Source organism: Vanessa cardui, chromosome 5 (assembly GCF_905220365.1).
Source record: "Vanessa cardui chromosome 5, ilVanCard2.1, whole genome shotgun sequence".
Lineage (NCBI taxonomy): Eukaryota > Metazoa > Arthropoda > Insecta > Lepidoptera > Nymphalidae > Vanessa > Vanessa cardui.
In genome coordinates, this window is record NC_061127.1 from 1,668,649 (window position 1) to 1,796,080 (window position 127,432).

Here is a 127,432-nt window from a genome sequence, read left to right on the forward strand (position 1 = left end):
TTCTTTATCATCATTACATAGTGTAAAATAAAGTCGCTCACTGCTGTCTGTCCGTATGTATGCTTATTTCTTTAAAATTACCCAACGGATTTTTACGCGGTTTTTTTTTATTACATAGCATGATTCGAGTTTTTTATATAATACATAGACAATGTAGTAAAGAAACACTGATAATGACTGAAAATCTGAGAACGTTGTAAGACATTCTGTAGTATATATAGGACTGGTCACTAGTATTTAAATAACATTTTTATTATTACAGTAAAAACATTCCAAGTAAATAAAAGAAATGAATATATCAATATATTTTACTCCATATTCTTTCTATTCATTTATAAACCTTAAGGGTTAAAAGTTGTGATAGGATGTATGCTATCTACTCAACCTCAACTGAATACATTAAAATAGCAGTGAAATAAAAGAATTCTTTCATTTAGCCATGGTCATTTACTTCAATTAGTAAATGTAATAAGCCGTAACCGTAGTATGCGATAAAAATGAAATTAAGTTCTTCTTAATTTAACTGTCTTAAAATAAAATAAAATGCTTTATCGATAAAAAACACGAACGGCTACATCTAGCAATAATTACAGTAAGTGTATAAACAAGTCAGGACATGTCGCTCCCTGTAAGGAGCGTCCGAATTACACGCGTCTTTTCATTTTTGGCCAATGTCCTGCCGAACTTCATAATCGGTTCCAACCGCTCCGCCCAGCACTATTTCAAATATATTTAACTAAAATGTTTTATACTCCTTACTATTCATAGCGGGCAATAATTAATACATACTATCAGGACAGTCATATATGCACTAGCCTTTATATTTAAATACGGTCGATAGCAAAGTCTATTTAGGTCATTAACCTAACATGATATGCAAAGAAAGAAAAATCATTATGTAGTGATAACTTCCTAACTCCGGAATACAATTTTGTTCAGTTTACTATTAAAATGGAAGGAATGGAATTTATACAGGTGACGCGCACCTAACTCGCCGCTTATTACTTTTACATACACATAAAGCTGTGTAACATCATGTAGCGCGCGACTAGCCGTCGCGTGTATATTCTCTTTCAAATTGCAGTCGCGCCCAGCTGTAATAAGATCTTCACCAAAGAACTACATTTAGGATATTCCAAAGGAAGTAAGAAAAAGATAAATAAACCTTAAATTTACGTATTAATATTATTAGCGTGTTGTATTTCATGAGTTTTACTAATAACTCAGCTATATTGTGCACTGTTAAGATTTTTTGATAAATATAAACTATTTATAATACAATTCTATTACACTAAACTGCCTATTACCACTTACCACCTACTTTACTGTCAAAATCTCTATAACATTTTTGTCGATGTCATAGATTCATCAAGCTCGGTCGAGACCAATGATATATTGGATTGTATGTTAAAGTTTAAGTTTGGCTTTTCTCCACTTATGATTAAAATAAGCATAGGAAATTACATCGTAATGGGTTATGGCACTTACTAGCCTCTGCATTTGCAACACTAACTAGCTGCTGATCTACATAGTTTAAACCCAAGACAATAGCAAAATGTAAAAATACTTAATTCTGATCATATCTCCTTCTTCGAATGGCTAGAAGACACTAATCTTAACCGAAGATTGAGAATTCAAACCCGAGTAAGCCCTACTAAGCTCTCATGTGTGGTGTGGCATCAAACCAAAAGCATTACTTCAGCTTTAAGACATTAACAGGATATTAATTCATGCATTCTTCTCATTACTGCAGATTTTGTTAAAACCTTAAGTCAATAGAACGAACCGTGTTTAGAGAAGATATAATTAAAAACTGTTCGGATGATATTTAACTTGCTTATTAAAACGCTTTTATATTTTATCTTAATTAAGTTTGTTTTTGTAGACTAAGCAGACTATAATTATTATAATAGTAAAATAAATTTAAATACAGCACAAAAGTTGTTGAAACTCTTTAGTTGAAAACCAAGTCTGTGCTCTCTGATGGCTCTTCAGAAGAGCGCGGTGTGCTCGATTATATTTCCTGGATTGTCACATGTCCCTAATAAAATATTTAAATAGAATTTTTAATATTTATGAACTAAGACCGCATTGGAGATAGAACATAAAATGTTACTGGTTGAAATATGGTAAAGGTCCAATTAGTTTCTTCTTTAATTTATGGTTACAGCTCGATGAATAAGAAAATATATATAATATATATTAAATATAATGTTTTGATTGGATGTTTATTTTTATGAATCCTATAATATAAAAAATATTAAGATAAAGGTACGCGGGCAGTTAGGTTGTCAAAACCGCCCACAGTAAACGCTCTGCAAGTAAATCAAATCAATTTTATTCAAGTAAACTTCACAATGAAGCGTTTTTGAATCGTCAACAATTAAATGCTACCACCGTTTCAGAAAGCAGTTTTTTCTAGCGAGAAGAAACGGCAAGAAACTCGCATAGTTGCTCTTTTTAAATAAACAGATTTACAATGCTGTTGTAAATGTGCAATTTACAGTAATTAGTGTCCTATGATGGAACCCGAGCCTAACTCCAGGCGATTCTCTCTAAAAAGTACTCTTTCAATGAATAATATGATTTATTTATTAATTTAGTCTTAATAATCTTTTTAAATTTTGAGAATGGTAAATTGATTATATTTTCCGGCATCTTATTATATATGCGTATACCATTGCCCAAAAACGTTCTATTTACCGTATGTAAACGGAAACTGGGGGTTACAAGTTTATTCTTATTTCTTGTATTAATAGTATGTAGTATTATTTATGTATTGAGTATAGTAAGTATATTAAAGATTTATATAGTATATACCATAACTAAATAGAGATCAGGATATGACGATACCGGAAACCATCAACCATTACCTAGACTAACAAGTCACTTTACATCCAGGCAGACCGATATGTCAATGTAGAATTAAATGTAAAGCTACTATCGGCTTGGAAACCAGATTCTACCTACAAGAAATGAGTTAAGTTCGGGACTCAGTGGTCCCTATTTTCCACCATTTTAATTGCAGAGTATGTCATTATTGTTCAATTACATTTATATAAATCCTGCTTAGAAATCAATACCATTTCTACGTTTTTTTTTTATCTTACATCTAATAAAATTGGAGTGTCTGTATTATCAAAATAATGTATGTATGGTACATATTGCAAAATAACATTTTCTACAATTTTGTCTGTCGGCTAATCTCTGGAACGTCTAGACCGATTTTGACGTGACTTTCACTTTTATTCAGTTCATTTCACACAGACATTTCACACAGGCAGCTGTATATGTATTAAAGAATAACTTAGGCAAACATAACTATTTCTGTTAAATTCATTTTTATTTTTTTTATATAATTTTGTCGTCGACAATTTCATAACATATATTCATTTTTGAGAAGCTAATAAATTAATGTATTCTAATTGAACGTATAATTCCAGACTTATTTGCCACTTAACGTTAAGATAAATCTTCATATGCAAAATGACACACGTTCGTGTCTCCCAACCCACACAGTGTAACATAAGACTCATTAAGCTTACAATGACATACATGTTACAATGATGTACATTATCATTTTATTATGTGTGTTTACATGTTACAGTATACATACTTCAAATGACATTTACAACATTGCGGATTCGAGTTAGCTATTAGCTTTCATTTGTTTTATTTTTTGTATAATTTAACATATTCTTTGCTGAGGAAATCGTGAAATAATATAGATGCTATAATAGATATAATAGATGAGCAAGTGTGAAGCCAACACTGGGCTGTGGGTCATTTAAAGGCTTCTACTTTATTTTTTACTCTGAATATGTAACAAAAAAAAAGAAAAAATAATTCCAAACATTATTATAAAAATCATTACGCACTTGCTGGTGAGGCTATGTGTAAGCCTCGGGTACCTACACTCATCATATTATATTCTACCGTCAAACAGTAATACTTAATATAGTTGTGTTCCAGTTTAAAAGACTAGTGAGCCAGTGTAACTGGCACGAGAAATAGAACAACTTAGTTTCAAAAGTTGTTGGTGGTGAGGAGTGCTTAAGATTTGTTACGGCGTTTTAGATAGATAGTGGTTACCAGTTACCATCAGGTAGTCCATTTACCCTTCCCCGATTTAGTAATTTAAAAAATGTATCGCCATTTCTTATGTACCTGAAATTACTAGAGACAAACATTTAACTTCATTATTATTGATGAGTAAATTTTCCCACTAGTAGTCAGGTAGTAGTTTTTTATAATTTAATTAAATAGAGAACATTAACTAGAATACCATTCGCAACTAACGGAACCTAATGAAAACAAAGAAAATTCGGATAATTATAAATAATAACAAATAAAAGAAGGGGGATTATTACAAATGTACTTAATACATAATGAAATATTTTATTTGGTTTTAACCGAGTAAAGACTTTTTTCCTGTAATTGTATAATTTTATAATCGACTCGGGGAAAAACATTCGAGTATTCCCCTTATAACAAGTATGGTAATATTTGTGACTTCTGATTCACCTAAACATGAATTAAGAAATTAGGTGACATTATGCACTGTTATTATCTCAATAGTTTTATTATCTACAGAGATAACGTTCGCCATATTTAATTAAGGTCGAAGAAATCATTCTATGATAACATATTTTCTGCTCATTGTAGTCTTTGTTCTTTACGAAATTGACATTTATACATGGACATATTTTTTAAAAGTCTTTTCTATATCTCCGACATTTAGTTAAACGACAAATTGTATCCATACTCGTCATGAAGATTTTATACTAGTTCATTTTGTCATTTAAAAATAAACAAAACCTATTTTTATTTATAATATTTATGTACTCATAACACTTTATTGTATCAGATAAATATTTAATTTTGTTAAAACATAACTCAACGCAAAAGGCAATAATGCTGATGTACTTTCTATAAATGGCAATTACTGTATTTTAAAAGCTATTTTTATAAATAATATGACTAATTAATTTATTTTATTTTTATTAAACATCGTAGCCGTCAGTTGAAACGTAATAAACACCGGTCGCGTTACCAGGATTCCAGAAACCGGCGATGGTATTATCATTCGTATAACATTGACCTTTTCTAAATGATTTGTATGTATCACACTTCCACGCCAAGAACCAATTCGGATTACTCACAGTCGCTGTGTATATATCAATGCATGCTCTGTGATTACATTTTGCAGCTTTCGATGAGTCAAATATGCCTGGTACCAAAGGTGTTTTACAATTCGGCTGAGTAGAACCCTTCTTGTTGATAATGAAATCTATATCTCCCAAAATACTCGTTGTACCCAACCCGCCTGAGTTACAATGGTACACTTCAACATAATCCGCAACACCAGACCTAATCTGTTCCTGTATCAAGCTGTTGGAAAAACAAGGCCCAGCTGGATCCAAAGCTGTGATTCTGGCAATTTTGGTACCAGTGTTATTGTAAAATATTTCACCTGTATGACCCAAAATTTGGGCACCCAAGCTATGGCCAATACAGTGAATATTTTTAGACGATATTCCACCTTGCTCCAAACCTGTCAGCATTTGGGCCAAAGCTTTCCCAATATAGTAAACGTATTTGACGGATCTTTCGTAACTTTTAATGTGCCCTTGTCTGTCGTTTGTGTACGGGGAATGGTCAAGAATAACTAAGTAGCTGTTTGGATAATTTCTGAATGTATCCCTAACACGTTCCTCTGTTTTCTTGTTAATGTTAGATTTGAATCCACCGACGAAGATCAGGAACTTTTTCGTTTTATCCAGTTCGTTGAGTGAAAGTATCCCCTTCGCTGCGTTGTCAATGGTGAATGTTTCGACGTCGTTCCTTGGGAAATCATAGAAGTATACATCTATGCCGCTGACATCCAAATTCAGTGTTCTATCGTGTTCACCTGCAAAAAAAATTACCTATATTAAATTAACATTCATAGATAGAACGATGTCAAGAATTGTATGGTTCGTTTTTTGTAGATACATTTTATTTCGTTTAAATTTATAAATACAATTGAGTTAGTCGCTTAAACAGTTATGACATTTGTTTTGATCTTATCTCTTTACGTTATAAGAACACGTGGAAATATCCAATAAAGGCTCCATTGGAAATTTCAAAAGATATTAAAGTGCATAATCGTGTACGCGAATAACCTAAATCATAATTTACATAGATTATGATAAAAATAATAGTTTATATATCGTCTGTGTGTTTTTATTACAATTGTGCCAAAACTTTGAGGAATTGTTCTGCGATTGTCAGAAGAGGTTCCTAGCTTAAAGAAAATAATTGTTTTTTTTTTATGTTTATCCTTCAGGTTTTGTGTAATTTTCTTTTAACTATGCGAGCTATGATGAGTGGCTATTTTTTTTTATTTTATGTTTTTTTATTTTATGGTATAGGTTGGCGGACTAGCATATGGGCCACCTGATGGTAAGTGGTCACCATCACCCATAGACAATGACGCTGTAAGAAATATTAACTATTCCTTACATCGTCAATGTGCCACCAACCTTGGGAACTAAGATGTTATTTCCCTTGTGCCTGTAGTTGCACTGGCTCACTCACCCTTCAAACCGGAACACAACAATACTAAGTACTGTTATTTGGCGGTAGAATAACTGATGAGTGGGTGGTACCTACCCAGACCGGCTTGCACAAAGCCCTACCACCAAGAAAAATAGGCTATTATTATATAAGAAAAAAACACCGGAGATGCATAAGACGTATGGCTTGTTTTACGCGCTTTCCGTAGTGCAGCAGAAAAATATTTCCATTGCCTTAAGCCGGGGTAACTATTGGTATATTTTTTTATAATATATCAAAAGTGCTTATTAAATGTCTTAGTAATATCAATAATTAATTATTTAAAAAATCGTAATAAAAAAAATACGTGTAAATATAACACATTTGAACTGAGAGGTTTTATGAAGTATTTCTTATTCTTATGGACGGAGGGTTCAAAATTGACGAATGGCCTTGAGCACTTGTCCTGTATTTTCATTGAATTGTATGTGATACGGCTTTGACTTCTTGCATATTTACATGACAATATGTTAATGAATTATGCGACGAATGTTTCAGTAAATCAAAATCAAAATATTATTTATTCATATAGACTTAATAACATGACGATTCAAAAGTATATTCATAAGAATATACTTTTGAATCGTCATGTTACAATGATTTTTTTTAATGGAATAGGTTGGTGGACGGATATATGGGCCACCTGATAATAAGTGGTCACCATTATCCATAGACAATGACGCTATAAGAAATATTAACTATTCTTTACATCGTCAATGCGCCACTAACCTTGGGAACTAAGATGCTATGTCCCTTGTACGTTTAGTTACACTGGCTCACTCACCCTTCAAACCGGAACACAATAATACTGCGTACTGTTGTTTAGCGGTGGAATATCTGATGAGTGGGTGGTACCTACCCAGACGGGCAATGCTACAAGTTGTTCGAAAAGTAGATTCCGACAAGAACCGACAAGAAAGTCAGTAGTTATTTATACTCCAATATTTTAATACCAGAGTATCTCAACAAACCAGAGTAACTCATTCCAAAATTGTTGACTTTAAACACATAACTAACAAAGCCAAGTAACTGGCTTTAAATGTTCCAATATCAAAATATATTTTCTAAGGGTCTTCCCCTTTTTCCAAATAAGAATATATACTTTCAACACTAAGCACGAAGTCTTTGTTGACGGGGTTTGAACCTACAGTCATTGTTTATTATACACGTGTTTAAACTATCATGCCATATCGGCTGTATATAATCTATACTTATAATAAATCTGTAGAGATGTCAATTCTGTACATGAAATATTTTTACAAAATAACTATCAGGGGGTGATCAGGGGTCGATACTGATGGCAAAAATGCAATCAGTAAAATTTTTGTCTGTCTGTCCATATAACCGTTATAGAAACAAAAACTACTCGACGGATTTTAACGAAACTTGGTGCAATTATTTTTCATACTCCTGAGCTGGTTATAGTATACTTTTCATCGCGTTAAAGTCCATAGGAGCAGAGCAGTGAAGGGAAATGTCTGAAAAACGGGAGAAGTTACCCCATATTTTGAGCTTCCGTCGCGTGTTTAGCCTTAATGGTTAAAGCTACACAGAAATCATGTACTACGAAAATGTTCTCCTTAAAATTATACAAAAAATATCCCATGACAGCCTATGTCTATCTTTTATGGTTGACTCACAATAACACGTGTCACTCCCAATAGCGTAGTAATTCGAAGCTTTCTGATTATATTTGTCTATTCCTACGATTATAACACTCTCAATCATGCCAAATTACAAAAGTTAACAGTATTAACTATTTCATAAAAAAAAATCATAGAAATCGGTATAGAAACACCAAACTTATACATAAAATACGCTAATAATAAAGCTATCGCACGTCAGTACTAAATCTATACTATTATATAAATCTCTTGAGTCTGTCTGTACACTTATTTTTGTCGTAATTCGTCATAACTGTGTTCTTTGACTGACTTAATTTTTACCATTTTTGAAATTTTTGTGTGTCTGTATCTTTATAAAAATTGGCATACATGAAAAACACGTACTTGCGCAAATCATAGGCGATCTATATATACAAAAGTATATATAGGTAGCCAAAAGGATGTTTTTGTATGTGTGTCATCGATAAACTCAGAAACTATTTGATCGATCATTATGAAAATTATAATTCGTCTCTATACTAAGCATGATCTGATTTGACCCAGAATAGATCTCAAACGCTATTTACTGTTGAAATAACTCTTTAGCAGTAAACAGCATATAACCGAAATCTTTACATAGTATAAAACAAAGTCGCATTTTCTGTCCCTATGTCCCTTTGTACGCTTAAGTCTTTAAATTAAAGAATTTCGATGCGGGTTTCTTTAATAGATAGCGTGAATCGAGGGGAATGTTTGTGTATATAATACATGAACATAATAGTAAAGAAACACTGATCATTTTAGAAGTTTGCAATGTGATGTCGTAAATAAACAAATTCTGTAGTATATTTAGTATCAGTATTGCACCCGGGCGAAGCCGGGGCGGGTTGCTAGTTGATTATATAAAAAATCTTTTGAAGTTTTTTTTTCAACTTATATTTTCCAATTAAAAAGGTAATTAATTTATTCCACGCGACCTAACATGAATCTAGCTAACATGTAATTTCTATTCCGACTTCAAACAGCTCGATCACGTATAACAGCTTAAAACGGTACGTGGCCTGGTTCATATTTGTGATCAACGAATGTTAAATCATGGTAATCATTAAAACATCTTTATAATTTAGTACCTACATAGTGCACTATTCGAGCATGCATGATTACTGCAAGCATTCATTTAAGTGTTTATAGAAGTTCCACGTAGCATCTATTGAGATATCTTGTAACGTGGAAATAATATGATATATGTTTTAAAGTATAGGTAGATACATGCAAAACGACCATATCTAGGTACCCATAGATATTAGAAATATAAACTAATCCTTACATCGCAAATGAACCACCAACCTTTGGAACTAAGGTTAGCTCTTGATAAATCCAGTGAGTTGTGAGTTCATTTTATACTGGCTAACTCACTTCACTCACAAAACTAAGTGTTACTGCCTGTAAATATCCCACTTCTGAAATAAGGCCTCCTCTCACTTTGAGGAGAAGGTTAGGAGCATGTTCCACCAAGCTGCTCCAATGTGGGTTGGTAGATATATGTACATGTAATTTCGTTAAAATTGGCAGGTTTTCTCACGATGTTTCCCTTCACCACCGAGTTCAAGATGAATTAACATAAAATAAGAACATAAAAATTTAGTGGTGCCTACCTGGGTTTAAACCCGCAATCATCAGTTAAGATGAAAGCGTTCTAACCACTAGGCCATCTTGGCTCAAATGATGATCACGGTGTTGCACCTCACAACCAAGTAATATTAAATTTAAGAAGCATTTTAAATTTCAATTTAAGTTAACTGCGAGTTTTGATTTTATTCTAAAAGCATCGCCTAACTAATTAATTACCTGTCTTACTCATTATATTTTAAGTTAAGATAATGATTTACTTCTAACCTATTTACTTGGACATGGTTAGTGGGCAAATCTGTTCCCGACACAGGTCCACTTCATAATTCTACGAAATCGTCTAAACACAGCCATTTACCAAACTCCGCAAAATATTTTATAAACCCATCCGGGTCTCAAACCCAGTACCGTATCTGCAACCTAATAACTGACCACTAGAACAATAAGACAGTTCAAAATTGATAAAAAAACAAATAAATTATTTTCGATGATTCTTTCATAATAATTTTCGAAAATATTAAAAATCGGGGACGATTTTAATCATAACTACTTCTTTAAAACAATTAAATGTATACAAAACTACAATATTTAATTTGATTACTATTCAATACATAATATCTATTAACACTATTTAGTTATTTAATTAAGTACAGATTTCTTTCTTCCAAACATAATTGATCTATCAATGGAAAGAAGACACTATTGTTTTATTAATCACCTCCTCCACAACTTTTATAGACCAAGCCTTAACGTTACTATATTGCTAGAACGTTGACAATAACAAAAAATGTTGTTTATTTAATTAATTTCTCATTGTTTCTTTAAACAGTCGCTAGCACATGATATCTGTTCTAGATAGGAAGTGGGTTGATCACGTAATACAGCTTAAAACTGAACGTGCTTCACTCCGCGCTGACGCTTAGTAAATGTCTCTGATTTCAAAAAAAATACTTTTCATTAAACGAAGTATGCAATTTATAAAAAGTTACTTTTGTTGCAATTTATATATTACTTAAGCTTTTATTGAACTAAATAGATCGTAATTTTTGAAGACATATTTTTGTTTATTGAAGAAGAATTATAGTAACTTAATATTTTCGAAATTATAAATATCCCATATTTTTAATTTAATCTCATGAAAATTCCAAATTTCACTCAAACCCTCAGATATCCGAAAATCCACAACTGCGCAAATTCTAAGACATTTTCTGCCTCGACAACCAATCTGTGGAATCATCCTTCACCGGTAGTTTTTCCGAACTGATACGACCTGGGAACCATAATGATTTTACTTGGTGGTAGGGCTTTGTGCAAGCCAGTCCGGGTAGGTACCACCCACTCATCAGATATACCGCTAAACAACAGTATGAAGTATTGTTGTGTTCCGGTTTGAAGGGTGATTGAGCCAGTGTAACTACAGGCACAAGGCACATAGCATCTTAGTTCCCAAGGTTGTAAGGAATAGTTAATATTTCTTGCAGCTTCATTGTCTATGGGTGATGGTGACCACTTACCGTCAGGTGGCCCATATGCTCATCCAAATAAAAAACCATCAAGAAAAGAGCCAACATGTTTTTACACCCCGACAATGCAACCTGCAAAACGGTGTTGCAGATGTCCATGGGCGGTGATGGTCACTTTCCATCAGGTGAGCCTCCTGTCCGTTTATCATACAAACAAAATAATAATTAAACTCTTTGCAAACATAATAAAACCAGTCGAGTAGTTTGTGATAAATTCTCGCGCCCATATAACACGCAAGGCAACAAAAACCCTTCCTCTGTAAGTCGTTTAAAAACAATTAACACGACAAAATGTTTTGTTAAAGTGTTCAACTGCTGTGTACACATTTTTCATTGCGTGAAAAGATTTATATTTTTCATTACACATAGCATATTATTAACAGATTCGTATTATGTATAAAACCTAATAATATTTTAAATATGAAAATAATGCTGTCTGTCTTTCAACTTTACACGCTTAACAGTCTTTAAATTTCCCACTACTGGGCTCAAGCCTCCTCTCCATTTGAGGAGAAAGTTCGGAACATATTCTATTATGGTGGACACACGTGTAGTAGAATTTCCTTTAAATTAGACACAGTTTCCTTTTTTTATGGTATAGGTTGGTGGACAAGCATATGGGCCACCTGATGGTATGTGGTCACCATCACCCATAGACAATGACGCTGTTAGAAATATTAAGTATTTCTTACATCGTCAATGCGCCACCAACCTTGGGAACTAAGATGTTATGTCCCTTGTGCATGTAGTTACACTGGCTTCCTCACCCTTCAAACCGGGTGTGTCCCGGTTTGAATACTGAGTACTGTTGTGTTATGTTATGTCCTCACGATGTTTTCCTTCACTGCCGAACACGAGATGAATTATAAATAGAAATTAAGCACATGTATATTCTGTGGCGCTTGCCTGAGCTTGAACCCGCAATTATCGGTTAAGATGCACGCGTTCTAACCACTGAGCCATTTCGACTATAACCCGTTGAACCGATTTAGTCGAATCTGGTATGCAGATATTTAGTATGTAATATTGTAAAGTACATTTATTATTTCGATAAACTAAAGTCCATGTAGACGCAGACACAGGAAAAAGCCAGTTACATATATAGCTATAAAGCTACCGCACACTTGGTGAAAAAATGACAAGGATGATTGGCTACTAACACTCAATTATCAATACTAGGGTTAACTATTTAAATATGATTAAAATTCTATCAAAACAGTTACAAGCCCAAGCGCAAGCATCGCACGGGAACGCTCAAACGTGTACGCAGCTACGCGTGGGCAGATCGAAAAGCAGCACATTTACGCGCATTAATATTCTACATTATTCTGATCTCAATGTAAGTAGCTAAAGCACTAGTGTTATGGAAAATCGAAAGTAACGACGGTACCCCAAACACCCAGACCCAAGACAACATAGAAAGTCAGTGAAATTTGTGTACATCGCCTCGGCGCGGAATCGAACCCGATATCTCGGAATGGCGTACCCATGAAAACCGGTGTACACACCACTCGACCACAGAGGTCGCGCAAGGGTTCGCGTACGCGTACGTATCGTGTACGCGCGTACAAAGCCTAAGCAAACATGTTTTGCCTAACTCTCCGCTAGAAGTGCTATACAGACTTTAAAGGATATACTAGATATATTGTAGATGTACAGTTTAATCACGTATTGCAACTTAATATCGAACGTGACTAGCTGTACGCTAACGTATAGTGATTGTGTATTTTGATTTCAAAACATTTTATTATTCTGCATGTAACACCAATATATTTAGTGTTACGCGATATTTTAATGTAAAATATCAATAATTGGGGCGACTGGGGTAAGATCGACTCGTTTGCTCAATAATGCTCTTTTATGCAGTCTTTCTTTCTCCACTTTGCGGTTCCCTCCCGATTCCCGTATGGTTCTTCCTCAGCTCGAATGGTATATAATTAGTTTCAATATTTTATTATATTAACAAAAATATATTTTTGTTAATATAATGAAATAAGGTCTTAATGTAAATCATTCTTGATCATCATTACATATTATAAAATAAAGTCGCCCACCGCTGTATGTCCGTATGTATGTTTATTTCTTTAAAATACAGAAAGTAATATAATATATTATAAAAATTAGAGAAAGGTTTTTTTTTTATATGATACATAGACAATATAGTAAAGGAACACTGATAACGACTGAAAATCTGATAACGTTGTAAGACATTCTGTAGAATATCGCTCGTATTTAAATAAACTTTTATTATTACGGTAAAAACATTCCAAATAAATTAAAGAAATGAATTTATCATTTTATTTTACTCCATATTCTTTTCTTTTCATTTATAAACCTTAAGGGTTAAACATTATGATAGGCTGTATGCTATCAACTCAACCTCAACTGAATACATTAAAACAACGACAACAGCCTGTAAATTCTCACTGTTGGGCTAAAGGCCTCCTCTCCCTTTTTAAGGAGAAGGTTTGGAACATATTCCACCACGTTGTTCCAATGCGGGTTGGTGGAATACACATGTGGCAGAATTTCTATGAAATTTGTCACACGGAGGTTTCCTCACGATGTTCTCCTTCACCGCTGAGCACGAGATGAATTATAAAGACAAATTAAGCACATGAATCAGCGGTGCTTGCCTGGGTTTACCCGCAATCATCAGTTAAGATGCACGCGTTGCAACCATTAGGCCATCTCTGCTCAAATGAATACATTAAATAGTCTGTAATAGCAGTGAAATAAAAGAATTATTTCATATAGTCATGGTCATTTACTTCAATTAGTAAATGTAATAAGCCGTAACCGTAGTATGCGATAAAAGCGGAGTTAAGTAGTTCTTCTTAATTTAACAGTCTTAAAATAAAATAAAATTCTTTATCGATAAAAAACACGAACGGCTACATCTAGCAATAATTACAGTAAGTGTATAAACAAGTCAGGACATGTCGCTCCCTGTAAGGAGCGTCCGAATTACACGCGTCTTTTCATTTTTGGCCAATGTCCTGCCGAACTTCATAATCGGTTCCAACCGCTCCGCCCAGCACTATTTCAAATATATTTAACTAAAATGTTTTATACTCCTTACTATTCATAGCGGGCAATAATTAATACATACTATCAGGACAGTCATATATGCACTAGCCTTTATATTTAAATACGGTCGATAGCAAAGTCTATTTAGGTCATTAACCTAACATGATATGCAAAGAAAGAAAAATTATTATGTAGTGATAACTTCCTAACTCCGGAATACAATTTTGTTCAGTTTACTATTAAAATGGAAGGAATGGAATTTATACAGGTGACGCGCACCTAACTCGCCGCTTATTACTTTTACATACACATAAAGCTGTGTAACATCATGTAGCGCGCGGCTAGCCGTCGCGTGTATATTCTCTTTCAAATTGCAGTCGCGCCCAGCTGTAATAAGATCTTCACCAAAGATCTACATTTAGGATATTCCAAAGGAAGTTAGAAAAAGATAAATAAACCTTAAATTTACGTATTAATATTATTAGCGTGTTGTATTTCATGAGTTTTACTAATAACTCAGCTATATTGTGCACTGTTAAGATTTGTTGATAAATATAAACTATTTATAATACAATTCTATTACACTAAACTGCCTATTACCACTTACCACCTACTTTACTGTCAAAATCTCTATAACATTTTTGTCGATGTCATAGATTCATCAAGCTCGGTCGAGACCAATGATATATTCAGTCGCATCAAAATGTTGTCAAATGTATGTTAAAGTTTAAGTTTGGCTTTTCTCCACTTATGATTAAAATAAGCATAGGAAATTACATCGTAATTGGTTATGGCACTTACTAGCCTCTGCATTTGCAACACTAACTAGCTGCTGATCTACATAGTTTAAACCCAAGACCTATTGTCTTGGGTTTAAACTATGTACAAAATGTAAAAATACTTAATTCTGATCATATCTCCTTCTTCGAATGGCTAGAAGACACTAATCTTAACCGAAGATTGAGAATTCAAACCCGAGTAAGCCCTACTAAGCTCCCATGTGTGGTGGGGCATCAAACCAAAAGCCTTACTCCAGTTTTAAGACATTAACAGGATATTAATTCATGTATTCTTCTCATTGTTGCAGATTTTGTTAAAACCTTAGTTCAATAGAACGAACCGTGCTTAGAGAAAATATAATTAAAAACTGTTCGGATGATATTTAACTTGCTTATTAAAACGCTTTTATATTTTATCTTAATTAAGTTTGTTTTTGTAGATTAAGCAGACTATAATTATTATAATAGTAAAATAAATTTAAATACAGCACAAAAGTTGTTGAAACTCTTTAGTTGAAAACCAAGTCTGTGCTCTCTGATGGCTCTTCAGAAGAGCGCGGTGTGCTCGATTATATTTCCTGGATTGTCACATGTCTGTAATAAAATATTTAAATAGAATTTTTAATATTTATGAACTAAGATCTCATTGGAGATAGAACATAAAATATTACTGGTTGAAATATGGAAAAGGACCAATTAGTTTCTTCTTTAATTTATAGTCACAGCTCGATGAATAGGAAAATATATACCTAACGTTTTGATTGGATGTTTATTTTTATGAATCCTATAATATAAAAAATACTAATTTGCAAATAAATAAAAACTCTTTTTTTAACCGACTTCAAAAAAAGGAGGAGGTTCTCAATTCGTCGGGGCCTTTTTTTTTTATTTTTTATGTATGTTACCGAATTACTCGAAGATGGCTGGGCCGATTTTGACAGATCTTTTTTTGTTTGAAAGGGCATGTTTTACAGGTGGTCCCATTGTCAGGAGATCAGGATCTGATGATGGGATCCTGGAGAAATCGAGGGAACTCCTCAAATTTTATAGGCACACCTATAGTGATTTCGGTTTTATTCAAAGTGCCTTGGTCATATGCTTACGAAAAGTGACATTTGATGAAGTGGAACTGATGATGAAGACCACAACTGGTAATCAGAACCTATTAGTAAGTAACTATTTTACGGGTTTAGTTCTATTTCTTTAAGATAGTCGTCAAGCAATTGATGTTAGTAAACATGCCTATGATGAAGTCTAGCTGATGGTGGACTACCAGGAGAACTCCTCAATGATTAACGGCATTGCATCGGGAAAAATGGTATTGTCTAATTGGCGATGAATAATGTGAATGACAAACACTACCAATTGTAATTATAAATAACAAAACAACACTGAAAAGCAATAAATAAATTTTTATAAATAAAAAAACCGCCTTCAAAAATGAACTAAAAAGAAAAAAATAATCAGTTACATCCATATCCAATTTACGACTTTTTAATCACCTTTTGAAGTCGGTGCTAACAAAGTTAATAAATTCCTATATTGAAATCATTTAATTTGTATCGATAGTAAGGTTTGTCTAATGGTGTAATCTATACAACAAAAAAACGATTTAGTTTTTTTATGTATGTGTTATATATTATGTACCTATATTAGCAATGTTGGCACCGACTTTGAGAGGTGATTAAAAAGTCGTAAATTGGATATGGATATAACTGATTATTAAGGTACAGGTAGGCGGGCAGTTAGGTTGTCAAAACCGCCCACAGCAAATAGCTCTGCAAGTATTATTTACCTATTGAGTATAGTAAAGATTTATAAAGTATACGCAACAACAACAACAACAACAACAACCTGTAAATTCCCACTGCTGGGCTAAAAGCCTCCTCTCCCTTTGAGAAGAAGATTTGGAACATATTCCACCACGCTGTTCCATTGCGGGTTAGTGGAATACACATGTGGCAGAATTTCTATGAAATTTGTCACATGCAGGTTTCCTCATGATGTTTTCCTTCACCGCTAAGCACGAGATGAATTATAAACACAAATTAAGCACATGAATGAGCGGTGCTTGCCTGGGTTTGAACCTGCAATCATCGGTTAAGATGCACGCATTCTAACCACTGGGCCATCTCGACTCACTCTAGTATACGCGCCATAACTAAATAGAGAGCAGGATATAACGCCACCGGAGACCATCAACCATTACCTAGCCTAACAAGTCACTTTACATCCAGGCAGACCGATATGTCAGTGTAGAATTAAATGTAAAGCTACTATCGGCTTGGAAACCAGATTCTACCTACAAGAAATGAGTTAAGTTCGGGAGTCAGTGGTCCCTATTTTCCACCATTTTAATTGCAGAGTATGTCATTATTGTTCAATTACATTTATATAAATCCTGCTTAGAAATCAATACCATTTCTACGTTTTTTTTTTATCTTACATCTAATAACATTGGAGTGTCTGTTTTATCAAAATCATGTATGTATTGTACATATTGCAAAATAACATATTTACAATTCTGTCCGTCGGCTAATCTCTGGAACGTCTAGACCGAAATCGATGGGACTTTCACTGGCAGAAAGCTGTATATGTATTAAAGAGTAATTAAGGCTACAAACATAACTATTTCTGTTAAACTCATTTTTCATTATTTTTATATAATTTTGCGTCGACAATTTCATAACATGTATTCATTTTTGAGAAGCTAATAAATTAATGTTCTCTAATTCAACGTATAATTCCAGACTTATTTGCCACTTAACGTTAAGATAAATCTTCATATGCAAAATGACACACGTTCGTGTCTCCCAACCCACACAGTGTAACATAAGACTCATTAAGCTTACAATGACATACATATTACAATGATGTACATTATCATTTTATTATGTGTGTTTACATGTTACAGTATACATACTTCAAATGACATTTACAACATTGCGGATTCGAGTTAGCTATTAGCTTTCATTTGTTTTATTTTTTGTATAATTTAACATATTCTTTGCTGAGGAAATCGTGAAATAATATAGATGCTATAATAGATATAATAGATGAGCAAGTGTGAAGCCAACACTGGGCTGTGGGTCATTTAAAGGCTTCTACTTTACTTTTTACTCTGAATATGTATCAAAAAAATAAAAATAAAATTCCAAACATTTTTATAAAAATCATTACGCACTTGCTGGTGAGGCTATGTGTAAGCCTCGGGTACCTACACTCATCATATTATATTCTACCGCCAAACAGTAATACTTAATATAGTTGTGTTCCAGTTTAAAAGACTAGTGAGCCAGTGTAACTGGCACGAGAAATAGAACAACTTAGTTTCCAAAGTTGTTGGTGGTGAGGAGTGCTTAAGATTTGTTACGGCGTTTTAGATAGATAGTGGTTACCAGTTACCATCAGGTAGTCCATTTACCCTCCCCGATTCAGTAATTTAAAAAATGTATCGCCATTTCTTATGTACCTGAAATTACTAGAGACAAACATTTAACTTCATTATTATTGATGAGTAAATTTTCCCACTAGTAGTCAGGTAGTAGTTTTTTATAATTTAATTAAATAGAGAACATTAACTAGAATACCATTCGCAACTAACGGAACCTAATGAAAACAAAGAAAATTCGGATAATTATAAATAATAACAAATAAAAGAAGGGGGATTATTACAAATGTACTTAATACATAATGAAATATTTTATTTGGTTTTAACCGAATAAAGACTTTTTTCCTGTAATTGTATAATTTTATAATCGACTCGGGGAAAAACATTCGAGTATTCCCCTTATAACAAGTATGGTAATATTTGTGACTTCTGATTCACCTAAACATGAATTAAGAAATTAGGTGACATTATGCACTGTTATTATCTCAATAGTTTTATTATCTACAGAGATAACGTTCGCCATATTTAATTAAGGTCGAAGAAATCATTCTATGATAACATATTTTCTGCTCATTGTAGTCTTTGTTCTTTACGAAAATTACATTTATACATGGACATATTTTTTTAAAAGTCTTTTCTATATCTCCGACATTTAGTTAAACGACAAATTGTATCCATACTCGTCATGAAGATTTTATACTAGTTCATTTTGTCATTTAAAAATAAACAAAACCTATTTTTATTTATAATATTTATGTACTCATAACACTTTATTGTATCAGATAAATATTTAATTTTGTTAAAACATAACTCAACGCAAAAGGCAATAATGCTGATGTACTTTCTATAAATGGCAATTACTGTATTTTAAAAGCTATTTTTATAAATAATATGACTAATTAATTTATTTTATTTTTATTAAACATCGTAGCCGTCAGTTGAAACATAATAAACACCGGTCGCATTACCAGGATTCCAGAAACCGGCGATGGTGTTATCGTTTGTATAACATTGACCTTTTCTAAATGATTTGTATGTATCACACTTCCACGCCAAGAACCAATTCGGATTACTCACAGTTGCTGTGTATATATCAATGCATGCTCTGTGATTACATTTTGCAGCTTTCGATGAGTCAAATATGCCTGGTACTAAAGGTGTTTTACAATTCGGCTGAGTAGAACCTTTCTTGTTGATAATGAAATCTATATCTCCCAAAATACTCGTTGTCCCCAACCCGCCTGAGTTACAATGGTACACTTCAACATAATCCGCCACACCAGACCTAATCTGTTCCTGTATCAAGCTGTTGGAAAAACAAGGCCCAGCTGGATCCAAAGCTGTGATTCTGGCAATTTTTGTACCAGTGTTGTTGTAAAATATTTCACCAGTATGACCCAAAATTTGGGCACCCAAACTATGGCCAATACAATGTATATTTTTAGGAGATATTCCACCTTGCTCCAAACCCGTCAGCATTTGGGCCAACGCTTTCCCAATATAGTAAACGTATTTGACGGATCTTTCGTAACTTTTAATGTGCCCTTGTCTGTCGTTTGTGTACGGGGAATGGTCAAGAATAACTAAGTAGCTGTTTGGATAATTTCTGAATGTATCCCTAACACGTTCCTCTGTTTTCTTGTTAATGTTAGATTTGAATCCACCGACGAAGATCAGGAACTTTTTCGTTTTATCCAGTTCGTTGAGTGAAAGTATCCCCTTCGCTGCGTTGTCAATGGTGAATGTTTCGACATCGTTCCTCGGGAAATCATAGAAGTATACATCTATGCCGCTGACGTCCAAATTCAGTGTTCTATCGTGTTCACCTGCAAAAAAAATTACCTATATTAAATTAACATTCATAGATAGAACGATGTCAAGAATTGTATGGTTCTTTTTTTGTAGATACATTTTATTTCGTTTAAATTTATAAATACAATTGAGTTAGTCGCTTAAACAGTTATGACATTTGTTTTGATCTTATCTCTTTACGTTATAAGAACACGTGGAAATATCCAATAAAGGCTCCATTGGAAATTTCAAAAGATATTAAAGTACATTATCGTGTACGCGAATAACCTAAATCATAATTTACATAGATTATGATAAAAATAATAGTTTATAATGGTAACTATTGGTATATTTTTTTATAATATATCAAAAGTGCTTATTAAATGTCTTAGTAATATCAATAATTAATTATTTAAAAAATCGTAATAAAAAAATTACGTGTAAATATAACACATTTGAACTGAGAGGTTTTATGAAGTATTTCTTATTCTTATGGACGGAGGGTTCAAAATTGACGAATGGCCTTGAGCACTTGTCCTGTATTTTCATTGAATTGTATGTGATACGGCTTTGACTTCTTGCATATTTACATGACAATATGTTAATGAATTATGCGACGAATGTTTCAGTAAATCAAAATCAAAATATTATTTATTCATATAGACTTATGAATATACTTTTGAATCGTCATGTTACAATGATTTTTTTTAATGGAATAGGTTGGTGGACGGATATATGGGCCACCTGATAATAAGTGGTCACCATTATCCATAGACAATGACGCTATAAGAAATATTAACTATTCTTTACATCGTCAATGCGCCACTAACCTTGGGAACTAAGATGCTATGTCCCTTGTACCTTTAGTTACACTGGCTCACTCACCCTTCAAACCGGAACACAACAATACTGCGTAATGTTGTTTAGCGGTGGAATATCTGATGAGTGGGTGGTACCTACCCAGACGGGCAATGCTACAAGTAGTTCGAAAAGTAGATTCCGACAAGAACCGGCAAGAAAGTCAGTAGTTATTTATACTCCAATATTTTAATACCAGAGTATCTCAACAAACCAGAGTAACTCATTCCAAAATTGTTGACTTTAAACACATAACTAACAAAGCCAAGTAACTGGCTTTAAATGTTCCAATATCAAAATATATTTTCTAAGGGTCTTCCCCTTTTTCCAAATAAGAATATATACTTTCAACACTAAGCACGAAGTCTTTGTTGACGGAGTTTGAACCTACAGTCATTGTTTATTATACACGTGTTTAACTACCGTGCCATATCGACTTTATATATATTTATTCTAATCCAATTACGTACCACTCCTTAGTAGAACCCACGTTTCATTTTATCGATCCTATATACCAATACTTTATATATATTTCAATCTATTAATGTATTATATTTACAATGGGAGCAAGTCAGTATACAACGATACCTAGGTACTCGTCTATAAATAAACAAAATATATAAGCCTTAGGCACTATTTCATTCGGCTACATAAAAATATTAACCGTCCAATTTAAATGCACGTTGTGAACATATGATTTAAATAGATAGAAATCAATTCGTAATAGCACAGCGTTACATTGTTACATGCTTTTCTTTCAATGATATATATTACATAGAACACAATAACAGTGTCTACAATAGAGGCAGGAATCACACATATGGTTTTATATACCTACATATATTAGTATTGACATGTAAACATATACGTATGTAACGTATGTTACAATTGATTTTATGAACATATAACTTTGTATACAGTATATCAACTCTGTATAGCGTTTCTGTAATCGTTCTGCAACCGTTAAATGTCAGAATATAATATGCGACATCAAAAATGATAAATCAATCAAGTCATATCAAAATAAACTTTATTCCACTGTTCTTTTACAAGCAATTTTGAATCGTCATTTAACAATTAAATGAAGCCACCACCGGTTCGGAAAGTAGATTCTACCGAGAAGAACCGGCAAGAAACTCAGTAGTTAGTCTTTTTCAACATTTAAAAAATGCAAAGTAAATTAATACAATTATATAAATTAATATATCCTGCCTGGAAGTCAACAGGTATTAACTCCACGCTTTTTTATCATCATTATATCATTATACAAGTATCAAAATTGTGTATCACCGTAAATTAGCTGTCAACATATCACGAAGATAATTCTTACAGAATTGCACGGCAACACGTCGAAAATCGACTTACGACGATACGCTATTTTGATCCTTATATCCTATTTAATTTATAATTATCATAATCATTATCGCATAGCACAATATTGATGTTGTGTTTAGCGTTAAATCTAGAGTTTTACAGAATAGCTCTACAATTTAAAATGAAAATATAGTTGTGATGCAAATTTTTGCTTCATCTCATTTAATTCACGAAAAAAAAATACCAAAACTGATTAAAAATCGATCTAATTAGCTATATATGGTTCAGTTAGCAAACATTTAATGTTTTTTCAAGCATGACATCAGGTGTTTGCAATGCTCTATGAAATAAGTGTCGAGATCTAGGTTATTGTAACGTGTAGTTTTCCATTTATTTATAAGGTAAGGAAAAGTGGGTTATTATTTGTATTTTTGTTAATATTCGCACAAAAATCTGCCCTACAAATGGTCCCATATAAATAATCAAAAAGCCTCAACTTCTGATAAAATATTAAATTAAAAAATAGAATATGGCTGACTTCTGACGACAAATTTTGATATACAAATTCTTAAAATAATTTACCTCTATTATTGAAAATATCATTTTATTAAAAACAATTAAAAACCGAACAAAAAAAATCATCACATCTAAAGTGAAAATGATACTTAGATGTCTATCATATTAAAAAAGATTATTATCTAAAGAATGATATCGTAAGAAATTATTAATATACTTTTATATCTATGTAATAATACCTTTTTAAAAAAATAATACAAAGATATTAACGTATTAAGGTCCCAAGTATATAGTAAATAGCTGGAAAAGGCGAGAGGCCAAATCTGTCTTCGTTAAAGGGTTAATCTGCGCAATAAATTTCAAGTACTTCCAATAAGTGAACCATTTTTAGTAGCAATGAATTGAGAGCCGACAAATTCTTTCCCATTTTAATGTTAGTAAAGATAGCTCCCGTAGTGGTTTTGTGCAAGTCTGTCTGGGTCTCACCCACTCATGAGAGTATCTACCGCTAAACAGCAGTACTTTGCACTACTTAACTTTACTTTATACTTTCTTGTATATCACACAGAGAAAATAAATAAATTCAACATATATTTAACCTTAATAAAAGTGGCATACAATTTTGGCGACCTTATCGCTACATAGCGATCTCTTCCAGGCAACCAACGATGTAAATAAATAAAATTTATTACATGAATCTATTACTAAAATTATTAAATCAATTTATATATAGAATACAAAAATTAAATCAATAAATGAATGTTAATGACAATATATAAAAAATAAAAATATTAACTACAGGAACAATATCAGTTCCTAAGGTTAAGTGCAATGGCGAAGTAAGGTTACTTACCATCAGATGGTCAATTTGCTCGTCCATCTAACTATATCAAGTTTAGTATTTTTTTTTCATACTCAATATGTGTATTTGATTAATTTGACAAAGAAAGAACCGCTGAGTTTCTTTCGCCGATTTTTCTCAAGTGAGGGTGATTTTTTTTTCCAAACCGTTGGTAATGTTTAATTTGACGATGAATAAGTGTAACGCTTCTTTATTGTAAAAGTAAAGTAAAGTAACAGTCTGTAAATTTCCCACTTCTCTGATAAAGCCTCTTCTCAAATTAAGGAGAGGGTTTGAACATATTCCACCACGCTGTTCCAATGCGGGTTGGTGGAATGCACATGTGGCAGAATTTCGATGAAATTAGACACATGCAACTTTCCTCACGATGTTTTCCTTCACCGCCGAGCACGAGATCAATTAAAACACAAATTAAGCACATATATATAATAGTGCTTGCCTGCGTTTGAACCCGCAATCATCGGTTAAGATGAACGCGTTCTAACCACTGGGTCATCTCAGCTCGCTTTTTTATTGAATAAAGAAGTTTTTGTTTGAATTGCACTAGCTCATTCAGACACTCATAATACAAACCAGCAATACAAAGTATTGATGTTTTTAATACTTTGGTTATAAGGCTTCGTTCACGCTGAGTAATATAAAATTCTACGTCATGAAAGTCGCCAATAATTGTGATAAAACCGGGACATCCCCTTGTTAAAGACGAGAGAGATGTCTCGTTGAATTTACGAACGGATTTTAATCATCGTCTATTAAAGAAAGAGACAAAAATCGTCCATAACATTTTAATAATAATAATAAATATGTATTTTAAAAATGAGTTGTAGTAGTTGTAGCGAAAAAAAGTTATCTGTCCCAATCTAATGAATACAATGACAACATAACTTTATAGGTATGTATCGGATTAAAGATATTAAAATACCTTTATATAATTAAACATATATTTAGGTACATATGAAATATTTATGCATAAGTATATATTTTATTTTCACCTAACTTCTTAAACAGTGGCCCTATAAAATTTATTATGCATTATTTACATTGCCAATTAACAACCAACCTTGGGAACTAAGGTGTTAAATGTGCCCTGTAGTTGCACTGGCTCACTCACTCTTTAAACTGTAACACAATACTAAGTATTGCTGTTTGGCGGTAGAATATAGAATGGTGGTTCTACCCAGACGCACATAATACAACTTATTTATAAAAAAAAATTACACTACATATCACAGCTTCAATTCATATAGTTAGAAGAAAAATCCATTAACTTTTAACTGCACCGAATCGAGATTGGAACCCAGAACCGTTGTATTAGTGACCGTAAAAGCAAAACGTCAAAACAACAAGATCAAGGTAAGTATTGACATTTAAAAACAGTACTTACAAAAGACTACAATTTTTACTTATTTGAGTAACATTAGTGTAAATTACTAGTTATTAATATAAAGAGTAATTAAGGGTAGTTTTATTGTGGAAGGTAGGTAGATTATGACGTTTTTTTATATATTTATTCTGTATTGTACTGTATTTATATTAAAATGTTGATTTAAAACAAAATTTTACTCGGAATTTTTGTGGGTTTTTATGTATTACACTTTACGTCATACATTTGTTTACGCCCTAATATTATCTTTAAAATTTATTTTATTATAATAGTAAGTTTGCTCACTTACTTTACGTCTTTGCATATAATCTGTATTTAAATTGAGGATTACCAATCCGAAATAGTAATAAATTATAACATACGAGAATATATTTCCCAAACTAAAAGAAAGTTAATAAATACATATTTGTTTCAAATGTATCATCATAAGATTAAAAATAAATGAAAGTCTATTTAAAAAAAAATACTTACATTTAATTAATTTAGAATGTAAAGCCAGTTGAAACGGTCCATACTTTTCCAAATCACCTCGACCCCACGACCACGCGTGACCAAAAATACACAGAATAACTATGACCGCTAATTTTATTTTCATTGTTTTGTTTTGTTTTTTTTTTTGTCACAGAACACTAAACCGTCACTAGGCTGTTAACTGCGTCTGACTTGGGTCACTGTCAAGTACTTACTACATATATAATGAGATTGGATTGTGTCGTCACAGCATGCTGTCACACCTTATTGAACAATTGTGATTCATGAGATAACACGATCTTATATCTATCGGGGAATTCTACTACAATTGAGTAAAACTCGTAAAAGTAATTATTTATATGATAAAGTAAAGTAATATAGAATAAGACAGTTTTGAAATTGCAAAGGAAATTCGTTAATTCTATTAATCTTCTTCTCATATAAATAAAGTGTTATTTTCCTTTAAAAAAAATTAAAAGATAACGTCACGTCACGTTTCGAAATTTCCGCAAAAGAGACGGAAGATGTGTTTCGTATGTTAGAAAGAAAGGGAGCATGTTTATTTCTTTTACGCGCTGAGCGCGCGCCGTTTATGTTGCAATTTTATCGTAAATATAAACAACCATTTATCAAGAGTACAACACTAGCTGACGTAGTTGATAAATCTGTCTCAAATTATCAGCAAATCTCTCAATAATATGCATGACCTTGGTTAAAATTCAAAGTATTATTTTTGTCCAAAAGTAGCCCAAATGATTATGTCTCCGGTAAGGTCGCTATTTCGTCCAATAGAATAAGAGTTAGATGCAACTGTGTCCTACTTAAGTGATTTGACCTTGAAATCGATCGAAAATGATGTAGATACATAAGAGCAGTGTACGATCAACTCACCCACATGGTGCTCCTAGAAAAGTATGGTTTGATCAAAATTTTAATAAATAATAAGTAGATAACAATATCCTTTATTGAATCTGTGAGGACTTTACGAAGGTCAATTTATCAAATTATGGCGATGAGGTGAGATGGCCCAGCGGTTAGAACGCGTGCATCTTAATCGATGTTTACGGGTTCAAACCCAGGCAAGCACCCCTATATATTCATGTGCTTAATTTAAAATTAAATAAATTAAATACAATTTCTCTAATTTCATCTTCCATAACTACTGATCTTCCCTCTTTTCAATTCAGTCAATTCACGTGTAGTGATGTTAAGAAGAATATTCTAGCCGTATCGTCTAACAGTGTTGGTACTGATTGCCTTAGTCGTCAAATGGTAATTCCTATTATAGATAATCTAGTCCCTATAATAGCAAATATTTTCAATTTTTCCATTGAGAGTGGCACATTTCCTTCTTGTTGGAAAGATGCTTCAATCATTCGCTTGCCAAAAAAACCCACCTCGACCTCCTTCTCTGACTTATACGACCTATATCTATTCTTTCTTTCCTCTCTAAAGTTCTTGAACGTCTAACTTATAATCAACTTAAGGTTAAGTTGATTATACAGAGGAAGAGGTTTCCTCTGTAGATACAATCTTTTCAATCCCTTTCAATCCGGATTCCGCTCCGGCCATAGTACGACTACAGCGTTAGTAAAAATCACTGACGATATTCGTATGGCTAAAGACAAGCGCCAGCTCACTGTTTTGACGTTACTCGATTTCAGTAATGCCTTCAATAGTGTAGATTCATCTTGCTTGCCGTATTGCGTTCTCTTAACATATCGCCTTTAACGATTGACTGGTTTCACTCTTACTTGCACGGTCGCCGGCATCGAGTGAGACTTAACGATACTTTTTCTGACTGGACTACTGTCAAAGCCGGTGTACCGCAAGGTGGCGTGATGTCTCCACTCCTATTTTTACTTTTTATCAGTACTATTACTAAACATATTTTTTCTTCCTACCACCTGTATGCTGACGATCTCCAGATTTACATTCACACAAGCTTAGAAGATCTGCCTAGTACGATAGGTACCATAAATAAAGACTTCGAACGTATCAACAGATGGAGCAGAGAGTTTGGTTTGCAGGTTAACCCATCCAAATCGCAAGCTATAATTATCGGAAGTCAACAGCTCAGTTCGCGGATTAATTACTCGAATGTGCCGCAAATTACTTTTGCTGGTGTCATTATCCCCTACAGTGAAACTGTCAAGAACTTGGGTATAATATTTGATAAATTTCTGTCATGGGATCCAAAGATATGTGAAGTTAGCAGGAAAATATTTTCATCCATCGGTTCACTACGAAGGTTGCGTAATTTTCTTCCTATTCCTACTAAAGTTGCTCTTGCACGATTTCTTCTTCTTCCTATCCTTGATTACGTCGACACCTGCTATCTAGACTTAAGGGAGGATCAGCTGAATAAACTTGAGCGTCTACAAAACCTCTGTATTCGATTCATATTTGGTCTTCGCAAGTATGACCACGTCTCTGAGTTTCGTGAAGGGCTCAAGTGGCTTCCCATACGCCTTCGCAGGAGCACGCACATACTATCTCTTCTATATTCAATATTATTTAGTCCTATTCTCCCTTCGTATTTGAAGGAAAACTTTGAATTTCTCTGTGACTCCCACAAACGATCGCTTCGTTCCAGTGAACGTCTTACACTGAAAATTCGCAGTCACTCCACTACTTATTACAGCAAGTCCTTTTGTATTGAAGCAGCACGCTTGTGGAATACCCTTCCGGTTCACATTAGACAAGCGAAATCACTTGAATCTTTTAAAATTAAGTTAACCAATGCTATTTAGGACTTTAAGTGTTCTGTCAATTACATTGCTACTAGCTATTCATATGTATTTGTATACGACTGTACTCGTACATAAGTTTATGTCATGCTGTCTATATCTGTATGTATGTATGTATATTTGTATGTATGTATCTTTATCTTTATTTTTATTTATATATGTACGTGAGTATTTGTTTATGTATGTGTATGTATGTATATTTATATGTTTCGATATATATTTAGGTATTTGTGTAGTGTATCTACCTTGTCTAGTGTAATAATTTGTGTATAAATATAATTTCATATAGTATTTAACCCTGTGCAGTACACCCGCTTTCCGCTTTTTCACATTAACTCCTCCATGCTGGTTGTCTGGAAGAAATCGCTTTTAAGCGATAAGACCGCCTGTTGTACATTTCTTCTTTTTATATATTGTTTTATTGAATGTAAAATTTATTTTTTAGTGTGTGTGTGTACAATAAACAGTTATTATTATTATTAATTTGTGTTTATAATTCATCTCGTGCTCGGCGGTGAAGGAAAACATCGTGAGGAAACCTGCATGTGTCTAATTTCATAGAAATTCTGCCAACGTGAATTGGAACAGCGTGTTGGAATATGTTCCAAACCCTCTCCTTAATGGAACAGGAGGCCTTATCCCAGCAGTGGTAACTTACAGGCTGTTACTTTACTTCTTAGATTGGTATAAATGTTACATCAGGGGAGATATTTACCTGAATATGTACAATTTTTAAATAAGTGATCGATCATGTTTCATTGTCAAAAAAAAGTTTTTTATTAAAGAAGTAATTTATACAAAACATTTTAAATAATTGAATTATAGTTTCCATTTAAGACCATAACAATCAATCAATAATAAAGTTGTTTGGTTTAGTTCGTGAAATCGCTGGTAATGTGTCATAGATATAGATACTATTAAAAATAAACGAATTAAGTGGTATTTAATTGGTATTATTGCCTGATTAGGTACATTAATTGATGATCATATAATTAAATTATAAATTCAATATGATTCTAATTATAACTTCATGAGCGTTAATTTTCACTAACATAACAAATTCAGGAGTGAAATTGTTCATTTGATTGTTTGTTGAACTTTTTCGTTTTTTATTTATTAATTGTAAAAAGTTACACCATCGACTTATCACTAAACACTTAAAAAAAATAAAATATTTAATATGGGTGACATTCGAGGTGATACATCTTTATAGGTGTAAACAACAATTGTTTTCTTTCTTCCAAGCTACGCCTGTGTGTGTAAACACACACATTGCCAGGCGTAAAGTTATAGGACGCAAATCGTTGTGGTAGTACAAATTTTTGTATTGTTTTCTCACTATTAAAGGACAATAATCGGTTAGCTTACATAAAGATCCTAGACAAACACATAGGCGAGCAAATGGGTGATCTGATGGTGAAAGATCACCACCGTAGACATTATCACTATTAGAAATATTAAAAGCACAAATATTACGAGTGTACGTAATATTTGTGTAAAGAAATCTGGGAAGCTAAGATGTTACGTCCATTATGTTTGCAGTTGCACTGGATCACTCAAACCGAAACTGCAGAATATTAAACATACTCGTAGCTCTTTGGTTAGAACATCTGATGAGTTGGTACCAACCTCGACAGACTCACACAAAACTAAGGAACGGAACGACGTCAAGATGAATATAATTTATAAGATAAATATAATGTAATTATTATAATGGTATACGTTGGAAAAAATAATAATATATGGACGCAAGGAATTATTAATTTCGTAACAACTACATATGTACATCGTATATAAATAATTACTTTGGTTCTGACCATGGAGTACAACTACGTTTTTAGTATAACAGCACAATTGTCGATGACTATAAATATATAAATAATTAATTATATATCTAAATACATGTACAGTCAGAGTAAGAAAACCTTCGCCAGTTTTCAAATTCATTCCTTCGTAGTCTTAAGCTCTTAGTACCTCTTAGAACTAAAACTAAACTGACAATTGAATATAAAACTAAACCAACATAGTATGATAACTTGGTTCAAAATCATGTAACATCTTTAGACTACGTCTAGTTTTATATCAACATGAAAATTTTTTAATGGTGTAATTAGTCATTACAAATTTAAATTAGATATGATATCTTCTCCTGAATTTTCAAAATATGTCTGTCAGTGTCAAATATTCTCGATCGGTAAAGCAGATTATCGCTCACACTGAGCACACGAAAATAGATCTTAAGGTGAATTATCTTTTCTTACCCCGACTGTACATTTAATCTATTCTATAAGCTTCTGTAGATAGATAGAAAACTCCAGTCGCATTTCCTGGATTGGAGTAACCGGCTATCGTCACTTCGTTGCTTGCGCATTTCCCATGAGAGAAGTCCTTATATGAATCACATTTCCACGCTAAATACCATCCCGGGTGATTGACCGTCTCAGCCCAGTATCGCATGCACGATTTGTGGCTACACTTTGCATCAGAATCGCCGAAACTCGAAAGGAAACCAGCGTCACATTTCGGCTGAATTTTTCCATCGTTCATGAAGAAATCGATGTCAGCCAGAACACTCGTCGTGCCCAAACCACCAGCGTTACAATGATACACTTCCACGTATTCAGCAACTCCTGACCTTAGTTGTTCTTGAATGAAGGTATTTGAAAAGCAAGGCCCAGCTGGGTCTATCCCGGTAATTCTCCAAATTTTTTCCGCTGTCCTATTCAAGTAACTCGAACCTGCATAGCCAAGAATTTGGCTTCCCAAACTGTGCCCAATTGCGTGCATATTCTTCGATGGAAATCCATGGATTCTCAACTTTACCAGAAGATCTCCTATAGACTCTCCAAGGTAATAGGAATAGTGAACAGATCGTTCATAGCTTTTCAGTTTTCCTCCATTAGCAGATGTGTACGCAGAATGGTCTATTATCATCAGATATATGTTCGGAACATCTTTAAAGGCATTCCTGATGATTTCGGATGCACTTTTATATACGTGGGATTTGTATCCGGGTACGAATAGAATAACGCGTCTTGAAACATCAAGATTGTAAACTTGAGTAAATGATTCTATAGCTCCGTCGATGTTGTAACTCAAATTGAAATTGTTTTGGAAATCATAGAAATATACTAGTGTTTCGTTTACGCTTAAATCCAAACTCTTATTGTGGTCGCCTGAAATAAAATAAAAAACATGATGAATTTATTATAAAACAGTCATTTAAATTAGTATTTTCCGTACATTTTTTGGTATGCTGTATAGGTCCAATTCCATCTAATTAAAATTTTACATTGGTATTTTTTGTTGCTCTGTTGCATTACCGTTAGGATACAGGCTTGGATTTATTAGTCATGCAGCAACAATTGAACTCGCTTTATGATAATTCTTCACAGTAACTCCTTGGATAAGCGTCTAAGTTACATTTTATTACGAAAAGATATATTTCGCCCAAGAGATACATAAACTGTATCACCATATGTGAAGAGTAATCATTGTGTCGTCATACATCTTATACTCGTTTATACTATATGTATATTTCTGCGGTTTTACTCGAAGACAAAAGAAATCCTTAATACAAAATACTACAAAGACTTGAAATATATCCAATTATAACAAAATTAGTGTTTGTTTATAAATTAAATCACTTCTTGTATTTACGTCTAATAACGCAGCAATTTACCTTATGTATTTTATAGACATTCAGAGGCCTTCAAGTGACTGACCTTATACGATAAACAAAATATATACGATCGATTCTTAAAAATTTAACAGTAAAAATAAATATTTAACTTACACGTTATCCAATCGGAATACAGAATAGTTTTAAACGGTCCATAATCAGCGGCCCAATTAGCTTCGACATTTACAAATAAAAACAAACTAATTAAATATAAGAGAAGCGTCATTGATAACATGTCCGTTCGTGTCAACGGTCACTTGCTAACTGACTGAGAGAACGTTTTAAATGAGAACATATTGACAATATGTTGATTAGATCTGTGTGAATGAAACCAATTGGTTATTTATGTATGTGATTAGCGATAAATTTATTTCTTGCGAGATGAAATACCTTATCAATATTTTTTGTGTATGTAAACACAGTCTGGAATTAGACCTAATTTTTTTTAATATAATTACCTTATAAGATTTTAAATTAACATGGTTATTTTTATTATTAAAGTTATTAATTTCGGGATATTTAACTTATTTTTGTTCGGTGGAGCTCGATATTTCGACATTGTCTACGAATGTCTTGTTCACGAGACTCCACCATTTGAAGGGTAAGATAATCAGTCTTACAGATACAATGGACGTCTTAGCTCCGGTTCTAGGGCATAGGTTCTAATGCTTTGACCGTGTAAAGAAAGGTTAATTTTTGGTATAAATTTTATACCAAAAATAATTTATCATAATAAAATAATGCCACGTTTACACTAACAACATAATTGTAAGTAAATTAAAATTTACAGATCCCATTTCACGTCGCTAACAAGAAACCGTAAATAACGCCATAATGACTACACGGCTTGTTGAAAGAAAGCGCTAAATCACCAATTATCAGTTTCACAGGATCAGGCAACCAGTTCCGAGGTGCGAAGGCGCGAAAAGTCAATTAAAAACTTTTATCGCCCTCGCCGATTAAGTCGGTTAATTACCAGTTACGAAAGCCGATTCCTCCGATGTCTTTTAATTTTTCTTCTAAACTCTTATTCGATACTAAAATATGAGTTAATTGTTGCTGAATGTTATCAATATAATAAATCAATAGTCAAATTAAGAAGTATTAAAATTGTCTATGCCTAAATCTTATTGTTTTGAATAGTAACAACTAAATAATAAAAAAAAATATGGGACAACATCACATATATTACTCTGATCCCAACGTAAGTAGCTAAAGCACTTGTGTTATGGAAAATCAGAAGTAACGACGGTACCACAAACACCCAGACCCAAGACAACATAGATAACTAATGAATTTTCTACATCGACTCGGCCGGGAATCGGACCCGGGACCTCGGAGTGGCGTACCCATGAAAACCGGTGTACACACTACTCGACCACGGAGGTCGTCAATACAACTATTTTTGAGACTACATCATAAGACTATGTATATTCTATCCCAACCACACAGGAACAAAACAGAACAGTAACCAAATAAACCATACACAGCAAATTGACACGTTCTAATCAAATCAAATCAAATCAATTTTGTTCAAGTGAACTTCACAATAAAGCGTTTATGAATACTCAACAATTAAATACTACCACCGTTTCGGAAAGCAGCTTCTAACGAGAAGAAACGGCAAGAAACTCACATAGTTGTTCTTTCTTTTTCTGTAGAAATAATTGGTCGAGACCTTGATTAATCTGTGATATTCACTACGAAAATCATTAAGGAAACTGACATGGGAATTTTGAGAATATAATTAAAGTAGAAATATGTAAGTAGTTAAGTGAAATAATGTTATATTAAAGATATATTAATCATAAATTATTGCAATTCAGTGCAAATCGCATGAAATACGTAAATCTAAGGTTTATTTATCTTTTTTCCCACATCCATTGGTATTATATAGGTTATAGCTTTAAAATTTTAACTTGTCTAAATGCCACAAAACTGATATGCAAAATTGACTATTATAATATTAACATTGAATGGATACATGAATCAAATTAGCGTGTCACCACAAGTCGGTTTTTACATTTCACGAGTGAGTGAATGAATTTTATACGGATTGGAACATAAATAGTAGGAAGAACCTTTGTTTGTATCATAATGGACGACTCTGCAATTACTGTCCAATCTCGCATTTTCCAACAGTATAAAAAATCCTGCTTTTCTGACACTGATCGATAAATGTAATCAAACTTTTTTCAAGTGGACTTATTTTTTTGTTTAATAGTGTAGGTTGGTGGACAAGCATATGGGCCACTTGATAGTAAGTGGTCACCATCACCCATAGACAACGACATCGTAAGAAATATTAACTATCCCTTACACCGTCAATGTGCCACCAACCTTGGGAACTAAGATGTTATGTCCCTTGTGCCTGTAGTTACAATTTTGTATATATAGTTATAATTTTGAACAATTTCACAGAATTATATGAAACAAGCAGTAGTATCCCTACCACGTAGTTGTGACTACCTTATAAATTGAATGATATTGTATGATGATGTTAAGACAAAACTTTTAAAACACGCTGAATATAATGATAAAAATTTAATGTGAAAATGTCTAGCGGACTTTTCGATAAGTGCTTTAAGTATCTATATCTGTATCTATAAGAAGATCGATTAAGCAAACGGAACGTAGTCTATGATGAATAGAATCTGCGTGAAACTGAGTAGTTAGCTAAATATATAAAGAGGAAAATGCATTAAAATCATTCAATTTAAGTGTTATCATACTCGGAAGATCGCACAGAATGTATAATGTATAAGGAAGAACATTTTACGTCGAGGTGAATCTTTTATCTCCATAAATCTATAATCTACACAAATACGGATTTAGGAATAGGCACGCCATAATTTTGTCACGTTGAACTTGATAATACTTCCCTATAAGATATAAACATAATCAGACTACTTGGTCAAGCGGCTAGTTTATAAGTACGATTAACCCAGATTATTGTTTACTTTTTCTTTCAACAAAATGTCAGTGGCAGTCTAGAGTCCGAACATTCAGTGTGTTCAACTGTTTAATAACTGGGCTATGTATGTCGCATTCGCGAATCCATAATTTTTTTTTTTTTATTTATTTATTCATAGGTAAACAAACATAATACAATCAGAATATTGATTAAAATTACGGACTTATGTAATTATGAGCTCGATTAGATTCTTAAGCATGTGTGTGTTTATTTTTGTGTGTGTGTATGTCGTGGTCATAACAATTATATTAATACAATATGTAAATTCAAATTAAAATAAATTCATTTAATATTATCACTTAAATTCATTCATTTATTTATTCATTCTAAATAACATGGCATATTTTTCACTAGTAAACGATATTTAGATTAAACGACGTCAGTTCACACATTGTACGTTAGACAGATTATCGTTCCATGAAATAAAAATAAAATAAATTTAAACAATAACTTCGAAATGTTATTTCAATGTGAATACAGCGTCGCCAAAATTAAAAACATTACGGAACCCTCAACACGTAATAAAATTCGTCCTTGTACAAGTTTCATATACAAAAGGCACCCCCAAATGTCACGCATTTCGCATCAAGGTAAGATTAATGCAGAGACGCGTAACAAAAGGCCTCCCAACGAATATTATAGAACGCCGTTCAGGAAATTAAGTGTATCCCACAAAATATTACGTTCCACATAATGGATGTCTCGGCTTCAATGCGAATGCTCCGAGAATTTTTTATCTGAATTTCATTCTATACAAATAAATGTAATATTCTTAATTTTTGGAAGTGATTACGTACTTCAGGTAATCAGAATGAGAAATTAATATAACTTTATTATTACTATATGGAAAATGAGATAAATATAGAAAGGTAACATTGTTATATAGTTACTTAATTATTTTTATCTTGCGTCATAAATTGATTTTATGTAGTAGGTATTTTATATGTTATATGTATGTAGGCATTGTATAACAAATCGTAAGTTCTGCGACAAAATTTTTAATAATTTAAAATATGAACTGGCAGCATACATATTAATTACCATGATTGTATTAATAAATATTGAGTTTCTTGCCGGATCTTCTAGATATAATCTACTCCCGAACCGGTGGTAGCTTCACTTATAATAGTTGTTAAATAACGATTCAAAAATGCTTGTATAAAGTATATTTTCATTTTCAGCAATAAGAGTTTTGGAAAACCATTTTTATTTTATGGTATTAGATTACCTTAGGATTAGGTGTACACGAGAAACACGTTTTTTTTTGTTTTTTTTTTTTTATGGTATAAACTAAGTAGTCACCATAACCCATAGACAAAGACGTTGTTATATTAAATATTCCTAGCATGGTCAATGTCAAAAAACCACCAAACTTTGGAACTAAGATGTTCTGTCCCATGTGCTTGTAGTTACACTGGCTCACTCACCCTTCAAACCGGAACACAATACTGAGTACTGTTGTTTAGCGGTAGAATAACTGATGAGTGGGTGGTACCTACCCAGACGGGCTTGCACAAAGCCCTACCATATGACTACACTAATATGATCTTTAAAAAAAAAACTAGGAACACGTTTCGCTGATTTGAGTATGTGCAAAGTCGTCTATAACAGCAGATCCAAAATGAGCCTTTTCGTTCTCGATAATATATTGCACGTCTCTTGATGCGAAGATTTAGAGTGCTTCACGGTCGAAAACGTACGCCTCATTTCGACAACAATTTATATTATTACACTTTTGTTACTTCGCGAAATCAATAAAGTTTGCATACCGTTGTGAAAATAATTTAATGTGGTAAATTCTATACTTTTCATCGTAAAAAAAATCAGAGTCGTTTAAAAACTTTTCCCATCAATCAAGACGTTAAACCATATTTTTTTTAGTAAATTCGTTTCAATATGTTTGTAATAGGTCCCCATAGGCGAATAAAATGTATTCTACGTACATATACGTACTATATGTTGTATAAAAATTTCGTTTAACTTTGTAATTTAGCAATTAATAGTTTTTTGTGTCGAAGTTGTGAGCATCACATCAAGATGCACTTTTGAATTTTCGGATTTGTAGTGTAGCTCCTTCTTTTCTATATTTCATGCTAAACCATAACTATTGTGCTACTGTAGGGCTTACGCGCACTGCATGATACCGCGGTAACGTGCAGTGCAGGTAATGTACAGTTAGAGTAAGAAAACCTTCGGTTTTCAAATTATTTCCTTTATCAAGTCTTAAACTCTTAGTACTTTTTGAATATAAACATCAAATCATTGCGATGCAATATGTTATTCTCAATCGGTAAAGAAGATTATCCCTCATACTGAGCACACGAAAATAGATCTTACGGTGACGAACCTTTTCTTACCCCGACTGTGAATTAAACGCACGTCAAAACGCGACTCTGTATATAACAATAGTAACATCTTCAATCTTCTTAACTGCTTCTATTGTTCTTGTGTGTGCAATTTTATTACGTAACACTCAAGAGTTACTGTTTTTCTTTTTTGTTGTGCAAATAAAAATTGCAAGTTCTTAAAACACTTCAAAATAATATGCAATTTACTGTGATAAGGATTACCACATCAAAATAATGACTGATTTATCAATACGCGATATGGAACTATACACAAATAACGACACACATTTACGTAAAGGGGTCAACAAAGTCTGACATCACGTGACAATAGAGGGGTCAATTTTCGCCACAGATAATAAAGGATAGTTGCCGAGATGGCACAGCGGTTAGAACGCGAGCATCTTAACCGATGATTGCGGATTAAAACCCAGGCAAGCACCACTATATATGTGTGCTTAATTTGTGTTTATATTTCATCTCGTAGCTCGGAGGTGAAGGAAAACATCGTGAGGAAACTTGCATGTGTCTAATTTCATAGAAATTCTGCCACATGTGCATTCCACCAACCCGCATTGGAACAGTATGGTAGAATATGTTCCAAACCTTCTCCTCAAAGGGAGAGAAGGCCTTAGCCCAGCAGTGGGAAATTTACAGGATAACATTATTCCGCTCGGCAAAGAATTAAATTATCAGAAACAAATAAAAAAACAAAAGACGATAAACGCTTTATTTTATTTCTCTACAACATTTATTACAATATCAGAGAAAACAGACTACATTATATATTCGAAATATATTATAATTTTATAATAAATATAATTATCCAAAAAGAGATAGAAAAATTATACATCCCTCTTTATCTTATATATAAAAATAGACATAAGTATATCTGTTACAGATCTAACACTGTTCGACGGATCATTTTATAAATTGGCACACTGTATTCCTACATGTTGAATTTTATACCGGGGATGTTCATGAGTTATAATATCTAAATAGAGTAGCTAATTCATTTTTAGGTTATTTTTTTCGTATTTATACCTGTCATGTATCAAATTATTAACTTGAATTATACTCTTTTTATATTTATATTATTTTCCTTTGGTATCCTGGTCAAAAATGACACATCTATAACATCCCTGTTTTCCATCCAAGTTGTTGTTACTCGTCACTAGATGGCGCTGCTCAGTACATCAATACCGTCCAAGCAATCAATAGACTACACTACTGATAAATAAACTCAGGCAGGAAAAGGTCTGCTGGCATCTGCTAGTTTTGTATATAAAATATATTATACTTGAATAATAATCTTTATAATATAGATAGAAAAAATATACATAATCCATTATATACTATAAAATTATTCTAACTTTCCTTACATATATGAATGAGATCAGTTCCGAACCAAGGTATATGTCCGTCTTAGTTTCTTTGCTAATAGTCTTGCCTCCATTTTTTTTCTATGCCTTTATTCAAAAAAGATTAAAGCACATCTAAAACTACTCCTACACATTGATACATACAATGATGTTCTAGTAAACAGATATGTTACTAACGCGCAAAAAGTGAAGACTAGAAAACCTCCTAATTGGGACGTTTGCCTTTAGTCGTTTTACGTAGTAATACGTTATAATACATCATAATTACGTAGTAATACGTTTTGCGTAATTAAAACAAAATCCCTTTCACTTATTGTTTTTATCAAGCTATCCTTTTTACTTTTAACGAAATGTAAAAATAAACGAAAATAGACGGTCCATGGCGCGGCACACTTTTTTTCTGTTGTTTAGTATGTATATAACATATCTGTTTATTAGAATATCATTGGATACATATAAACATTTAATATCAGAAAAAGATTTTCTTTATTAATTTAATATATGTTAATATAATCGATTATGAGTTCATAGTATTTTAACATTTATATAACTTATATATTTAAATCAGAAAGATATATTTTGGAGATCTACACATCTAACATATAGAGTTTTATAAATGTAATATAAATTGATTGAGATTGCTTTAGAAGTGCCCGGATCAAACAATTTTCACTACGACTATGTTCCTACATTGACATAAGCTACATATATCTTATTGATTATAATCTTTGGGTAAATATAACACGAAAAATACAATGGCTTCTTAATATAATTTTAATATATTATGGTAGGTTAAATTTGAATATAATATCTAATGTATGGAGTAGAAGTAAGGTGTCTTTCATATAGACTTCTACCCAAAAAAAGCCTTTCAAATTGTATAAAGCATATGTATATTAACCTACGAATAGTTTTCTCTATTAAAACTAATTAATATTTACTTTAGTGCCATAAGTGTCATCGTTGGAAAAGAAATTACAGTCCCTCCGGACTATTTTGATTTAAAAAACTTGATCAACACAATAAAACAGTTTCTTTTGAGGGCATGTCTTAATTTCTCTCTCCGATATTGTTTCTCTCGACCAAATAAGCTTTCCTTCAAATTTAACCCTCAAACAATCTATTTTTTAAGCATAAAAGTTACTCCTTACCACCACTCCATAACTTATTCTTATAAGATTCGACAAGAATGACATTTAAACGAATATTAATTTCATCTAACAATTTCTTAAATGCAGTGCTTGAATATTCGATTTTTTTATTAATTGTGCTGTTCTAAATATGAATTATTACAAAGAATGTTGAGCCTAAGACCTTAGGCTTTGCAGCCAAATACATTAGCTAATATGTCAAAATATATAATTTAGATAAATAAACTGTGATAATATATTAAACACAAAATTCATATCCAAATTTAGACATTAAGAAAACTATAACTTGTTATAAAATTATAATCAGTACTTTCAAGAACAATGTACAAAGATAAAAAATTGTAAAGATCATAGAACATTCTTGCAAACACTACATATGGCAGCAAAACATTAGATAAAAAATTTAATAAATGCATAATGTTCACACTACACAAGGAAAACAATTAAGCTTAATACATAAAATAACTTTTTTTTTTTAAATAAACAGCGATTTCCTGCAAAGAGGTTTTTTTTAATTTAGCGAGGTTTTATACTTGCTCCCGCACTGATCCTCTGTATAGCTATATTATGGATATCCTCGATTTTGTTCACTATGGCTGTAACGTTGGTATACATCCATTCAGTGGCGCTTCGCTTGCCAGTAATCGTAGTCAGAAGACCCATCAATGGCCCTTCAACTTCTTTATAATTGCTCAACAATCTGTAACAAATATAACAGATACAAAATTGTATTAAATATCATAGGATTTTATTTAGGCTTTTTTTATAGGCATTGGCCACTTTGTAGTAAGTAACCAAATTCTTTATTAGTGCCTTATCAATACTACTATATATGTATATAATTTTTTTTTGTCATATTTGCTATTCGTAACTAACATATTAAGTTGGTTTTTTGTTTATTTCCTTCCAAATCTAATCTACTAATACATTTTGAAAAATTCATTTTGATTTAGATGACTCACTATTTGAACATGATAATTCATTATTTACATGATGGCATTTTAGCCATAGCCATAATAGTTTTACTACTAGTGAAAAAAACCCAAACTACTGCAATAATAAAAAAGATATCTTAAGCTTACGCCTCTGAAGTCGCCTTGATACATTCCACTTGAGCCGGGCTCGTAAATGAATGTTCCACCTGCCAAGGATTCAGCCAAGTCGCTACCCTGAAAAATATCATACGATTTAATGAGACATTTTACATGGCAAACATCTATTGGCGCACTTTGGGGTATGAAAAATCATATTCCCTATTATATTTACTAGCTACTATTACCATTTCTACTTAGTTTAGTTTCTTTTATTACTTTTTTTTCAACAACAACAACAACAGCAGCCTGTAAATTCCCACTGCTGGGCTAACTGCCTCCTCTCCCTTTGAGGAGAAGGTTTGGAACATATTACACCACGCTGTTCCAATGCGAGTTGGTGGAATAAACATGTGGCAGAATTTCTATGAAATGAGCATCGCTGAACACGAGATGAATTATAAAGACAAATTAAGCACATGAATCAGCGGTGCTTGCTTGGGTTTGAAGCCGCAATCATCGGTTCAGATGCACGCGTTCTAACCACTGGGCCATCTCAACTACCCCATCTCTATTTTCTTTCTTCTATTTTGTTCTTATTATGTCGCTATCCCAACGAGGTATTGGTCTTCCTCTCTTTCTTACAGACTAGAAATTAACAGAGCCTAAGTTACTTACATATCTCCATGTATGAGGTTGTTGGACTGATCCCTCAAGGCCACGAGCGTTTGCATGATATATTCAGCCAGATCCCTGCCAGGCCAGTCTGTCAAATCGTCGATTATAACGATATCATCTGCAAAAAGTTTTGTTCGTTAGAAAAAAAATTAGAATTTTTTTTAATTTATACTAACACTAGGGACCCGTTCCGGATTCGCACGGGTGAACATAAATTTATTTTTTTATTTTTCTGTTTGTTTTTTCCGACATGTTTAAAAATTTTTGTTCTATTCCAATTTATTTACACAACAATCTTTATACATTATATATCTAAGCCTTCTTTATGAATCCGCCTGTCTAATAGAGAAAATCGCATGAAAATCTGTGGAGTTCATCGCAAACATACAGACAGACACGGTCGGGGGACTTTGTTTTATAATATGTATTGATGATAAGGGCTTTGTGTAAGTCTACTCATCATATATATTGTCGCTAAACAGCAACGCTTAGTATGTCTGTGTTCCGGTTTAAAGGATGAGTGAGCCAGTGTCAGGTATTATATGAACATGGGATACTAATGGTTCCCAAAGTCTGTGGGTCATTATGGGTGATGTAATGTCTATAAACAGTAGTAACTATTTACATCATTTAGCCCATTAGCCAAAAAGGGGAGTTTCACTAAGAATAGTTTCGACGGAAAAAAAAGCCATGAATATTTTATTATCTCAACCGTTTTGTACCCAGGACAAAAAAGAGACAAATTATAATGAACTTCTTATACCTACCATTCTTCATGTATATTTCGGTCCAATAATTCATGCAAGTTGCCAAGGACGGAAACGCCACCGGCATCAGCTCGCACATGGTAGCGTAGTGGTCGTATCTGAAGTACAGTCGCGTGCAAAAGTGTTTTAATCAAGACTCCAAAAAAAATAATATTATATTATACATCCAAGTACAATCGCAAGCACAAGTGTTTTAATCAAGACTCTAAAAAAAAGTATAAAATATTATACATCCAAAATTGAGGTTAAAAGATCTATTTGGTCGTTACAGCTACCAACTCTCGAGAGCAAATACTGTTTTATTTACTAAGAAGAACGTAGCTAATACTGCGTAGTAATGAATTCTGTGATTCTTGCCACAAGTTTTTAGGTGACACTATTGGTGCGCCATAGAACGACCGTGACAGCAGACGACATGATACCCCTATAAGCCAACAAGGCCCCCCCTTCATACACCCTCTCCATGGCCCCCTTCTACTCCCATGTATCTATCTATCTACTATTCATACATTCGTTACTGTATAGTTTTTTTTAGAATAGTAAGATAAATACATTTACTCTATCATCCCCTTTTTTATTTTCTTGTTCACTATTTACTTACATTAAAACAATTTTAAAAGCAATATTTATACAATTATTCTACCGCCAAATAACAGTACTTAGTATTGTTGTGTTCCGGTTTGAAGGGTGAGTGAGCCAGTGTAACTACAGGCATAAGGGATATAACATTTTAGTTCCCAAAGTGGGTGGCACATTGACGATGTAAGGAATATACGTCATTGTCTATGGCTGATGGTGACCACTTACCATCACGTGACCCATATGCTTGTCCGCGAACCTATAACATAAAAAAGCAATGTGTAATAATTACCTGGACCATCCCGTAAAGATCATCCCGAAGAAGCTAACTTTATGCTTGTTGTTTTTCACCAGATGCATCCAAGCCTCTTGGTTGCTGGCGTAACGCTCGATGGGTGACACCATCTGAGGACATAAGAGATATATATTATTATACAACAACAACAACAACAGCCTGTAAATTCCCACTGCTGGGCTAAAGGCCTCCTCTCCCTTTGAGGAGAAGGTTTTGGAACATATTCCACCACGTTGTTCCAATGCGGGCTGGTGGAATGCACATGTGGCAGAATTTCTATGAAATTTGTCACATGCAGGTTTCCTCACGATGTTTTCCTTCATCGCTGAGCACGGGATGAATTATAAAGACAAATTAAGCACATGAAACAGCGGTGCTTGCCTGGGTTTGAACCCGCAATCATCGGTTAAGATGCACGCGTTCTAACCACTGGGCCATCTCGACTCACTATATTATTATACATTTAGGTATAGAGGTATCAGATATTCTACCGCTAAACAGCAAACAAGTTAGATTACATAGCAACACTATTTAAGGCGTATATAAGAGTAAATTTCCCAATGAAAGTAGCGCCAATAACAGGAAATCAAAACCAAACCAAATGTATTTTATTCACAATGAAGCGTTTTTGAATTGTCAATATTTAAACAATACCACAGTTGCGGAAAACGGACTCCAAGGAGAAATAGCAAGAGACTCGCATAGTTGTTCTTTTCAAATAAACAGATTCAAGCAATCTTGTGATGGAAACTAAGCCTAAATTTATGAGTTTCTTGCCGGTTCTACCATGTAGAATCTGCATTCCGAACTGGTGGTAACATAATATAGTTTGTTAAACGATGCAATAGTGCTTGCAAAAGCCTACTTGAATGAAGTTTTCATTTTAATATTCATGTTGATTTTAATGACAGAAAGAATACAATACCAAATAGATAGTAGGGAAAAGAGTACAGTATAAAAATGGACTATATTCGTTATGGTGTTATCTGTAGGAAAAGAGTTATACTACCAGTAAGCATTTTACTTAAGCCTAGTAAAAATACGTTCTTGATATACGAACCTTGGAACTCCCATTCGCTCCTTTAAAAGCGGACCCAGCCCACACAAATGTGAACACCTGTTCATAGGAGAGCCACATTTGCAGTGGGAATTTAAAATGTTCTTTAACATTGTAGTTCCATATGATTGGCTGCACCAAATCGCCGATTTTGTAATCTGTGACCAGAAAAAAAAATTACCAATAGAAGAACATTATTATATATTAAACATGCAATCATGTTTTAAGTATTTCACAAAAGTTTGGATTTGAGAAATCGCAAATAATATTTGTAAATATATTAAAAATAGCTGTTGTACTTAATTATTGAGTGCAAAAATACAAAATGTCCTTTTTGTGGAAAAATCGGACGACTCAACACGAAAGAAAGTCATAAGCGCCAAATTGGTCTTATTTGAATATAATATTTAATTTTTTTTTTCTTTAATATTGTAAAATTTTGTTTAAAAGACATTTTAGTACATATGTTTATAAATCAGAACTGGATCATTTTAAACTGGAAATATACATGTTAAAGATGCGATACAAGGCAATCAGTCCTACAATGTTGTTAATATTAAGAAAGATTTGTTATTAAAAAGCTGCTGCAATTTAGTGTACGTGACATTTCGCGACCCATAGAAAGACCCATACTGCCAAATCATTTAAATGGATTTCATGAAATTTGGTACGAAGCAAGATTGAATTTGAAGGAAGAATTCCTTTCGGTACTCTTCATCGCTAATAAATGACGACCAATCTGAAAACCAGCAGAGTTGCAGGCTACAACTAGCCTATAATATAAACTCACGTTTCAAAGCCTCTACGTTGATGGAACGCAACATATCGTCCCACATGAGCACGATGACGCGAACGGGCGCGTGCTTCTTTACGAACGCGACGATTTCGCAAATGTGCTCCAGGAACAGGGACGCTACCCCATACTCGCTCATGATGGCGCGTTTCTTACACTCGTCGCACGCTGCTATGTGCCAAACCTGGAGGGAAACGATTATTTTTAAACGAAAAAATTTAATGCTACCGAATTAGTACAAATATTGACGTCTAGACATTTCATGCTACCGAATTAGTACAACGACGTCTAGACATTTTCCTATCACTTTTCTCAAAACTCTACAGCAATATCTGATGATCATATCATTCTTCTCGCAACTCTACAGCAATATCTGATGACCCTGGCATTCTTCTTAAAATTCAACAGCAATGTCCGATGACCCTACCATTCTTCTTAAAATTCTACAGCAATGTCCGATGACCCTACCATTCTTCTCGAAATTCTACAGCAATGTCCGATGACCGTATTATTCTTCTCGAAATTCTACAGCAATGTCTGATGACCCTACCATTCTTCTCAAAATTCAAAAGCAGTGCCTGACTGAATGATGGAATTTCCATTAAATTATAATTATTCGAAATTACTCTAAAATTCATTTATTTTGAGTTAAAAGATTATTGGCAAATCTATCAAAGAAGACAAGGTCATGTTTACCGAAGTTATCTATAATATAATAATTTAATTCAATTTTGACAGGTGAGTGGAAACCTTGAAACAATAAGTTACCTCATCAGCTCCGATATGGATGTATCTGGCATCCGGTTGTACGTCCAAAGCCTGACGCACCATGTCCTTTACAAGGACGAGGGACTCCGGACGAGACGGGCACAGCACCGATGGTGTTTTACGTTCTTCCCTCAGATGTTTGAACTTAGGATGTTTAAGGACAAACTCCATGTGCCCTATAGTTTGGATCAATTGTATCTGAAATGAAAATATTTATATAGTCTAATAAACTTTCAATTTTGTTTTATTGAACTCTAATTACTAAAAAGATTAGGCAGTTCAATATTTATAATAACTGAACTTAACCGATAATTGAAAGTGCTAAAGGCAAGTACAAAATTGTTTATGTGCTTTGTTTGTGTACACAATTCATGTCGTGTTCGAACTGCGACTTATCGCGATCAAACCGCATTTGAAATAATAACGACATTTTGAATTAAATTTGGAACTAATTCTCCTTTTAAAAAAAAAAGTTCCAAATTTAAACAAACCCTACAGTAACACCACCTCTCACATCCACTGAGATCATTCTACTAACGAATTTAAAAAGAAACATTTAGGCTTGAAAATTCTTGCTTTATTTAAAATTAAAGTGTAAAATATTCAATATAGAAGAACATCACCGAAAATATTACATAAGAAATATGATGGTGATAAATATGTCGTCTTGACAGATTTCAGCCTACTGCGGCCAATCTCAAAGGAAACTATCCAGCTTCGCAGAACATTTTATAGTTCACAAGTGTGTGCGCCAATACAGATGCATTGTTCCCACACTCTCGTCTGATGTTATAGCAATTCCGACACGAGAATAAGTTCAGGCGGTGAGCTATCTTTACGAGCACAATTATAGTGTAACACATTCTCTATTTACATTATATCATAATTTAAAGAAAAAAGTCTGTGTGGGCCTCGTCTTCCAAGAAAACGACTTGTTTGAAGTCCAGCGAAGTTCTGCTGTTCAAGTTCTGTGTTCTTCTGATGTTCAATAAAAATGTAAAATATAAAAGCCAAATTTATTAAAGTTGAATGTAAAAAATGGCACTGGTAACTGAATAAGTAGACATTATTAAATCAAGTTAATGAAATAAAAATAAATACCGGTATACGAGCACACACACAACAGTGAACTCAATCTCATTTTCTATATTTTTTCGAAAAAAACATGACCTGACCTGGACTGACCTGGGTTGAATCCAAAAACTGGAAATCTATATAGCCTTATACTAACTGAAAATTATCACTACACCCACAAAGTTGTGTCCAAATTTGGTTAAAAAGTCCGACATAATTATTCGACAAAATTCTCTAAATGTCTAACGAATTAGATCTAACAACTGAACAGGTCATCATGTGTATCATATATAACATCAAAGTCATAGACTAACTAGTTAAAACTAATGTTAGCTTCTATTTAACCTTCTCCATTCCGCAACCACAGACACAAAAGGGCAAAGCTGTAGGCAAAAACTAGTATATCTATAACCTATCCCTATGAACTGAAACAAGAAATGCTTTTAACAAGATTCAAGATTATACTACAGCATCAGGAACATCAATTCAAGTAACATGATAATTAGAATTTATTTTGAATTTGAAAAAGCTGAAACAATTTTCATTCATCCAAAAACTAATCAACTAAGAACATTCTCAATCAAATTAAAACATTGCTATATTAGATAGACACACAGTTACAGACATGTGTTTAACTTATAACACCCCTATTTTTGCAACATATATATTTGTATTTAAATTAATCTAATACAAATAGAACAAATATCATATGACAAATATGAACAAGATGGAAAGAACAACAGACGCAGAGCCACTCATAAATTCAATGTATCAACCTTATTATTAAACAACAGTTGGATAGTTTTGCAAAAATAAGACAAATGGGATACAAGTATCTTGCATAAATATTTAGATACAACCTTTGCTTAGCTGCCATTAAAACGAAACAATATCTTACTGATATTCCACACAACTTGAGAAAAATACAATTACAATTACGTATTATCATTTATAATATTATTTAGAATTATACTCTTAACTGTGTAAACAAAGCCAAAGCCAAAGCAAAGCCCCTTTAAACTTATACTCTGGGCAGCTGTATTCACAATTCTTGCTTTCAGATATACTTATAAACAATAAATGTATTTAATAAAAAAAATTTCATTACTCCAAATTAGTTTACAAAGGAACCAATGTACAACTATAATCAATCAAAGAATATGCATTATAAATACACTCTAAAATAATAGATCAAGTTTAACGAAATACTAAAATCAGTCTAGCATTCGACACAGCCATTCCTTAAACACACAATAAGAAATAATAATAATAAATTTATTTATTCTCTCTTCATTATAGTATATTCTTCATGTGCCTTAACAAGTACAATTTGGTGTGGAGAATAATATACGCAAAGCACAGTAAGTAATGACTTATGAAATGTTTTTCCAAGATGGAATAAAATGACAAAAGAAACATTGACTTAGCACAAGTAATGTTACATAGTTCCAATAATTTAATCTGCAACTAACATAATCTTTATGAAAATTGTAAATCTGCAAGTAACTCTGTTTGTCTGTCTGTCTCTCATTCTTTCACGACCAAACAGCTTAACCGAATTTGATGAAATTTGATATGAAGCAAATTTGAACTCCAAGAAAGAACATAGGCTACTTTTTTGCTTAACACATGACAACCAACAGCCTTAATTGTGCAAAGGACTACTACTAGTACTAATAATTAACACATACATTTTTTTTTAAAACACATGCACGTTTTCCTCGACTGATGGGAGAGTTCAAATATAAACACATATAAAGCACAAGAAAATTCTTTTAAGTTCAGTTAATATTAACATAATTTGACCACTATGCCATATCTGTTCTAAATCATAATAAATATTTACAAATTAAAGCAGCATCTTACCGCATCAAAGCCCAAATCATATGTGCATTTAATTATATGCTTGACTTCCTCCCTGGTATACATATTGTCCCCGTTACTTGTTCCATTGCTACCGATCTCAGCAATGTCTCCAGTATAAGGAAATGTATCCTCCCACTCTATCAAAACTCCTGTGCAGCCCCATTTATAGGCAGCTTTAAGCACCTTAAAATGATAATATATTTAAAAGAATATAATATTCGTATTTTATTTTTTAATTTTGTTTCCTTCACAGAAGTTATGCAACATGAACTCCATATATTCATGAGTCAGGCAAATTCTTATTACTATAAAATCATTTTAATGCTGTCTATAAAAAAATATGAAGTTTTATTAACAGATCTGATGTGCCAATTATAGTTTTATACATTTAATTATATATTGAGTGAGTGAGACTTGATTATGTTTTAACAAAATAAAGATCCTATTGAGGTATTATGTATAATTTTACATATTCAAAATATTTACCTGTTCCAAGAAAGGAATTTTCATAGGGGCTCCTTTTAAGTCCAGATGTAAAATTCTGCAATTTAATAAAATATTGTTAAACTCTTCATTTAAATTAAAATATTTTTAATATAATTACGCCTTAGAACACTTACTTATGCATTTTGAAATATAATAACAATTAACACTTGTTGCGAATAAGCCGGTGTTTTAGGTTTTTTATTTTTTATTTAATATTTTGCGATTACTTAGTGAATAGTGAATACTAATACTTTGACTACGACGCACTACACATGAGTTAAATAATAGGGAATATTTTTAAAATACAATTTCATTTATAAAAATTGAAAAAAAGTACATTGATCATTTGAAAAGTTAAGATGATGATATTAAAGAAAATTTTAAATGAAATGTATTGACAATAACTGTCCTATAGTAATTGTTTGGTAATAATTTGAAAGAGATGATAATTTAGCTTATTGATCTTGATTCAGAGAGAATAAAATCAATACGTTTCTATCTTATTTATGAGCTTAGAGCTATGAACTATGAAAATATTATTTATAGTTATCACTATCGGAGTGTCGACATAAGGAGAAGTACTAAGTGTAAAAAAAGTGTTCCTTAAAATGACTGAGGTAACAATGTTACCAGCGTTGAGAAACAGTTGTAACATGAATAAAATCAATTTTCATGTGGTGGTTAAAATTTGTTTTTTTTGGGTGTTAATACGCAAGAAAATAAAACGTTATCAGAGAGAGAAAGTAAAACTTCACCAAATAAGACACAACCTTCAAAAGGATCTATTTTTCAATTATTATTATATTATATTATGAATTACGATAATATTTGAAAAACAGATCCTTAAATAATATAAAAAATAATTTGTGATAATACTCTCTAGATATAGCCCCTAATGAACAAATAATATGTTTCCGATACTTTTTCGGGTGAGGTCGCGTATGAAATACGTCTCCTCACCTCAGTAGTCCGCACCGCATAGTGCATACTGAATACTTTTATACATAGAAGTGACTAGAACCATTTATTACATATAAAATTGTGCATCAAAAATGTCATATTAGCAATATTATTTATGTAGTACATTATGTAAACCGTTTAGTTCCTCCAGCTCTTTTGTAAAATATCACAAAATTATTTGAAAACTAGTAATGTTCCCACTTTTTTATGGGATGGGGCGTAAGACATGATTAAATTTCTTATACTGTGCTATTGCAACGTGAGGCATTAATTACTAAAGGCAATAGGTGACGGTAATTACGAAAATATCATATGCAGGTTCAGTTTTTACATTCGTTCATTAAAACTGAAGTAAAATACGGCCCCACATTCAATAAATTGCCAAAAAAGCTAACAAAATGAAGTTTAGATTAAAAAAAACCAACATGTTCTATTTCAAACTTTAATGATTATATTCTTGAATACATATTACATGCATAACCTAAATAAGTAGATAAAAAAACCTAAAAATCTACAATACTTTCAAAATATCTTATAACCATTAATTTATTATCTATAAATTAACTCGTAAACATCGAAAGTTGTACAATTTTTAGTATTAAATAAGGAGGGGAATGAATTCTATGTATTACAAAAACTTTTTTAACATTATTACAATACACAGAAAACTGGTCAAATTTCGTCAAATATAAATAAAAAAGGGACGAATTTGGACCACGCGCTATACTTATTAGTAGAAAAATACAGTACATACAAAATATTTCGATTTTAGTAATAATTAATTTACTGTTATATATTACATATGACTTTAAAAACGTGAATTCAAAAATATTACCTATAAGATCTTTAACAATTCCATAATTTATACTACAAGTAACAGTTAATTAATATAAAATCTTTTAAATGGCAGCTTTATAGATAAATGTATTATTCACATGTCTTATGTTCCTGAATTGGGCTGGTAAAATTTTATTAACATAGAAACTGACATGCGTGGATTGTACTATTTCTAAATTTGTTATAAATTTCGATATCATTTTTTTAATAAATTCGGTAGGTTGTATTTTAGCTATACAATTATGCTAATATCGTATAATTTACATACAATTGATTGTGCAGTAACTGTCTGCATATAATGTAAAGAATAATGTGTTACTAGACTTTATTCATAATTATTTATTTTGATATTCTACATACACACACACTTCACTCCATTGTAAGTAAACACAACTACTTTAAGAATAGTAACTGTACAGCTGCGTCTCCACAAGAAGAAAATATTCAAATTGTGTTGCCGCAAGCGTTGGCGACAATTCCTATAATCACTTCAAGTTAAAAGCAAAAATTGATACAATGATTGAATAATTGTTCGTTTAAGCACTGCTATACACAATTAAAAAAATGCAAACTATAACGATGGAAAGGCAACAAAATTTACTCATACAATAAGTACAAATGCTTTAAAAAATATGTAAATAGCTAGCTTTAACTCCACAAAAAGCCTATAATTAAGTTTTACTTGCGACAAAACAAGAATTATCAAAAAATTAAGCTAACGCTAAATAAAACATACATTAAGTAAATGTCAAATCATCTTAATATGGCTGTTATAAATGTTGCCATATAGCAATATAATTTATACAAAAATATTAAAATAATGATTATATTCTATTTTCACAAAACCGTAAAGGCAAACGTATATTAAAAACTACCTAACAATAGTTACTGTCAGCTTGTCAATATAAAATTTTAACGTTCCAAGTTTAAATTAATGGGCTATGATTATCTTCACTCCTGGTTCAGGGTCGACAGCGACATCTTTCGCTAGAGGTGCGTTTCCAATTATTCTAAAGTTTTTCGTATAAGGAATCACTGCTACAAGCAAACCGGATACAACAACCCAGATACCGGCTACGTAAAACGCTGCATCCCAATATCCAGTTTTGTCTTTTAGAGCACCTGAAACAACGTAACATTTATCAGAAGGGCCTCTCATAAATAATAGAATTATATTTTTTTTAGAGTTTTAATACGTAAAAGGATAAATCATATTTTTAAGGTAAATATTTTTTTTTCTACGACAGCTTAGCAGCATTTATTTATCTGCTCAGATAGTCTAAGTAGTGGTTTTACATGATTGATAAATTAACAATATGATTGTGTTTAAGGTTAGCAGGAAACCAGTAAAGTATATGTGATACTTATAAATAAATCGAAGGACCTTGTACACTAGGCACTAATAAGATATTTCACTTCCAAACAATAATACCTGCTTTATAATGCTGTAATCTAATTTAAAGTTTAGTAATTCATGATGGTAATTGAAGGCAATTGGGACATGACATAATTGTTTCTATGGTATGCGCCCTATCGAGGCAGTAATTGTTAAACCAAAGTAATTACCAGATTGACAGGTCTGCCTTTCAACTTATTTGAAGTTATAAAATTTTCAAATCCATTGAAATTCCCTTATTCAGTATAGCATTACAGTTATTTATTATCAAATTAATCACTACCACCGTGCACGGGTTCGTAAAATAAAATACCATGGCCTGAGAAGAACCGGCGTAAAAAACTCAACGTGATTTTTTTGTAAATTTTATTATTTACAAATATTCAATAACAACAGAAACAGCCAGGAGTCGATAGTTTAATTCCCAAGGAGTTCTATTAAAAATGAACTTCTTTAACAATTTTTTTTGGTTTGCCAACAGAGGTATTTTGTTTCTGAGATCCTGTTGTAGAACCGAAAAAAAATCCCAATAAAAGTATCACTTACTCTATGCAGTCCAAGTAAAATAAGCTTAAGGTAAATTTTAATAATAATATCTTACCGGCCATTGGTGGTCCAATCAAATGTCCGATTCCTTGACTCAGTAGTACCAATCCATACGCCATAGTGAATCTTTCCAAAGCTATTAACTCGACCAATATACTTGGCGTGTAGGAGTACGAGCTAGAGAATGTTAAGCCAAATATTAAAGAATTTAACGCCAATATATAGAAGCTGTAAGATTCTTTAGCATCCATTATCCGTATCAAAATGGGGAAGAGGATTATTGTAACGCCACAAGCGACCAGGCACACAGCATAGGTTTTCGTTATGTTCACCCATGGAAGATCGCCAATCCAACCAAGTCCTACCTGGAAGTAAAGAAATTACGAAATCATTATATGTATTGTTTTGTCATAATATATCAGTCTACGAGTGTAATATTATGTGATAGGTATTTTTGGAGACCAGAAGGCTTTCCTTGTTCATACACTTGCACTTATGGTATGTTAGTTTTTTTGTTCATACATTTATATATAAGATAAGAATTAATAACATTAAATGCTTAAATATATACACATATGAACTAAAACTAGTTACTGTATAAATCTTGACCGCGTGGAATGGTGGCAAGAATGCTAGCAGCATTTCCCCGTTGAATCGCAATTCCGATCCTCTGGGCAAAAAACGAACCAGCCTTCCTGTCACCAGTGGAGGCAATGAAGCGAGGTGATATACTTTTGATGAATTGTTAATTTTATGTACAAAGAACAAGTATTCTGTACAGTTGGATTATCCATGAGGTTTGTCCGCATTGGCAGCAAATCGGCACATTATTAAACTAATTATGCAAGGATACCAAAAGTATACGAACTGCCAATCGACGCAGTGATTGCTATTACTCATTTCTTGATAGATTAACTCAATATTATTGACTGGATCCGAGATTATTATATCAAACCTTGCAATAAAATCAGCCAAACGAGAAATACTAAATTAAAAGTTACGAAAGTATCCGAGTAAGAACAAGATGATAACGTCTGTGCATTAAATACATTAAAGTGTTAAAAATGTTCCAATAATCAAATACGTAAATTAGCCTTGACACTTAGAGCCGGTCTAAGATTTCAAGATAAACAGTCTCTCGAAGCAAATATACAGATAAGATAGATCGTACTCCATTCTCTCGTCTCATTGTGATACCTACATCATGCAAACAGCTTACATAAACTTTATCACTATGCTATAGAACGAGATTTATCTGTGAAGTTACTTTATAAAAGTGCAATAGTTTATCTATCAGTACAATTTATGTTCAATGAATGGAATAAAGATTTATCATATCGAATAGATGTTCGATCAAAAGCGTACATAAATCATTGGTCCGAGGTAAGAACAAAATTACCCCAAAAATTTATTTATTGTTATTGGCCCGTGGAAGACGTTATTCTTTATTGCTGATAATAATTTTGAAGTCAATGACATCAAAATTATCTATTTGCTGTCTTAAAACATACTACACGTGTTTTACGGAATCAGGAAATATGTGCTTAAATCCGGTTTTTAAATAAACGTCTATGTTTTGAATGCGTATAAAAACAGGCGATCCAACCAATTAATGTATTTTGCAAACAAAATATATAAGATACTGTGTTATATTAAAGCTTTTAATTGTCTCTTATCCGTCAATTGATTCACAGATAAAACAAAATATACTTACAATGCCAATAATAGTAGCTACGCCAAATACACCCAACATCATAGAACCTTCGGTTTCAGTGTAGCCATTGTCTTCCATGAAGGTTGATATAAAGAAGTAAGGCACGATAAACCAAATAAACAGCACCAATGTTGATAGATTCATCATGAGGAAATGGAACTCAGTGAACATATTGAAATCAAATGTTTTATTGATCATCTTCAGGAATCTCTTACCCCATGTCTGAAAATAAACATTAAATTTGGTGTGGGTATAAGCTAAATAAGAATTTAACGCCTATATATTCATTATTACGCTACTCAAGTCAATTTTATTCAAGTAAACTTCAATGAACCGTTTCTGAATCTTCGATAAAATTAAATACTACCACCGTTTCGGAAACCCGCCTCTAGCGAGAAGAAACGAGAGGAAACTCGCATAGTTGCTCTGTTGAAATAAACAGATTTACAATGCTGTTCCTTACGACAATTGGTGTCCTGAAGTGGAACTCTGCATATATCATAGTTATGTTACAAATTTAATGATAACAAATTGACAAATTCATTCTGTAATTACTCGTCGTATGTCCATTTGAAGTCAATTATTAGCATTTGAAACAATTTATACGAATATATATTGCAAAAACTTACACAGATTTTGTGTAATAATTAATCGAATTCCGGTGGCCTTAGACGGATATTTATTTAACATTGAATAAGTAATTGGAACCGATTACAATAAAATCCTAATTGGAAGTAAATTATGCGGAAATAATAATTAGTTAAGCATCCGTATTTATTTTTTGAAAATTACCTTTTCTTCCGGCTCTTCGACTGACCACATAGAGTTTTTATAAATGTCAGGACATGATGACGCACGAAGTTTATATTTGGCTATGTTCATCATGGCTCCTCGGTGCATGATTGAATTCCGATGAACTCTAATATCTTTTAAGTAATGGTGGTCCGTTTGAATTTGCCTCGAGAACCAATCTTGACGTCTGGGAGGTATCACAGCTGTATTATTCTCGGGAATCGGCTGGAGTAACTTCTCTCTAACTATCTCGAGTTTTTTATCGAAATCTTTCTTTTTATTTTTCTTCAGTTTTTCTTTGTTAGATCCTGTGGGTAGTTTTGTCTCTGAACTAGTTCGTAAAGCTAGTAGAGAAGGATAATTTTGCAGTATTATGTTATACAGTCGATCGTTAGATTTAAGCTGATCTATAACCTCAGGTGGTACCTGAAAAATATAATAAAATTTCATTAATTTTAAATTCCAATTACAAAAAAATAAATAAAAATAATAATTAAAAATAATAGTACATACCCTCTCATTTTGTAGTAGAAACGTTGGTAAATTAATAACCGAATTAACTTTATGTTGACTCGATAAGTCAGCATTTCTTTTTGTGATGGCTTCAACATCCTCAGCATCAGCAATAGCAGACAATAATGCAGCAAGAATACGCTCTGGTGACTCACCACTATTAATCATAGTTTTTAACTCATCAGCACCAGGGTACATAGATTCTCCACCGCCGGACTTTGCTGAAATAGACGTGGAACTTGATGCTCTTTTAGCTTTACTCAATCTTCTCTGTTTTTTCTGTTCCAAGATTAACCATTCCGGATCTCGCATTACAGCTCCACAAACGCAAACATTAAGTACTGTTCCAGCTAAAAGTAATAAAGCACCTCTCCACCCGTATTCGTCTAATAAATAAGTTGTCAAAGGTGAATATACAAATGTACCAAAGCCGACTCCACATGAACCTAAGCCGACAGCTAAGTTACGTCTTTTCTCAAACCAGTATGCAATCGATACGACAGCAGTTACATATAACAAACCCATACCCAAGCCAGCAATCAATCCGTATGTTATGTATAAGGTCTCTACACTATTACTGTAAGACGCAGCAACAAAACCTATAGTTGATGATACACCACCAACAATTGTCATTTTTTTGCATCCATATCTATCTACAAGCGCACTCATTATTGGCCCAGCTATTAATGGAACTGATATGAAGAGACTTCCAATTAAGGATGTTTTCGCTTCACTTGCCTCGAAATAGTCAACAAACTTGATTTGTAATAAGCCATATGAGAATGCAAGTCCATCCGCTACAGTTGCGATAAGAAATGAGGCAGCCACCACCACCCATCCCCATCCTCCATCTGGTATCTGAGGTCCCTGTTCAGGTGATGGTTTGCTGGAACAAATACTGTCAGCATCGCCTATTCCCAAGAATTTCACTCTTTCGTTCGTTGACTTTGCGTCGTCATCATTTTTATCATCCTTGCGATACGCTACAGTAAGATTGTTATCTTTGAAATCATTGTCTTCCGTTTTCATTGAATTTATTGTATTGAGATCGTTTTTAGACTTGTCCGAATCTCTCAAATAATTTCTGTCATCGTTCACCGAATCGATGTATTTAATGTCATTTGTTTTAATGAGTAACGGTGACGTATTCTTCTCCTCTTCAGACGGTACTTTAGATTCATACTTGATAACTTTATCTTTACCTGGGATGCCATTTGCGTAGGCACTTTGCGTGTCCATTAGTGTTGGAAACGCTGGGGATTACAAATCCAAGTACTTTCTGACTCACTACTGTCTCTTTCTGAATCTTTTCTACTGACACAGAAAGGTGCAATTTGGATTCAATGTCCAAAATGTGGTCGTCTACGTCGAAGAGACGATTAGTTCTCTGGACCAATTTCTTAATCGTGGGTCTCTAGCGGAATAGCGACAAGAGATTTTCGATATGCAAAGTGTGAGAGCGTAAGGATTGTAACTTGTGGAGTTCATCAAGGACCGGCTAGTCCTCGATTTCACACTTTTGAAAAATGCACTTTTTATATTGTTTATTTTTGGATTACTAGTTGATGTGCCCTTTCTTGACATGTAGAATTAAAATTTTGCTTTGTGCAACATTTCAGAAAATGCCAGCAAATTGTTAATCTGTAACAAAAAAAATTATTAATATTAAGAACATTTATCTTTTATATACATTCTTAATCAATTCCGCTTTAAAAGTCATCAATTATAACACCAAAATTAAAATAAGCTTATAATACCGAATTATCCGTTTTAATCGTCCTTAATAATAATGATAACTTGATAATTGATTATATTAATAATAATTATTAATATACATTATGTAAGAGAATGAAATCTATCTAAACATCGGCAAATTTAAATTATTTCTAATAGGTCCCAACCTAATCGGATTAGCTTTCACATTTTAGGTATTTGACATCGACGCTATATCATTGGTCGAGTTTGAATTACCTCTGATATTAACTGTGGATTTGCGAAAAAATGGCGATTTGAATGTCGAAAGTAATGTTAGCGCAATTTAGGAAGCAAAATTAATATAAGTAGTTCAGTTGGATAGTGATGTATTAAAAATAAAAATTCTGAAGTAAAGACTAGTACACAATATAGCAAAGGATAACGTGTCATAGGTATATTTGAGGTCTGTTCATCTTTATTCCTTATTTGATTGGAATAAAGTATCGGTATACCTTATTCAGATATGGAAGTATTTCATATATATTTTCTGTATTTTAGGAGCTAGTATATTTTATCTCTCGGCGCCGTGAGATAAAAAAACATTATCAGAATAAAAGTGACGATTGATCACTAGATATATCTATCTAGTGATCAATAGAAATATATTGATAACAATTTCACAATCACTGTTGGAACACTGAAGTCATATCTAAGCTGTCTTTACTTGCTTTACCGAGCTTTGGTCACCAATTTAAAACTATTTAATTATTGTTATTTAGTTACCATTCGTAATTTTTATTAAATAAAATATACGCTTTTCTAAGCTCGCCATTTTAAAGAAAATAGTTTACTACTCTAAACGTTTTTTTTTTTAATTGACACGCGACGGCAAATGTTTCATCTTTTCAGATTTATTAAAATAATTATTTATAAATTGTTTTACAATTAATATAATAAATTAATCTTAAGAAAAAAGTAATTTAATCTTAAGATAAAATTAAACGTTGACTGTACAACTGCAGATAATACACGTCGAATATCACAACTAGTGATTAGGCAAATTATAAACGAGATAAATATTTAAAAACAGTTCGTAGAAGTTACAGCTAAGTGCATCATGATGATGCACTTAGCTGTAACCTGACTGATGACCAAACATGCATAACTTACTGTAAACATTAGTAGATAAGTAGATATATATTCGTGACGAAACCATTCCAGAAATAGGTTGAAGTATGAGGACAAACAGCTAAAACCTATTAATATTCATAATACCACTATCAATTTGAAATATTTTTATGAAAAAAAAGCAATATATTACGTATATTGATAATTATTTACTTAGATTAATATTCGTGGCATCTTTATATTGAAAATCCATTTAAAATTTCTTTTAAAAGTATGTATTGTATCGTATTGCTAGCTTCATCGAAAAAATAATAATATTAAAGGACGTATGTAATTTGATAGTCTTTTATTTCAGTGCCAATGAAATCGAGTGATGATGTAAAGATCCTTTTTTCATGACTATAATATTATTAATAGTAGTTCTTGGCAAAGTGCCAGGTTAGCCTCTCCATCTATTTAACAAGACCAGACGCTTGCGCAACCTACCGCCGACCCAAAGGAACATACCGCTTCTAGTGTTCTTTCATCCTAACGGTTCCTTTTCTATGCTCCATTTTCCATACCATTCCACGTTTAAAAACGGTTCAGATATTGAGTAAAAGATTATGAATGTTCCTGTCCGATTACGAGTGCGATGGCCATACTCAACAGAGTATAGACAAATTCTCAGAAGACAATAGAATGTACAAGTTTGTATGCAAATATAAGTGTACTGCTGCATTCTTTATTCATTCACTCTAATACCTAAAGAGATGGCCATCTAATCAAGAGATGAAGCTCAAGACAAAAGCCCTACAAAGTTTTATTGACCCGACTCGAGGCTGGAAACTATGACCTCGGAAACCGCAATTTTAAAGACTACACATTATATCAAGAGACGGATACGATACCTTGAAAATAACATACACACTATTTCCTTATTGTAACTATTTCCAGTTATAACAAGATTGAACCCAGTAATGAGATAATAAAATGAAATACGCCACGCATATGTGTATAGAAATCTGGCTTCAGGTATGTGGAACAAAACGAGGCCGGTTTGTGTTAGTATTTATAAATAAGCTTGTGTTGCAGACCTAATTCGATTACTGCCTGATGCTTATAGCATCGACTATAACAAAGAGGTTCGTATACTTATCAACGCGAGACGTTATAAATTGCATTTATATGTATTTTTACGTTTATGAATATAGACAGCAACAAAACACTAAAAAAAACTAACAAATATTTAAAATAATTCGTATTACATTGAAATACGCTGTATCATTATTTTATATAATATAATGTTATCCATAACAACTTTCACGTAAAACATATGTTATATAACTTATATATCTAGAGTGCAAGGTCGACAGACATGGTTTAACAACATTTCTTTGCTTTGTCAAATCGCATTGGTAGGAAAGGGACAAGCGATTTGTTTCATAAGCAAAGTGCAATGAACCCAATAGTCAAGGACGCGAAAACTAGAATATTACTCTAGGGCTGTAAGCAGGCGCGGTCTGCTTTTATTATAACGTTTTTTTTTTGTATAACTAAATTTATACAAGCAAGACAGATAAAAAATAAGTTATCATGTCATTTTAAGTGAAAAATTTATTAGTTAAGATATTTATTCTTTATAATCACGAATTTATGGCATTTATCATAAGAGATATATGTAATAATATTTTTAACAACCTATTATCGTATGCAGCACTTTTCTTGTAAACCATAAAATATTATTTATCTGTGCAATTTAAAATGCAACAGTAGACGAATTTAGAAGACCGGTTATAACGATACATCGACACAAATCCTGGTAATTTTCCACAGTGTCTGTAACGCCATGCAAACGTGATGTAAGCGAATGCTGTGCCTACATATTTTATTGTTTATTTGTGAACATTTTATGCTTGCATTATAATAAAGTTAGGTTACATTTAACCTAGCCATCTCGTGACAAAAAGTCAGATTTTAAAATCGTTTCCTTTGCTTTGAATTTTACGAATACATACATAAAAACCAAAACTCATGAGAATGACAAACATTTTGTAGGTTGTAATTATTACAATAAAACTATTTATTTTATCACTTCATGTGCTAGACGAAAAATGTTTTAAGCGATTATTTTATAAGTTTCAAAGAACAAAACAGACAAACAGCCCTACAACGCTTTATGTCTTTGGTTTATTGTTGAGTATTGCCATATGTTTGTACTTAACTTAAAGCAACCTTTACTGTAATTTTGCAAATTATTTATATTACATGAATTGATACTCTAAAATCAATAACAACTTATTTATAGGACCGAAATGACTGAAGTAACTAATAAATATTTTGTAAACAAATAGGTATTAAAAAACTTCAACAGTGAAATTTTTCGTATGAACCACAAATGCTTTATTTGTTTCCGTTTTTAATATTTGTTATTGTGGACCCATAATACATTATTTATATTTATACTAAAAAAGATATATTTCCTTAATATTGTTCTATTTATATGACCTACATGTCTCGATTTTACTATAAACGGTAATTTTTTGGGTCAGGTCAGGTCAATGCCGCTAACGATTAATGAACTTTACTATACTCTTTGTAACACTGGAATAAAAAGTCTTATCAACTATAAAAATGTTTATCTAACATTAAAACAACACGTAAATACTCATACATACCGTTAAACTCCTAACGGAGTAAAACCTTCATGCGAAAAAAACTTCACAATTAATCAATTGAAAAAGTAACTGGCAACGAATATTTCAATGGGCTTCGAATTTAAAAAAAGAACTTCGAACACGGCAGATATTAGTTTGGTTAACGTAAACGGAGCTCGAGTCTCGGATGACGTCAGCGGAAAGCGTAAAGGGCACACGTCCGAACGCACGCGCCGCGTTTAACTTTGTGAATTTTGAATGACTCAATTCAATCGAAACATCGAACCGATGGGACGCGTACCCCCACGCAACGACTTTATCGTTTCAATCAATATTAATAATTATAATTTACAGAATCGTAACCGTCTAAACTTTATTACTTATGCTTTGTTATGTAAACATTTACCTTTTTTAGCTATACTTTTTAGCAGATTCGTGAATTTTATAACTTGAGTCAAAACTGTGCAACTAAAGAAAATAGGTAGTAATAAATTAATAGACAATTATTTGAATAGTACTATTATATTGTTTCACTGTCGTTGGCTGGTAACTAATACAGTTAAGTAATAATACTTATTTATTTTATAAATCAATAGATAACAATCAAAACTAAGATAGCCAGTTTAGTTTTTTTTTTTTGCTATTAGAAAGTATCAATTTCACGATCTTGAAAGTGCCACTACTGGAGGCAAGACAAACCCAATGCGAAAGCAATACTTAAGAATGATTATATATAATATATTTATCAATAAATACACTATCATTTTGATATTTTTAAATGCCCAAAATCACTTTGACCAAACGTCAAACAATACATAGCGAACAAAACAAAAATTCCAAATCTTTATCTATACCTACTAATATTGCTAATTCAATGCAAACTTTTTCATTCAACGTCAAATAGGTATTTAATAAAATTAAAAAAATACCTTCGACCTCATAAGAGCTGGCATAAAAATTCACGATTTTTTTTAGTAGCAATAGATACTTTGTGTTAAATTAAAATGAATAATTTTACTTGAATTATTCATCATTTCTTTCTGAATTAGTCACAGGCATATATTTAGTATTTACACTGATTTTAAATCTTGTACCTAGAAACTGCTAAAAGATGACGTAGCCTATTGTATGTTTGTAAATAAATGATTACGCAATCGTTATTTCTTTTACACGACCACGTCTAATTATGAAAACCAATACCAATGTTAAAACATTTTAGTTCCTTTATAACCACATTATTCAAAAAAAATTACAAATATTTACATGAGATATTCATTTGAAAAAAAAATATTGTTGTGGGCCCAATCAATAACTGTAATAATCAGTGTTGCCAGTGAAGAAATTAAAACAACTATTTATCATTCACTACAAAATAAGATTATGTTCTAAGTCCTATTTTTTTTATAATTAAGAAACTAGCGATGGATAGAAACTGTTATTGTTCTAATATTCCCTCACAATATTTTAAGAACCTCTCGATACGACAATGTTCCAATATTTAGTACAGAATATATTAGGATAAACATAATAATAGTTGTTAGATGTGGCTTTTTAACGGCGCGAAAATTAATTCGGAACTCCTTTGATTATCACATTAATATTCTATAACCTTGTCAGTTAAACAAGGTAAGAACTAAACAAAGAATACTAGATTAGTGGGACTAAACATAAATAATACTTCAGTTGTCAACACAATTTGCTTGTACCAAAGGATATGAATATGTACATTATAAAAAACGGACCCGAACATATATAACCTATTTCAATGTGAGTAGGAATAAAGATGAACAATCCTTAGATTTATGTATTTCATGCGAATTGATAATAACTCAAGTACCTATATTGTGAATTACTAAGAATTTATGATGAATATATCTTTATTATAAGACAACATTATTACTCTTTACTACTTATTTTATTTTACTTCAAAAAATTCTGATAACTATTTTGTAACGCTAATTTCGCAAATCCATAGATTAATATTATATTGCAAATTTTTTATTCGGAAATAGAAGCGCGTAAGCGACCGTTTAAAAAAGTCGTTTTTTTTTGGAAAAATATCGTAAGCTTATTCTATTCCATACTTTTAAATTAGAATGTAATATATTCACGAAATATATAACAATATAGATAACAATTGGCGCGCCGTATCAGTCCAGACAAATTTTAATAAAAAAAAATACTGAACAGGGCGAACGCATAACACAATGGTTCGATTACAATGCATCGATAAGTACCTATTCATAATAACTTTCAATGTATTGGTGAATGGAACACACGAATAAAACATGGCGGCACACAACCTTTTAAACGTCTAGAAAGATTTACATTGACGAAGATCTCAGTCCAGTCGGCCTTCATACTTCCGACACGATATAACTGTTATAAAATCAGTTATTTTGGCTCAGACAAAATCGAGAATACCATTAATCAGAACATCTGAAGTGCATAATTAACGAATATAATATTGGCTTAAGACGTAAATCTTTAAGAGCCTTCAGTCCAGTTAAACGTAACACTGTATTGGCGGATGTCCAAAATTTAAATAAGGCGATACTTCAAGGTAATATGCGAAAAAAACTGCGTCTTGCGTATTGTAAGTTTATTTTTAAAGGAACTTACTAATACATATATAACTGCGTCTACAGCCAAGGATTTTCTGTACGTTTGTCTATATAATTATAGTTCCATATAATAAAAGTATAGTATAGATATTTATGTAAAACTTCTGTTTTGAAACTAAAATCAAAATATTCTTCATTCAAGTTATAATGTTAATATATGTTATTGTATCAAGTAAAAATTTTTATTTTTAATTTTATCTTTTTAAACTGAATCATTAGTACATGACGAAGACTACAACAGACGTTTTGTTTGGCGGATTCCTTTTCACGAAAAAGGTGACAATGGACAATGGATCGCTTTGTTATTTGAAAATATGATCAGTGTTATCGATTGTGGATTCTCTGAACAACTCTCCAACAAAAACACGCTCGTGTTACTATGGCAACATTTTCAAAGTTATATTATAATAACATTTATACATTAAAGTATTGAAAGAAATATTTTTTGATTTTGTTTCATTTTCAATTCACACGAAAGTGATAACGGTGCTAACAATTTCAGTGGAAATCCAAATTAACAAATCTTAATAAAAAAAACAGGAGGGAATTATCGAAAGATTGCAATAAAAAAAAAGTCTCAACACAATCTAATACTAATTAAATTAAAACTAGACATTTTTGAAAATTTGCTTCGGGAATCGACTACGAAAAATGACATAAAAAATATACATATATTTTCCTCCTACAACTCACCTCCTCCTGCACTTTTACAAAATACTATTTAATTGAAAACCTCTTTTGAAGGAACAATAAACAAAAGCCTAAATCGTCTCGTGAGCAACTTGTTTGGCATACTAGTTCTAGATCTCGACATCGTATCGTCGTACAACAAAGTCACTTCCTGTCGTCACTTAGATCTTTCAGAATACGCAAGTGATAATAATATACAGTAATTTTCATGAAAAGATTACATGAGGAGAGTTTATTTATGTATAAAGTAATATACATACATACATATTAGTAGGAAACAGAAGGGAATATTAACTTTCCTAGTCAACAAAAAAAATTATCTTGTCTGTTTCTTATTAAATCTAAAATTGTGTATGGACTTATATTGTATTCGAGTAAAGTCGAGACTAGACTAGGAACTAATAAGTCATAAAATAGATATTGTAGAACGAAAACTGAGTGATGAAGTCAAGGAAGTAACGTCATCTTTCAGACGTAGAAACAGCAAGAGGCAATTATCCTAGGTTGTCACGGTGGTAACAAATTTGGACTGTCAGTTATATTGTTGATGAATTTCATAATATTTTATTGATGTGTGTGGTTAATTTATGTATATAATTCTCGTGCTCGGCGGTGAATGAACGGTGTGTCTAATTACATTGAAATTTTGCCACATGTGCATTCCACCAACCCGCATTGGAACAGCGCGGTGGAATATGTTCCAAACCCTCTCATTAATGGAAGAGGAGGCCTCAACCCACGTGGGAAATTAACAGGCTGTTACTTTACTTTAATTTACAACATTTTAAATGTTTTTGTAAATGGACGATTATAATATTTACACGATAAAACATAACAATCAACTTTTATATTTAATCAATTATATTCGAACCGTTTTTCCTCAAATGTTCGGAATTGATTCATATTTATTTAATATCATTAACATTGATACTAAATAAATATGAATGAGAACGATAATGATTAATTCAAAAGTGCACCTATATTACAGTTCACTGTTGATTGAGTGTTAATATTCTCATTAATTACAATCTCTGACACTTATCAAACATATTGTCATGTGACAAACAAACAATTGGATCGTTATCTTTAATTCACATTGCAATCAATCAAAAAAAACAATTTGGGTTTATTAATTACAAACATTTGTATGCAATTTTGATGTGAGGTTTGATGACGAGATTTTAGATTAAGATTATATTATTGTATTGAGATCGTCTGTAAAAAAAAAACTAATAAAACATTTCAGAAACAATTTGACTAACAAAATCTTTTTTTTTTGTAATATATAAATATAGTATCTGGGCTGGGGCCAGATACATTGACGCTGTAAGAAATATAAAAAGCCAGTTTTAAGCAAGAAAAAAATTGTAGCTATATATACGTAGGTATATGTATAGCTCATATATAAATAGATTTATTATATATTTCCAGACTAAACATCCTCGATCATAATTCGCCTTATCAATGTCTCGTATAATCTATCAGCCTGTCCTAAATTATCGTATGGGACGCATATCTAACGATTTACACTTGATCTAAATGTGAAAGATTAAAATATAATATCGCTGTTATATCAAAAATAGTCTGTCGACTATCTAGGTTGCTTGAAAACAAATGGAAAACTGGCAAAACTCTAGGACTTATGATAGAGACCAACAGACTCGTCTCAAGCTATACTGGGGCCATTTAGCCAGACATTAATTTGGGGGCCATTTGCTAGATATTTACTAAAATTAAAGATCCAGTGTAATGTTTAAAAAAATAGCAATTAACTATTTTTCTTTTTGATTTAAAGAAATCATCTACCATGGAAAAAATAATTGACATTTTTACAATTTTCATTTTATTATATTAGTATACACTAGCTACGCCAATACTGAAGGTAATTAAACGAAAAAGTACCCGACCTTTTTATTTGATTTATCTAAATTGCACAGTTTATCTATATTGTAGTAAAATTGTAATTAAATTAAAACACAACAAAACTATAGATATATCGAATTTTATAAACAGAAAGGTGTTATAAAATATTAGATAAGAAATATAGATAAAGATATGATATGATAGCTTCAATATATTTACATAAAACGTAATAAGTAGTTGAGCGTTTTAAATCATAACTATTCTTCGAAAGAGTCGTAACTCACCTCCGTGAAAAATTGAAAATTGATATCCGATTTATGACAATAATCACAGTATTTGATGGATATATGCATAAAAGTAGCATATCAAGATAAAACAATTTGTTAAAAACATTTTACGAGCGATATACGAAGTCAGCTTACAAAATGACATGTCAAAACAAAGGTAAAGCCTGTAAATTTCCCACGGCTGAGCTAAGGCCTCCTATCCTATTATGTAGAGGGTTTGGAACATATCCGCCACGCTATTCCAATGCGGGTTGGTGGCATGCACATGTGGTATAATTTTTGATAAAATTAGCCACATGCAGGTTTAATCACGATGTTTTCCTTCACCGCCATCCACGAGATGGATTATAAACACAAATTAAGCACATATACATATATAGTGGTGCTTGCCTGGATTTGAACCCGAAATCATCGGTTAAGATGCACGAATTCTAACCACTGGGCCATCTCAAACAATATTTAGAGGAAATAGTAAATATTGAAAATCATTGTATTATGTCTTAAACATATACCTACGTAATGATTTCAGCCAGAAGATTAGGCGTAGTCCGAAAGTGCCAAAAGGGCAATTGAATCAATAATGATTTTGTACAAAATACTTTGGATGCGATCGATACAATATAAACATATCTGAATGAATGAATATCATTGATGGATTTTAAAAATTATCACATACATTTAGGAGCCATGTGCAAATCTATGAGCAAATAACGAGTTTTATTCTAAATAAAATATTACCATCGTGACTCGGTAAAATGATTCTATCAATAATTCTACTATTACAATTTTGTTACAAATCAAAAAGAACCGTTTCAATTGCTTATTTACAAGTAAAATTTACTTAATCATTAGCATACCGTATAATACAAATTTGCATTTAAAGTTCCTCATATGCATTATTTTTCAAATAATAATTTTAAAAATCTATTTATATTTTATAGACATATTCTATAACAAGAGTGACTACTGAATTTCTTGCTGGTTCTTCTCGGTAGAATCTACATTTCGAACCGGTGGTAGCTTCACTCTATGTATATAAGTAGTTGTTAAATGACTATACCAAAGTGCTTGTAAGAGCCTACTTGAATTAAGTTTAATTTGATTTTGATTTTTGACAAATATAATAATACTACAAAGTACAGGAGTATCAGTTTTTTTAATAGATATCATTCCCACCATAACAACCTCGGACGTTAAAAGAACAAATAAAGCCACTGAAATGGCGTCAAAAGGAAATTGAAAATTGCAGGGATCATTGGACTAGACGTAGTATATTACAGAATCAGATTCAATTTAATATGCTAAGGAAACTTTTTTTTATGGAATAGGTTGGCGGACGAGTATATGGGCCACCTGATGGTAAGTCATCATCACTCATAGACAATGACGCTGTAAGAAATAATAACTATTCCTTACATCGTCAATGCGCCACCAACCTTGGGAACTAAGATGCTATGTCCCTTGTGCCTGTAGTTACACTGGCTCACTCACCCTTCAAACCGGAACACAGCAATACTGCGTACTGTTGTTAGCGGTAGAATATCTGATAAGTGGGTGCTAACTACCCAGACGGGTTTACACAAAGCCCTATCATCAAGTACACTCACTGCAATATGACTGATTGATTAACAATAAAGCTTACTGATAAGTAGTCATATTTATTGTTACAATTTATCAACATAGATGATGATCTTACTAATTACCATTTATTGCCTATTCCAATCGAAGGAAGAATAAAGATAAACAAACAAAAGATTTACGTATTTAATGCGACTTGCTAATAACTCAGCTATATTGTGCACTAATAATGATTAATATATGATTAATATATCTTTATTTATAACATAACACTATTCAACTAAACTACGTATACTTTAGTTTTACTTCCAAGATTCCGATAACATTTTCTTTGACGTTTAAAATGTCTTTTTTTTTGCAAATCTATAGTGAATAGTATAGATTAATTAAGCTTTCGATCAATGACATTGTGTAAAATTGCTGTCAAATGTTATTTATATGGTTTTTCACTTCTTGACACTAGCACGCACTGGTGATTTTTGTCATGGTGACTGTTTCGTCACTCTTGTCAAGTCACCCAATTGTCACGTCGTAACTTGCGCGCACCTCCATACATATTCATGGACTCGACAAGAGTGACGAAACAGTCACCGTGACAAAAGTTACCAGTGCGCGCTAGTTCTTATGGTTGGAGTACAGTACCTATACTATGATTGTATTTCAAGGGGATTTATCCAGGGGAATGAAAATTGCCACAATCCTCTTATTAAATGTCCTAGCGTGGCGTGTTGCGTGTAACTATACTTCGTGCTGCTAATCTGTGGTATTGACAATTATTTATTTAGGCAGGTAAACTGACAAATGGCCCACTTGTCAGTAAGTGGTCATAACCGTTCAACATTGGCTCTGTAATAACCATCTGTTATCTCATGTAACACCAACCTTGGGAACTAAGATGTCAATTATTCCTGGAGTTACATCGCTGAGGAAACATGTGACTATATTGAAATAGAACTACAGGAATTTTTATATATTCTCTCTGCCTCCTATCGATAGATTACAATATAGATAAATATAAAAATAATGTGTGTAATTGCAATCATATTTCACAGTCCAGACAGATTGTAATCTAACGAATTTCGAAATCTTGCGGTGACATATATACCAATACATTCGATTGTTAACTAAATAATAAATGAACGTAACTTCTTTACATTAAAGTGCTTTTGAAAGGTAAATAAGATCACCTTCGCTGATAGATTTCTGCTTTGCAAGTAGTATAAAAAACCCATCAAATCCAGCAAAAGAATCTACGATGCTCAATATCTTCGTTCTTTAGTTTCAGTAACTTTTAAACCGGAACACATCAATCTTTACATGTAAAACAAAAATGTATTCCCGCCGTCTGAGCACTTTAAAACTACGCAACGAATTTGAACGCAGCTTCTATCTAATATACATATAAACAGACAGAATTGAAGAGGAAGGTTTACGTGTATTATACATGCACATTATAAAAGAGAATAGCTGAAATTATCAACTTCTCTACCCAAAAAAAAACAAGATTATTATTTCTCTACTTGTTTTTCAATCGAAAGAGATATATCCTTATACTCCTGTTAGGACGGGACGGATCGCTAGTACTACGTAAACTCAGCTGAGGTAAAAAGATAAATTAACATCGTGAAATTACGTATATAGAGTTAATGCCAACCGGAAAAGGAATATACATAAACAAGCCTTAGATTTTCTAATTGCTCTGCTATATTGTGCACTACAATCAGTTACAAAGCAAAAACAAAGCAACAGCCAGTACATTTTCCCACTGCTGAGATAAGGCCTCCTCTTCCATTAAGGAGACGGTTTGGAACATATTCCACCACGCTGTTCCAATGCGGGTTGGTGGAATGTACATGTGGCAGAATTTCGATAAAATTAGACACACGCAGGTTTCCTCACGATGTATTCTAAATTATATTTTCGTCGAAATTCAAAACGTCATTTTTTCGCGAATTCATAACGAATATCATAATATAAGCTCTCGACCAATGATATTGCGTCAGTTCAATTTCAAACACTGCTTACTTATCTATATTCTTTATGTGATTGCAATAGGTAATAGTACGTTTCTGTGCATCCACACAATAGTGAAACTAACGCAAACAGCGGGTGCGGCGCTTTACAATGTAACCACATAAAAATGCATTTACGTTCTTATACCGTTTGTCCCATATTGGTACAGTGCTAAAAATTCATACACTACCTTATTACCGTATTCACATACGCCTTTAATTAAGATTGACCATTTAATAATGGTCCGTGTATTTCGTCGAATTCTTCACTTTCATATTAATATTTTATATGTGCATAGAAATTAACTCTACGGCTAAATAAATGAAAAAGGAATTTCATTAAATTTGACGTGAAACAATCTTAAACCCCTAGGACATGGTTTAAGCACTTAAGAGTAGTACTTAATAAAATATGTCTTACGGTATAGTTTCCAATAAACATTTATAAAATTAACAGCCTCGTAATGTTTTCATCATTTAACCAGTTTTCTTACACATTTTCTCTCTTTTAAGTTCAAGATTTGGAGCTGAATCGACCACGCTTCTTTAATTCGGTTATATAGATACCTGCATTTGTGTTAGATTGTCATTCGATGCATGTATTTGCTCACGATGTTTTCTATCACCGCAGATCACGGGATGAATTATAAACACAATAATATGCACAAACATTAGTGGTTTTTGACTATTAGTAGAATAGAAATTCTGCCACATGTGTATTCCACCAACCCGCATTGGAACAGCGTGGTGGAATATGTTCCAAACCTTCCCCTTAAAAAAAAAAAGGGAGAGGAGGCCTTTAGCCCAGCAGTGGGAATTTACAGGCTGCTACTTTACTTTTTTACTTTTTTACATAAGTTCTATTTCTTATAATATTCAACTCAATAATTGAGTTATTTAAGCGTGTTTTACTCCTATTTAACTAATTAAACAACACTTATTACATGCTACAAACTCCCATGATTGCAACTAAACATTTACTAAACAAAACTGTTCAACTACGTAAATCTCACTTCCAACTTTAAACAACATTTCGTTTTAACGAATATATTGTACGGAATACGAACATATTTGACATAAAGCCAGAACGAATATTTAAACATGTGCAGTCTAGACCGAGTTGGTGTCGCCTTGAGAATATGAGAAACCCTAATTTCAAATGCCCCTAGAATATTAATAAGCATTTATTTCGGTTCACACTAACAGAATTGTAAGTCTTGGAGTACTACGACTAGGCTAATAACGACATCGAAAATTCCAATGAAAAATAACTAATCTTATATATGTGAAAGTAACTCTGTCTGTCTGTCGGTCTTTCATAACCAAACGGATAAAATTGGTTTTTATATAGTACATAAAAATATTTATAATTTATTCTTTACTATGGTCACTTATGCCATTAAGTATAAGCCACTTTAGCCACTCCTCACTTCGATAATATCTTATCATCTATCGGATCTAGCTTGTTGAGTCCCTTGTGACTGGAATAAACTGGCTTGATCATCTATCAAACTAGAATATCGCAATTCAAAGTATTGATGTTTCACAGAAGATAACTTTTTATAAAAAATGGCATTTGTCGAGGAATGGATGATGCCTTTCAGATCCTTGATGTTCCTTTGACCAGTTTATAAAGATCTGTCGAGGCCCATTGTTCAAACCACTGTTTAGGCCAGTAAAAAGTTATTTAGTTTTAATAATTTATTGCCCCCGTAAGCATTGTTCATGTGCCCGAAGTCTATTCGGTCATATTGTCCAACATATAAAGAGTTAATTGTAGGACAATATCACCATTATATATGCACCTATTTACATTTTATAATTTTGTTATTTTAACAAGTTCGAAAACTATTTGTTTTACATTGAAGTGTCAAAATCAAATTATAAAACGGCCTGTTGTTAAATTTTGAATATCACTATATAGCCCTAACTGTACGGAAACGGAGTAGTTAAAATTAGTAATTCAAAAGTAATTCAGTTTCAAGTTGTAATAAAAAACTACTTATATAGTAAGATTTTGCCATATTTTTCAAACGCTTCACTCAAATTCGACTTTAAAACTTTACAAACAATTTTAATAACAATTGTCGCTTTCAAATTTATATTCGTTAAAATTGATTTTACTAATCATACAAAAATACCTAATTAATTTTTATCAGCTACATAATTTTTAATAGTTAACACCATTTATATTATTAACAAACTGGGCTGCAGTGTTTATGAACGTGCGTATTATCCATTACAGAAGTTAAATAACCAGGAGCAGATCGTTTACTACTGAAACTTGACTACGACCTCATAATACCATTTACAATTCAGTTTGACGAATAACAAGACATCATTATGAATGTGTGTCATCGTTTCGATTGAACTCGAGATAGGACGACTCAGAGAAACTAGATAGAGTTACCAAAAGACTGAGACAACACGGTTCCTTTCTCACTCACGCATTTTTTACCTTTGATGATTGTGTTTTCAGTTTTGATAATGGGGATGGTGTGTTGTAACTCACACACGCATAATCGTAACAAAAAAACATTGTGTTTAGTTACTCCTCGTACGAGCTACGAGGTGTAACTAAACACAATGAAAACAAACAAATGTACAAAGGAGGTGATTTATAAAAAAAGTTCGATCAGTATTATTACACCTATTTATATTACGTGCAAAAATAAAAATAAAACTAACTATAAAGTTAATAGCCCGTCAATACCAGTAATTATTTCAATCTAATCGAAAATATATCTTATAAAATATCTATACATAATATATACAAATTTATATTAGTACAGTATGCCTATGATTGTTAATCGACAAATCGATACACTATTAACGAAAGAATATTTAATGGATATGATTGTAACAAAAAAGTCTAGGATTACATGACATCGAAGAAATTAATGAAAAAGGATATTGCAATAAAACTCTTAAAATTTTAGCGTTATATTTATGCCACGAATATAAATGATAATAGCCCGACGAATCAGGATAGAAACTGTTACTTTATTAATTTTATTATTTATTATTGCTTCTATACTAATATTATATAATAAGCTAAAGTGTTTTTGTTTATTTTTTGTTTTAACAGACTCGCCTCTGGAACTTTCAATTTCAAGTTGTTGATGAAAGTTTTAGCCTATAGGTTATTTTATAGCCAGCACCGCGCGGATGAAATCACGTAGAGCAGCTAGTTTATGAAATTCCAGAAGTACTGTGACACACAAGAGTAAACACAATGAGTAAGTGTATGCAATAAAATAGTGTATTAAAATGTATGACCTAATGAAAGGGAAAATACCAATTATATAAATTAGGGGCACTAAACGATAACTTTATAGGCGCATTGACGATGTAAGGAATAGTTAATATTTCTTACACCGTCATTGTCTATGGGTAACGGTGACCACTTACTGTCAGGTGGCCCATATGCTCGCCGCCAAACTATTCCATAAAAAAACAAAACATAATAATAAATTAATTAATCAGTCAAAAATTCAGTCATACATATCCTTCCTGGAAGTCAACGAGTATTAATTCCGTGCTTTTTTATCGTCTGTATAATCGTTTATTGAATAATACGCTTTCTTTACCAAAGTATTTTTTACAAATGATTTGAATTTATGAAACCAAAAGGGTTTATTTCGTTCGTTTGGGCAAGTTCGGGCTAGTTCATCTGTGTGGATCAGATATACATGACATAGCCCAGAGTCAAAAGCAAACATAGCAATTCGGTTTGATAAATGAACCAGTCTAATTAAATGCACGATGATATAACAATGATCTCCCTTTGTTTGGTCTAGATTGACATTTTTTACCGTTCAAACGTCAATTGATAAATATGAGACAACATCACATATATTACTCTGATCCCAATGTAAGTAGCTGAAGCACTTGTGTTATGGAAATCCGAAGTAACGACGATACCACAAACACCCAGACCCAAGACAACATAGAAAACTAATGGTAATCTACATCGACTCGGCCGGGAATCGATCCCGGGACCTCAGAGTGGCGTACCCATGAAAACCCGGTGTACATAACACTCGACCATGGTCGTCAAATGATAGATGAATCTAATGGTTGAATCGTTGACAGTCTATTTGTTCGTCTGAATTTTGATTATACCTTAAAATTATATCAGTTACAATGCGTGAAATTAATATATTTCAATGTCGTTTTCAATTTAACTTTATATTTGCCAAGATTTCACCTCGTTCCACAAGATATCCCCGAAATAGAGGTATCGTGTTTGTAACGTTGACGTCATTTGGCAAAGATGTCTCCAGATATCGTATGATCAGAATTAGATGTGAGGTTTCTGCTGAACATATGCCTACGCAGTTATATTTACATTTATACATGTTGAAGCTTTGCAAAATAAAGTTTTCAGAATTAAGTAGAGAAGACGAAGACATTTTGTATTCAAGCAGAATTTTACTTTTTTTTAATATTTTTATGTTTTTAATATCTTCTAGATCTAGTAGATTCCTCAGACTTTGTATCAATTTCAAACGCGCTAATTGTTGAAATTTCATTTCTGAATTAGAAAATATACTTGCAGCTTATAGCCCATTTATTGAGGAAGTGAATTATAATCGTTTTATTCATACGCTTAATAGACGACCCGCTACGACCCCAAAGATAAGAGTGCTAACTACTAACATTACCCAATCTTATAAACTATTGGCAAGATCATCATTACGATGCTCGTCAAGCTTACGAAGAACACAAGTGTAACCCTAATATAACCAACATAAAACGACTGGACTATAAACTAATGTTCATAACTCAGAAGCTGAGACTAGTACATGAATCAAAACTTCTATTTCAATAGACGTATTTTCTATTAATTCAGATTTATGAAAACAAGGTGAATAGAGCACGATGTCGTCATCAATTGGCACAATTCACGCGTCTGGTCTCCCGTCCCAAGATACCGTCTGCGTTTTGTCTGACTATAAAAGCTTAGAGCGCATAACATACTTTTTAAATAACCTTGTTTTTTTTTGTTTGATTACATCAACCGCGTGACTTGAGTTTGTTTTTAAACACTTTAGAGTCGGAGTTACGTTTGAACTGAAATAATTGGCAATGTTTCTTTTCAACTATTGGAACTATTCAGGAATTTTCATCAGGATTTTTTGAGTAGTCGCTGAAGACTGACAATCAATATAAAGAGTATTTGATATCAACCTTTGTCCTTACAAAAGTATAAGGCACAAAGTTTTTTCTATATAAAGTCTTGTTTGATGTATTTTTATTTATTCGGAATCTTTAAAAGGTCATATGTTTGCCATAACTACGTCAATTACACTACATTGCAAAAACATTTTTTGTTGTCAAGACGCGCTTAACACTAACTTTTTAACACTAATTACACCGAGGAGTGATATTATCATTACAATTACGGGGTACTGACAATGTACCCACCAGTGTTTAATTTTATTACAATGTCCATAAAATGAGGTGACAAATTGTATACCCACTTACTTAGTTTGGATAAAAAAAATATGTACAACACTATACAACACTCGACAAATGTACATTTTTTTTGCACTCCGTCAAACACACCAAAATATCTAGAAATTGGAGTATAATTCAGTTCTTAGTAAGATCATTGTAACGCTCTTCCTTTCTTCCATTATTTTTCTTAACTCAACAAGGAAGAAATCATTTTCACTTATTCCGCAAGAAGGAATCACTCATATCAATATATCCAGCTTTTATTTTTATCTATATTTTGCCTTTAAGTTTCAAGCGTTTACAATAAACTTCAAGAGTATTATACAATCCATGAATGAGTCTGTCACGTGTTTATAAAGTCAAAACAAATGCCAGATTTTTTGGCCAATACCAGAAAAAATCAAGAAAGTTTTAGCTATCTTGTTCATACATATTTAGAGACAAAATGACAAGATTAAAGAGCGACGCATTCTCTTCGTCCTATCAATTCATAAAACGAACAGTTAGGATGCAGCTGAGCTATTTATAGGTTTATATTCGTATGTGGCAATCGCCCAAAATTTCGGAAACGACAGCACAGTTTACTTAAGTAACGTATTTCAGTGGCAAATGTATGGACATAACAATTAAATTACAAAGAGTCATTTCTAAAATTAATTAAACTTAATTTTACCTACACAGATTCTTTTTGTATTGTAATGTGTAGATTGTAGTCAGAATATTTATAGTCTGTTGATTTCAAATTCGAATCATTAGTCACTACATTGATTAATAACACTTTTTTTTAATGATTGTTTTCGTCTTTTTATTGAGAGCCATAGATCCTTCGTCGAGGAATAATAATAGAATAAGGAACGATACCAGTAGTTCTCTCTGAATCTCGAATAAGGATATCGTTGTTCTATAGAGCCATTATGATGCTATGATCCCTATCTTGTTCTTCGGAGTAGCACCTACATGAAATATAGCTGTCTTCTTCTCGCACCATAAAAATAATCTCTATACTTCCATCTCACTCTCGCAACGAAAACATTAAGTTTAAATATGTACCTGTTCTTACGGATTCTTGGAATTCGTAACTTCGTCGAGTCTTAGCAGTAAAAATGTCAGGTCATAACCGCTGCTAGCCGAAATGGATTAGTTGATAGTTGATGTTATGATGGCATCATTCATTGTCAAAATAATGAAGACATTCTCTTATCGCTCATCAAAATTCATGAATGTAAATAAAGATAATAGCTTACCGGGTCGTTGATCAAATATGACAAACATTTTTAGCTCCATTTCATAATTTTATGAAATACTTACGTGAATTCGCCTGCTCTAAGCAAATAATAATTATTGGCTACCAAATATAAAAAAATGGATACAAAAAACGTTTTTATTCCAAAATTTTCTCAATAATTGGGATTATACTAAGTTCTGTAGGTTTGAAAAAATTAATATATCATTATGATGGTACATTTTTTTAATTCGAATACAAATATAACATTTATTGGATAGTTGTTTAATTAACCCTTTATTAATTGTTACTAAAAAAAACAACAGATTAAAAAAAAAAAAAACAGAAGTCATAATATTATATGAGATTTGTTTAAAAAAAAAAGAAATATATATGTAATTTGAATTTGGAACGATAAAATCATTCGAATGTATTATTGCGATGATAATTTCTTTTTTATTTATGGAATAGCGATAAACATTAGCATCCATCTGTTTGTATTGACAGATAACATTTTATTAAAGAGATCTATTATTAGATACGTACTAATGGATATCGTTTGTTCAATTAAAGCTATGTATTTGTGTCCATTGTAATAACACGCAGTTCAATTCCATTACATCTAGAAGTTTCCATGTATCGTTCTAAACGTTTATATTAAGAGTTCCATTGGTTGTGTCTGATATCGATAGAGACGCCCATTCGTCTTAGTCTGGTCGAGAATAAGAATTAAAAATATACTAGCGGCCCGCCCCGGCTTCGCACAGGTGGACATAAGATTTTTTCACCTCTTATTTGTACATTTTTTGTTGGTTTTATTTCGACATGCTTAACAATTGTTATTCTATTTCAACTTACAGAAATAACTTTAAAAAAATATTTACCTAAACCTTCCTTATGTAACCATGAAAATCCGTTCATTCAGGAGTTAATCAAGAAAATAATAACTAAAGTACCACTTGCAAACACTTTCAAACTATACATATGTACCGAAGTACCATTTGCAATTATTTTTATTAAGGTTTCGCTTCTATATTATATTAGCCCTTCGGATGAAGAGAGAAGTTGCAGCAAACTTCTCTCTTCATCCGAAGAGCTAAGCTATATACATATTATCTTAATTATTATTTTTTTCAACTACACAAGTACACACAATATATCTAACTGCCCCGATGAACTGATGTCAATAACTCACCATAATAGGGCTTAGGCTTAGGGGTACGAATGATAGTTAGCTGTTAGCAGGAAAAATCCGTACATAAATATTTCTTACCACATTAGAATTACTTTTAACCAAATGATTTTTCCAGAAGATTGAAACCATAAGCAAGAATAAGACCATATTATTTGTTCAAATTGATCGAGAGCAATAAATCTCGCACGAAAGAAACTGGATATAGTACACCAAATGAATAAGTTTTTTAAATAAATACAAAAATTAAAAAAACATTACACATATATTTCTACTAAGTATTAATCGACCTCAAACGAAATTTCAAAATGGCTAATTTTCTAAATACATATTTTGAATTTCGAATTGATTCCAAAGAAATACAGACAAATAAAAATATACAAATTGATACTGTCGCATGATGATCGCATAACACTATCCAATCAATTGAATGGTATCAACTCAATCATCAATATATTGTACGGAATTAAATTCCAGAAGCTTCTACACGTACCGTCCCTTTCCGTATCGAGAAACACATTAAGACAACGGCTTTCTACTGTGAAAGCGTTGACAGAGGCATCAATAACATGGGCATATATGACATACATATGTATATACTTTCTATTTTTTTAATACTACGTTTTAAATCTATATTATAATATTATAAATGTGAAAGTAATTCTGTCTGTCTGTCTGTCGCCTTTTTTTTCGACCAAATTGCTGAACCGAATTTGAAGAAATTTGGTATGAAGCACACTTGAAATTCAATAAAGGACATAGGCCACTTAATGTTTTTTGCCTAACACAAATCAAATCAAAATAAAATTTATTCAAGTGGGCTTTTACAAGCACTTTTGAATCGTCATTTAACAATCCAGTGAAGCTACCACCGGTTCGGAAAGTAGGATCTACCGAGAAGAATCGGCAAGAAACACAGAAGTTACTTTTTTTCAACATTTAAAAATTACAAAGTCATGTTAGTTAATACAATTATTTAAATTAATATATCCTGCGTGGAAGTCAACGGGTACAAGACAACCAATACCCTAAAACGCAAGCGAAGCCGAGGACGACTATTAGTTGAAAATAAACAAATCAGTTACCTTATTACTTTACAAATCAACAAACACAATAAAAACATCTGTTCATAACGTGAAATATTTTTGTAAACATAGTAGAAGATTTAGTATTTCATACAAATTTTGGGTATATCCCAAAATAGTATTCCTCTAAAGAATTCAACTTAATGTTGTCTTAGATTTTCGCGCTTATTACACATTGAAATAAAACTAGTTTTAACGGATTTAAATCGCGTATATTAATTATTTTTATCACCCCGACGTTTCGAGCACTTTACAGCGTTCGTGGTCACGGGTAGACCACGGAATGATAAAAATAATTAATATACGAGATTTAAATCCGTTAAAACTAGTTTTATTTCAAAGAATTCAACTTTCTCGTAAATATGTCAATACTATTAGCTTTTTTGAACGATACCTTACAAACAGAACTAAATGAAGAATTTGATGTTGAAGATTGGATTGTCTCTGTAACAAAGACATCCTCTTTCACAAATGAAGGACTAGTTAAGCTCTTGAATTTTATATTTCCGTGCGGAAATGCGCTGACATAGTTACTAAGTGAATTTGCGCAAGCAACTCAACTACGTACCTCCTAGTATTACAAAACGTTTATTAACTATACGGATATCCTTAAGTTGAAATAGGTGTATGTAATTCATATATAGTTTTTCTACTTCATAATAACAATATTATAGAATTAATAATAATAATAATGTAATAAATAAAAATTTAATAAGATCAGGTCGCTTAGTGCAGATGTTTTTTTTATTAAATTTAGTAATATTATTTTACAGTTATTAGTATGTAATCAAATTATGTATCCATCTGTATTATACTAATATATGTTTGAAGAATAAATTTTTCTTCAATATATCTATTCAAATATATCCTAATATTTCATTCAAATCGTATAGTTAAAATAGTGATCGTTATTAACAAAAACTGATGTTTTAAAACAGACAATTATTAAAAAGATAGTGATCCTTCTTTCTTTGATTTGTCTTTATCTAAATAAACTCAAAAATATAACGCTACTCGGCTTAAGTACGATATATTATGTCTGTTTAAAAAAAAAAACGATTGTTTGACGTCTACATGTGTATCAGGAAAATGTGTTCTTAAATAATAATTTCGTGTAGTCATTAAATACTTATTATATGAAAAGTTAATGAGAACTCATATTTGTTTCGTTTTATTTTTCGCAAAGAAGCTATCTAGTAAACAATAAAAAGATGCATGCGTACTTTAATGCAACTATTTTTTTCGTTGATCAATAACTGTTTCTCGTAATCTTAATGTCTGAAATTATTGAATTAATTCATATATTTATTTTTCCGACCATACGTACATAATAAATCGTACCTCAATATTGTATTTTTCGTAACCTTACCTGTTTGCAAACAGAGGTCGATCACCTTGCACATCTAAGGTTATATAAATACCTTGGCATACCCAAGGTCTATAGATCGTAGTGCATCCCATCCCTTTTATAACAATCAAATAAAATACATATTACCCATGCAATAAAATTGAAAATCGATTGAGTAGTGTCGGCAGTGACAGCAATATTACATTAGTGTAAGTTTAAGCTCGTTGAGGTAGGATCACAAACTTTCAAATAGCAATACGTAAATGTATTGTCAGATAGGGATAGATTGCTATCCCACAATTTGGTAAAAGCCAAATCATACCAAGATATAATTATTGGAGAAACGTCGGTTGATGTTGGTTTATTGGTTGGGAGTTGATGTCAATGACTTTCCTGTGACAGTATGATTAGCGAAGAAATTAAATATGCTCCAAGAATATTTAAAAAGTCTAAAATCATTTTTAATGTAAAAAAAATTACATGTTAAATCCCAGTCAACCTAGACAATGACGAACAAGATTGTTCTTATTATCATAGATGGCGCCACTTTAAACACGTTCTAAATTCAATTTACGTGTTGTACTCCAATCCTCCATTATAATAAGATCGTTTAAAGAATAATAAGTACTAAATAGGTCGTGAGCCTGACAACAAATCAATGAATACGGAATATCTTAGATAATACATTTAAACTAACTGCTGTATTCATAACAGACTTAGGTAATCCTTTAAAATTAGCTTGAACAAATTAAAATAGAGTTATCTTACAAAAAACTTTTAAGTAAAGTTTTAGAGTTTTTTTTTTTATGTCAAAGATTTCATCTTATGATTTAATTTGTTCTATTTATGTTAGGTCCCAGTAGCTGACAAATTACGTCCTCTTCGACATGGCACCATTACATATATAAAACTAAACAAAATTTTATTTAAATACAGACAAAGACTCTACAAATATTTTGTGTTATTCGGCATAAAGAGCTATGTCCAAGTAATACATTTTTTTCAAAATTAACTTTTCATAGAGAGCGGTGGGATCAAATTGCAAGTTTCAAGTTATATTTGAGTAAAAAATTAAGGCGCGAAGTTTTTAATAAGAACTTAGCACTAAAAATATTATAAAAACTTACAATCGGTTTCCCCAAAGATTGACATTTGAATTGAAAAACATGAAATTCAATCCTTAAATTGGAATGCAAATATTTTTACAATAGGGAGTAAATTCTTTACCACTCAATTGTCTAACATACGTAAGTTTACAAAGTACTTACACTTACTAGTGTAAAATTACATTTGTCAGAAAGATAAAAGTCGATGAGTAATTATTATCTCCTAATGCCTTTAATACAATGAAAGAAAGACATCCAAAATTACAGTAATTGTTGCTGCATTATTCGTTATTTACAGAGATTTAAAATTAAACGGTTCTATATATTTAAATAGTCAAAAGATCGTTGAAATTTCGTTACCATAGAGAATAGCTCCATTGTAATACTTTTAGTAAACTGACGTACTATCAAATATTATAGATCCCATCAAAGACCTAGACAATTTTATATATTTTTTTTATTACTAACAGAATTCCTTTTCGAAAGTTATTTTTTAAATATAATTATAAAAATCTTATCCCAAACTCTAATTGCCTGACTTGATAAAATACCGTGACGAATGAACAATGCAGTTTCAAAAGTGAAGCATGCGGCGTTTAAAGTTAAAAATAAAACTTAGTGTGCTATTTTGTGATAAATACCTCCCGAAAGATTAAGTGGCGTGTTGAAACTTCATACAGTCAAATCTGTTTGAGCGTTTATAAGTTATATTGGAATGAAGAAAGACACATACATATTTACATGAACCCTGAAAACATTACTTAACTCTAATATTAAATAAAACGTAAATAATTTTGAGATCAGACCCTTGTTGCAGAACTTTGCTTGAAGAAAAAAAATTGTAACAAAGTAGGGAAAAGTAATCTTGACTAAATTGGACAAAAATATAATTGATCGGATATGTATTAAACGTTCTGACTGAATTCTTCTATTTATTATTTAAAGAAATTTGCTCAAAAATACAATTAGGCGTATATTTTATCATCCATAAAATTCTATACCCCTAAGTTAGAATAAATGTGGAAGAAGAGCTGAAGCGACAAGATGCGCTTTTGGAAAATGTGATTTAAAGATGTTACTATCCAGGAACACAACCTATAGTTACTCATTTGTGGTATTTAAGTGTTATATTTCTATGTAGTCATTTAAGTTCATAATTCATCTCACTTGTACAGTCGGGCAATTATATACGAGATAATTGAAGTGAACCATCTTAATAAACGAAACTCTAAACCCTTTCTTTAAGAGGAGATGAAGTATTTGTCTACCAATGCAACATTACGTGCTATTTTTGCTTACTATACACATAATATTTTCTTTCAATTTATTTATGAAATATGACTTCAGAACGACCTAATTTGTGTCTCTAAATATAAGTCATTTGTTGAATATTTGTATTTTGATTTGGTTTTGTCAAAATAAAAAATCAAAATCAAAATAAACTGTATTCAAGTGGGCTTTTACAAGCACTTTTAAATCGTCAATTAAAAATTAAGTGAAGCTACCACCGGTTCGGAAAGTAGATTCTACCGAGAAGAACCGGCAAGAAACTTAGTAGTTACTCTTTTTCAACATTTAAAAAATACAAAGTTATGTTAGTCAATACAATTATTTCAATTAATTTGTCAGTGTGTAAATATGATTTCGTTAGTATTCATAAATAAATGAAAATTTAGCAGCTTTTATATTTTAAACAAACAATCATGTAAATAGCTAAATGACTAATAAGCTGGATATAGATCGTTTTCCTTGAAACCAGAAATTACAATATCAAAATTAAATTTCTAAAAATAAAGTTTATGCTCATTCAAGGAAATTAAAAAGAACTCATACATAAATCAGCTGCTCAAAAAATATTACGTAATATTTATAGCAAGACGAATTTTAACCAAAAACCCAAAGGACGGGTCGGGATTAACCGGAAAAAAATGTAACAAAAAATGTCCGACCAGACAGAGGCAAGCCAACAAAAGATAAAACACGTCTTTATCACATTATAGCCGTCTCGCTTGAACTTAAATGACTCTCGTGTAGAACAGGCATTATTGGAAGTAGCATCAACGTCTTAGTATTGGAAGCTTGAAATTTGCCGCTATTAATAATAAATATGGTAACAGCGTTTGGTAGGTTAATTTGATCAATTTGGTGGCAGGGTTTTGTGTAAGCCTATCTGGGTAGGTACCACCCACTCGCCTGATATTATTCTGTCAAACAATACTTAGTATATAGCCGTCTTTTGGTTTGGGGGGTGTCAGTGTCTCAACAAGCACAAGATACATAATATCTTAGTTCTTAACATTAGTGGCGCATCGGCAATGTAGGGAATCTAATAATTCAATTGTTCTCTATTTCTTGCTTTGGCATTTTCTCTTATTCTCTCTCTCTTTTTCCCTCGTTTTAATAATAAAACGTGAGGTGATTCAAATGCCATAGGTTATTCATATTGACAATAATAAGAAATGGAAAACGACAATCGGTAGCTACGGCCATTTTGATTTTTTTAAACCAATGTTGTACAGCAGACGTTAAGCACAGTCAGAGAGAGAGAAAACCTTCGTCATTTTTCAAAATATTTTTTATCATGTATGTACTCTTAGTACCTTTTGAATCTAAACATCAAATCATTGCGACGCAATATATCATCCTCGATCGGTAAAGCAGATTATCGCTGATACTGAGCACACGAAAATAGATCTTAAGGTGACGAACCTTTTCTTACTCCGACTGTACATTCCTCAATGCTCGTAAGTACTTTTCACTTTCACCAGAATATTCGTGTTATCCCGCAGAATTATGTTGCATATGTTTAATGAAAGGGTTACTCGGCAGAGCGGCATATGTATTTCTGACGTATTATTTAGAGCACAACGACAACTCATTAAGTTTGTATGTAATTTTTTCTTCAAATAAAAATAATGGAATTATTTATTTATTTTTTGTTTATTAATTATAATTCCTTGTTTCGTATATACCGTATCTTCGGTACACTTTCAAACATTTTTGAAATATAATGTACAGGAAGGCATGCCAAAGTGATCCTATTAGTTTTCTTTTTTTAAAGAATGTACAAATCCCAAAACCAAAAATCATTGTTATCTAAAAATTCGTTAGGGCGGACTTTCATGTAGTTATATCATTATAAAAGAAAGTATCAAAACATTTTATTTTCGTTTAGTTATAACGACACATACTAAAAAAAGAACATTTCTGTTTATCACTTATTTTCGTTACGTTTTAAATTAAGAACATCTGTGAATGTTTTTTTCAAGGCATCTATTTTTATTGAAGTCGATCTCCCCACTATACACTCAAAATAAAATTGCAGGAAACCATATTTAAAAAATGGACATTCCTTTAATTGTAGGTATAGTTCTCGAACAGCATGCAGTGTGCTTAACTTATAAGATGCGTAAACTACACGCATAGAATACGGACAGAAGCAAGTATTACTACTAATATACAGCTGTTGTTTAATTGAAGATAAAGACACGACTGAATTCCTTGCCAACTCTTCTCTATGGAATCACCATTCCGAACTGATGGTTTTGGAAATTCTATACATATTATAAAATTGGGTTGTCTGTTTGTAATATTAAACTAAACAAAAACGAAACCAAAAAAATTCAAATTTATACTGTCTGTCTGTTTGTTCCAAATAATCTTTGGAACGGCTGGACCGATTTTAATGAGACTTTTAATGGTTGTGTAATGAGGAGTAACTTACAAAATATTTTTTTTTGTTTAATTATTGTTAAATTCAATCGCGCTCGAAGTTGCGGGCACAGCTAGTTCTAAACATAAGGACTGGAAAACTGACTACTGGATTGCAAGTGGTGCCAAGATTGTGGTATCATCAATAGACATTGGCACTGAAATGAATATCAAACAACTCTTATTGGTGTAAGAGTCGGTTACTATCTTTGGGAACTAAGTATGTCAGTTCTTCCTGTAGTTACACTGACTCTCTGGCTATTTAAACTGGAACACAACAATACTCTATATTCCTTCTTTATTCTAATCTTTGATGTTATTTAGTGATGGTAGGGCTTTGTTCAAGCCCGTCTGGGTAGGTACCACCCACTCATCAGTTATTCTACCGCCAAATAACAGTACTCAGTATTGTTGCCGTTGTTGTAGAAGAGTGAGTGACCCAGTGTAACTGGCACAAGGGACATAACGTCTTAGTTCCCAAGGTTGGTGGCGCATTGACGATGTCCGCCAACCTATATATTATATAAAATGTGATGATGGGCTTGCTCAAGTTCAATGAAATTGCTTTACATTTAAGGTAACTTTATAAAACTGCGATGCAAAAATACTTGTAAAGGAGTCTTTGTCCTTAAATCATTATTATATTAGTCTTATTAATAATATAACATTCTAAAAGTTAATAACAATTCAAATTGAAATTTCTTATCTAAAACACGTTAAATGCTATCTAATCGTAGCTATCATAATGTAATTTCTCTCAATTATCTAATTAAGATCTCACTCGTAAGACCATAAAATTATGTAAATTATTTAATACTTTGCATATTTAATTAATATTTTCAAAAATTACATCAGATTTATCTCGAAGATTTCGTCTAAGAGGAATAGGTACGTCATGACCGGGTCGGATCAACAAGGCAGCTTCTCAAAAGACATTTATTTACCAATTTTTGAATTTCCTAATATATATTTTTCTTAAAGTAAAGTAAAGTAAAGTTACAGCCTGTAAATTTCCCAGTGCTGGGATAAGGCCTCCTCATCCATTAAGGAGAGGGTTTCGAAAATATTCCACCACGCTGTTCCAATGCGGGTTGGTGGATTGCAGATGTGACAGAATTTCGATGAAATTAGTCACATGCAGGTTTCCTCACGATGTTTTCCTTCTCCGCCGAGCACGAGATGAATTACAAACACAAATTAAGCACATGTATATACTGTTGCTTGCCTGAATTCGAACCCGCAATCATTGGTTAAGATGCACGCGTTCTAACCACTGGGCCATCTCAGCCAGTTTTCTTATTATTAATATTTAGAATGGTTGTCAGATATCAGATAAAAAGGTAGCCTCTATCCTTATTTCAAGCTTCATAACAAATTGCAGTACATTAAGTTCAGTAGTTTGACCGTGAAAGCGACAAACAAACAGAAAGAGTTACTTCCGCATTTATAATATTAGAATAGACAGTATATACTTAGTATAGATTATAAAGTTTTTTAGTACTATTAAGACGTTGTCATAGGTAACTTAAAGAAATAAGAGAAATAATATAAAACCTTTTTCCGAATTAGTCATTCCTGGCCTTCATCGTGATCGTACTAGGAACAAAAAAAATTGGATTGATTAACAGGGACTGATTACTGATGATTATTTACGTTAAGTGAATCATATGATAGTCATTAAAACCGTTACACACGAGTGCGATATGCTGTTAATTATTTAACGGGCTCGTCCTAATCCAGGGATCATGGTTCTGTAAGCTTAAACATGAATTAAAAAAAAGACTTTCAATTTTTTAGACTGTTTTTTTTTTAAATATTTAAAATTCGAACGTTCGAATTAAAATTATAATTGATACGTAGCAAAAAAATATCGTTATGTAAACTTTATCTGTGACGTAACAGAATGCATCCAATCGCTTTATTGTTCTAAGAATTAATCTTATCATTCCTCATTTAACAAATACTTTTTTTCTAAAAACAGCTTATAGGCAGACGAATCTTTAAATACATAATATGATAATGTATCATTTTATCGCAAAAGTTCACAATCTACGTGGATTTTTATGTCAGGATATATGTATAAGTATATAGGTATATACATCTGTTTGTGGATGTGTAAACATGCGTAAACGCATGTTATGTACAATATTGTAAACGTATGCTTGGTTTATATATACGATTTTTTTACATATTTACAATTAATATTTAGGTTTTACTGCCCTCTCTTCTCTTACATTGCAAAATTCTAACCCTAAATTTTACCGAAAGAACTGTCATTTAAGTGATTTGGCCGTTGTACAAGCGTCTTTATTAATATGGGCACATCCATACAGTGTATTCCTTATAAATAGTAGGTGTACAAAAAACAGTAAATATTCAAAATTAGGGTGTATATGATTATTAAGAGAATCGCATACAAAATCTTACGAACAAAAAATACTTAAAAGATATAGCCATCCCTTTATGACAATGTGAATTAAGATTTTCGATGAAATTAGACACATGCAGGTTTCCTCACGATGTTTTCCTTCACCGCCGAGCACGAGATGAATTATAAACACAAATTAAGCACGTATATATATATATATATATATATATATATATATATAGTGGTGCTTGCCTGGGTTTGAACCCGCAATCATCGGTTAAGATGCACGCTTTCTAACCACTGGGCTCCATTATAGACAATCAAAATAAATTTTATTCAAGTGGGCTTTTACAAGCACTTTTGAATTTTTTTTTTTTTTTTATGGTATAGGTTGGCGGACGAGCATATGGGCCACCTGATGGTAAGTGGTCACCATCGCCCATAGACATTGACGCTGTTAGAAATATTAAGTATTCCTTAAATCATCAATGCGCCACCTACCTTGGAAACTAAGATGTTATGTCCCTTGTGCCTGTAGTTACACTGGCTCACTCAAAATTTTGAATCGTCAATTAACAATTAAGTGAAGTTACCACTGCACCGGTTCTTAAAGTAAATTCTACCGAGAAGAACCGGCAAGAAACTCAGTAGTTACTCTTTTTCAACATTTAAAAATAATGAAATACAAAACTCATAGTAGGTACCAACTATTGTTAATGAAATCGTGATTATATTCATTGCCTTATTTTCGTTTTATGAATTAGCTCGATTCACATATTCGTTTTTACTTGGTGGTAGGGCTTTTGGCAAGCCCGCCTGGGCAGGTACCACCCACTCATCAGATATTCTACCGCTAAACAACAGTATGCAGTATTGTTGTATTACGGTTTGAAGGGTGAGTGAACCAGTGTAACTACAGGCACAACAGACATACTTCCCAAGGTTGGTGCCGCATTGACGATGTAAGGTATAGTTAATATTTCTTAGCGTCATTATCTATGGGTGATGGTGACCACTCCCCATCAGGTGGCCCATATGCTCGTCCGCACACCTATTACATAAAAAAACGTAGTCAATTTACAAGAAGTCATTCAAATGAATTTGCGGATTGAGAACCAGAGATTTGTTATAAGATGATTTTTATTGAATTGATGATTCTTAATTTATCAATTAAAAACGAAAAACATGTACCTCTATCATACATAAAATGGAATATAAGACGAGAGACGATAAAGAAATGGAACGAAAGATATCTAAATTCAGACAAAGCAAAGTGACAAAAATATTTTTACCAAATTTAGAAAAGGCTTACAAAATTATCAGAACATTAAAAGCGACAAGTCACATAACAGATACGAAATTATTTCTGTCTGTTTCGCCAAACCACTTAACCTAATTTGATGATATTTGATATAAAGCAAGCATGAACCCCAAGGCTACATAATCTACTTTTTACATATAAAACCCCACGACCCCACCCAACCACTAATACGGGCAAGTTGTGGGGCAAAACTAGTACATTATAAATGGGTAAGATTCAGACTACATTCGTTTGTCAACTATTTTCCTTCTAAACTACCTATTCCCCAGCCAAAAACTCACTTATATAACTATACTTGATGTGCCCTTTATCACAGATCAGGGCTTAAAATTCTCGAAACACTGGGGCTACAAATGAGTTTAGGCCATAGAGCACGGAGGAATACCACACAAAATCATTTGAACATTTTCGTTTCTGTCAGTAATATCAATGTTTGTCAATAATATTTATCCTTCGTATATAAGTAAGTTGTAAAACATTCATTGGTTATTTTATTTTAATTTGACGATCTGTGTATGTATATGTGTGTGCTACAGGGCAGTTGCCCCGTTTCTCCTTAATCCCTCCCTAATCAACTTATTATATGCATTTAATTAATTATACACATATTTAACTTTACCAGACAATTATCTGTGATTAATAAGTTATTTTATAATAAAATATAATAAAAAATAATAATGCATCCAAATCCAAATCCAATTGAAAATGTTACAAAAAATCCATTGCAACAGAAAAATATTTTTTATAAAATAAAATAAAAAAATATATAACCTCAACCTTATTTGTGAATATTGTTATCAAACTGTATGAATAGACGACAAATTGAAGAGATCAAAACGCGTCGTTATACGTAACAGATAGCTTCGTAATAATAACTGAACTATGTGATGAAGAGAAATTGTTATGAAAATATACAAGACTATCTATTCAAACCATTTCCACTTGACTAATCAAGTTATTGCTACGCATTCTATTTCAGAGAGCAAAGCGAATTTTATATATTATTACGTTATAGACAAAATCATCACTTCATATTATAAAACAAACGTCCTTCGGTCACGTCTGTCTGAACGGATTTTCATGCGGTTTTCACTAATAGGTTTTTGTATAAATAAGTTAAAATAGAACGATAATTTTTAAACATGTCGGAAAAAGCAACAAAAAATATATGAATGAAAGGTAAAAATATTAAAAAAGCTTATGTCCACCCGTGCAAAGCCGGGACGGGGCGATTGTCAGCGATAAATTAATACTAATATTGGAGCTACAGATTTCGTTTGTTTAAAGGCCATAATCCTAGGATATACTAGTCTGATTTGTAACTATATTCTATATATAATACCACGTCGCCCCCACCTAGTTATATTATTAAAAAAAAAAAACATTAATTACATCTTCGGCTATTTTAGTACCGAATTGTCATTTTCGCTGTTAAAAAGTAGCAACTTTAGGGTTTGGTCGTGGCTTGATCATAAGTATAATTTTGTACAAATAAACAAACATATTAATCACACACATATATATTATTTACTAGTTGTTCCGCGGCTTCGGTCGCGTTTTAGGGGTTGGTTGTCACATGTTAGGCAAAAATGTATCCTATACCCAATGATATTCTAATAAACAGATATGTTATACCCATACTAAACAACAGAAAAAGTGTGCCGCGCCGGGGACCGTTTACTTTACATTTCGTTACAAGTAAAAAGGATAGCTTGATAGAAACAATAAGTAAAAGGGTTAACTAGATGTTTTAATTACGCAAAACGTCTTACTACGAAATTATGATGTATTATGACGTGTTACTACGTAAAACGACTAAAGGCGAACGTCCCAATTAGGACGTTTTCTAGTCTTCACTTTTTGCGCGTTAATAACATATCTGGTTACTAGAACATCATTGCCTATACCCTTCATTGGAGTTCAAGTTTGCTTCATAACAAAACTCAAATTCGGTTCATTGGTATGGTAATGAAAGAGCGACAGACAGCCAGACAGAGATACTTTCACATTTATAATATTAGTATATATTCTAATAGCTAGCTGAGCAAGACCCGACTTCTGGCCTCAAATCCTGAATGGACCAACTATGGAGTCTGGAAGTTACAAGTGTTTACAATCTCGGAAAGTGCGTAAAAGCCCTTGGTTCCGTACTTGAACTTTCCAATCGTCTTGGCAGGCTGTCCCAGCTGATTATGACAGTGAGGAAGCTTGAGCAGCCCTGGCCGATAACGGTTACAAGGACATCTGCTATGTCTTAAATTTACTCTGCTTAATATATGTTACTTGTAACAAATAACATGGATTTTGAACCCTTTCAGCGCTTAAATCAGGAAATCAGCGGTTTATTTTTATAAGAACAAAATCATAAATAAAATAAACCATCTAACACGAGTCGATGCAGCGATTAAGCCGTTGCATTTATTACTCTCCACACTGGTGACGCTTAAGTCAAACAAATGATAACATAATATAAACATACAATAAACGACTGTCAGACACAGTAAATAGAAACCAAAATCGCCTGCCAATATATAAATGTAATCACTCAAGGTTTACAATTGTAGGTATTTCATAAAATAATCTAATGTCTATACATATATTGAATTGTTTGTAGTTATATACATTAATTATGTTATAATTAATGAATGGGTTCAAAATAAAAACTAATTAGGTTGTGATATTATTTGTACTATACGTTACGCTGCGTTCGATTTAATCTTATTAAATCACAATTCAAAATATATGCAAGAACAAACTTAAATATATAGTTTTTAATTTTAAAAAGATAGCACTTTCTACAATATAGATGTTAGTGTTAAAGGAATAAAGCTTTTATTTAAATACAAACTGAGAGTTATTTATAGCATTACAGAATAACTCTACATATTCCACGAGATATATGAAATATTAAAGGACGTTCATTTAAAACCACTTCTCTTTTACCACTGTGTTGCCAACACAATTTTGTGAAATATTTATCGACACTAATAGCATAAATATCTAAAATATGTTTGTTTTTACGTAGAGGGAGTAATCTATGGTAATGATCCAATTCCACATTTATACATTATTCCTATTCTAAGTTATTTCAATAATATAATTTTCTTTATGATTACATTACGCCCGTGCAAAGCCGGATGGATCACTAGTTTTAACGTTCTAAAGTAGCCAAACAATGTTAACAGTGATTGCGCTTAATTTTTCAAAGGAACATAATACATTTGCAGCTTGTGAGTTTAAGAAATATTTTTTATTCTATTTTAATTTGTAATGTGTGAATATTTTGGCGCATACTCAAGCTCCGTGCCATCTGCCTGTCAATCAGCTGATGGCGCCAAAACTTGTTATTTAATCTGTGATTAACGATTATTAGACTTTCTTTGCATTATCTAATCAGCGAACTTTAAGGAAAGAAGATTTAAACATTAAAATGACAATATTATGAGGACTTTAGCTCATTAATTATACTGACTGACATATGTGCCATTTCGGGCAATTTTAAAAATAGCTTTATAAATGATTTGTTTATCTTCCTTTATCATACAAGAAAAATTATGTACGAACATTTTTAGGCATTATATAATCATACTAATTACAAAGTGTCTGTCCAGTGAATTACTTGTTTAAACGTTAAACGAGAACAAATCCGATAGCAGGTAAAAAGTTCACTTCCCGGTAATAAACGGTAGACTATTCTTAGAACCTGCATAAATCACGACGAGGTTTCGTTCCGTGGTAGCGCATAACATAAACATAATAAAATAAAACGTTCCGATACATTTATCATATATTTCCTTCAAAACGTACACTGCTTTAAAATTATCGTATCGTAAAGATGCGATCAAACAATGAATAAATTAACGAAGTTACGTACCTCAAAACGTCGTAATCGAAGGGCACCAGGAACAGCTGATCACAACACAAACACGTGCGATTGGTGGCACCATTCGACCAAGTCTGAAATGTACTGTGCCCTATAACATTACGAGGCGAGACTTAGCGCGTCGCGCCTCTCACCAACGCACCGCATTTTTGCCAACAATTTCCTTCGAAACGCACAAAATGTCTGCACAGCTAGCTATCCTCACGATGAATGCGGTTATCACAGACGATAATACTATTTGCATGTACAAATACTCTTAATTGGTGTACACTTAAAATCCTTCAGTGGAAATTTACATTTAGGGATCAAATACACTCCGTATTTAATTATTTGCAATTTTTTTTTCTTTTCTATTACGACGTGTGTCTACGGCAGTTGGGCGCAAAATATTCAATGACACGTAAGACAGATTTATTTTTGCAAACACTATTTGTCTTCTCTAAAAAGTTTTTATAAATACTCTTTGGAGTTGCTTAAAAAATTACAGTAAAGAGTTCGAATACAATGCACAGTGCATCGTCGATTATTATCGCCTTTTTATTACTATTATTATGGCTGGCGTTTTTATTACGAACACAGTATACTTTGATATAAATACTATAAGCACTTAATATTAAACCAAGAACACGTCTGTCTCTGTCTTTATGATAAAACAAATGCAATTTTTACACAAAACGTAGAATAAAGTATGAGATAATATTTAAACTTTGTAATGTTGAGGTCGATAATTCATCAAAACTACAATAAAATTGATATAAGAGTCGGTATAGGTTATCTGAACAGCCATAACATTGTGTTAACACCCGAGGCGCCGGAGATATACGTTTCACGCGATATAGAGTCTTTAAACTTGAAATTTAAGATAATTTTAGTTCCTTAATGGCAAATTGACATTATTTTAAACATTTTATTACAATTAAATTGTCTTTATCAATATCGTACGAGCTAATAGTAACTTTTGAATAATATCAGGGCCAAGGTAAGTTAGGGTCTCTAGATTTATTACAAAGGTTTTTTTTTAATTTAAGCAGGCCGCCGTTAAGTGGTAATAAATGTCCAAATACTTTGGAATTGTAAGAAATACAAACCATTTTTACATCAAACGCAAATTCAATGGATGTGTATTACAAGTAATTTCTTCCTTCAATGGAGAGAGTTTGGAATATTTTACCAATATGCTCTAACGCGGGATGTATACACGAGTGGTAGGTTATCATCCAACACGTGCAGGTTTCCTCACGATGTTTACGTTCACAGATGAAAACAAGGAACAAAACTTAAGCACTCTAAAACCCAGTGGAGCTCGTCTGAGATTGAACTTGTAATCATCATTTAAGACTCACACATTTCAAACATGGGCTATGTACACGTGGTATTTTGCATGCGTTTGTATATTTTTTCTTGCAAATAATATCTAAAATTTTTAGCTTTGAGCTTAAGAGCGAACCTTAATGGACCAGTGTTAAGAAGCGTGCGTCTTAAGCGTTGATTGCTGGTTAAACCCAGGCAAGCACCACTGAATACTCATGTGTTTACAACAACAACAACAACAACAGCCTGTAAATTCCCACTGCTGGGCTAAAGGCCTCCTCTCCCTTTGAGGAGAAGGTTTGGAACATATTCCACCACGCTGTTCCAATGCGGGTTGGTGGAATACACATGTCGCAAGATTTCTTTGAAATTTGTCACATGCAGGTTTCCTCACGAGGTTTTCCTTCACCGCTGAGCACGAGATGAATTATAAAGACAAATTAAGCACATGAATCTGCGGTGCTTGCCTGGGTTTGAACCCGCAATCATCGGTTAAGATGCACGCGTTCAAACCACTGGACCATCTCGACTCCTCTCGACTCATGTGTTTAATTTGTGTTTATAATTCACCGTGAAAACGTCGTCGAGGAAACCTGCATGTCTCTAATTTCATAGAAATTCGGCCACATGTGTATTCCACCAATCCGGATTGGGGCAGCGTGGTGTAATATATTCCAAACCTTCTCCTCAAAGGGAGAGGAGGCCTTAGCCCAGCAGTGGAAAATAAACAGGTTGTTGTTGTTGTTGCTTAAGAGCACTCATTCCAATATCCGCTTCTCAATTATCATTTTAAGCTTGTATGCGTGTGACTATGTAAGTGTGTGTAACTTCTTAATAAAATAATTATAAAAACTTTGACTTGACTCTGTGTTATTAATCTCTTTATTATAAGCAAAAGAGATTATAGCAATAAACAAAGCTGAGAAATTTTAAAATAATAATAAGTAATTTTAGATATTGAGACGGAAATAATAATAATTTTATTGATATAAAACTATAAGATATTTTAGTTAAAAAAAAAATCAATACTAAATAATCTCAATTATTGGCTTTGCGATGTTTTACAGTTAAGCTATCGTTACTAAAATAAAATGTGATAATATAACATAAATTAAATCCAATCTATCGGGATACGGGGTCCATTCTACTAACTTATTACAATTATGTATATGTAAGTAAATTCTCACAAAAACTGTATCAGCGTAATTCGATCCCGGATCCAACTTTGACGAAACGCAACAAGATCTTTGCGTTCGTACAATAGGAATGCGGCGGTCAACGATTACATTTCGAATCGATTGCCATAAACAGTACCTACTGTCAGTTGCGTAGCTATCGTAGGGCCAGGTGCTGCAATGCACCAGGGGCCCGGATTTCAGGAGGCCCTCTAAACTAAACCTTAAGGTTGTGAAGTTATAAAATCACGACATAACACAACACAAGAGCACAAGATTTCTTATTTGGTATATATATATGAAAAGGTTAATTATAAGTTAAAGAAGGATGAGAAAGAGGAGGTGAGGGCCCGATTCTTTTTCTCTGCACCGGGGCCCTTCCTCACCTAGCTACGCCACTGAGTACTGTATCTAATAATAATCAATTTGTTAATAAATGTACTTACGGTACAGCTTGTTATACTGTATAGTATATATTCGTTTATCGTTTTGCATGAACAACAAATGTTTTTTAAAGCGCTTGTGTACCTTCTCGATCTATAACTCAATGAATCAATAAATCTACAATATACATACTACACCAAATCAAACAAACATGACGTTATAAAATTATGAATGACAAACAGTGCTAAAAGTTTTACAATAAATGACTCAGAACGTTTTTTAAATGTATGAAATGGCATTTTGAAGCTAGCAAACTTCTTTAAATTAATGGAGCAGAAAAACTGAACAAGTTCAAGGTCACGGCGGTTTTAATGACATACCAGTACATGGTACCTTAAACAGAATAAAGATATCCCACTGATGGACTTAAGCCTCCTCATAAATCGTTCTGGTTGGTATATGTAGTAGATTATCTTTTAACTTATAAAAGTTGCCACTGAATATCTTTAACTATGAACTTTTTTTTTATGTTATAGATTGGCGGACGAGCATATGGGCCACCTGATGGTAAGTGGTCACCATCACCCATAGACAATGACGCTGTAAGAAATATTAACTATTCCTTACATCGTCAATGCGCCACCAACCTTGGGAACTAAGATGTTATGTCCCTTGTGCCTGTATTTACACTGGCTCACTCACCCTTCAAACCGGAACACAACAATACTGCGTACTGTTGTTTGGCAGTAGAATAACTGATGAGTGGGTGGTACCTACCCAGACGGACTTGCACAAAGCAATAAAACAATAACACAATAAAACATATGATAAATAAAATTTTAACAAAAAGAAAAACCGACTTCAAACAAAACACAATTTTAAAACAAATAAAAATGTACTAAAAAGTAATAAAAATAATTGCATATTTAACATATTTTTGAGAGTCCTCCTAGGTAAAATGAAATGAAAAATATTAGGCTACTTAAAAGTCGATTTACGATTATATAACGTAGTTATAGTTATTGTTATATTTGGAGCAGGTGTCAGCCACGGGCACACGCTTCAACAATCAAAAGAAAGAAGCGATACCTTGATTGACCCAGTATAATATCGTGTAAAAGGTAATTTGTAAGAAACATATTTCTTAAAGTATTCTCGTATTGTTTTTTGATAGATATAGGGTTGGCTGACACCGACTCCAAATATAGCAATAATTATAACTACATTATATAATCGTAAATCGACTTTTAAGTAGCCTAATATTTTGCATTTCATTTTACCTAGGAGGACTCTCAAAAATATGTTAAATATGCAATTATTTTTATTACTTTTTAGTACATTTTTATTTGTTTTAAAATTGTGTTTTGTTTGAAGTCGGTTTTTCTTTTTGTTAAAATTTTATTTATTTTTTGATTTTAAGTGAAGCTGATGTAGACTAACATATTTTACTTAATATGGATAGATTAAGCGTGCCTTTTATATGAATCAGAAACTACTTCGGTGACAATTTCAAAAGAAACTTTTGAATATAGCAAAAATAGACTTTCGAAAATGCGGCTCTAATACGTTATACGGCATAAACTACAAAGTACCACCCTCGAAAGAGCTGTAATCGACCTCAGTAAAAAAACTTTGCAAAAGAGCTATTCGTATGCTATGTCGTACATCATATGACATCACATCATATACACAAAATTTGATTAAAGACAGTAAGAAATTCTGCCCCAAATCGCACCCTAACTGTAAGCCGTTTAGGAGTTCCGTCAATACATAGTATAAAAAAAAATGCTTTCTCTGTCCCTATATCTTTAAAACTACGCAACGGATTTTAATGTTGTTTTTTTTAATAGACAGTGTGATACAAGGGGAAGGTTTGTGTATATAATAAATGAACAATACAGTAAAGAAACACTGACAATTTTAGAAGTTTGCAATGAGATGTCGTAAATAAACAAATTCTTTAGTATATTTAGTATCAGTATTGCACCCGTGAGAAGTAGGGGCGGGTCGCTAGTTGATTATAATATTCGATTATGACAATTACATGAACAAAACCTCGTTCCGGAAGGTGATTCAAATATCCAAGTAACCCAAAAATAAAAGATTCGACTGAGTATTGCTAACGCGCTCCTCAGAATTGTTCCGTTCCCTCCCGTTCCCTTAATTTGTCATGGATCCTATGCTCATAACCTTACCAAACTTTTACCAAACTACCCTTAAAGTATATCCTTTATAATAAAAAAGAATCATCAAAATTGTGCCAATCAATTTTGAATTATTCACCTATTTATCGCGCACATACATAATGCAAATTTAAAAGTTATGTCGTTTTCATACGGATACCATCGTCGGAAAAAAATAAAATTAAAATGGGACCCCACGGGAAGCACTACCTTTCAAACAAAAAAAAAATATCAAAATCGGTCCACCCAGTAAAAAGTTATGAGGTAACAAACATAAAAAAAAAATACAGACGAATTGATAACCTCCTCCTTTTTGAAGTCGGTTGAAAATCAAATGGTGTTTGCTCATCCTGGACAATCATAAACCTGCGATCTTAAGACTAACATTTATAATATTATCTACCGTAGACGCTGATGGTATTGGTAATGTCACCAAATTCTGCACAACCATGTTTTGGGGAGAGGGATCGGGCCTCAGGAACTCTCACTTACCGGACGAAACGCGGTTGCATAGCTACCACTTTACGCCGATTTTAAGTGAGAGAGTGGTACTTCCCCGGGCGTGCGGCCCATTCGACTGCAACCGAGAGGTATGCAGCGTGGCACTACCAGAAAACTTAGTATAGTTGTGAAATGATGATTCAAAAATGCTTGTGAATTCAAGTACAAATTAAAAAAAAGATTTTTTTATATGTTCTGTTTGAAAATAGAATAAAACATTAAAAACAAACTATTACAACTCTTTTTTTCAAATACTTTACTTACACGGAATGTATACTATTAACAATTTTACAAACTCAACGAAATTGATATATTTCATTATTTATTGATATATTGTATAAGCCTACTTGAATAAAGTACATACATTTGCATACATCATACGAATAACCGGGACATTTATCCACAATCAACTAGACTCGAATGATACCACGAGGCACAAATATATTAATATTAGCAAAAACGTCAGTCTAGACACAAATTCAATTACCCTAATTGTAAGTCCACCGTCTACAGATATTAGGTCGAGCCTTTGAGCGGAAACCGTAACAAAACTGGGTTAGATATAATTATAACTGTCGCAGAATACTTGTGAATACAACGATATTATAATCATATATGACATCACATGTACGGATTTACGCCAGCAGTTTGAATTTGATAGAACAGCGTTTAAATCAAATTTACAGTACATTAACAGCCTGATAATTTCCCACTGCTGGGATATGACCTCCTCTCCCTCCAAGGAGAAAGTTAGGTTAGATTATTCCACCACCCTGCTCCAATGCGGATAGGTCGATTCACATGGAGCAAATTTCGTTGAAATTTAACACAGGCAGGTTTCCTCACAATGTTTTCCTTCATCGCCATAATAAACAGGAATTAAGCACAGGAATTAAGAAAATTCAGTGGGTGCTTGCCTGGGTTAGAACCCGCAATCATCTGTTAAGATATACGGGTCCTTACAACAGGGCCATCTCGGCTCGGAACGCCTAATACAAAATTTATTCTTAATAAAAATATCTGACGCGGTGACTGGTAGAAAGAAAAAGTAAATTGTCTTCTTTCTTAAGTTTTAAGGTCAAAAACTGTTGTTCTGTGGCTTAGCCATGCATAACAGGCCGACTATATTGTTAGTAGTATGGATTTTTAATCTATATTGACTTAGATATCACTTCAACTTTAATTAAAATAGATCTAGTATTTTCCTAGACATATTTTTTTATATGATTATATGATAATAGGTTACTGAATCGTGTCAAGTGCTTAATCGATACACGAGCAATACTAGAGATTATCTTATTTATGCAGCACAATATGAACATTGATATATTGTATTTATACAGTTGTCTTTTCAATAAGTGTGACCAAACCAAAACTATAAATTTGAATACTACAACATTGAAAATTCTCTGATCCCATGCGGGATTTATAAACAACAACAATAACAGCCTGTAAAATTTCCCACTGCTGGGCTAAGGCCTCCTATCCCTTTGAGGAAAAGGTTTGGAACATATTCCACCACGCTGTTCCAATGCAGGTTGCGGGAATACACATGTGGTACCATTTCCATGAAATAAGACAAATGCAGGTTTCCTCACGATGTTTACCTTCACCTCCGAGCTCGAAATTAAAATTAAGAACATGAATATTCAATGGTGCTTTCATGGGTTGAATTCGCATTCATCGGTTAAGATGCACGCGTTCTAACCACTGGGCCATCGCGGCTCTACGATTCATAAACAGTGAAGACTACAAGGATTAATTAGGATAAATAATACACTATATACTGTAGGTACTTTTAATTAACAAATACATACAGTTTGGTTAAATATGAGAATAGTTGGTCTTTGTGAGATTGAGTGACAAAAATTAGACTGAAGTTTGCGAATTATCAAGAAAAATTGTAAAAATTATTAACATTAATGTTCGTATATAAGTACATATTATTGTACTATGTATGTTATATAATAGCAAGAGAGTACCATTGAGCATCTAGTGGTTCAAGATCGAGGGGAAGGCATATGCCCATGCAGACGATACCCAATAAGTTGGACTGACCTAATACTATTTGCTTAATCAGAGTATGTCATTGCAGACTAAAGAAAGATCACATGAGTCGAAACAAAAGACTGCAACTCGTAAACACGACGATCATATTGATATAATATCATAAAATATTCATGATCAGTCAGTATTATTAAACTGCTGGACTTAGGCCTCCCCCAAATTACTAAGTCTTGTACTACCACTGCCAATGTACTCTTAATTGTACTAAATATAATATTTAAGACTAATAAATAATAACATTGTTATATTTGAATATTTCAAAAAGGTGGTATGTTTATTATGCATAGAAATAAACGATATTGACATCGAATTGACATAATATCTTTCGTATATATCGAGACTTGAATGTTCTATGTTCTTCATCAGGGATTGAGTGGTCGTTTGTATATATGTAGGTATATAGGAAGTTGTTATCGAGAGTTTGGAAGTGAAATAAAGTTAAATAGAATAGGAATGTCGTATTGATTATTATATTATTATGCAAGAATAGTTTTAAGTATATGTAGTTGTTACCAAATGGAATTAAAAAATACAGTAATATTCGATAACTTATTTTTTACATAGGACCTTTGCACTAAAGTATTGTTATATTAAATTGCAAAACTATAGTAGTTTTGTAGGTAATTAAATGCAAAAGAAAACGTAGAATTATTTCACATACCTACACACATATTACAGTTAATTGCGATGGGCATAATATACAAATATTAAATACAAATAAAAGAGTTTAATCTATTTCATTACATACATTATATAAATGAAAACCATTCTATTTATAATAAAAAAAAAAATTCAAAAATCTTATACAGTTGGTAATTTGAAGTATGACAGTAATGCAAAATCATAATGCATATATAAATATCTTATAATATTACTTCTTGCTTTATTTAAAAAAAAACGTTAAATTGCTTTAAAATAGCTTTGACATTTTTACAGTTTTTTTTACATATGTATAATACGATAACGTGAAATTATTCATGAGTAAATACACTCGCATTATTATTGAATTGCCTAAATTGGTTATTATAAATTAGATAACAAATAATAACATTTATTTACCGTGTCTGGTCAAAAAAGGAACATTTTTTATGCTTGAATAACTCCTGTAAATTTAACGTTAATAAGAATTTTCCAAAATCGATTATATTTGCCAAAATCTAAATAACAAGAAATTTAAAAAGTTCTGAAATGTAAACGTGTAAAAGTGTGAACAATAAATACACGTTTGGCGGGCAATATATTATTTACAAATAAATACTCCTGCAGAAATATTCCTAAGATTTTAAATACTTATTGTTTTAGTATAGCAACTGTTGCTATCAAATATGTATTCTGAATCGATAAAATTGCCGTTGATAAATCAGTGTTATGGTATTACTGCATAGATCGATAACACTGATTTATTTGATTTGATTTGATAGCAATCCACAGAACACAAGATTTGAAACCATAACAGCCAAATTAATCTGCTGATAATGTGTTTTGGGAACTTATATTTGGCATATTTCATCATGGATTTCTTCATTGATTAGAACACACCATCAGTAAAGGTCCGTTCACTGGGGATTGATTGATTGATATCTTTGACAAAAATGTTCATCAAAAATAACAATATCAAATTATGCTTCATCTATACAAGTCCTTACCAGAATCATTGGAATACATTTCTTTGGAACTTTGGAATTGAATTGATTTCGAAAACCGACTACAATTTCAGTACGTCAAAGATTTTTATTTATACAGGAAATAGTTTTATAATAATATGAAAATAGTTAAAAACTTTGAATATATTGTGTTAGTAAAATTGTCGTAGGAAAGTGGTTCTTTCTAGAAGTAAAAAGATCTTTATCAAATTTGAACACTGATTACAGCTTGTCTAAAATACTACCAAGTTGTGTTGTACGAATACAAAAATTATAATTGTCTAAAAATTTTAAATACATACAAACTAATATAATACAGTTTTTAAGCAAGTGTTGTAACTTCTATATAATAATATTTTATAAGAATAAATTTTGCTAATAATAAAAACAAAAAAATAACTTTCATAATGACATTGCAATCTAACGCATGTACAGTCAGAGTAAGAAAACCTTCGTCAGTTTTCAAATTAATTTCTTCATCAAGTCTTAAGGTCTTAGTACCTCTTGAATCTAAACATCAAATCATTGTGACGCTACATGTCATTCTCGATCGGTAAAGCAGATTATCACTGATACTGAGCACACGAAAATAAACCTTAAGTTGACGAATCTTTTCTTACCCCGACTGTACATATTCTTTAAATTGCAAGGCTCATTATATATTTACAGACTGTCTTTATTGCTCTAATTGTAAGCAATTAACTAATCTGCTTGGAATGTTTTACGAATTCTTTGACCTCAGCAGTTCTACCCTTATACTTATATATATCGTTTCGTATTTCACTTGTGAAATGTTACAACCGACTTTCTGTGATAGGCCATTTTGATCCATGTGTTCTTTAAACTTTATAATTATGAAAAATCATTATAGCATTATAGCATATCACTCCCTAAATTTTCACGATCGTTTTCAAATTATTATATCATAGGCTGATTGGTTCGAGAATTATTTTAAATAAGGTTTTATATATATATATATATTGTTATGTCTACATAGATACTCTATAAGTCTGGTTACATAGTTAGACTTAAAATATATTTAGTAAAAATCGATTAGACATACTTCAATAACTCCTGACATATATCTTCGAATTCATAAATATTAATGCCAAATATCATGAACTCTATTTCGAAAAAAATATTTTCGATTTTAAATTATTCGTGACAGAGAAATTATAAAGTGTTGCCATATGTACTTTTAGCTAAATTTTTAGTGATACAAAGCGAATAGGTGTAAATAAAATGACTACGTAACTGATACATTATACGGATTCATAACAATAATTACTTCATATGATTTTCCTACAGAACAATATGTTCCTTGTATAAGCCGTTTGGTTTTAAGCCATGCTCGATTCACACTCTTCAGCCAGTAAGCGCTTCTGCTGATAAACTCTGATGGGATGTATGAAGGAGATAAATACTCCAGCCACGATGATCCATCCACCGGCCAAGTAGAACGACAGCTCCCAGGATAATGTTAAGTCATAAATTAGACCTAAAATGGTATAAAATATTTTAATTAATTTCAATGTATTTATATATTGTTTGATTTCCAGCAAGTACGAGCCAAACTTTATCTAAGGAAATAGTTGCAAGATAGGACTTAAATTTCCCTATTTTTGTATAAAAGGCGTCCACGAATACATATAAAATCCACAATTCGACTGGAAATTAATCTACCAGCAAATTCCTTTTAAGTCTGAGCCTAGCCCAAGGGAGATTGTTAACTAATTTATTCAGTAAATACTTAAAGAAATATCCATATATACGGTTGAAATTTAGCATATTTTTTTCTTGCAATTTATAAAGCACATCATGTGCATGATTTAAACATAACTCTTTTGTAATTTTATAATAACATACTTTTGAAATCATCAATATTCATAAAATGAATACTTATTTTAAGTTCATATTTGCTACGTTCAAGCACTGGTCTGAGATTGACCATTAACGAATGATGAATTATTATAAGTTATCACGTCATTGTATGATACGAGATGATATTAACAATAATGAGCATAAGTATACTCACCTGACAATGGTGGTCCAATCAAATGTCCTATTCCTTGAGCCAACAAGACCAATCCATAGGCAGAGGTAAAGTCATCCAATGACACTAATTTCACCAACAGACTTGGAGTAAAAGTAAAGGATGCTGCAAATAGCAGCCCAAACGCTGCAGAAATAGAGGCTAAAATCCAGTAATTAGATGCAGCTGGAGGTATTGCAGCAACAGATGCTCCGCATAAAATGAGACAGACAGCGTAAAGGTTACCAATGGAAACATTTGGAAAATCGCCAATCCAACCGAGAGTCACCTGAAAAAACAATATTTAATAAATTTATCTAAAATTGAAGATTCAATACTTTTATTCAATATAGATCAAGCAAGGATAACGGTTCGAAAAGAAATACATCGAATTGCAGAAATATAGAGAGATTATTATTTTTTTTTATATGATATTTAAAAAGCCCAAAAGTTATTTTTTGCATTCTCTCAGGTGTAAATTAGGTACTCCTAAAATTTTATTATAGTTCTTGTTACTTATTAACATAATTATATAATTTTAGTGAATTGTTATTTAGGGACGATTGTAAAAGCGTAAACATTGTCCCACAAAAGATTTACGAGGCCACTATGATTCAAGTATTTTTTATATAACTGTTTGTATCTAAACACGAAAATAACTAAAACCTTGTTAAAACCAGTGCTTAAAATAAATTTTGACGCGAAAATCGCAAGAATTTGGCACAAACACGACTTTCACAAGTTCATTTTCAATGCTAAATGATTTGGTTAAATTTAAACATGTCGTTTGGGAACTGATGAGGTCTAACTTTAATATTGTTGTCGGTTATTTTCTTCATACAGCTCTCTTATCCTCCTCCTTCTATAACCCTCAATATTAGTGGAGCGTTACTTCTACTGATGTTGAGAACTGATTCTTAGTCGAAGAATAAAATTTGCGATCCCAAAGGTGTCAATTTTTTGTTTTGAATAATGAGTGACTGATTACAGTTACAGGTAGTATAAATGCTTAGATGGCATTATTGGTGGGAGCATCAATAAGCGAAGGACACTTAATATCCGGTATTTATACAGAGGCATTGTATCCGGTTACAGCCGGACTAAACTACAAAGAATATTACAGTACTACACCACTTAGGCGTAGCATCGGCAAAATTCGTAAAACCGATCACATCCGAATTAAGTACACTATCCCAAGTTATCAATATTTAGTGAATATGGTCTTTACGCGAACGTAATAACTTGTAATGTCATATGACATAATTTATTCGTCAATTTGACACATTGATTTACATGCACTTCTTGGGTTCGGTAGGGTTGGAGAATTTATAGCGACAAATAGTGTCGAATGGCGCGATAAGTAGCTATTTCTATGAGTTGTAGAAATCTGCAGTAATCGGTTTCATTGAATTTGCCGATGCTACATCTAAGTTGTGTCGTACTATACTAGGCTATAAATATTGCATAGTTAAGATATATTAAAAAAAGATACGTACCATTCCAATTGTATTAGTAATTCCAATTAAACTCAACATGAAAGCGCCGTCATCTTCAGAATATCCCTTTTGTATCATATGCTCAGCGAGGTAGAAGTAAGGCACGATAAACCATACGAAGATGATGATAGTGCCGAAGCAAAGGAGATTGAAAGTTATCTTTTTGAAAAGTAATACATTGAACATATCAGCGAGGCAGCTGACACAATCTGCAGTCCAATGCTATTCAAAAATTAAAAAAAGAATAATTATAGCTTCCAGTAATTAACTATTTCACAAGATTCGACCATAATCATTATTGATTTTTTTAGAAACACATATGAATTGCATTTTTTTATGATATATGTAGGCGGACGAGCATATGGGCCACCTGATCATAAATGGTCACCATCACCCATAGACAATGACGCTGTAAGAAATATTAAATATACCTTACATCGTCAATGCACCACCAACCTTGGGAACTAAGAAGTTATGTCCCTTGTGCCTGTAGTTACACTGACTCACTCACCCTTGTTTGGGGGTAGAATAACTGATGAGTGGGTAGTACCTACCCAGACGGGTTTGCATAAAGCCCTTCCTCCACCGCATATTTCAATTGTTTTTTATTTATCTCGTCCATACATCATTAACAAAAAGGAGGTCAACAGACGGAGAAGAAAAGGGTAATGAACTGTGTAATATTTATTAATGTCCACATGTTAAGTTATATATTGAATATACTTAGTGTTAGGCCATTATTCAAAAGCTTCTAGTTGTCACTCATCAGATATTCAGCTAAATAGCAATAAATTGTGTGGCTGTCGTCCAGCTTGTTGAGTGAGCTAGCAGACACAAGAGGCTTAACACTTTAACTACCAAAGATTAATGTGGACAATTATTAAAATTTCTTACAGCGCCAATATCTATGGGTTAAGTAAATTGGATAGTGTACTTAAACATGACTTAAAAAAGTGTTGTATATTACCTCTTCCTGTTCATTGACTGTTATCATTGAATTCTTGAAGATATCCGGACAAGATGAAGCCTTTAATTTATACCTTTTGATGTTAAGCATAGCGTTTCTATGGCTAATGGAGTTTAAGGGCATTTTGAGATCATTTAAATAATGGTGATTAATTGATAATTGCTTTTTAAACCAATCGCGTTTGCTCTCCTTGCTGTCCTGTTTTAATAATGGCTTATTATCTTTCTTTGATGATGTTTTTACTTCATCAAGAATTGGATGCTGTGATTCATGGTTTTCTATAATAGTTTCATTGCGATGTTCTATTTTTTCCGAACGTGTTCTCTGTAATGCTTCTGAAGTAAAGGTTACCATTTGTGAATTGTCTTTGGCCATATCTTTCTTTTCCAAGGAGTTGCTTTCAAAAGAGGTACATTTAACTTCGGTATTGCTGTTGTTAGTATCGTTTCTTTCTTGCGTTTTTAAAATGCAATCCGGCTTCTGCAAAAATGAAATATATTTTTGTAATAAATAAACTTATTTTTAACATTTATTAACGGATGTTGTAAGTCATTGAGTACGCATTGATATTGATATCTTTGATACCAGCTAAGATTAAAAGATAAAATCTCGAATAATATACGATTAATCCTTGATCTAACTGATAGTGTTATTAAATATAAAAGGCAATAATATATATCTTTAGCAAAGATCGATGAGACCCGAAAAGGACGAATTAGCAATATGAATGCCGTTCTTAGAGAAGTATAACTATTTTATCACGAGGAATCAATAAGAGTTTGGACATTATGGCAGCGGTAAGAATTATAGATAATTAGAAATACATTGCAAAAATTCTTACCAAATTCAAAGGACAAGCAAGATCGAAATAATATAAAATGTCACATAGGTATAGTCTACTTACCTTATTAGCATAATTTTGGTGACTTGGTATATGATCTAATGACACAGATCTTGGCTTTTTGTATTGTGTGTTCGATAAAAGCAAATTCTCACGTCGAAGTATACTAAGAACTTCATCTTTTATCACCGTGTCAGGAGCGAAACCTTTATTAATCAAACGTTTCATACTTTTTCCGTGAGTGAGAACGTCTGAATCAGAACCATAAGCAACAGAAACAGAACTGGAGAGTTTTGATTTGGCATCTTCTTTATTCTCATCTTTGCCATTTCTATGCTTTTTCTGCTCCAATATCCACCACTCTGGATCTCGCATGACTGCACCGCACACACACAAATTTAACAGCGTTCCCGATAGGAGAAGAATTGTTCCTCTCCATCCATACTCTTCAATAAAGTACTGAGTCATTGGAGCGTACAAAAAAGTGCCTACACCCGTACCACATGCTCCTAGGCCCACAGCTAGGTTTCTTTTCTTATCAAACCAATACGCAATTGAAACCACTGCGGTAACGTAAACGAGCCCAAGGCCTAATCCAGCTATGACACCGAAAGTTATCAACATCATCTCCAAGGTAGTTGAAATTGAAGCAAGTACAAAACCTAATGTAGAAATTATTCCTCCCAAAATTGTCATACTCCGACAACCATAGCGATCTACGAGTGCGCTCATAACTGGTCCAGATAACAACGGCACAGCAATAAACAGACTGCCTATCCAAGCAGTTGTTGATTTACTTGCTTTAAATTCATCCAAAAACTCAATGTAAAGCAAGCCGAAAGAGAAGCTAATCCCATCAGCAATCATAGATATTACAAATGATGACCCGACTACAACCCATCCCCAACCCCCATCGGGTATAATAATCTTTTTTTCATTACTCGTTATAAGCTTTTCATCTTCTAATTTAGTTTTTCCAGCATCAACTCCTTCGATTGCATATTTAGTCAATTGATTGTTATAATTATTTTCATCACTACCATTGATTCCATCAAAGTCTTCTTCGTATTGTACACTTTTACGTACTTTTTCGTTTCGGAATTCTTTATTAAATTCCCTATTACTGACTTCTATTTCGGGACTGGAGAAAGAAGCAGTACCAATACTGGTCGAATCATCATCGCCCTTGACAATTCCTGAAGTAGTATCTGTCAATAGTGATTCTCGAACTGCATCTTGTGCTCTTATTTTCTCACGATTAACTCTGTTTCTAAAAACCACGCTTGGGCTTTCTTGTTCAGTTTCCATTATATTTATTCGTATACTACTTTAAAGAATAATACTGGCGGTAGCTTCTCTGGGGATAATTAACTTCTTAATCTTGGATCCCTAGCTGAATAGCGACAAGACTGTCTCGCCGCACTATTTAACTTGAGTGTTATCGGTTTATTTTGATCCAGGACCATTAATAATCGGATGTGGAGGCAAGCGTCAATACAAATGTCACCCATATAAAAATATACGTAACAGTGACGCAGGGCTGCGTCACGTTTAAATCGCCAGGGCTGTCACGAAAGCCGTAGTTCGAGCATCTGAAAGAAGTTTTGTATACTTATATTATTAATGCAAACGCACGAAGCCCTTTGACGAGGCGTGCCCAACCTTGACCTGACGCTATCAATATAAAAATATCGTTTTTCTTACATATATAATGTAGTCACGCGGAAAAACGATTTGCTGAATAGTAAATAGTTTTAAGTTATTGCAATCTCATAATGTATATATGATATACATACAATTTTTCCAATCTTCGCTCAGTATACGAATTAAGATATTTTAAACATTTACCATCTTTTTAATCAAGATGGTTAAAATGTTACAGATGTTAATAACGTGATATTTTTATTTCAACGTTATATTATGGCCAAATTACATAAAATAAATCTAAATTATAGCGTTTGTGTTATTCTAATGTATCACCTAAATTATTGTAAAATTTCATTCAAAGCCGTTCAATAGTTTTTTCGTGACATAGTAACAAACATACATACATACATCCATCCTCAAAAACTTTCGCATTTATAATAGTAGCAAAATGTAATATGAGATGCTTGGTATAATTATTTAAATCCTTTTATAGGTTATCTTGAATAAAGAATATTTTGATTTAAGTTAAGATATATTAAAATATCCTTCCATGATTGCATATATTATTGTAGGTAACTATTTTATTCTAAATATCTGATTAGCAACTGATCTTAGTATCGCCATTGAATGTTAATACGCTGAATCTAATTGATTTTCCCATTGATAATCGTTAAATTGGTATAGAAACTATTTTGTCTTAATTTGAATAAATATTTAAACGTTTAATTAAAGAGTTTTTAAGTAATGTGGGATTTATCTTTTATTTAAATTAATGAACGTCATATGTAAGTCTAACTTATAACTCTAGTAAATCATACGTTTAAATTATGAAACATTAAATTGCAGAAAATGAAAGTCATTGATCATTGATGGCATAAAATGAAAGTATATACAATATTTGTTTGCTAGAAAAAAAAAAGTTAAATAAAGAATAGTACCTACATACAAATTGTGTCTTCAATTACTGTCAACTATCGTCAGGTTAAGGAGATAAGAAATGAGGAAGCTAAGGGTTATTAGTAGAGTTTGAGAAATATATATGTAATTGAAAAAAAAATACTCTGACACTGAAAAAATTCAAGTCCGCAAAAAAAAAATTTATTATGCATTTTTTCACCCCTAGTGATTTTAACAAAATCAAAAGACACAAAAATTCATCAAAAAGTATTTTTCAAAATTGGTTTATAAATGACGAAGCTATTGGTGTTAATAAAAAAAATTGTGACTCCTTGTTTTAACTCGGCTAAAAATCTAGTCGAAAAGGATTATAAAAAAGCATTTATAAAATATTCATGTACAGGGAAATAATAAGATGTTTAAAAATAAAAAATAAATGTCATTAAGTTAAAAAATAAATACATAACTTCAAAAAATTTTACGCCGGGCAAAACTCATTGTATTTCATTTCTTGTATTTCAGTAAATATACGCTGTAACCTCACTTAATTTTATGTAATTCATAAACATACCCTTAATAATAAATGACTCTTTTAAAATAAAACATTATTAAAATCACTGAACAAATTGTAAAACAATCTTTACATTTTTGAATTATTAAAGCATTTTAATATAGAGTTTAATAAATAAAAACACTTAACTTACTTGTAAGTGAAATAAAGAAGAATTAAAGATGTCTGACGAAATCAGATCAGCTTGCAGCGCCGTCTTCAGTTGAAATACATCACAGTTCAGGCGGTTTACTATATAATACTGGCGCCAACTGCGATCGATATGGGGTGGATCATGACGTAGACTTCCCCATACCCCTGACTATGAAATGCCCCCTCTGGGGTTGTAGCTGTGAGACTCAGAACCAAAACGTACTAATTCAGTTTAACGTTGATTGTTCGTGACGATCATGACGGTAACTCTCTAATGAAACAACATAATATAAATAATAGAACATGATATGCGTACAGCTATATAAATATATATACATAATAATAAGTTCATAGTTATTGTATATATAATATTTAGCAACCTGTATACAGATATTCTAAATGATACTTTAGAAAATTAAATAATACAGATGTTCTTTGTTTGCTATAATATTTCTTATCGCTACATAGTATAAAAAAAGACATTTCTTTGTCCCTATGTCCCTTGGTATGCTTAAGTCTTTTAAACTACGCAACGGAATTTGATGCGGTTTTTCTTTTTCTTAATAGATCGAGTGATTCGAGATGAAGGTCTTTGTATATAAAACATAGACAATATAGTAAAGAAACACTGACAATTTTAGAAGTTTGTATTGGGATGTCGAAATACATAAATTCTGTAGTATATTTAGTATTAGTATTGCACCCGTGCGAAGCCGGGGCGGGTCGCTAGTTATTATTAAATAAGATCAATAACTTCATTTATATCAGTTGAACGATTTGAAAATGATTATTTATTTTTAATTAAATAAGCTAATACACATACATATATTGTTCACTGCAGAGCTTGCATATACTTTTTTTTTCTCGAAATTTGACGGGCAAAGTCAACGAACTTGTGGATTACAAATGTCATATTCCTGGTGTCTGCACTTACACTGGCCACTCACCTACAGCAATAAAAAATATTGCTATTTTAAAAAGCTTATATTTCTATTAAACCTTTTTACAAACTAATAATGTCAGAGGTTTAACATATCAGATAGAACCTGAATATTATCAGCCATAAAGACTTATTCAAATAAACGAACATTAAAAAAGCAACCCCAAATTTTCTATACACACATGACATATTCCCTTACATTAACCTTTAGGAGTACCTACCATTAACGATCACGAAAACCTTATAGTTTTTTTAGGCATCAACGCACAGAAAATTACATTGTCTTTTTATTGACATTATAATAAGTTATGAAATGCACTAAAAATATTTTACGATTTAATTACTTTTATTTTCATAATCCATAACAATATCTATATTAATATTATAAGTGTGAAATTCAACTCTGCCCGTCTGTCACTCTTTCACGACCAAACCGTTCAAAATAAATTGATTAAATTTGGTATGAAGCAAACTTGAACTCCAAGAAATGCCATAGGCTACTTCTTTTTTCCTGACATATGACAACCAACACCCTAAAACGAGCGAAGCCGCGGGCGGCTACTAGTTCTTCGTAATTGTGGTATTCCTAGTATGATATTTTTGAATTAAACACCTCGAAAGTACTAACTAACTTTCATTAACAAAGAAATTTTTAAAAAGTGACGTCTCGCAAACAGCTTTCCAAATAAATTTGTCTTAATTTTTTTCATGTAGTTAAAAAGACTACAATGATGCATGTACGTATTTACCTAAAACATCATTTATTAACTTCATACAAAACTTCTCACTAGACCATTTCCTTCGCCTGAAGGTTTAGGTAGAGATGTTACCGCCTTGTAAACTTAAGTATATTGATATTGACGACGTAAATTGCTATTACTTTTTACATTATATAGCTAACTTACTTAGCTATATTACTTTATTAGCTAATTTGAAACGATATGCTTTCTTACTAAGTTTTTGATTAATACATACCATCTCGTTTTCTATGAAAGTCTTTTGTTGACAAAATCTTATGCTAAGCTTAAAACACTTATCGTAATTAGACATTTCGCAAACTTTCATTGTGCTGTACTCTCTATAACCAATGGCATTCCGCCACTGCAGTCATCTATTTGATTGGAAGTCTTCGCAAAGTAAGTTTTTAGAAACCATCACCATATCTCCATCTTATTATTTTAGTATCTATAAACAGTATTAATATCCTAAAATAATTGTGGAAACTGCTGTTAACTAAATATATGAAGAACAAATTACTGTTTTATCACGTAGGTATTATGTAAGGAGGTGAGGTCTTAAGTATCCAATATTTTTTTGTTTAATCCTGAAAACTAATATTTATGTTCATTTATTGATGATCAAAGAAGTAGTTACAACATAAATCGTAACAAGCCAACAAACCTACTTTCGCATTTATAATATAAGTAACGATTCCGCTATGGACTTCAACTTATTTAAAGCTATTGACGTCAAATGCTTGGTTTTGTAGCAGGACGATAACGATATTTAAACATCAGATTATCAAACATAACAAGCTAAATATTTCAAATATATCACTGATGAGAAATCCGGTGGATTAACAATATATAGTATTTAATATCTCAACATACATTTTATATAGTTAGGCTTTCATAGCAACGGTTAGGGCATTACTTTTAACGAGTCATTATGTGTATACAACCAACATCGTTACTTTAAGTGCTCTCATAATATTTCAAAACAAATATTTGCTTTGCAACTTCGCCTGAATAATTTTATAGTAATAACTTCTTGTGCAACTAAGGCGTATTGAAATACGAACGCCTGCAAAATTACAATAGCAATGCAATTTGCTATTCTGTATATTTTTTGCTATGTTAGTTTCCAAATTTATTTGACAAATTATAAAAGAGAAAAAATCTTTTGTGTAAAATAAAAAACTTCAAAAGAAAAAAATAACAAGTAAATATCTTAATTATATTAACGTTTTGTCCAATTTATTTGTTACCGAGATAATTTGTTTAATAAAGCGACTTTGTACGGATAAAATTCATACTAGCTTAACCCCCTTGAAATTGAAAACTGACTCATAATTTATTAGAAATCTTGTTATTAGTCCATAGTATTTCTCTTATATAATTGTAAATAGAAAACCTATAAACCTTATATAGTTTCAATTTTTATAATGAAAAATAAGAAAAAAAACATCGCACTAAGACTAAATTTAAATTAGTATGGTAACACCTTTATCTTTATAAATTATGACCATACTAAAAAAAAACTAAATAAGTTTTGATTTGCCCCCATTCCTTACATAATCACTATACAAAATATGATTTTGTATATTATAATTTATATAAGACAGAATTTGAGTTTGTCAGTATGACTGAAATGAAGACAACATATTCATTCTTAACTTCTATGAAGCAAAATATCTTTATGACAAAAATAGTAGTTTTTCTATGGATTTTATTTTATCCTAAAATATAGTCGCTAAAATGTTTAATTTAAAAAAAAGAAATGCTTCGGAATACATATTTTTATCATTATCTGCATTTATTTCTAAGCGTATTGCTAGCATAAAAAATGTTCAAAAATAAAATGAATGTAAATATTATTGAGTCAATAAATTTAATTAAAAAGTAACTAATTATTGTAATTACATTTAATTTTATAATAACCGGTAAAATATAAATTATTAAACAATAATAATTATTTTAATATATTATTGTGGTAATAAATTTAAAATTGCTTACAGCAACACTAACACGTTCTTTTTCCTGGTGAAGTTGTTAGAGACACGTGCGTGTATCGCGCCGAATTCTCTAAAATAATCCAAAATGAGTGAAGGAACAGCGACGATTCGCACTCGCAAATTTATGACCAACAGGTAATTGTGCATAACATTGGATTTTTCGAAGAAACATGTTGTGATATGCGAAATGGATGGTTGCTACCATGACAGGTTATGTGTGACAACTTTTGTGATATTCCAGGTTGTTGGCGCGCAAGCAGATGGTTTGCGATGTCCTCCACCCAGGCAAACCGACCGTTAGCAAAACTGAAATCCGTGAAAAGCTCGCGAAAATGTACAAGGTGACACCTGATGTCGTGTTCGTGTTCGGCTTTAAAACAAATTTCGGAGGTGGCAAATCGACCGGTTTCGCCTTAATATACGATACCCTGGACTTGGCTAAGAAGTTTGAGCCTAAGCACAGACTAACACGCCACGGATTGTATGAGAAGAAGAGGCCAACATGCAAACAGCGTAAGGAACGTAAGAACAGAATGAAGAAGGTGCGTGGTACAAAGAAATCCAAGGTGGGAGCCAGCGCCAAGAAGTAATCTGTTTATATTTGTAAGTAAATAAAGAAAAAAATACATTTCGTCTTTGTATTTACACCTCCTAAGATAATAACCAGCTAAACTTTATTGAATTACACATAGTGTTAGGTTATTTGTAGATTCATATATACAATCAGTACTTTCCATAAAGAGTAGTTTTATAATTAGTTTTTCAGATTTGTTTTTGAATGAGCTCTTGTTATATTTAATAAATTTCCTATTGTAACTTATTGTGAACTCACTGTGTGATGGATAATATGATTTTACTTAGTTTGAAAACTAAGTTATTAAAAGTGCTACATAATGATTCAGATCCAACTAGGTTAATTTTGTAGCCTTTGCTATAGCTTCAAGCTTCAACAGTATTTCAAACGAGACTAAGTATTACTAAGTTGTATGCAAGTAAAACTAAATCATATGATTGATATATAAGTGAAACTCATTTAATTCAATTTATTTTAATGTCTTATTATTTTGTGTAATGGATGTTAAAGATTTTAGAAATCTAAGCAGTCAGTAAGTTACGGAGAGGTGTCTTCCCTAACAAATCCAATACCACATTCGGAAGATCTTAACGGCATCTAAGCCCCCAAATCACATTGAACACTCAAGTACTACTTCAGATTCTGATGAGGCAGATGAAGACTTCCTAGTGGCAAGCACATCTAAGAACCCCACAAAATAAAATATAGTGAACATCAATGGGCAATATGTGCTGACTTGAAAGTGGTTGCTTTACTTCTAGGATTTCAAACCAAGTACATAAAATATTGTACTGAAAATAAACGACCACCTAATCCTGTCTACTCCACCTAATCCAGTCTTATATATCAAATGTTAGATAAAGAATCGGGTTACACTATGTCATTAAAGAATCACTCTATGATGAGCACTTCCATCAAGATATTGCTTCAATTGAAAAGAGTTATCAGGGAAAATGGACCACTGCAATGCTTGCGGACTACTGTTTGATTCTTGATTAAAGAGATACCAACCTCTTCTTACGACAGACAGGCTAAAAGGATAAAAAAAGTTGATTTTTAATGTCTTAACATAACACATTTAGTTTAAAATATTTCCAAAAACTTGTTTAAATTAAAAATCTGTTTCTCTTTAAAATTTTACTTAACTGAGATCTTTCATTTCCTGTTCTAAGTTTTCTATCGCATGGAGGTTCAGAACACCCAATCAGATCTCTGGAATAATGATAAATACTTTTTTTGTTGCCTAGTGTAATTAAACTATTATTTCATTGCAATTAAAAACCCCTCTCTCTTACTGTTTGTAAGATTTTTCATACAACATCATAACATAAACATACAAATTAAACTGTACACTTATGGTAAAAAATAATATTCTGTTAAATCAGAACTTTTAGTGAATAAAATGTATAAGATTTCTTTACTTCTCCAAATCTAAATTCTCTATATCAAGATTTACAAATATCACATATGTAACCCAGGGACAGGTGAGTAACTTTGTGAGGCCAGTTAGGAAAAGTTGACTAAGGTAGCTGGACATCTTGCAGCCGAGCTCCAGCATGGGTCCTCTCATGTTCCAGCAAGCCATAATGCGTGTGAGTGCGGTATGGTACAACACACACAAGTGAATAGTGCTCCTGTGTGATATGTGAATCAATCTAATAAACTGATGATATTCAGAGAAAGATATATGATATTCCTATATACATGACCATATAATGTCCACTATCAGGATCCACTGATAGTGGACATTATACGTATTATATACTAACTGTGCCCGCGACCTTGTGCACATTTGAATTTAACAAAAAAATATTGTAGGTACTCCTTATTACATCAGTTATCTGCCAGTGAAAGTCCCATCAAAATCGGTCCAGCCGTTCCAGAGGTTAGCCAGAACAAACAGACCGACAACAATTGTAAAAAACGTTATTTTAGTTTATGTACCGTGTATACATACATATGCATTGAGTAAAAAAGGGCTATTTTAATATTACAGACACTCCAATTTTTTATATATGTATAGATGAACACTATACAATAAAGAGAATTGTGTAACAGAAATATGTGTCAGTGCAAATCAGTTGAAAAAAGTTTAATAAGAAAAGAAAATCATTTTTATTGACATGACTCTGATTTCAAACTCGGGACCATAATACTATTAGAACATATTATGGGACAATTGAAGTTAGACAAAATATATTCGATGTTTCAATAACTCTTGTAGATAAAACTATTTTATTTACATGATCCAGATAGATTAATGTCTTGAAGCATAATTTAATCAATTAGATTAATAATATTCTATTAATCTCATGATTAAATTCTGAGAACAATATATAATAAATATAATATTTATTTAAGTTAACTGATATGTATTTAATGTTCATTGATGACAAGGATTGAAGGCTTTGTACAACTTAGGAAAAACATTACCCATTCTGTTAGTCAAGGGTGATTAGTAGTAGTATTAGTCTGTGTATTTTAGGCACAAGGCAGAACATAGATCTTAGATTTAATTGCTATAATTGAGAATACAAGGAATAATCTTTAACCCATTTGATTTCTAGACAGCATAGAAACATGTTTTTTTTATATACAAGAATAACAATCACATTCATTTTACTTCGATTGAACTAGTGCACAAACGTCCATGTTTAATATAATTTTAATGTTCCCGGCGATAATATCAATGTATTTAAAACAATATTTTTTGCACAGGACACTAAAACTAACATAAAACTCCTTTAGGATATTGTTACTTTAACAAAAACCTTTAATTTAAAATTATTTTTTTAGATTTACTAATGTTTATAGTGAACAAATTAGAGTCTCACTTGGTTGTATCTACTTTTTATTTTAAGTAGTTTCAGTTTTTTTAATTCAAGTAAGTATTTTACTTTCATCAGAAGTTAGTTTTGCAGCTAAGATAATCGTTGTCATGGTTGTCTAAATTGAGTAACATACAATTAATGATACATAAATCGTTTGTAGTTCTGTTATATATATTTTACTAGAATTGATCTATACAAAATAGACTAAAGATGTAGTGTTTAAAATTTAAATTATAATGTTTATTATGAATTTCGTAATTCTGTCAAAAATCCAAATTATTTGACTATTGTACATTGACATTTGACATCGTAAATAACTGTACACAGATTATAATGAATAACAGATAACACAGATTTGGAAAACAAAGAACTAGAGAAGATCTAGATTCTTTACTTAAGTCAGTACAACTAACAATCATCTTGTGGAACCCTAAATATTGTAAATTTGTATTAAAATGTTGTTTTGAATGAGTTTGTTTACTTGTGACGACTGTGTACAGGCAATCATTAAATTTTACATACACATTATCAAGGTAATAGAAAGTAGGACCACCTGCCCATCAAATATTTTACCACCAAACAGATTGAAGGCAAAAGCGCCAGTGTAATTGTAGGTAACACGACATCTCAAATCCCAAGGGTATAAGGAATGGTTAATGTTTCTTAAAGCATTAATACGTGCCCTCCGCCTAAATTTAATTACTGCAATTTCGATTGGAGTCGATTAAGGTGTGTATATATTATTAAAAAACGTTATGTATTTTATTAAATGTTTTATTACATTTTTTATTGAAAAAAATTGAAACTCGTTAATTCTGTTATACCTTAATACCTACCTTAATTTTAAATACATGTTAAAATTTCAATACATTTACAATATTTACAAATTAGAAGCCAAAGTCGTTGCTGTATAGGACATAAGTTTTAGGGCAGTATTTCTTTGCCAATTTGTTTAAGGGCGAACTTTTCTTCGCCTTGTAAACTTTAGTATCACGTCCCCCTAGATAGTAAGTATAAGCATTATGGTTTCGTATTTCTCCTGGCTTAAAGAAATCCCGGGCACTCTCCTTTAGAATAGGGTAGAAGAAATGTGACCCGTACACTTCGAAACCTGAAAAAAAGCACAACGATTAAATACAATTTTTGGCAAATTATGTCTCGTGATCATTAAACTAATGTTAAATATATGAATATTATTTACCATTACAAGTTGCGGAAGACATAAATTTTGCATCAGGCGTCGAACACATGCCTTGAAGAACTCCATTCATTATTTGCAAGCGATGACTTTTGCAAAAATTATAATTTTTTAAATTAGATTGAATATTTCTGAAACAGAAAAGACAAATAATTTTAGTATATACAATATTAAAATATAATGTATCTTTTTTCAGTTAAAATTAATAATGCAAATTGAGACTCATAATAAAAAATATCGAAGTGGAATAATACATACCGCATTGCAGATTCAGCAACACTTTTGCCTATTTTGTCTTTGGAAAATCCAATAATTCCATCAGCTATTTCTTCCTCATTTTCTCGAGTTGCCCAATTCCTTGCTAACGTTCCCAAAGGTCTTGCTACAATCATATCGAAGTCAATATATATTCCACCCCATTTTCGTAACATTAAATATTTTAATACGTCCAGAGTCCGTTCGACGCCCCAATGACATCTTTTCAAAATACCACTAGTAACAAATTCCTCGAACGGAGTCTCTTTTGAAAATTCTTCGATATTAATTTTCCAGAATTTTATATTCTTCGATTTCTTAAATTGTGTCAGATTATCGGCTGTCTGAAAAGACATTCCCGAAAATATGACGTTGATTTGCCAATTCGGGTTGGAGTTAGCAGCTGATTCGATTGCACAAGATTGTCTTGATGTCAAATTACTAACACAGGATGGTTCTATGAAAAATATAGACCTAATTGGCAAAGAATCATTTTCTCTCAACATTGGCAAAGAATGATTGCTAACAAAGTGGCACGATATGTCGACTGATGGACCCGAAGAGAATTCCGGCGCCAAGATTGTACATAAGAATAGTAATCCAGAAATTGTTAATAATATAAAAAACGTAACTTTTTGTTTAGTTCTCTTGAATAATCTTCTGACATTCATAGTTCCCTTAAACTTTTGTAACCAGTACATTACTTATAAAAAATGCTAATAAAGGTAAAAATTAATTAATAACGGTAAGAATTACTTTAAAACTGCTTATAAAAGGCATTCACTTATTTTGTAAAGAAATTTTGTAAACTACACAATGCACTATGCCTACTTCTTTTCACATGATATTGAAACAAATGTTTTAATGTCATTTTTGGTAAAATAATACGAATATTTTTTTGTTTAATACGGATAAACGTTTGCCAAAATAAGGAGAGGCGTCAACTCACAACCGTGTAACAAGTTGTGTATGTGTATCTATATCACATTTATGTAGTTGATGCGGCTTAAGACATAGAACATCGCGTGAATCAACAGTTGGTCCTACTATAGCCAGGACCATTAATTCATTGACATATATTCTATATATTTATATATAAACCGATGTTTCCAAATTAGACCTGATGATTATTGCTGCTGCAGTAATCATCTAGTCTACATTTGAAACTGCGACTTTTCCGACAGAATCTTTAATTTCGTTGTATGATTAGATAATATTTTAGTTGAATTTACGTAGGGCTTCTATAATAAATGTACGTATAAACAATTCAATGTAATCATTAAATTATTGATTACATGCTGATGTGACGTCATTTATCCAATCGGAATCATAAAAAAATGCCGAAGTTGATATGGAAACTTTTGAAAGGATATATAAGGATAAGTTGTTAAATCGTAAAGAATATGTAACTCTATTTTGTTTTTCTTTACTTCATCATCCAATGAAATAGGCTATATAAATACATTTGTACTTTAAGGTTTGCTAAGATAAACAGTTTTCAAACTTGATTTAATTAGAAGACAGATATTTTATTACTTGGACCAATACGATGGTAGCTAGTCGCATGCGCGGTATTGACAACCCCAGAAATATTGACGTTCTATCAAAAGAGACCTTATTTAAATAATTCAGTGACACAACAATGACAGAATGTTATATTTTAATAGTAGGAAAACTATTAATTAATTATGATTAAGGTTTTTTTTGCATTGAAACTGTTTTACAAATGTAAAACATGTGCCTATGTTTCATCAGAGCAAAAGCAAAGTCAAATGCCGTACTCCGTAGTTCGAAATGACATTTATTTCTGTTAATCCGTCAAAAGTTCTGTCACTTTATTTTGCGGCAAATTGAAAACATTACTGTCTGTCCTTCATTATTTAATCGATTAAAAATATTTTTGATTTAAATAATTTTCTAGAATAATTAATATTTTTATTGGCCATGCACAATGATGGCAGTAGTGGTGAGAATTAATATTATCCAATTGTCGAATGCGTTATTATTAAACAGTAAAAAAAATATTTAGTACATTTTTTTTAAAGTTTAAATTACCGCCATTTAAGTTTTTACTAACCATAAGAAACATCTTTTTTAATTTGTGTTTTTTCTTGGTTTTTAATGTATTAACATCTAAATTTTAATTACGATAGGGTCGGCAGTGCGATTCTGTATGTTTTCACTTCACTTGTCGTTCGTGAAACGTTGAAACGGACCTAATGATAATTGTCATACGTGTTTTCTAACTATAACTTTGATAATTATTATAGTGTATGTTGCCTCAAATATCATTATTTTAAATTAACCATTACTTTGCGTTACATTTACACACACACAAAAACAACAGTACTCTGTATTGTTGTATTCCGGTTTGAAAGGTGAGTGAGCCAGTGTAACTACAGGCACAAGGGACATAACATCTTAGTTCCCAAAGTTGGTGGCAAACTGACGATGTAAGGAATAGTTATATTTTTTACAGCGTCATTGTCTATGGATGACCACTTACCATCAGGTGGCCCATATGCTCCACCGCCAACCTATTCCATAAAAAAAAAAGAAATATTTATATCCCATTATATAGCGAATCGCTAATATTCATATTTTCCACTCAAATTAAGGACCAGTACTGCCCACTATAACATTATGGTGATACTTTTTTCATATTTATTTCAAATACAGTCAATTCCAGTAGTTCCCACACATTCACCGAGTCTGTAGGATTTTGTAAGCTACTAAATTAAAATATTATTTTTACCAGCTGCTAATTAACTGTATTCATATAAAAAGTAAAATAAAATACTAGAAATAACATTGCATAATTTTATTTGTTTTTATTTTAAAACTTAGATTACAAATCACAATAAATATATAATTAAAGTGTTTAAATTACAATTATTTGTTTACATTCTACGGAACTATATAAGACTATATAATTTTCAGTGAAATTAAGTAATAAGTTATTGTAAATTTATTTTCCTGAATTTATTAATTTAAAAATGTATTAACAATTACATTATATATATTTTTAATTATTGCTTGACATAGGATACACATTTTCTACTCATTTCCATTTTTATATGACACAATGTTTCAGTGTTTAACTACAACACTGTAATTCCAAATTTAAATTTTTCTATTGAAATTATTTAAAATGTAAACTTTATACATATTTGTACTACTGTGTTACTCTATATATTTACGTCTTTAATAATAAACGTCATATATTGTGTGAATTGAAACACTGTCATCTCTTTCTGTCGTTAGTAATTTAACATTTGAATAAGGAAGACAAGCATACAACGAAGTTAAACATACAACGTTTATTAGTAAAGAGGTTATATTACAATTTTGTAATACAAGTAATATAACTAAGGCATTTTGAAATCTATCTGGTTTGGAGTATTAATATTTGATTTATATATTATAATGCAAGCAAAACTGTGGCCAGACGTTGTCTGTCATTTATCTATACTAAAACCTTCGAAACCTCCTTTTGGTATGAATGAAATGTATATTGGTTTAGTAGATCACAAAAAAAGTCACATCAATATTTAATATAGATTACAAATTATTAATAGGAATTTAAATAATATAGGAATTTAAAAATCGTACATAATTTCATAGCCGACTCGAATGGCAGGGGTAAGTTAGGCAAAATTGAAATGAGATGTCACCACGAGATCTAAAATAATTAATATATTGCAGGATGTAATAAGGATAAATGATAAAAAAAAAAACAATTGCATTTTGAACGTCAGTCAGATTGCTATGGAAATAAAGTAAAATTAAAAATAACGTTAGCACTTAAATGGAATAGTGTTGCATATTTGTTGGCAAAAGATAATAGAGGAGAATTTTAATAAATAATCGGATTATTTGTTTAAAATTCTCCTGCCACTGATATACGACATAGATCTATTTACTCTAAAAGGCGAACTCCTCTACAATATATTAATCGGGCGTGCATTAGTGTTGCGTGAGTCGACATGGAGTAGAGTCAGCAAAAAAATATAAATATGAATTATATTTATTACGTTCAATTTATCATGGAGTTCTTGGGTGAATGGATCTATATGCATATATTCCTCCTTGTAAGTTGGCCTGTTGTACTAACATCATGTGCGATTCCTCAGATTACGCGATGGACTTAAACAGTGTCCCTATTTAAGATAATTGAAAAAGCTATATAATTCTTCACTATTAGTAAATATTTCGGTTATGTATAAAATTCTAATCAAACTTTAAAACAATTATAAGGAAAGGAGAATGCCCAATAATAGTATCGCAAAAAATCTTCTTGTGTCTCTTTTTTATAAACTTAGTTATTATAAAGTAAAATTAAACAAATTATTTTAAATATGATGACATTATAATATCTCCGGATAACTTCAAACCAAAAAAAAAGTAGTTGTTTCGTCTACATTGTATATTTATAAAATCGATCAACTCAGTCCGATTATGATGACGTTGCGAGTTTCGATTCTTATTTTTAAAATTAATTTCCAATATACATATAGTAGAATTTTTTACATTTTATCTAAAAATACTTAAAATATGCATAACACTATTATAATATATGCAATATGCATTAAAAAGACTTTTTGTTTATATAGATACAATTTATAAACAGATAATTAATAAATAAATAATCGATAACTAAATCGATAATAACTTTTACTTCTGCCTGGCAGCACGAGTAATATGTCACTCAGTAACTGTTTTCATTGTTTGTTTTAAGCTCGTGGTAATATTTTAGTACGTGTATAACAGCATTGGTGTTAGTATAAGCTAAAGTGATTGTGAGGCTGAGACTCCTTTGCTTTAGTTATACTTTTAATCCTTGCAGAGTTTACCTTGTGACTTATAATTTAACCACAGTGATTGTGAACGACGTGAAAACCCACCTGTCACTTCATCAGAGAAACGGCAATTAAACCAAGAGATCAGCAGGCGCGTACGTTTAATGATGTAAATGCACCAGCCCAATTTTTAGATAACATTTTTGAAGAATATTGTTATATTTTTGAAGAATATAAATGATTAATATGAAATAAAATAATTTTTGTATATTGCCTAATTGTTTTATTTCTCTCTTTCTCTCTCCATCTGACTCTTTCTCTTTCATTCTTTCAACAGCTGTCACTGCTGGGCTTAATATAGATTTAACAACTACTTTTATTTTATTAATAATACTTTTATATTTATTAATTCCGGAGTTTTAGCCATGTTGTTTTATTTTTATTTGTTTCTGTAGCATTATCACTATAAAATAAACATGAATTAAAGTTGACACAAAAAATTTTGTGGCGATACTAAAGTCCATAGTATTTTGGGCATTCTCCTTTAAATTGTAAAAAATTAATATGGATATTTCAATGTACTATTACAGTAGCATTTAACTAAACATTCGTTTATAGTTTGAAGCAGTGGTATTATATAACACTATTGTTTTTAGTTAGATATATAAATAGGTCAACGACCTTCTTACATTAGTCTACGTTGAAGCCTATGACAAATATAAAGTAAACCCAAAACTACTTTCTCGAACTTAAATAGTAAAGACAGTCATTTATAATTAAATTGTGACAAAAGATAAAACATTAAATATTCTAAAGATTAAAAAAAAACTAAGTATCACTTATTTTATCTTAGATTTAGATGTTGCACCGTTTTGTTAACTAAATTTAGTTTATTTGGAATATATTGAATTAACCTAAAAATAAATAACTGGGTTAATTTCTAATTCGATTTAATAAATACTGATTACTGTTTTATTTTTATTTATGTTGGCAGTACTTAAGATCGTAATTGTAATCAAGGGTAAAACCTTTTTTGTTTTTTGAATGAAATGATTGAAAGAAAGATTAAAAATACTATTTTGAAGATTTTTTTATTTGTGTTATTTTAAGTGATAAATTTTCATATAAGTTGTAAGTATGTATTTATTCATATATGAAGTTTTAAATGGCCTTGTTCGCCATTCTAAACGTAGACTAGGTGACTACCCATTCTATATGTATGTGTATTACGTATATTGTGTGCAAACACATCCGTAATTAAAGCGGAGAGATCAAGCAAAAGGACAAATATTTTATTTATTTTACGAAAGTTTTGTACGCGCAGCCTAATATCGTACTACGGATATTTATTTCAAGAGTATTAAGAACTCTTAATCGTAAAATAGATTGGTACAGTCAGGGTGATACTTCTTGAAAACATTTGAGTAACTTGTTTTTTTATAAATGTGAATTAAACAATTGAATGGATTGCTATTTCATTGAATTCTAATAATTACTAAGGCAGTACTTACAATTAATTATATTAATTTTCTTTCACTAATGGACATTACACTACGGTATTAATTGCCTATTCTGTTGTATTATAAAAGCTACATTAACTACAGTTTTATAAATGACGTCATAAATAATTGTGAAGCTGTATCATATAATGAGAATCCGTTATCTTGTCATACTTTAGGTATTTGAATAAACAATGCAACTTAAAATTTGTGTTATATGTGCATATTTTGGTGACCGTACTAATGTACTGTTCACAGAACATTATTAAAAATAAAAAAATTTTAGGCAACATTTTTTTTTGCCTTTTTCAAATTCTCAATATTGACATGGCTCCATTTATATAATATATAAGTGATTATAGATGTCTAATTTCATTGAAATTCTGCCACATGTGTATTCCACTAACACGCATTGGAACAGCGTTGTGGAATATGTTCCAAACCTTCTCCTCAAAAGGAGAGGAGTATATTATGTTTATAGATTGATTTATATACGATAAGTCATGTCTTAAAAAATCCTTAAAATACGTCAAGATAACGGAATCTAATTATAATTAATAATCATTACTAAATTGATATCAACATAAACTTAATTGTGATAACGGTGTAAAGCAATCATTAATGCACTTTATTTTTTAATTACCCATTATTAAGATACACTCACACCCACAGCCTCTACAAAGAAACCCTCCGTCGAGAGTCTGGAAGCAGCTTAGCTTAAGACAAACCTGTGTAATGGCTTAGAAATAATTTATTAAATAACAGGAATGCAAACTACAAAACCGTTAATGCTGAAGCCAGAATGTCGATACGACTTTTGTAAGAAATATTTTTTATCTATGCAAACTTTGCATTATGCGTATAAACTCCTTTTAATGATAATTCATATCCAAATTTAAATATAGAATACTTTTAAATCTAAAAGTAAATCAAACCTTCGAATAATTACTTTTAAATACGAAACAGAAGTCACTAGCTGTCTCTTACGTAATGTTACAATATTATGTAATTATTCTTATAAGAATGCAATAAAATGGAAACTATATATTATAAGTAATTTAAATATAACGTACTTATACATATGATTTTGGCATGGCAAAATATATTAACAAGAATGTTTGAACAAATTTCAGCCTTATTACTACGTAATAAGAGTTATAATTCTACGCTTGTGTCCTACGTAGAATGAAAATGAAATATGTCAATGTGAATCGATGTGCATTTGATTTCCAACCTTATATCCAAAAAGATAAGGTTTTATTTTGTGTAATAAGAAATCACTTTCAAAAACAGCTCTTAAACTATTACAGTTATAAAGTGTTCCAATTGCATTCATTTGTGTTTTATGACAAAAACCT

The 127,432-nt window shown here is 31.9% G+C and overlaps 8 protein-coding genes across 9 annotated transcripts; 1 reads left to right on the forward strand and 7 right to left on the reverse strand.

The window, feature by feature from the left end:
* Window positions 1-4,955: 4,955 nt before the first annotated feature.
* On the reverse strand, window positions 4,956-7,751 carry LOC124529777 (lipase member H-like). The gene is made up of 2 exons (XM_047103685.1): window positions 7,700-7,751; window positions 4,956-5,911 (listed from the first exon to the last, which is right to left on the reverse strand). The coding sequence occupies exons 1-2, from the start codon at window positions 7,749-7,751 to the stop codon at window positions 5,004-5,006; spliced, it is 960 nt and encodes a 319-aa protein (XP_046959641.1). The 3' UTR covers window positions 4,956-5,003.
* Window positions 7,752-19,445: 11,694 nt separating this feature from the next.
* LOC124530021 (lipase member H-like) lies at window positions 19,446-25,978 on the reverse strand. The gene is made up of 2 exons (XM_047103994.1): window positions 25,750-25,978; window positions 19,446-20,379 (listed from the first exon to the last, which is right to left on the reverse strand). Exons 1-2 carry the CDS (start codon window positions 25,871-25,873, stop codon window positions 19,472-19,474), a joined length of 1,032 nt encoding a protein of 343 aa, XP_046959950.1. The 5' UTR covers window positions 25,874-25,978; the 3' UTR covers window positions 19,446-19,471.
* A 4,310-nt stretch (window positions 25,979-30,288) lies between these two features.
* On the reverse strand, window positions 30,289-32,461 carry LOC124530047 (phospholipase A1-like). Its single transcript, XM_047104024.1, has 2 exons — window positions 32,296-32,461; window positions 30,289-31,675 (listed from the first exon to the last, which is right to left on the reverse strand). The coding sequence occupies exons 1-2, from the start codon at window positions 32,414-32,416 to the stop codon at window positions 30,774-30,776; spliced, it is 1,023 nt and encodes a 340-aa protein (XP_046959980.1). The 5' UTR covers window positions 32,417-32,461; the 3' UTR covers window positions 30,289-30,773.
* A 6,947-nt stretch (window positions 32,462-39,408) lies between these two features.
* LOC124530014 (hexosaminidase D-like) lies at window positions 39,409-50,001 on the reverse strand. Its single transcript, XM_047103986.1, has 11 exons — window positions 49,562-50,001; window positions 49,428-49,482; window positions 48,942-49,124; window positions 46,002-46,199; window positions 45,231-45,417; window positions 44,444-44,598; window positions 43,381-43,493; window positions 42,510-42,607; window positions 41,743-41,860; window positions 41,116-41,202; window positions 39,409-40,733 (listed from the first exon to the last, which is right to left on the reverse strand). The coding sequence occupies exons 1-11, from the start codon at window positions 49,567-49,569 to the stop codon at window positions 40,550-40,552; spliced, it is 1,386 nt and encodes a 461-aa protein (XP_046959942.1). The 5' UTR covers window positions 49,570-50,001; the 3' UTR covers window positions 39,409-40,549.
* An 814-nt stretch (window positions 50,002-50,815) lies between these two features.
* LOC124544549 lies at window positions 50,816-93,972 on the reverse strand. Of its 2 annotated transcripts, none has more exons than XM_047123139.1 (6): window positions 93,389-93,972; window positions 56,186-57,826; window positions 55,673-56,098; window positions 54,881-55,102; window positions 53,222-53,531; window positions 50,816-52,346 (listed from the first exon to the last, which is right to left on the reverse strand). In XM_047123139.1, the coding sequence occupies exons 2-6, from the start codon at window positions 57,422-57,424 to the stop codon at window positions 52,156-52,158; spliced, it is 2,388 nt and encodes a 795-aa protein (XP_046979095.1). In that variant the 5' UTR covers window positions 57,425-57,826; window positions 93,389-93,972; the 3' UTR covers window positions 50,816-52,155. The 2 variants fall into 2 exon arrangements, with proteins under 2 accessions (XP_046979095.1, XP_046979096.1); XM_047123140.1 differs by lacking the exon at window positions 93,389-93,972 and adding an exon at window positions 61,666-61,897.
* A 10,029-nt stretch (window positions 93,973-104,001) lies between these two features.
* LOC124529778 (monocarboxylate transporter 9-like) lies at window positions 104,002-111,514 on the reverse strand. The gene is made up of 6 exons (XM_047103686.1): window positions 111,246-111,514; window positions 108,061-109,589; window positions 107,157-107,636; window positions 106,190-106,411; window positions 104,697-104,982; window positions 104,002-104,159 (listed from the first exon to the last, which is right to left on the reverse strand). The coding sequence occupies exons 2-6, from the start codon at window positions 109,303-109,305 to the stop codon at window positions 104,002-104,004; spliced, it is 2,391 nt and encodes a 796-aa protein (XP_046959642.1). The 5' UTR covers window positions 109,306-109,589; window positions 111,246-111,514.
* Window positions 111,515-114,901: 3,387 nt separating this feature from the next.
* Window positions 114,902-115,546, forward strand: LOC124530044 (40S ribosomal protein S24). Its single transcript, XM_047104021.1, has 2 exons — window positions 114,902-115,053; window positions 115,160-115,546. Exons 1-2 carry the CDS (start codon window positions 115,004-115,006, stop codon window positions 115,506-115,508), a joined length of 399 nt encoding a protein of 132 aa, XP_046959977.1. The 5' UTR covers window positions 114,902-115,003; the 3' UTR covers window positions 115,509-115,546.
* Window positions 115,547-119,198: 3,652 nt separating this feature from the next.
* On the reverse strand, window positions 119,199-120,676 carry LOC124529955 (lactosylceramide 4-alpha-galactosyltransferase-like). Its single transcript, XM_047103912.1, has 3 exons — window positions 119,780-120,676; window positions 119,525-119,652; window positions 119,199-119,434 (listed from the first exon to the last, which is right to left on the reverse strand). The coding sequence occupies exons 1-3, from the start codon at window positions 120,475-120,477 to the stop codon at window positions 119,211-119,213; spliced, it is 1,050 nt and encodes a 349-aa protein (XP_046959868.1). The 5' UTR covers window positions 120,478-120,676; the 3' UTR covers window positions 119,199-119,210.
* Window positions 120,677-127,432: the final 6,756 nt, after the last annotated feature.

Excerpts from the sequence above, each read along its gene's own strand:
- LOC124529777 (XM_047103685.1), bottom strand. The coding sequence starts at position 7,751 with ATGACTGTAGGTTCAAACCCCGTCAACAAAGACTTCGTGCTTAGTGTT. Across the intron at positions 5,912-7,699 it reads CTTCGTGCTTAGTGTTGAAA|GTGAACACGATAGAACACTG; the intron begins GTATATATTCTT and ends TTTTTTTTGCAG.
- LOC124530021 (XM_047103994.1), bottom strand. The coding sequence starts at position 25,873 with ATGAAAATAAAATTAGCGGTCATAGTTATTCTGTGTATTTTTGGTCAC. Across the intron at positions 20,380-25,749 it reads ACATTCTAAATTAATTAAAT|GTGAACACGATAGAACACTG; the intron begins GTAAGTATTTTT and ends TTTTTTTTGCAG.
- LOC124530047 (XM_047104024.1), bottom strand. The coding sequence starts at position 32,416 with ATGTTATCAATGACGCTTCTCTTATATTTAATTAGTTTGTTTTTATTT. Across the intron at positions 31,676-32,295 it reads GTATTCCGATTGGATAACGT|GCGACCACAATAAGAGTTTG; the intron begins GTAAGTTAAATA and ends ATTTTATTTCAG.
- LOC124530014 (XM_047103986.1), bottom strand. Across the intron at positions 44,599-45,230 it reads CAACGTAGAGGCTTTGAAAC|ATTACAAAATCGGCGATTTG; the intron begins GTGAGTTTATAT and ends TTCTGGTCACAG. Across the intron at positions 42,608-43,380 it reads ATCTTTACGGGATGGTCCAG|ATACGACCACTACGCTACCA; the intron begins GTAATTATTACA and ends ACTGTACTTCAG.
- LOC124544549 (XM_047123139.1), bottom strand. The coding sequence starts at position 57,424 with ATGGACACGCAAAGTGCCTACGCAAATGGCATCCCAGGTAAAGATAAA. Across the intron at positions 56,099-56,185 it reads TTCTACTACAAAATGAGAGG|GTACCACCTGAGGTTATAGA; the intron begins GTATGTACTATT and ends TATATTTTTCAG. Across the intron at positions 52,347-53,221 it reads GATTGGACCACCAATGGCCG|GTGCTCTAAAAGACAAAACT; the intron begins GTAAGATATTAT and ends ACGTTGTTTCAG.
- LOC124529778 (XM_047103686.1), bottom strand. The coding sequence starts at position 109,305 with ATGGAAACTGAACAAGAAAGCCCAAGCGTGGTTTTTAGAAACAGAGTT. Across the intron at positions 107,637-108,060 it reads ACCAAAATTATGCTAATAAG|AAGCCGGATTGCATTTTAAA; the intron begins GTAAGTAGACTA and ends TCATTTTTGCAG. Across the intron at positions 106,412-107,156 it reads CAGTCAATGAACAGGAAGAG|CATTGGACTGCAGATTGTGT; the intron begins GTAATATACAAC and ends ATTTTTGAATAG.
- LOC124530044 (XM_047104021.1), top strand. The coding sequence starts at position 115,004 with ATGAGTGAAGGAACAGCGACGATTCGCACTCGCAAATTTATGACCAAC. Across the intron at positions 115,054-115,159 it reads CGCAAATTTATGACCAACAG|GTTGTTGGCGCGCAAGCAGA; the intron begins GTAATTGTGCAT and ends GTGATATTCCAG.
- LOC124529955 (XM_047103912.1), bottom strand. The coding sequence starts at position 120,477 with ATGTACTGGTTACAAAAGTTTAAGGGAACTATGAATGTCAGAAGATTA. Across the intron at positions 119,653-119,779 it reads GTTGCTGAATCTGCAATGCG|AAATATTCAATCTAATTTAA; the intron begins GTATGTATTATT and ends TTTCTGTTTCAG. Across the intron at positions 119,435-119,524 it reads GTCTTCCGCAACTTGTAATG|GTTTCGAAGTGTACGGGTCA; the intron begins GTAAATAATATT and ends GCTTTTTTTCAG.